Genomic DNA, 144,179 nt, shown 5'->3' with positions numbered 1-144,179 from the left:
TCCAGCAATCCCACTGCTGGGCATACACACTGAGGAAACCAGAAGGGAAAGAGACACGTGTACCCCAATGTTCATCGCAGCACTGTTTATAATAGCCAGGACATGGAAGCAACCTAGATGCCCATCAGCAGATGAATGGATAAGAAAGCTGTGGTACATATACACAATGGAGTATTACTCAGCCATTAAAAAGAATACATTTGAATCAGTTCTAATGAGGTGGATGAAACTGGAGCCTATTATACAGAGTGAAGTAAGCCAGAAGGAAAAACACCAATACAGTATTCTAACGCATATATATCGAATTTAGAAAGATGGTAACAATAACCCTGTGTACGAGACAGCAAAAGAGACACTGATGTATAGAACAGTCTTATGGACTCTATGGGAGAGGGAGAGGGTGGGAAGATTTGGGAGAATGACATTGAAACATGTAAAATATCATGTAAGAAATGAGTTGCCAGTCCAGGTTCGATGCACGATACTGGATTCTTGGGGCTAGTGCACAGGGATGACCCAGAGGGATGGTATGGGGAGAGAGGAGGGAGGAGGGTTCAGGATGGGGAACACATGTATACCTGTGGCGGATTCATTTTGATATTTGGCAAAACTAATACAATTATGTAAAGTTTAAAAATAAAATAAAATTTAAAAAAAAAAAAAAGAAAGAAAGAAATCGCCAGTCCAGGTTTGATGCAGGATACAGGCAGCTAGGGGCTGGTGCAGTGGGATGACCCAGAGGGATGGTATGGGGAGGGAGGTGGGACGGGTGTTCAGAATTGGGAACACGTGTACACCCGTGGTGGATTCATGTTGATGTATGGCAAAACCAATACAATATTGTAAAGTAATTAGCTTCTAATTAAAATAAATAAATTTAAATTTAAATAAATAAATAAGCCTAACAGAACTCATATGTGAATTTAGCAGATCATGTGATGTTTAATATATAAAAATTGTTTTTATGTAGAAGAATCAAATAACTATAAAATAAAATCTTAAGTCATCTGTTTACATTGGTTTCAAGAGCATAAAATACTTCAGTTCAGTTCAGTTCAGTTGCTCAGTTGTGTCCAACTCTCTGTGACCCCATAAATCACAGCACGCCAGGACTCCCTGTCCATCACCAACTCCCGTAGTTCACTCAGACTCACATCCATTGAGTCAGTGATGCCATCCAGCCATCTCATCCTCTGTCGTCCCCTTCTCCTCCTGCCCCCAATCCCTCCCAGCATCGGAGTCTTTTCCAATGAGTCAACTCTTCGCATGAGGTGGCCAAAGTACTGGAGTTTCAGCTTTAGCATCATTCCTTCCAAAGAAATCCCAGGGCTGATCTCCTTCAGAATGGACTGGTTAGATCTCCTTGCAGTCCAAGGGACTCTCAAGAGTCTTCTCCAACACCACAGCTCAAAAGCATCAATTCTTCGGCTCTCAGCCTTCTTCACAGGCCAACTCTCACATCCATACATGACCACAGGAAAAACCATAGCCTTGATTAGACGGACTTTTGTTGGCAAAGTAATGTCTCTACTTTTTAATATGCTATCTAGGTTGGTCATAACTTTCCTTCCAAGGAGTAAGCGTCTTTTAATTTCATGACTGCAGTCACCATCTGCAGTGATTTTGGAGCCCAAAAATATAAAGTCAGCCACTGTTTCCACTGTTTCCCCATCTATTTCCCATGAAGTGATAGACCAGATGCCATAAGCTTTGTTTTCTGAATGTTGATTTGAAGCCAACTTTTTCACTCTCCTCTTTCACTTTCATCAAGAGGCTTTTTAGTTCCTCTTCACTTTCTGCCATAAGGGTGGTGTCATCTGCCTATCTGATGTTATTGATATTTCTCCCAGCAATCTTAATTCCAGCTTGTGCTTCTTCCAGTCCAGAGTTTCTCATGATGTACTCTGCATATAAGTTAAATAAACAGGGTGACAGTAAAATACTTAGAAATATATTTAGCAATCATAGTGGTAAATCTTTGAACAGTAGAAAACTCTGCTAAGAGAAACTGAAGAAGACCTAAAATAAAGAGTAGGCCATGTTCATCAATTGCAAGAATCAATACATTATGGAATAAACACTGTGCAATTTGATCTATCAATAAAATTCAATACCACTAAAAACTTGAAATTTTGTGAAATTAACAAATTGACTCTGTTTTGTGTGCTAAGTTATTTCAGTCTGTTTGACTCTTTGTGACCCTATGGACTGTAGCACACCAGGCACCTCTGTCAATAGGATTCTCCAGGCAAGAATATTGGAGTGGGTTGCCATGTCCTCCTCCAGATGATCTTCCCGACCCAGGGATCAAACTCACGTCTCTTATGTCTCCTGCATTGGCAGGTGGGTTGTTTAACATGAGTGCCACCCGGGAAGCCCAAATTGATTCTAAAATTTATGTAAAAATTCAATTTAGAATACCAAAGCAGTTGTAAAACAAAAGCAAGAATGTGAAGACTTAAACTGATTTCAAAATTTCCTTTAAAGCTGTGGTAATCAAGAGAGTATGCAATTGCTGAAATAATAAACATATAGATTAGTAAAATTTTAAAAAAATCCAAAAATCAATCTACGTGTATACTAACAACTATTTTCAATAAAAGTATAGTGGTAATGGAAAAATAAAAGATTTTTAAGATTTGTGTTTTTGTTATTGAGTTGCTAAGCTATATCCAAGTCTGTAACCCCATGGACTGTAGTCTCCAAGGTTCCTCTGTCCATGGGATTTTCCAGGCAAGAACACTGGAATGGGTTGCCACTTCTTCTTCCAGGGGATCTTCCTGAGCCAGTGATCAAAACTTTGTCCCAAGCATCTCCTGCAGTGGAAGGCAGATTCTAGCCACCTAGGAAGTCCAAGATTTACATAGGTTTTACTTTATATATACCTATGGTACTGAAATACTGGATATTTGTATGGAAAGAAATAAACATCAACCCTTCTCTCATGCTGCATACAAAATTAAACTCAATTATTAACTTGAAAGTAAAAGTATTAGTCACTCAGTTGGGTCCCACTCTTTGTGACCCCATGGACTGTAGCCCACCAGGCTCCTCTGTCAATGGAATTCTCCATGCAAGAATACTGGAGTAGATAGCCATTCCCTTCTCCAGGGGATCTTCCCGACCCAGGGTTCAAATCCAGGTCTTCTGCGTTGCATTCAGATTTACTGTCTGAGCCACCAGGAATGCCCAATTATTAACTTAAAATCAACTTAATTGTCTGCTGACCTTAAAATAAGGGGATTATTTTGGAGTATCTGGATCAGCCCAGTGTAATCACCAGCCTCCCTACATTGGCAGATGGAAGCAGAAGAGTTAACATCAGAAGGACAAAACATGAGAAAGACTGTACTTGCTATTGATACCTTTGAACATGGAAGGAAGCCATGAACCGAGGAAGGTGGGCAGCCTCCAGAAGCCAGAAAAGGTAAGATAATGGATTCTCTTCTAAAGACAGCACAAAGGAATGAAATCCTGATAACACTTTGATTTTAGCTCAATTAGACCCATTTTGGACTTTGACCACCAAAACTGTATGATAGTAAATCTGTTGCATAAAAAAATAAATAAATTATAAGCCTCAATACTATGCAACTTCTAGACGAAAATGTAAGAGAAAACTTTTCAGCCTTGGTGTCTGGTAGCATTTCTGTATAGGGCTTCTTTCTTAGTAATCCTTAGGAAGTTTATGGTTTTTTTCCAAACACAAAAATTAAAACAGTTGAGGAACTGGAAAAATGTGAAAAAATTTATAATTCTGTAAGTATTAAATTTTTCCAATCAACATAAAGATAAAATGAATAAATCCACTAACATCAAATTGAAAGATGAGACAGAAGACACTAACACATGGGTGTGAGGTTTAAAGCCACCATTTGCATAAACCGGGTCAAAACCACGTGAGACGGAGTCACCATGGCAAGTGCTGTAAGCATGGTGAGTGCTTCTCACAGACTTATGGCAGTTACCATGTTTTATGTGTGAGTTTTTGGTTCTGTATTATGCTAACAATGATTCATTGTTGCAAGTAACAATTTTTAATAAGTTTAAGTGCACAGTGTACTTTTTGAAATCCCTATGAGTGGTGTTCCAAGAATTAATATATTTGGTGAGAATAATATGTCTGTAAATCTGCAATTTCAGCAAGTAATTTTATATAATGTTATTAAACTTGCTAGGTGATCCAAATGTTACATTATTCAAAATTTGCCTAATAACGTCCACTGGTGTTTTCTAGTGTTTGACTATTCACTAGAGGCTTCATTCTTTGAAACTTGTTTAGAAGAAACATTGCAAAGAAGAAAATGTGCATATTAGTATGGAATCGTCCAACATGCAATCAGAGACTCATCAAAAGTGATTAATTTTAATGGCAAAGTCAAATCAGAGTAAGCAGATAACAGTTTTGTCATTTAACAAGGTATTAAGTTTATGTGTTGGGAGACAACTGCATATGTAGACAAATGCATATAGAGGCATTGATGACCAATTTTCTCAAATTGGCATTTTCAAGCATGTTTGTATAAGTAAGCTATCAAAGGAGACAGAGATGTCTCTCATCCCAAAGATTCTTTCTCTCTCCTGCCCCTAGTAGATTTTCTTCCATTTCAGGATGACAAGAAGAATATCTCCCTCAAACCTTGCCTATGTGCTTATTCAAAATATTACAGAGTGATAAAGATAATGTCTTTCTTTGGACAAAACAGTGAGCAGATTTGCCAACAGCCTCCTTTATAAAATTGGGCCTTCCTAGTTTCCATGGATCAGAGATAAAGAATCCACCACCCAATGCAGGAGCTGCAAGTCTAATCTCTGGGTCAGGAAGATCTCCTGGAGGAGAAAATGGCAACTCACCCCAATATTTTTGCTGGGATAATCCCATGGAGAGAGGAGCCTGGTGGGCTAAAGTCCATGGGGTCTCCAAGAGTAGGACATGACTAAGCACTCAAAGATTAATTAAGTATCAGGATTCCTCCCCTGCCATACTGTCTACTGTGTGCATAGGCAGCAACAAGATCCCATCATTTCAGTCTTGGGGGATTAGGGGATGGGTAACTGACACAACAGTGTTACTTTGGTTACTGCTGTTGCTGTGAGTAATAAACTGTCTTTTATCTCTTACCCTGGATACTCACCTCTTCTGCCAAAATATATACTGGCAAGAGAATACTAAGGAGAGATAATAAAGTCTTCTGAAATGAACAATGCAACGAAATAGAGGAAAATAATAGAATGGGAAAGACTAGAGATGTCCTCAAGAAAATTGCAGGATATCAAGGGAACATTTCATGCAAGGTTGAAGGATGATAAAGGACAGAAACAGTAAGAACCTAAGAGAAGCAGAAGATATTAAGAAGATGTGGCAAAAGTACACAGAAGAACTATACAAACAAGTTCTATACAAACTACAAAAGTAGAGGGGACACATGTATACCTGTGGCCAATTCATTTTGATTTTGGCAAAAATCATCACAATATTGTAAAGTAATTTTCCTCCAATTAAAATAAATTAATTAATCTGAAAAAAGAGATGGCAAGAATACACAGTAAAACTGTACAGAAAAGAACTTAGTAACCCAGATAATCACAATGGAGTGGTCACTCACCTTGAGCCACATATCCTGAAGTGTGAAGTCAAGTGGAGCTTCAGAAGAAGTACTATTAACAAAGATAGTGGAGTTGACAGAATTCCAGGTGAACTATCTAAAATCTTAAAAGATGATGCTGTGAAAGTGCTGCACACAACATGCCAGCAAATTTGGAAAACTGCACAGTGGCCACAAAACTGGAAATTTCAGTTTTCATTCCAATCCCAAAGAAAGGCAATGACAAAGAATGTTCAAACTACTGCACAATTGCACTTATCTAAGACGCTAGCAAAGTAATGCTCAAAATTCCCCAAGCCAGGCTTCAACTGTGTGTGAACCGTGAACTTCCAGATATTCAAGCTGGTTTTAGAAAAGGCAGAGGAACCAGAGATCAAATTGTCAACATCCGCTGGATCATCTATTTCTGTTTTATTGACTATGCCAAAGCCTTTGACTGTGTGGTCACAACAAACTGTGGAAAATTTGGAAAGAGATAGGAATACCAGACCACCTTACCTGTCTCCTGAGAAATCTGTATGCAGGTCAAGAAGCAACAGTTAGAACTGGACATGGAACAACAGACTGGTTCCAAATCTGGAAAGGAGTTCATCAAGGCTGTATATTGTCACCCTGCTTATTTAACTTATATGCAGAGTACATCATGTGAAATGCCAGGCTGGATGAAGCACAAGCTGGAATCAAGAATACCAGGAGAAATATCAGTAACCTCAGATATGTAGATGGCACCACCCATATGGCAGAAAATGAAGAGGAACTAAAGAGCCTCTTGATGAAAGTGAAAGAAGAGAGTGAAAAAGGTGGCTTAAAATCAACATTCACAAAACGAAGATTGTGGCTCCAGTCCCATCATTTCATGGAAAATAGATGGGGAAGCAATGAAAACAGTGACAGACTTTATTTTGGCGGGCTCCAAAATCATTGCAGATGGTGATCACAGCCATGAAATTAAAAGACACTTGCTCCTTGGAGGAAAAGCTATGATAAACCTAGACAGCATATTAAAAAGCAGAGACATTACTTTTCCAACAAAGGTCCATCTAGTCAAAGCTATGGTTTTTCCAGTAGTCATGTATGGATGTGAAAGTTGGACTATAAAGAAAGCTGAGTACCGAAGAATTGATGCTTTTGAACTGTGGTGTTGGAGAAGACTCTTGAGAGTCTCTTGGACTGCAAGGAGATCAAAGCAATGAATTCTAAAGGAAATCAGTCCTGAATACTCATTCGAAGGACTGATACTGAAGCTGAAACTCCAATACTTTGGTCACCTGATGCGAAGAACTGACTCAATGGAAAAGAGCCAGAGGCTGGGAAAGATTGAAGGCGGAAGAGAAGGGGATGACAGAGGATGAGATGATTGGATGGCATCACCAACTTGATGGACATGCGTTTCAGCAAGCTCCGAGAGTTGGTAATGGACAGGGAGGCCTGGCCTGCTGCAGTCCATGGGGTCACAAAGACTTGGACATGACTGAGCGACTGAACTGAACTGAATAATTAAATTGCAAACAATTAAACACTCAGATCCTTTGCATGTTCTTGAAATATAAAGCAACATATATTTTTACATTCACTTTACATTTCTTTGTATTGGTTATTTTAAAATGAAGAAGATAATTTGAAATAGAGACTGAGAAAGAATAGCCAATAAAGTAAGAGTTTTACTGAAAGAGAGTTGGACTCTAGGAAGTCAAATTAAATGAATTTTACTCCATGAAATGTTCCTGGCAATGGAATGAAATACAGATGGCGCCCTGATCATCAGATTTAGTATGATAGAGTTTATTCGTGACTTGGGCATGAGTTGTCTCAGTGGAGTGATAGAAATGAAAGATTGGTAAGTATAGGTACAAGAAGGAATGGAGGAAGACAAAGGACATAACAACTAGAGATATTCCAATAGAGTTGGGAGAATTGAGGGTCAGGACATTTAGAAAAACTTTACCCTTGACCAAAACTTTACTATTAAATAATGATATCAAGAGAATCTGATTCTGTCAGATTCTCTTTCAGGTACAGCATGCAGCCTACATGCAGAATGTTACAGCTGTCAGGGTCTTAAATTTCTTGACAGACGAGAATTTAGAAGTCATTTGTGAATTAACAGCACAATTCTGAATTATGGTTGAGATGGACCCTGCATTGGCTAGCTATAGTTTTAGATTAATGAAGATATATTAGATTTTAAAATGATGGCTAGGTGATTTACATTTCAATTGACTCTGGGAATTTAGGGTTTATTGCCTGGGGAAAACCCTAATCCTCATAAAGTATGATTGACTACTACTCCATTGTTAGGGGGTTATAATTTGATTTTAGCCAGGTTTTACTATGCAATCTAGTTGTGTTTTTTTTTTCTCCTCCTTAAATTCTTTACTTTCTTATATATATACACATATTTTTTTAAGATAGAGTAGCATCATTTTTGGTCCTTGTTTTTATTATGTGCCAGAATGGCCATCTCAAACTTCACAGCTGCTCACCAATTCCAGAGAGTTTTGGTTAATGCAGCATCTGTCTTGTCTGTCTTATGCTTGTCCATGTATTAATACCCAGCTTCCTGCAGCTCAAAGCCTCTCTCAAGCATATAATAAATAAGTTTCAATGAATTAGAACCTTGTGCTTTGGCCGATATTAGAAGTTTTAGTTGTTCTTGTTGCTTTGTTTTTCTCTTTTGGCTAGTTTAAGTTTTCTCTTGTTTTATCAGAATGGCTCAAATAGTCAAGGATTAAACATTTTTAAAAGGTTAGAGTTTCTTTTTTATCCTAGGATACCTCAGTATTCCCTTTCAAGGAAAATCAACTGGTTTAGAAATAATTTTAGAAGCTAGGTATTATGAGATTTTCTGGTCACATAACTAAAAATGATTTCCATTTCATAGTGATATAGAATATACTATATTGAAGACATTCTAAAACTCAGGATTACAATTTTTTAATTTTATTATATTTTTATATGTATATATTTTACTACATACTTTAATTACAAAATAAAAATATTTAATATGTGATTTTTTTTCCCATAAAGAGGTTTATACCCAAAGAGAAACAAAGTAGAGAACAAGAAATACAATACTTTCACCTTCTATAAGACAGATTGAATGTGAGCATTACATTTTAAAAACCTATAGGAAAAATAAATAAAATATTATATCAGGATAATGAATGGATATACTAATTTCAACCTTGCTTATATCCTTTTTCCTTTTCCAAGAGTTCAGTTAAACACATAAAACTCCTCTGCAGAAAAGCTTTTTGCTGAATGCCAAAAGTCAAAGTTACTGATAACCTTTAAATGTGGCTTGTTCATTCTGTACACCTGATTAATTCTGTATGCATATAATATAGATGCTATTCTCTACACTGTGTAGGTAATAATAATAAAATAATAATTATTATATTTATACTTTAAATGTCCAAAAATTTTAGGTACAGTAATTCTTTTTATCCTCACAACCTGTTTACAAGATGTTTCCAACTTTCTGACAGTTCAGAGTGATACAGCTAGTATTGGAAAGCAATTCTGAATGTACTTAGAGTCAATGTGCTAACCTTAACTGCTTGTACTGTCTCTCCTAATTCTATACTTCCCCTTTTGATTTGATTAAAGGTGCAAAATTAACAAAATCTGGACATTTTTTCTTTTTTCTCACAATATTGATTTCCAATACACATTGTTCTTTACTGCATGAACAAGTAAATGTAAAATGAAATGCCATCTCTAGTTACATATATAAATTAATTTGATTTTAAATTATTTATAACATTTGTATTTATATTTAGCAAGGAAGGCAGGTTTTTTTGATCATACTATATTTTATTAAAAATTTCCTTGAGTTGAGGTTTTCATTCCCCAAAAGTTACTTTGTTACAATGTAGACTGTTGGTTTTTGGATAATTCATTAGGATGGATTATGACAGTTTTCTCTCTAAAGCTGGAACCTGCTGCTGCTGCTGCTAAGTCGCTTCAGTCGTGTCCGACCCTGTTCGACCCATAGACAGCAGCCCACCAGGCTCCCCCGTCCCTGGGATTCTCCAGGCAAGAACACTGGAGTAGGTTGCCATTTCTTTCTCCAATGCATGAAAGTGAAAAGTGAAAGTGAAGTCGTTCATTCGTGTCCGACTCTTAGCGACCCCATGGACTGTAGCCTAGCAGGTTCCTCCGTCCATGGGATTTTCCAGGCAAGAGTACTGGAGTGGGGTGCCATTGCCTTCTCTGAAAGCTGGAACCTACAATAAAGCAAAACATACAGTTATGAATGCACTGAATGGTAATGTCACAACATATCACTTCTTTAATACTTGATATTCTAACATGAAATTCAGGTTGGAACTGCCTTAAAATTAGAAGTTTGACATTTCTGATTATAATAAATGTTAGCAATACTTCTTAATTCTTAGTGGAGAAGTGTAGTTGAAGGAGAAAAGAAGAAAATTTTGTTTTAAATAGGAAGGTTCCAAAACAAGATCATGGTTATAAAAATAAAGTCCATGCCTTTGTGAGTATTGTCATCACTGGCACAGTGAATGTGTTTTAATAATATTTGGTTAGCCAAAAAGTTCATAAGATTTATGGGAAACCCAGATGAACATTTTGGACAATTCCATATAAATCAGAACTATGAACTGATAGGTATAAATATACTTAGAGGTGATACAACATTTGAAATTAAGATTCTTTTTAAAAAATATTTAGTTGTTACAAATTTTGTTGCATTTGATTATCTGCCAAGATTTAATGAAAATATTACTTATATTCAGATCTTTTGAGATGGAGAAGGGAGCATTTAAATCTCCCAAACTAGTACTGTTTTAAGAGGTAAGACATGTTTTAATTAATTTGTATTGGGGTATATTTGCTTTACAATACTGTGTTAGTTTCTACTGGCCAGCAAAGTGAATCAGCTGTGCTGCTGCTAAGTCGCTTCAGTCATGTCTAACTCTGTGCAACCCCATAGACGGCAGCCCACCAGGCTCCCCCTGTCCCTGGGATTCTCCAGGCAAGAATACTAGAGTGGGTTGCCATTTCCTCCTCCAATGCATGAAAGTGAAAATTGAAAGTGAAGTCGATCAGTCGTGTCCGACCCTCAGCGACCCCATGGACTGCAGCCTACAAGGCTCCTCCGTCCATGGGATTTTCCAGGCAAGAGTGTTGGAGTTGGGTGCCATTGCCTTCTCCGAGTAGTGTATATACGGCAATCCCAATCTCCCAATTCATCCACCCCTTTTCCTGCACTTGAAATCCATATGTTTGTTCTCTACATCTGTGTCTCTATTTCTGCTTTGCAAATAAGTTCATCTGTACCGTATCTCTCATTCCATATATAAATAATATTATACCATATGTGTTTTTTCTCTTTCTGACTCATTTCACTCTATATGACAGCCTATAGATCCAACCACATCTTTGCAAATGGCACACTTTCTTTCCTTTTTATGACTAAATAACATTCCATTGTATATATGTACCACTTCTTTATCCATTACTCTCTTGCTGGACATATAGGTTGCTTCCATGTCCTGCTATTGTAAATAGTGTTGTAATGAACATTGGGGTGCACGTTTCTTTTTCAGTTTTGATTTTCACCGAGTTTGTGCCCAGGAGTGGGATTGCTGGGTCATGTGGTAGTTCTATTTTTAGTTTTATAAGGAATCTCCACACCATTCTCCATAGCCACTGTACCAATTTACATTCCCAGCAACAGTGTAGGAGTGTTCCCTTTTCTCCACATCCTCTCCAGCATTACTTGTAGACTTTTTGATGATGGCCATTCTGACCAGTTGGATGATACTATCATTGTAGTCTCGATTTGCATTTATCTAATAATTAGTGATGTTGAACATCTTTTCATGTGCCTTTTGGCATCTGTATGTCTTTTTCGGAGAAATAATAGCTCATGCAGCTCAATTAAAAAAAAAACTCAATCAAAAAATGGGCGGAGGACCTAAAATGCATTTTTAATTTATATTTTCTTCAGTCTTGGTAGTATCAGTTAAATATGATCATGAAAAACATGAATTCTAAACATACTTTTTTTGTTTTCAACAATTTTCCAGCTTGTGCTATTACCTATTCAAATGAGGATCTCTCTGTCAATCTTGTAATGTATTTTTCTTTGCTGTGCCTCCCATAAAGGTCTGCTGTCACGGAATTATCCTTCTGTTAGAAATCAAAATAAAACAAGCAAGATACATTTATAGAAAGGAGATTCCACTTACATACCCATTCAATGAAAAGTATAATGCTAAAGTGTACTCTGAATATTGATACAAGTAAACAAAATCTTGCCAAGCTCTTTCCTGAATGTCCACATAGAGACTTAAATCTTTCCATGAAGATGAATTTGTAGTTTTAATTGACATACTATTCCTAAAAATGGTCATAACTTTGTAAAATTTTTCCTCAGTTCCACTCTATGTATTTTAGGTATATGATGAAGATCTGTTAAATATTTCTGTGATTTAACCTAAAACATATGATTTGGGATCGAGTTCAGGTAACATCTGTAGTCCTATCTTTCATTTTTTTTAATTGTTTCAAGCTCTATATCATGTTAGCATGTCAACTAGCCTTGAAGGAAGTTCCTCAATCCATTTCATTTAAGAAAGTTACTCAGTATTGTACTGACTAGAACTGATCTCAGAAATAATATTTTAAAGGATATTTTCCAACATCCATATTAATAAATAATTGTATTTTATTTTTTTAATTTAATTTTATTTTTTGGTTATGCTACACAGCCTGTGGGATCGTAGCTCCCCAACCAGAGACTTGGACCCAAGTCCCCTGCATTGGAAGCATGGAGTCTTAAGCATGCCATGTGCTTAAGGGAAGTCCCAGAAGTAATTTTTTCATGTACTTTAGAAAGTGGTAATTCCATGAATAACAGGGTTCTACTTGTTCATTTCTGCCAGGCCCATGACTTAGGGATCAGATAGTCTTCAATGAAGAGTAGCAGGTTGGATACATCAGCACCATTTAATATTATACAGGTTCCTCCAGCAGTACAATGCATCAGTTTTTTCACCAACCAGGACTCTCAACAGTAGAGTTGTCCAGAGTTAGTGAAGGATGTTAGGAATAGTGGAAAGAGACTTACAGGTACCCAAAGATATGTGCAGAGCTAAATGAAGATAAAGGCTCAACAGACTTATTGCTTCATGCATTCATTGAATATATATTGATTGAATGTCTTTCAGTCTCAATGATAAACTCTGTAGCAGTGAGTGGGGTAAAAAAAATTAATGAAGTATAATCCCAGTCTCAAGAGTCTTAGATACCATTAAGTATCTTGTACAATATTGGGAAAGGGGTATGTTAAGGCTGTTTATTGTCACCCTGCTTATTTAATTTCTATGCAGAGTACATCATGAGAAATGCCAGGCTAGATGAAACAAGATAGAATCAAGATTGCCAGGAGAAATATCAACAACTTCAGATAGGCAGATGTTACCAGTCTAGTGGCAGAAATAAAGAAGAACTAAAAAGCCCCTTGAGGAGAATGAAAGAGGAAAGTGAAAAAAAACTGGCTTAAAGATCATCATTCAAAAAATTAAGATCACAGCATCCAGTCCCATCACTTCATGGCAAATAGATGGGAGAAACAATGGAAAGAGTGACAGACTATTTTCTTGAGCTCCAAAATCACTGCAGATGGTAACTGCAGCCATGAAATTAAAAGACACTTGCTCCTTGGGAAAAAAAAAAATGACAAACGTAGACAGTATATTAAAAAGCAGAAACATTACTTTGCAGACAAAGGTCCATATAGTCAAAGCTATGGTTTTTTCCAGTAATCATATATGGATGTGAGAGTTGGACCATAAAGAAGGCTAAGCACTGAGGAACTGAGGCTTTTGAATTGTGATTTTGGACAAGACTTTTGAGAGCCCCCTGGACAGCAAGGAGATCAAACCAGTCAATCCTAAAGAAAATCAACCCTATGTATTCATTGGAAGGACTGATGATGAAGTTGAATCTCCAGTAATTTGGCCACTTGATGCAAAGAGCGGACTCATTAGATAAACCCCTGATGTTGGGAAAGATTGAAGGCAGATGGAGAAGGGGATGACAGTGGATGAGATAGCTGCATGGCATCACCAACCCAATGGATATGAGGCTGAGCAAACTCACCGTGAAGATGAAGGACAGGGAAGCCTGGCATGCTACAGGACAACAACAACAACTATATGTGTGTGTAACTGATTCATTGTGCTGTACAGAGGAAATTAACACAACATTGTCAATCAAATATACTTTAATTTAAAAACTATAGAAAGCATCAATAAATTTTGGAGAAAATCTGAAACAGATTATAAAAAGAATTTCAGTGGATCAGATAGTAGTTCTTAGAAATTGCGGCAAGATGTATGAAGAAGATTCAAACAAAAGCAGTTATTATTAAATAAATTCAGCATAAATCAACAATGTACCCAGAATTATGGCAACTGGAAAACAAGGGTCAGAAGATATTCAGAAGTCCAAATAAGCAAGGAGATGTCATTCTTTAGGAAACAGGCTCCTCCGTCCATAGGATTTTCCAGGCAAGAGTACTGGAGTGGGGTGCCATTGCCTTCTCCTTTAGGAAACATAGTCTTATGTAAATAAAAAATTTGGTATCAGGAAGACTCAAACCCTTAGGCAATCAGATTGACTCAAACAAGACAAGGCTAAAGTCCTAAATATGATAAAAAATTATGTATGATTTTCATCATATATACTAAGATACAAGGGAATGAAAAATAAAATAGAGGAAGGACTTGGTAGTAAAACACAGGTGAATCTCAATCACTGTAACTGTAGTTTCTAAATGGCTAGAAAAATTATACAAATGAAGATATTTAATGTTAAGCAAACTTGGTATAAAATGGAGCTAACTTGCCTCTCCTCTGGTACGTGGTTAAGGATGGTATGGATCCCAGATCCTAGGATAAAGGTGAACCTCACCAAGAGAGTTGAACTCTTCAGCTATAGGCACTTGAAGAATGTGGAAGCCATGAAACAAGGTGGTCCCAAAGAGAGAACTGCTAAAACAAAACAAAACAAACAAAACATGGATATGCCTATCCAGTTCCCACCTCCATCGTTTCTCATCCCAACAGAATCCTGGATTTGATGCAAAGTCTACTCCCTCAGCTGTGTGAAAGTGAAAGTCTTTGCAACCCCATGGAATATACAGTCCATGGAATTCTCCAGGCCAGAATACTGGAATCCCCTTCTCCAGGGGATCTTCCCAACCCAGGGATCAAACTCAGGTCTCCCACATTGTGGGTGGATTCTTTACTGGCTGAGCCACAGGGAAGCCCAATAATACTGGGGTGGGTAGCCTATCCCTTCTCCAGGAGATCTTCCCGACCCAGGATTTTAACTGGGGATCTCCTGCATTGCAGGCGAATTCTTTACCAACTGAGCTATGAGGGAAGTCTGTGACTAGGGGAAGATGAACTCATTCTAGTTTCTAGGAGGATATCTGAATTAGTTGAAGCCAATCAATTGATGGCAATCTCCTGAAGGTTGTTATTAGTCCAATGGTGAGCAAATGATCTAAATCAACCCGGTCAATATATCCTTGAAGCATGTACTCCATGCCTAGAGGATAGATTTTTTCTTTTGTTCTGTGACCAGCAAAGCATGCCATTATCACTGGCAGTTATCTGGCAGGGAGAACAAGCCTTGGGATTAATCAAATATGCAAAATAGTAAGATACTAAGACGGAAAAAAAAAATATGGTTGCTTGTTAACATCATCAAATCATCATGCAGAAAGTCACTCAACCTCTGGACTACTAGACATAGGAGACTTAAATTTTATTTTATTTTAAACTTTACAAAATTGTATTAGTTTTGCCAAATATCGAAATGAATCCGCCACAGGAATACATGTGTTCCCCATGCTGAAACCTCCTCCCTCCTCCCTCCTCATACCAGCCCTCTGGGTCCTCCCAGTGCACCAGCCCCAAGCATCCAGTATTGTGCATCGAACCTGGACTGGCAACTTGTTTCATACATCATATTTTACATGTTTCAATGCAATTCTCCCAAATCTTCCCACCCTCTCCCTCTCCCATAGAGTCCATAAGACTGTTCTATACATCAGTGTCTCTTTTGCTGTCTCATACACAGGGTTATTTTTAACATCTTTCTAAATTCCATATATATGTGTTAGTATACTGTATTGGTGTTTTTCTTTCTGGCTTACTTCACTCTGTATAATAGGCTCCAGTTTCATCCACCTCATTAGAACTGATTCAAATGTATTCTTTTTAATGGCTGAGTTAATACTCCATTGTGTATATGTAAAATAGCTTTCTTATCCATTCATCTGCTGATGGACATCTAGGTTGCTTCCATGTCCTGGCTATTACAAACAGTGCTGCGATGAACATTGGGGTACACGTGTCTCTTTCCCTTCTGGTTTCCTCAGTGTGTATGCCCAGCAGTGGGATTGCTGGATCATAAGGCAGTTCTATTTCCAGTTTTTTAAGGAATCTCCACACTGTTCTCCATGGTGGCTGTACTAGTTTGCATTCCCACCAACAGTGTAAGAGGGTTCCCTTTTCTCCACACCCTCTCCAGCATTTATTGCTTGTAGACTTTTGGATCGCAGCCATTCTGACAGGCATGAAATGGTACCTCATAGTGGTTTTGATTTGCATTTCTCTGATAATGAGTGATGTTGAGCATCTTTTCATGTGTTTGTTAGCCATCTGTATGTCTTCTTTGGAGAAATGTCTATTTAGTTCTTTGGCCCATTTTTTGATTGGGTCATTTATTTTTCTGGAATTGAGCTGTAGGAGTTGCTTGTATATGTTTGAAATTAGTTGTTTGTCAGTTGCATCATTTGCTATTATTCTCTCCCATTCTGAAGGCTGCCTTTTCACCTTGCTAATAGTTTCCTTTGATGTGCAGAAGATTTTAAATTTAATTAGGTCCCATTTGTTTATTTTTGCTTTTATTTCCAATATTCTGGGAGGTGGGTCATAGAGGATCCTGCTGTGATGTATGTCAGAGAGTGTTTTGCCTATGTTCTCCTCTAGGAGTTTTATAGTTTCTGGTCTTACGTTTAGATCTTTAATCCATTTTGAGTTTATTTTTGTGTATGGTGTTAGAAAGTGTTCTAGTTTCATTCTTTTACAAGTGGTTGACCAGATTTCCCAGCACCACTTGTTAAAGAGATTGTCTTTAATCCATTGTATATTCTTGCCTTCTTTGTCAAAGATAAGGTGTCCATAGGTGCACGGATTTGTCTCTGGGCTTTCTATTTTGTTCCATTGATCTATATTTCTGTCTTTGTGCCAGTACCATACTATCTTGATAACTGTGGCTTTGTAGTAGAGCCTGAAGTCAGGTAGGTTGATTCCTCCAGTTCCATTCTTCTTTCTCAAGATTGCTTTGGCTATTCGAGGTTTTTTCTACTTCCATACAAATTGTGAAATTATTTGTTCTAGCTCTGTGAAGAATACCGTTGGTAGCTTGATAGGGATTGCACTGAATCTATAAATTGCCTTGGGTAGTATACTCATTTTCACTATACTGATTCTTCCAATCCATGAACATGGTATATTTCTCCATCTATTAGTGTCCTCTTTGATTTCTTTCACCAGTGTTTTATAGTTTTTCTGTATATAGGTCTTTAAGCAATATTTAAAATATTGATCTTCTCTTCCTGAATCTAAGATTCTGCTCCCCCCTGCAACATTATTACTCTCACTCTGGTCAGCTGGCCAGTTTTGAAAATTATTCTCTCCAGATTTTAGAGCAAATTTTTCTTCCTTTATTTAGGGATTCAAAACTGTAAATATTTTTGAGGGCAAGAAAGGTAATGAAAATGTCGACATTTGCCAAGGATAAGAGAGTAGGTCATATTTTTCAGACTTCAGTTTGATTTCAGTGGGCCATCGCCAGCCCTTTAAATGAAAGAATATAATTGAGTAGGGTAGGAGAGGGTAGACTAGACTAGACTAAAACCATCAGAATATATTCCACGGATGAAATGAGGATAAGTACTGTTCTGTATTTGTCTGTCTGCATGTTGGTACATGTGTGTGTGTATGGGGGGAGTCTGTGCAACAATATAAAATACGTTTCTTATATTGTGAGTAGCTTTCAAATTTACAAAAAAAAAAAAAAAGTGTTTTTTTTTGACAGCGCCACATGACATATGGGGTTTTAGTTCCCTGACCAGGGACCAGACCCCTATTCCCTGCATTGGAAGGACAGAGTCTTAAACACTGGATTGCCAGGGAAGTCTGAATAGCTTTCAAATTTTGAAACACATTGAAGTAGGTAACATATGTTTTATTTAAAAACATTCACACTTAAAAATAAATAAAATAATGCTCTAGCCAAAGAAAATACATATGCAGGTAGAAATCAGCACAGGCACAATCAGCTGGTAACACCATGTTGAATTCTTCATGTATAATACTAACTTACTATCCTATTAAATATGATCATGAATTAATATTTTGGAATCAAATTACTTACACTGAATTTATCAGTGCTCATTAAATTTCCAGTGCATCCTGATTTCATTCAGCTGAGTATAGCTCTGTTACCTGGTCATCTTCATCTAACCCACTCCAGTACTCTTGCCTGGAAAATCCCATGGAGGGAGGAGCCTGGTGGGCTGCAGTCAATGAGGTTGCTAGGAGTCGGACACGACTGAGCGACTTCACTTTCACTTTTCACTTTCATACATTGGAGAAGGAAATGGCAACACACTCCAGTGTTCTTGCCTGGAGAATCCCAGGGATGGGGAGCCTGGTGGGCTGCCGTCTATGGGGTCGCACAGAGTCGGACACGACTGAAGCGACTTAGCAGCAGCAGCATCTTCATCTGCTTGGCTTTGTTTCTCATTTCTCCATTGCTGCTGCTGCTGCTAAGTCGCTTCAGTCGTGTCCGGCTCTATGCGACCCCATAGACGACAGCCCACCAGGCTCCCCGGTCCCTGGGATTCTCCAGGCAAGAACACTGGAGTGGGTTGCCATTTCCTTCTCCAATGCGTGAAAGTGAAAAGTGAAAGAGAAGTCGTTCAGTCGTGTCCGACTCTTAGTGATCTCATGGACTGCAGCCCACCAGGCTCCTCTGTCCATGGCATTTTCCAGGCAAGAGTACTGGAGTGGGGTGCCATTGCCTTCTCTGTCTTTTTTCCTTTAGTAGTTTTCAAAATCTTGTCACTGGGTAACAAATTGAAATAATGCTTATAGTTTCCTTTGTTGTGCAGAAGCTTTTAAGTTTAATTAGGTCCCATTTGTTTATTTTTGCTTTTATTTCCTTTTTTTAATATTTAATTTTATTTTATTTTTAAACTTTACATATTTGTATTAGTTTTGCCAAATATCAAAATGAATCCGCCACAGGAATACATGTGTTCCCCATCCTGAACCCTCCTCCCTCCTCCCTCCTCCCTCCCCATACCATCCTTCTGGGTCATCCCAGTGCACTAGCCCCAAGCATCCAGTATGGTGCATCGAACCTGGACTGGCATCTCGTTTCATACATGATATTTTACATGTTTCAATGCCATTCTCCCAAATCTTCCCACCCTCTCCCTCTCCCATAGAGTCCATAAGACTGTTCTATACATCAGTGTCTCTTTTGCTGTCTCGTACACAGGGTTATTGTTACCATCTTTCTAAATTCCATATATATGCGTTAGTATACTGTATTGGTGTTTTTCTTTCTGGCTTACTTCACTCTGTATAATAGGCTCCAGTTTCATCCATCTCATTAGAACTGATTCAAATGTTTCTTTTTAATGGCTGAGTAATACTCCATTGTGTATATGTACCACAGCTTTCTTATCCATTCATCTGCTGATGGACATCTAGGTTGCTTCCATGTCCTGGCTATTACAAACAGTGCTGTGATGAACATTGGGGTACACGTGTCTCTTTCCCTTCTGGTTTCCTCAGTGTGTATGCCCAGCAGTGGGATTGCTGGATCATAAGGCAGTTCTATTTCCAGTTTTTTAAGGAATCTCCACACTGTTCTCCATAGTGGCTGTACTAGTTTGCATTCCCACCAACAGTGTAAGAGGGTTCCCTTTTCTCTACACCCTCTCCAGCATTTACTATTTGTAGACTTTTGGATCTCAGCCATTCTGACTGGTGTGAAATACTATGGGAGGTGGGTCATAGAGGATCCTGCTGTAATGTATATCAGAGAGTGTTTTGCCTATGTTCTCCTCTAGGAGTTTTATAGTTTCTGGTCTTACGTTTAGATCTTTAATCCATTTTGAGTTTATTTTTGTGTATGGTGTTAGAAAGTGCTCTAATTTCATTCTTTTACAAGTGGTTGACCAGATTTCCCAGCACGACTTGTTAAAGAGATTGTCTTTAATCCATTGTATATTCTTGCCTCCTTTGTCAAAGATAAGGTGTCCATATGCGTGTGGATTTATCTCTGGGCTTTCTATTTTGTTCCATTGATCTATATTTCTGTCTTTGTGCCAGTACCATACTGTCTTGATGACTGTGGCTTTGTAGTAGAGCCTGAAGTCAGGTAGGTTGATTCCTCCAGTTCCATTCTTCTTTCTCAAGATAGCTTTGGCTATTCGAGGTTTTTTGTATTTCCATACAAATTGTGAAATTATTTGTTCTAGCTCTGTGAAGAATACCATTGGTAGCTTGATAAGGATTGCACTGAATCTATAAATTGCTTTGGGTAGTATACTCATTTTCACTATATTGATTCTTCCAATCCATGAACATGGTATATTTCTCCATCTATTAGTGTCCTCTTTGATGTCTTTCACCAGTGCTTTATAGTTTTCTATATATAGGTCTTTAGTTTCTTTAGGTAGATATATTCCTAAGTATTTTATTCTTTTCATTGCAATGGTGAATGGAATTCTTTCCTTAATTTCTCTTTCTATTTTCTCATTATTAGTGTACAGGAATGCAAGGGATTTCTGTGTGTTGATTTTATGTCCTGCAACTTTACTGTATTCATTGATTAGCTCTACTAATTATCTGGTGGAGTCTTTAGGGTTTTCTATGTAGAGGATCATGTCATCTGCAAACAGTGAGAGTTTTACTTCTTCTTTTCCAATTTGGATTCCTTTTATTTCTTTTTCTGCTCTGATTGCTGTAGCCAAAACTTCAAAAACTATGTTGAATAGTAATGGTGAAAGTGGGCACCCTTGTCTTGTTCCTGACTTTAGAGGAAATGCTTTCAATTTTTCACCATTGAGGATAATGTTTGCTGTGGGTTTGTCATATATAGCTTTTATTATTTTGAGGTATGTTCCTTCTAGTCCTGCTTTCTGGACAGTTTTTACATAAATGGATGTTGAATTCTGTCAAAGGCTTTCTCTGCATCTATTGAGATAATCATATGGTTTTTATTTTTCAATTTTTAATGTGGTGTATTACATTGATTGACTTGCAGATATTGAAGAATCCTTGCATCCCTGGAATAAAGCCCACTTGGTCATGGTGTATGATCTTTTTAATGTGTTGTTGGATTCTGATTGCTAGAATTTTGTTAAGGATTTTTGCATCTATGTTCATCAGTGATATTGGCCTGTAGTTTTCTTTTTTTGTGGCATCTTTGTCAGGTTTTGGTATTAGGGTGATGGTGGCCTCATAGAATGAGTTTGAAAGTTTACCTTCCTCTGCAATTTTCTGGAAGAGTTTGAGCAGGATAGGTGTTACCTCTTCTCTAAATTTTTGGTAGAATTCAGCTGTGAAGCCGTCTGGACCTGGGCTTTTGTTTGCTGGAAGATTTCTGATTACAGTTTCAATTTCCGTGCTTGTGATGGGTTTGTTAATATTTTCTATTTCTTCCTGGTCGAGTTTTGGAAAGCTGTACTTTTCTAAGAATTTGTCCATTTCTTCCAAGTTGTCCATTTTACTGTCATATAATTGCTGATAGTAGTCTCTTATGATCCTTTGTATTTCTGTGTTGTCTGTTGTGATCTCTCCATTTTCATTTATAATTTTATTGATTTGATTTTCCCTTTGTTTCTTGATGAGTCTGGCTATTGGTTTGTCAATTTTATTCATCCTTTCAAAGAACCAGCTTATGGCTTTGTTGATTTTTGCTACGGTCTCTTTTGTTTCTTTTGCATTTATTTCTGCCCTAAATTTTAAGATTTCTTTCCTTCTACTAACCCTGGGTTTCTTCATTTCTTCCTTTTCTAGTTGCTTTAGGTGTAGAGTTAGATTATTTATTTGACTTTTTTCTTGTTTCTTGAGGTATGCCTGTATTGCTATGAACTTTCCCCTTAGGACTGCTTTTACAGTGTCCCACAGGTTTTGGGTTGTTGTGTTCTCATTTTCATTCGTTTCTATGCAAATTTTGATTTTTTTAAAATTTCTTCTGTGATTTGTTGGTTATTCAGCAGCGTGTTGTTCAGCCTCCATATGTTGGAATTTTTAATAGTTTTTCTCCTGTAGTTGAGATCCAATCTTACTGTATTGTGGTCAGAAAAGATGCTTGGAATAATTTCAATTTTTCTGAATTTACTAAGGCTAGATTTATGGCCCAGGATGTGATCTATCCTGGAGAAGGTTCCGTGTGCACTTGAGCAAAAGGTGAAATTCATTGTTTTGGGATGAAATGTCCTATAGATATCAATTAGGTCTAACTGGTCTATTGTATCATTTAAAGTTTGTGTTTCCTTGTTAGTTTTCTATTTAGTTGATCTATCCATAGGTGTGAGTGGGGTATTGAAGTCTCCAACTATTATTGTGTTATTGTTAATTTCTCCTTTCATACTTGTTAGTATTTGTCTTACATATTGCGGTGCTCCTATGTTGGGTGCATATATATTTATAATTGTGAAATAATGCCCTGTCAAAATGCTACCATGTGAGAATGAAACATCAGAATCTTTTAACTACTTTGAAAGCAAGCTAATTATGAAAATAGGTGTTAAGATACAGTCAATGCTACTTTATATACCCAAATTTCCCAACGTCCAGAATTTTTTTCTCCTCAGTGATTACCTTGTTTTTCTTGCCCACTGGTAACCCTAAAAATAGATAACTTTCTTTTCCTTAAATGAAAACAATATGCATTCAAAATATATATCTGAGATATCTTTCACAGCCCCAATTATCAAACTAATCTTTTATAAGCATCATAATTGGGGATTTTTATTAGAGATAGCCTTTTCAAGCAAATACTCAGGATATCTGATAACACAGAAAACAATTCACAGTAAGAACTTTTTAAAAATGCAGTTTCTCCACACTGTTCTCCATAATGGCTGTACTAGTTTGCATTCCTGCCAACATTGTAAGAGAGTTCCCTTTTCTCCACATCCTCTCCAGCATTTATTGCTTGTAGACTTTTGGATCGCAGCCATTCTGACTGGCATGAAATGGTACCTCATAATGGTATTGATTTGCATCTCTCTGATAATGATTGATGTTGAACATCTTTTCATGTGTTTGTTAGCCATCTGTATGTCTTCTTTGGAGAAATGTCTATTTAGTTCTTTGGCCCATTTTTTGATTGGGTCATTTATTTTTCTGGAGTTGAGCTGTAGGAATTGCTTGTATATTTTTGAGATTAGTTGTTTGTCAGTTGCTTCATTTGCTATTATTCTCTCCCATTCTGAAGGCTGCCTTTTCACCGTGCTAATAATTTCCTTTGTTGTGCAGAAGCTTTTAAGTTTAATTAGGTCCCATTTGTTTATTTTTGCTTTTATTTCCAATATTCTGGGAGGTGGGTCATAGAGGATCCTGCTGTGCTGGGCATACACACTGAGGAAACCAGAAGGGAAAGAGACACGTGTACCCCAATGTTCATCGCAGCACTGTTTGTAATAGCCAGGACATGGAAACAACCTAGATGCCTATCAGCAGATGAATGGATAAGAAAGCTGTGGTACATATACACAATGGAGTATTACTCAGCCATTAAAAAGAATACATTTGAATCAGCTCTAATGAGATGGATGAAACTGGAACCTATTATACAGAGTGAAGTAAGCCAGAAAGAAAAACACCAATAAAGTATACTAACGCATATATATGGAATTTAGAAAGATGGTAACAATAACCCTGTGTACGAGACAGCAAAAGAGACATTGATGTATAGATCAGTCTTATGGACTCTGTGGGAGAGGAAGAGGGTGGGGAGATTTGGGAGAATGGCATTGAAACATGTATAATATCATGTATGAAACGAGTCGCCAGTCCAGGTTCGATGCACGATACTGGATGCTTGGGGCTGGTGCACTGGGATGACCCAGAGGGAGGGTAGGGGAGGGAGGAGGGAGGAGGGTTCAGGATGGGGAACACATGTATACCTGTGGCAGATTCATTTTGATATTTGGCAAAACTAATACAATATTTTTAAGTTTAAAAATAAAATAAAATTTTTTTTAAAATGCAGTTTCTAAATCTGCTAGTTTCCAAAGGACAAGGTACTTGAAATATGTAAAGGAAATACCCTACATCAACTTTCATCTTACTATTAACTGTTGAAGCTTAGAAGAAATAATAAACTTGAGGAACAAAACTGTAAACACAGTGTATCAAACTATTTTTCCTTCTCATGACAATGTAAATTTTTTGCCTCCTCCTTCACAGTCAATTGCCTTTCTTTGGAACTGGAATAAAAACTGACCTTTTCCAGTTCTGTTGCCACTGCTGAGTTTTCCAAATTTGCTGGCATATTGAGTGCAGCACTTTAACAGCATCATCTATCAGGATTTGAAATAGCTCAACTGGAATTCCATCACCTCCACTAGTTTTGTTCATAGTGATACTTTCTAAGGCCCACTTGACTTCACATTCCAGGATGTACGGCTCTAGGTCGGTGATCACACTATCATGATTATCTGGTCATGAAGATCTTTTTTGTACAGTTCTTCTGTGTATTCTTTCCACCTCTTCTTAATATGTTCTTCTTCTGTTAGGTCCATACCATTTCTGTCCTTTTTTGAGCCCATCTTTGCATGAAATGTTCCCTTGGTATCTCTAATTTTCTTGAAGAGATCTCTAGTCTTTCCCATTCTGTTGTTTTCTTCTATTTCTTTGCATTGATCACTGAGGAAGGCTTTCTCATCTCTTCTTGCTATTCTTTGGAAGAAAAGTTATGACTAACCTAGATAGCATATTGAAAAGCAGAGACATTACTTTGCCAACAAAGGTCCGTCTAGTCAAGGCTATGGTTTTTCCTGTGGTCATGTATGGATGTGAGAGTTGGACTGTGAAGAAAGCTGAACGCGAAAGAATTGATGCTTTTGAACTGTGGTGTTGGAGAAGACTCTTGAGAGTCCCTTGGACTGCAAGGAGATCCAACAAGTCCATTCTGAAAGAGATCTGCCCTGGGATTTCTTTGGAAGGAATGATGCTGAAGCTGAAACTCCAGTACTTTGGCCACCTCATGTGAAGAGTTGACTCATTGGAAAAGACTCTGATGCTGGGAGGGATTGGGTGCAGGAGGAGAAGGGCACGACAGAGGATGAGATGGCTGGATGGCATCACTGACTCGATGGTTGTGAGTCTGATTGAACTCTGGGAGTTGGTGATGGACAGGGAGGCCTGGCATGCTGTGATTCATGGGGTCGCAAACAGTTGGACACGACTGAGCGACTGAACTGAACTGAACTGAACTCACAGTCAATACTCTCAATTTAGTAATTTTCAAAATACATTACACACATACACACAGGCTTCCCTAATGGCTCAGATGGTAATCTGTCTGTAATACAGGATACGTGGGTTTGATCCCTGGGTCAGGAAGATGCCCTGGAAGAAGAAATGATAACCCACTCCAATATTCTTGCCTGGAGTATTCCATGGACATAGGAGCCTGCCAGGCAAAGAGTTGGACACGACTGAGCAACTAACACTTTCACTTCACTTTCATATATGTATATAGTCTTTTAACACTTTTAAACATAAATATCGAGTTCAGGAGACTAAAACAGGTAGACAAATTTAGAAGGTAAAAACATGGATGAAAAGATCAGTTGCCACATTTTACAAATGATTGTCTGAACTCCTTTTCTGGTCATTCATCTTGGTAGATAGTATTCCAATACCCTTTGCCACTTGGTCCACAAGGTCTGAATCAATAAAACCACCATATTGTCCAGGAGATGGATCCTGCCACCAGCACTCTGGCCTTCGTGTGGGACCCATCCACAGTAGTCTGTGTCATCTTTGGATATTTGAAGAAAATATTGGTGGAAATTTTCTTGGACAGGAAGCTCTTTCTTCAACTCTTCTGTGTTTCCCACATTCATTCTTTCATGCTGGGGTAAATCCTTGAGTTATGGAGCTGTTTTGCAAATCTCTTGATAATAATTCTTCTGTTCCATCTTAGAGAGGTAAAGATTATGCAAGCAGATAGGCAGTCCAAGGCCCCTGAAGGAGGAGGAAGCAAACATTATTTTATACATTCCTTTGCCTTAGGACATGTTTCTTTTACACCCTGTACTGCATCACTACTAACAAAGCTAGTGGAGGTGATGGAATTCCAGTTGAGCTATTTCAAATCCTGAAAGATGATGCTGTGAAAGTGCTACACTCAATATGCCAGCAAGTTTGGAAAACTCAGCAGTGGCCACAGGACTGGAAAAGGTCAGTTTTCATTCCAATCCCAAAGAAAGGCAATGCCAAAGAATGCTCAAACTACTGCACAATTGCACTCTTCTCACATGCTAGTGAAGTAATGCTCAAAATTCTCCAAGCCAGGCTTCAGCAATACATGAACCGTGAACTTCCTGATGTTCAAGCTGGTATTAGAAAAGGCAGAAGAACCAGAGATCAAGCTGGCAACATCTACTGGATCATGGAAAAAGCAAGAGAGTTCCAGAAAAACATCTATTTCTGCTTTATTGACTATGCCAAAGCCTTTGACTGTGTGAATCACAATAAACTGTGGAAAATTCTGAAAGAGATGGGAATACCAGACCACCTTACCTGCCTCTTGAGAAACCTATATGCAGGTCAGGAAGCAACAGTTAGAACTGGACATGGAACAACAGACTGGTTCCAAATAGGAAAAGGAGTATGTCAAGGCTGTATACTGTCACCCTGCTTATTTAACTTATATGCAGAGTACATCATGAGAAATGTTGGACTGGAAGAAGCCCAAGCTGGAATCAAGATTTCCAGGAGAAATGTCAATAACCTCAGATATGCAGATGACACCACCTTTATGGCAGAAAGTGAAGAGGAACTAAAAAGCCTCTTGATGAAAGTGAAAGAGGAGAGTGAAAAAGTTGGCTAAAACTCAACATTCAGAAAACTAAGATCATGGCATCTGGTCCTATCACTTCATGGGAAATAGATGGGGAAACAGTGTCAGACTTTATTTTGGGGGCTCCAAAATCACTGCAGATGGCGATTGCAGCCATGAAATTAAAAGACGCTTACTCCTTGGAAGGAAAGTTATGACCAACCTAGATAGCATATTGAAAAGCAGAGACATTACTTTGCCAGTAAAGGTCCGTCTAGTCAAGGCTATGGTTTTTCCAGTGGTCATGTATGGATGTGAGAGTTGGACTGTGAAGAAAGCTAAGTGCTGGAGAATTGATGCTTTTGAACTGTGGTGTTGGAGAAGACTCTTCAGAGTCCCATGGACTGCAAGGAGATCCAACCAGTCCATCCTAAAGGAGATCAGTCCTGGGTGTTCATTGGAAGGAATGATGCTAAAGCTGAAACTTTGGCCATCTCATGCTAAGAGTTGACTCATTGGAAAAGATTCTAATGCTGGGAGGGATTGGGGTCAGGAGGTAAAGGGGACGACAGAGGATGAGATGGCTGGATGGCATCATGGACTCGATAGACGTAAGTCTGAGTGAACTCCAGTAGTTGGTGATGGACAGGGAGGCCTGGCATGCTGCGATTCATGGGGTCGCAAAGACTTGGACAGGACTGATGGACCGAACTGAACTGATACTGCAACAATGTATCTTGCTTGAGACTTAGCCTTTCTTTAGGTTTGGAGCTAATGATTACTCAGCACAATAATATATCTTACTCATGGGTAGGCTTTTCTTAGGCTCCATGTTAATAATTATAATTGTAACAAATTTTGCCTGAGAACCTGTTTTCTCAGAAACAATATATCTTGCCCAGAGACACATTGACTAGAACTGGCTCCTTCTGGCTAATCTTGAACTAAAGTTATCTCAAGATGTATGCCTTGGGAAAGGGTCTGTTGGAACTTTTACAACCTGGAGCAGCCAGTTGCTTTTTATCTATTTTCAGCAGCCAGCTGAAAAGTATATAATGCCCTGCTCAAACTAGTTAGGGCAGATACTCTTTCGACCCCCTGCTGATGTCTATGTCAGAAGCCTTCCCCATTCTTTCATTTTAATAAAATCTCTCCTACACAAAGCTCTTAGTGACCAAGACTGTGTCTTTAGTCCAGGAAATCTTCTCCTTTGGAACCCAACACTGACCACCGTAAGGCATTACATCTGGCTGAGATGTATTTTTATGATTTTTCCATTTCTCGGGGTATGTAAAGTCTGTGGGATGATTTGTTTCCTGAACTGGTTCTTCTGACTCTTAACTTATACCATAGCCTGCATCTTCCATCCAATAGTACATGATCTGAGTCAATTTATTTTAATATTAAGTAGACAGATAAAGAATCATTGCCTACTGTCTAACTTTATAGTGAGAATACATTGTCTTATTACTTTGATCAGGTTTAAACCCACACCAAAAGCAAAGTATAATTGTTTGAAATTGAAATCTCATTCTTAACTAGTATAAATTAATGTTTTATAAATTTAATAGATGATATCTCAGTGGTTAGCAAGGAACTGTTAATTCTTTTGGTTGATATGGCTTTTTCTTAATTAATTATTTTATAATTAGTACTAATTTAGTACTAATTACTAATTAGTACTAATTAGTACTAATGAAAAAATACTGAATAGTGTATCAACTAATAGCATATGTCAAATTAATGATTTAGTGCAATTTGAGAGTAATAATTAAATTCAAGTTATTTTGACTCTGACATTGAAATATATCATGAACAAAAAACTCTGGTGTAAATGGTATTTTTACAGGAAAATAATGCATTTATATTTCAAAAGCAGAGCTAGAAATACTCCAAGTATACTATGGAAAAAAATCTACTGTTTGCTGATTTACTATGTGTTTGGGACACATGAATCTAACTAGGTAAACATTTCAACCATTCAACCCAGTTAGTCATGAAATGTTGTACAACTTAAAAATATATTCTGTGTTTGAAAAGTTAACATTAATGATCATGATCATCACCATCCTGATTCACTAATCACAACTCAGGACATGGATGTACGGCTGATCAGAAAATTTAACCCTAGATTTATTTTAGTGTTGGTGACAGAAATAGGTTTCCTTTACCAGATCCTATCATTTCAATCTAGGGATTTAAGAACTTGGCATTTTCATAGACATACAATACATATTAAGGCTAGTGGGCAATTAAAAATATAACAACTTAAAATAATTAGAGAAAAACTATCTGTATCAAATGAGAGAATATTTACGGTACATGTGTAATCATGATCTAGTTGTAATCAGTAAGGCATTTATTTAGGAGGGAAGGATCACCAGAGATGGACTTGTGAAGTTGGCTCAAATGACTGCAGACTTAGAGCTCTGTGTGTGTGTGTACAACCGAACTTGGCTGTACACTTGAAACTACCACAGCATTCTAAATCAACTATAAGTTAATTTAAAAAAAGAAGAAACCTGACAGTTATCTTTGTCACTCTCTAGTTTACTAAACAGCAAATCCTGTTGATTTCAAATATCTATCAATCCTTCCCCCTCTCCATTCTCAGTAAAACAAGTGCAGTCCACTTGCCTACTGCCTGTTTCTTGGAATGAGGCAAAATCTTCATTGATTCTCAGTCTGCTATCCTTAAACCCATTCGCCAAACTTCTGACTACAGAATGGAAATGAAACATTGACCACCTTTATTGTTTCAACATACTTCGGGTGTTGCCACAGCTTGAAAAGTAAAGTCCAGGCTCTATGGTTATTCATGTCCTCTTTACTGCCTTGTTCTTTAACTGTATTACCCCCCACCACCACTTTCATAATTAAACTTCACACTCTACAGATACAGGATTCCATGCAGCTCTCTACAAACATCAAACTATGTGGTCTGCACTGACACAATTTCTTTTTTCCTATCTTTTCTACATCACTGATCTCATGCATCAAGAGCCCAACATATGTATGACATTATTTCTTTTAACAGGTTGTAAACTGACAACCATCAAAGAATACATCAGATGGAGTTGCATCTCCACTCTCGCTGCAATCTAAATATACCTCTCTCACAGTTTTAAACAGGCATATTAAATTATCACATGTATGTATCGAACACCAAGGTGTGGCATACTTCAGAGATTTTGTGGGCATAGTTCCAGGCCACTGCAAGGAATCAAATATCCCAACAAAGTGAGTCACACAAAATTTTTCATTTCTCAGTATATATAAAAGTTATGTTTATACTCTGTGCTGTGCTTAGTCAGTCAGTCGTGTCTGACTCTTTGCAATCCCATGGACCATAGCCTGCCAGGTTCCTCTATCCATGGAAATTCTCCAGACAAGAATACTGGAGTGAGTTGCCATGCCCTCCTCCAGGGGATCTTCCCAACCCAGGGATCAAAACCTAGTCTCCCATATTACAGGCAGATTCTTTACCATCCGAGCCACCAGGGATCTCTATACTATACTATGAAATGGCAACCCACTCCAGTATTCATGCCTGGAAAATCCCATGGACCGAGGAGCCTGGTGGGCTACAGTCCATGGGGTCGCAATGAGTCAGACACGACTGAGTGACTTCTGTGTATGGTCTATTAAGTGTGCTTTAGCAATTTGTTTAAAATGATGTATGTACTTTAATTAAAAAATAATTTATTGTCAAAAAATGCTAACCATCTACTCAGGGAGAAGTGGCGGAAGGATAAATTGGGAGATTGGGATTGACATATACACATCAGGTAGCTCAATGGTAAAGAATCTGCCTGCCAATGCAGGAGACAGAAGAGACACAGATTCGATCCCTGGGTTGGGAAGATTCTCTGGAGTAGGAAATGTCAACCCAATTCAATATTCTTGCCCAGGAAGTCCTATGGATAAAGAAGCCTGGCAGGCTACAGTCCATAGAGTCACAAAGAGTCAGATACGATGGAGTACACATGTTTGATCACGTGTGATATATACAATAGATAACAAATAAGAACCTACCTTATAGCACAGGGAGCTATACTCAATACTCTGTAATGATCTATATGGGAAAAGAATCTAAAAAGGGGTGATACATGTATATGCATAACTGATTCCTTTTGCTGTACACTTGAAACTAACACAACATTGCAAATCAACTATCCTCTAATACATTGTTTTTTTTTTTTTTTTTTTTTTTTTTTTTTTTTAATTTTATTTTAAAAAAAAATCACATGCTCCCCATCCTGAACCCTCCTCCCTCCCAACCTCCCCATACCATCCCCTGGGCCTTCCCAGCGCACCAGCCCCAAGCATCCAGCATCGTGCACTGAACCTGGACTGGCATCTCGTTTCATACATGACATTTCACATGTTTCAATGACATTCTCCCAAATCTTCCCACCCTCTCCCACAGAGTCCATAAGACTGTTCTATACATCAGTGTCTCTTTTGCTGTCTCGCATACAGGGTTATCGTTACCATCTTTCTAAATTCCATATACATGCGTTAGTATACTGTATTATGTTTTTCCTTCTGGCTTACTTCACTCTGTATAATAGTCTCCAGTTTCATCCACCTCATTAGAACTGATTCAAATGTATTCTTTTTAATGGCTGAGTAATACTCCATTGTGTATATGTACACAGCTTTCTTATCCATTCATCTGCTGATGGACATCTAGGCTGCTTCCATGTCCTGGCTATTATAAACAGTGCTCAGGATGAACATTGGGGTACACGTGTCTCTTTCCCTTCTGGTTTCTCAGTGTGTATGCCCAGCAGTGGGATTGCTGGATCATAAGGCAGTTCTATTTCCAGTTTTTTAAGGAATCTCCACACTGTTCTCCAGTGGCTGTACTAATTTGCATTCCCACCAACAGTGCAAGAGGGTTCCCCTTTCCACACCCTCTCCAGCATTTATTATTTGTAGACTTTTGGATCGCAGCCATTCTGACTGGTGTGAGATGGTACCTCATAGTGGTTTTGATTTGCATTTCTCTGATAAAGAGTGATGTTGAACATCTTTTCAAGTGTTTGTCAGCCATCTGTATGTCTTCTTTGGAGAAATGTCTATTTAGATCTTTGGCCCATTTTTTGATTGGGTCATTTATTTTTCTGGAGTTGAGCTGTAGGAGTTGCTTGTATATTTTTGAGATTAGTTGTTTGTCGGTTGCTTCATTTGCTATTATTTTCTCCCATTCTGAAGGCTGTCTTTTCACCTTGCTAATAGTTTCCTTTGATGTGCAGAAGCTTTTAAGTTTAATTAGGTCCCATTTGTTTATTTTGCTTTTATTTCCAATATTCTGGGAGGTGGGTCATAGAGATCCTGCTGTGATGTATGTCAGAGAGTGTTTTGCCTATGTTCTCCTCTAGGAGTTTTATAGTTTCTGGTCTTATGTTGAGATCTTTAATCCATTTTGAGTTTATTTTTGTATATGGTCAGGAACAAAACAAGGGTGCCCACTTTCACCATTACTATTCAACATAGTTTTGGAAGTTTTGGCTACAGCAATCAGAGCAAAAAGAAATAAAAGGAATCAAATTGGAAAAGAAGAAGTAAAACTCTCACTATTTGCAGATGACATGATCCTCTACATAGAAAACCCTAAAGACTCCACCAGAAAATTACTAGAACTAATCAATGATTATAGTAAAGTTGCAGGATATAAAATCAACACACAGAAATCCCTTGCATTCCTATACACTAATAATGAGAAAACAGAAAGAGAAATTAAGGAAACAATTCCATTCACCATTGCAACGAAAGAATAAAATACTTAGGAATATATCTACCTAAAGAAACTAAAGACCTATATATAGAAAAAAACTATAAAACACTGGTGAAAGAAATCAAAGAGGACACTAATAGATGGAGAAATATACCATGTTCATGGATTGGAAGAATCAATATAGTGAAAATGAATACTACCCAAAGCAATTTATAGATTCAATGCAATCCCTATCAAGCTACCAACAGTATTCTTCACAGAGCTAGAACAAATAATTTCACAATTTGTATGGAAATACAAAAACCTCAATAGCCAAAGCGATCTTGAGAAAGAAGAATGGAACTGGAGGAATCAACCTACCTGACTTCAGGCTCTACTACAAAGCCACAGTTATCAAGACAGTATGGTACTGGCACAAAGACAGAAATATAGATCAATGGAACAAAATAGAAAGCCCAGAGATAAATCCACAATATGGACACCTTATCTTTGACAAAGGAGGCAAGAATATACAGTGGATTAAAGACAATCTCTTTAACAAGTGGTGCTGGGAAATCTGGTCAACCACTTGTAAAAGAATGAAACTAGAACACTTTCTAACACCATATACAAAAATAATACATTGTTTTTAAATGCTATCATCTGAAAACACAGGGTTGCTGCAAACTTTGAATTTGTAAAAAGAAACACAATATTTTGAAGCTCAGTAAAGCAAAGTGTAATAAGATGACATCTGTCAGTACATAGCTGGACAAAAAGAGTCAGGCATGCCCAATTTCTCTTTCTAGCTTTGATATCTAGCACTTCACTTCCAAATGTAAGACCAGAAACTATAAAACTCCTAGAGGAAAATATAGGTAAAACACTCTGACATAAATGCCCAATTTCTCTTTCTAGCTTTGATATCTAGCGCTTCACTTCCAAATGTAAGACCAGAAACTATAAAACTCCTAGAGGAAAATATAGGTAAAACACTCTGACATAAATCACAGCAGGATCCTCTATAACCCACCTTCCAGAGTAATGGAAATAAAAGCAAAAATAAACAAATGGGACCTAATTAAACTTAAAAGCTTTTGCACAAAGAAGGAAACTATAAGCATTGTGAAAAGACAGCCTTCAGAATGGGAGAAAATAATAGCAAATGAAGCAACTGACAAAGAATTAATCTCAAAAATATACAAGCAGCTCATGCAGCTCAATACCAGAAAAATAAATGACCCAATCAAAAAATGGGCCAAGGAACTAAACAAACATTTCTCCAAAGAAGACACACAGATGGCTAACAAACACATGAAAAGATGCTCAACATCACTCATTATCAGAGAAATGCAAATCAAAACCACTATGAGGTACCATCTCATGCCAGTCAAAATGGCTGCTATCCGAAAGTCTACAAATAATAAATGCTGGAGAGGAGGTGGAGAAAAGGGAACCCTCTTACACTGTTGGTGGGAATGCAAACTAGTACAGCCACTATGAAAAACAGTGTGGAGATTCCTTAAAAAACTGGAAATAGAACTGCCATACAACCCAGCAATACCACTGCTGGGCATACACACCAAGGAAACCAGAATTGAAAGAGACACGTGTACCCCAATGTTGATTGCAGCACTGTTTATGATAGCCAGAGCATGGAAACAACCTAGATGTCCATCAGCAGACAAGTGGACCAGAAAGCTGTGGTACATATACACAATGGAATATTACTCAGTTATTAAAAAAATGAATTTGAACCAGTTCTAATGAGGTGGATGAAACTGGAGCCTATTATACAGAGTGAAGTAAGTCAGAAAGAAAAACACCAATACATTATATTAATGCATATATGTGGAATTTAGAAAGATGCTAACAATGAACCTATATGCGAGACAGCAAAAGAGACACAGATATGAGGAACAGACTTTTGGACTCTGTGGGAGAAGGCGAGGATGGGATGATTTCAGAGAATAGCATTGAAACATGTATATTATCATATGTGAAATAGATCACCAGTCCAAGTTCGATGCATGAAACAGGGCACTCAAAGCCGGTGCACTGGGACAACCCAGGGGGATGGGATGGGGAGGGAGGTGGGAGGGAGGTTCAGGATGGGGGACACATGTACACCCAGGGCTGATTCATGTCAATGTATGGCAAAACCCACTAAAATATTGTAAAGTAATAAGCCTCCAATTAAAATAAATTAATTAATTTTTTAAAAAAGAAAATAAAAGAATTTGATTGAACTCACTGAAGTCAAGTTAAAGATACAAATATGTATATGTTCACACCTGCACATATAAACATATGCACACATGGACACTCAGGTGAAATAGAGATTATTTCAGTTAAAAGCAGCACATGTAAGGAAACTGAAACACTTAGTAAATTAAAACCTGTGTGTGTAATATTCCCTTGTATATAGGCACCACAGGTTCTTTATCCATTCATCTGCTGATGGATGTCTAGGCTGTTTCCATGTACTCAGTTCAGTTCAGTCGTTCAGTTGTGTCCGACTCTTTGTGACCTCATGAATCACAGCACACCAGAACTCCCTGTCCATCACCAACTCCTGGAGTTCACTCAAACTCATGTTCATCGAGTCGGTGATGCCATCTAGCCATCTCATCCTCTGTTGTCCCCGTCTTCTCCTGCCCCCAATCCCTCCCAGCATCAGGGTCTTTTCCAATGAGTCAACTCTTTGCATGAGGTGGCCAAAGTATTGGAGTTTCAGCTTTCGCATCAGTCCTTCCAATGAACACCCAGGACTGATCTCCTTTAGGATGGACTGGTTGGATCTCCTTGCAGTCCATGGAACTCTCAAGTCTTCTCCAACACCACAGTTCAAAAGCATTAATTCATCGGCACTCAGCTTTCTTCACAGTCCAACTCTCACATCCATACATGACCACTGGAAAAACCATAGCCTTGACTAGATGGACCTTTGTTGGCAAAGTAATGTCTCTGCTTTTCACTATGCTATCTAGGTTGGTCATAACTTTCCTTTCAAGGAGTAAGCTTCTTTTAATTTCATGGCTGCAATCACCATCTGCAGTGATTTTGGAGCCCCAAAAAGTGAAGTCTGACACTGTTTCCCCATCTATTTGCCATGAAGTGAGGGACCAGATGCCATGATCTTAGTTTTCTGAATGTTGAGCTTTAAGCCAACCTTTTCACTCTCCTCTTTCACTTTCATCAAGAGGCTTTTTAGTTCCTCTTCACTTTCTGCCATAAGGGTGGTGTCATCTGCTTATCTGAGGTTATTGCTATTTCTCCCGGCAATCTTGATTCCAGCTTGTGCTTCTTCCAGCCCAGCGTTTCTCATAGTGCTGCAATGAACACTGTACTTTCAGGGAAGCAATGGAGACAAAGACATAGGAACAGACTTATGGACACTTTGGGCGGGGGCGGGGCAGGCAGGAAAGGGTGGGATGTATGGAGAGAGTAACATGGAAACATATATTACCATATGTAAAATAGATAACTAATGGGAATTTGCTGTATGATTCAGGGAACTCAAAATAGGGCTCTGTAACAACCTAGAAGGATGGGCTAGGGAGGGATACGGGAGGGAGGCTCATGGTGGGGGGGACATAGGTACACCTGTGACTGATTTATATTGATTTTTCACAGAAACCAACACAATACTGTAAAGCAATTATTCTTCAATTTAAAAATAAATAAATTTAATTTTTATTTATTTTATTATTATTATTTATTTTTTTTTTTTACCTTACAATATTGTATTTGTTTTGCCATACATCAACATGCATCCACCACGGGTATACAAGTGTTCCCCATCTTGAACCCCCCTCCCACCTCCCTCCCCATACCATCCCTCTGGGTCATCCCAGTGCACCAGCCCCAAGCTTTCTATATCCTGCATCAAACCTGCCCAAGACACATACTAATCAAATTAACAAAGATCAAACACAAAGAACAAATATTAGAAGCAGCAAGGGAAAAACAACAAATAACACACAAGGGGATTCCCATAAGGATAACAGCTGATCTTTCAATAGAAACTCTTCAGGCCAGGAAGGAATGGCAAAACATACTTAAAGTGATGAAAGAAAATAACCTACAGCCCAGATTACTGTACCCAGCAAGGATCTCATTCAAATATGAAGGAGAAATCAAAAGCTTTACAGACAAGCAAAAGCTGAGAGAATTCAGCACCACCAAACCAGCTCTCCAAAAAATGAAAAATAAATAAATTTAATTTTTAAAAAAGCTACGTGTGAACAGTGAATGCAGCTTGCTCAAAACATGATTTGTGTTTAGGTTGCCTTATTTGAAAAATATGTTACAGTTTCAACTCTAGCTTTCCTTGTTAACACCAAAGGGACTACCTTTAGTTCTGGGTGAAGAGAGAGAAAGAAGGTTATGAAAATTAGTGTTGAAATTTCCACATGTCATCCAAGATACCAATCACCTCTCTAACCCTGTATCCTCAATGGAAAATGATAAAATTAGGCCTTTAAGGGCCCTTCAGATTTCTCTGGTGGCTCAAATGGTAAAGAATATGCCTTAAATTCAGGAGACCAGGGTTTGAACTGTGGCTCAGGAAGATCCTTGGATAAGGAAATGCCTACCCACTCCTGTATTCTTAGTTCCTGAGTTCTCCTAGAGAACTCCATGGACAGAGGAGCCTGGTGAGCTACAGTTCATGGGGTCACAAAGAGTAAGACACAGCTGAAAGACTAACATTTTCATATGACTTCCACAGTGGTTCAGTGGCTAAGACTCCACACTCCCAACGCAGGAGGCCTGGGTTCAATCCTAGTCAGGGAACTCCACCCCACATGCACAACTACAGAGTCGAGGGCTGCGACTAAGACCTGGCGCAGCCTAAGAAATAAATAATCTGGGAAGCCTCTGCTGGCTCAGTGGTAAAGAATCTGTGTACAAATGCAAAAGACTTGGGTTTGACCCCTGGGTTGGGAACACTTCCCAGAGAAGGAAATGGCAACCCACTCCAGTGTTCTTGCCTGGGAAATCCCATGGACAGAGGAGCCTGGCAGGCTATAGTCCATGGGGCTGCAAAAGAGTCAGACATGACAAATGAATAAACAACAACAAGAGTACTCCTGGATCTAAGATTCTGCAATTCAGTGTTTTGTCTATATGATGCAGAGAAGAGGTGGATATGTGAGGTGGAGGAAAACAGTGAGAGCAAGAAGACAAAACCCACAAAGCCCACATCCTAATTCATCCTACTTGCACCTATTAAAACACATACATGTGCTTTTGATTAAAGCAGTTGCATGAATTTTAAAGTTTCAAAATGCATAAGTATTTATACTACATTACAGACATGTAGCTTTAATGGAAGGTGAATATGATTTTTGAATATGTTCTATTCTTTTAAAATCTGATAGGTATTACATGATAAGACAGCCCTCATAAGGCTAAGAATGGAGATAATAATAGCCAATGAAACAGCTGACAGGTAATTAATCTCCAAAATATACAAGCACCTCATGCAGCTCCATAACAGAAAAATGAACAACCCCATCAAAAAATGGGCAAAAGACCTAAATGGATTCTCAAAAGAAGATACAGATGGCTCATAAATACATGACAAGATGCTCAACTTCACTCATTATTAGGCAAATGCAAATCAAAACCACAATGAGGTATTGTCTCACACCAGTCAGAATGGCCATCATCAGAAAGTCTACAAACAATAAATGCTGGAGAGGGTGTGGAGAAAAGGGACCCCTCCTATACTGTTGGTGGGAATGCAAACTGGTACAGTCACTGTGGAAAACAGTGTGGAGATTCCTTAAAAAACTGGGAATAGAATTGTCTGTCAAATGACCCAGCAATCCCACTGCTGGACATATACCCTGAGGAAACCAGAAATGAAAGAGATACATGTACCCCAGTGTTCACTGTAACCTATTTACAATAGTCAGGACATGGAAGCAAGCTAGATGTCCATCGGCAGGTGAATGGATTTGGAAGTTGTGCTACACATATACAATGGAATATTAATCAGCTATAAAAAAGGAACACATTTGAGTCAGTTCTAAGGAGGTGGATGAACCTGGAGCCCATCATACAGAGTGAAGTAAGTCATAAAGAGAAAGACAAATACTGCATATTAACACATGTATATGGAATTTAGAAAGACGGTATTGATGATACTCCATGCAGAGCAGCAAAGGAGACACAAATGTAGGGAACAGACTTTTAGACTTAGTAGGAGAAGGCAAGGGTGGGATGATTTGAGAGAATAGCACTGAAACATGTACACTACCGTATGTAAAACAGATGACCAGAGCATGTTTGATGCATGAAACAGGGCACCCAAAGCTGGTGCTCGGGGACAACCAGAGGGATAGGGTGGGGAGGAAGGTGGGAAGGGGATTCAGGATGGGGGGACATATGTATCCCTGTGGCCAATTCATGTTGATATATAGCAAAGCCAATCACAATATTGCAAAGTAGTTATCCTCCAATTAAAATAAAATAATTGGAAAAAAAACACTGTCCATAAATGTTAATGATTTTATTTTCATTTTTCTTTCCCCCAGGTAAAATAACTGCATGAAGATGATGTTTGAACCTGGTAGGGATTTGGTTCCTAATGCAGCTGTGCTCAGGGCATCAGTGGGATAAAGCAGAGATGTCAGTGCAATTTTATTTGGTCGGTCATGCTACAAAGAAGTATTCCAGTCTTCATATTTTTCTGTGGGGAGTTTTGAGTGCCATTAAAAATATATGGGCTTGCTATGGCTTTCAGTGGTACTTAGTGCATTGTACTTAGTGCATTATTTTCTGATGTGCAGTAAATGACTGTTTACTAACTGAATCATTAGCGTACTAGTAAAAATGCGCTATGTAGAACACATCGGTATAGTTTTAAGAGCATCATCAATGACCAAGAATATATGGAAAAGCGACTTCTATGACTGATAGCATAGTGGTCTCTGCCATGTAGGGACACTGTAGAGGAACCCATTTTTCTTCTCTATGAGGAGCATATGTCTGTTGAAAAGATGCGCACAGTAGAGTATGGATCAAATGAAAATAGAAATAACACTTGTATTTCCATCTCATCTCCAAAATAACTTCCCAGATACAACCACTGATGACAGCTTGGTCTGTAAGGGTCTGCATATTTTCTATGCCATTGTAATTGAATGGCATAGAAAAATGCAAGCAGAACTTTTCCTGCTGTTCTAGAATAGTTGGTGGCCAGAGATGAGGGCAAATGGGTGCAAGCCAACAATTGGCATGGTTAACTGATTCTGTTTCCTAATGTTGAAAATTGAAACAATAATAAATGTCCTTCCTAACTCAGAGTATTTTCCTTTTTATTGATGAAACATAAACAGACATGGTCTATATTTATAAGTCACTACACAAACAGCACATTATTCTGATTCCTAAAAAAAAAAAAAAAAAAATGAAACTATCATGCCCAAAAAGCAAGCAAGAAGTCCTGAAGCCTAAGAAAACATACCAGATTTAGATATGTTAATTAAATTGAGTGTAAATTTTGTGATTAAATCAGTGCTTGCTCAATAAAATGCCTGATCAACTAAAGAGTATTCACTAAATAAAAATAGGCTTTAACATTTCATAAACTGTTCATGAAATCACTAAGTGATGGATTAGACATCTATTAAAATTGATTATATTTTTTCTTCTTGTTTCAAAAAATGTACTTGAACTTCAGAACAAAATAATATTCTGTGCATTACTATTGCAGCATGAAGGGCACACAGGACTACAGTAATCAATGTACCTAAAATGAAAGTGTCACAATCAGCTTGTAAAGCTGTGACTATTCAAAACTTTACATATTTTATTATATCTTTTTATGTTTTTTAAATACAGGGGAATGTAAGAGATAGAGAAAAATCAAAGATCCAGAAGGTATTTTGTACTAGGAGATAAACTGTGAGAGTTGAACCATAAAGAAGGCTGAGCACCAAAGAATTGATGCCTTTGAACTGTGGTGCCGGAGAAGACTCTTTAGAGTCTCCTGGACTGTAAGGGGATCAAACAAGTAAATCCTATAAGAAATCAACCCTGGATATTCATTGGAAGGACTAATGCTGAAGCTCCAATACTTTGGCCACCTGATGAGAAGAGTCGACTCATTAGAAAAGACTGATGCTGGGAAAGATTGAGAGCAGAAGGAGCAGGGGGTGGCAGAGGATGAGATGGTTAGATAGCATCACCAACTCAATAGACATGAATATGAGCAAACTCCAAGAGACAGTGAAGGACCAGGGAGCCTGGCATACTGTGGTCCATGGGATTGCAAAGAGTCAGACACAACTTAACAACTGAATAACAACAGACAAAACTAGGAGATAAAATTCCTACACATACTAATATAGGAATTTTATCTTCATGTTCCTTTAATTTTCCAGGCAAGAGTACTGAAGTGGGTTGCCATTTCCTTCTCCAGGGGAATCTTTCCAACCCAGGGATTGAACCCAGGTCTCCCGCATTGCAGGTAGACGCTTTACCATCTGAGCCAGCAGGGAAGCCCTTATAATTGATTGTGTTCTCCTAAATTCATATGCTGAACTCCAATCCCAAAGAAAGGAAATGCCAAAGAATGCTCAAACTACTACACAATTACACTCATCTCACACACTGGTAAAGTAATGCTCAAAATTCTCCAAGCCAGGCTTCAGCAATATGTGAACCGTGAACTTCCAGTTGTTCAAGCTGGTTTTAGAAAAGGCAGAGGAACCAGAGATCAAGTTGCCAACATCTGATGGATCATCAAAAAAGTGAAAGAGTTCCAGAAAAACATCTATTTCTGCTTTATTGAGTATGCCAAAGCCTTTGACTATGTGGATCACAATAAAGTGTGGAAAATTCTGAAAGAGATGGGAATACCAGACCACCTAACCTGCCTCTTGAGAAATTTACATGCAGGTCAGGAAGCAACAGTTAGAACTGGACATGGAACAACAGACTGGTTCCAAATAGGAAAAGGAGTATGTCAAGGCTGTATATTGTCACCCTGCTTATTTAACTTCTATGCAGAGTACATCATGAGAAACACTGGGCTGGATAATGCACAAGCTGGAATCAAAATAGCTGGGAGAAATATCAATAACCTCAGATATGCAGATGGTATCACCCTTATGGCAAAAAGTGAAGAAGAACTAAAGAGCCTCTTGATGAAAGTAAAAGAGGAGAGTGAACAAGTTGGCTTAAAGCTCAACAATCAGAAAACTAAGATCATGGCATCTGGTCCCATCACTTCATGACAAATAGATGGCAAACAGTGGAAACAGTGTCTGATTTTATTTTGGGGGACTCTAAAATCACTGCAGATGGTGATTGCAGCCATGAAATTAAAGGAATGCTTACTCCTTGGAAGGAAAGTTATGACCAACCTAGACAAGCATATTAAAAATTTGAGACATTACTTTATCAACAAAATTCTGTCTAGTCAAGGCTATGGTTTTCCAGTAGTCATGTATGGATGTAAGAGTTGGACTATAAAGAAAGCTGAGTACCGAAAAATTGATTCTTTTGAACTGTGGTGCTGGAAAAGACTCTTGAGAGTCCCTTGGACTTCAAGGAGATCCAACCAGTCCATCCTAAGGAAGATCAGTCCTGGGTGTTCATTGGAAGGACTGATGTTGAAGCTGAAACTCCAATACTTTGGCCACCTGATGTGAAGAGCTGACCCATTTGAAAAGACTCTGATGCTGGGAAAGACTGAGGGCAGGAGGAGAAGGGGACAACAGAGGATGAGATGGTTGGGTGGCATCACTGACTCAATGGACATGAGTTTGAGTAGGCTCCGGGAGTTGGTGATGGACAGGGAGGCCTGGTGTGCTTCAGTTCATGGGGTTGCAGAGTTGGACATAATTGAGCAACTGAACTGAACTCCTACTGGGATGGTATTAGGAGGCGGGCCTTTGGGAGGTAATTAGATATATTAGGGCAGAGCACTCATGGATGGGATTCTTGCTCTTCCAAGTGTCAGGAAAAAGTTTGCTTCAGTGGTTCTGTTCTCTGCCTTGTGAAGAGATAAAATGTCAGGGGTCTGCAGCCTGGAAAATGGCCCAGAGCAGTACCTGAATGTTCTGGACCTTGATCTTGGACTTCTAGCCTCCAGAACTGTGGGATATAAATTGATGCTGTTTATTATCTCGCAGTGTATGGTATTTTGTTATAGCAGCTGCAACAGAGACAGTCCTATGGTAATACATCCCTGACACATATACATCTTTACATATATATTAATGCATAGTTGCTACATAGTTACTCATTTAGTAACACATCTCTAAATACATGATGGGAATGAATGGAGGAAAGTGATTCTTTCCCTAATGGCTTCAGACTTCACTAATTATTTCTTTTTTAACATCATTTCTTCAAGTCTGGAAGCTCACAGGGGCTTGAGGGGTTCTGAATTCCTGCTCAGACCCTCCTCAGTTTGGGGTGCTGAGCAAGACATGGCCTCTCCAGATTTATAGGAATCATCACTGGAGAAATTGTTCAGTTAGAACCAGGGCCACTGGAGTGGCTATTTCTCATCCCATCTTGCTTTGAGCCAGGGCACACAGAGGAGGAGACCCAGGCCTGCCCTCATGGAAAGACCCCTCTGGCAGAGGAGTCAGAGGACTTGGATGTCAGCGATCTGCATCCAGTGTAAGCAGAAGTGAGATGAACAAGGTGCCCAGGGTCCCCAGGTAAGGGCAGAGGGGTGACTGCCAATAAAGAATACTGTCTTCAAGACATGGAGGTTCGCTAGACTCCATTCTTCATGCTGCAAAACTACACCAGCTATAAGGAGTCGGGCTGGGGTGTTGAGGGGTGCATGGCACAGTGAAGATTGAGGCTGAAGGGCTCAGAGAAGGCTGGAGCAGGAGGTTTCCAAAGAGATCTGGAAACTCCTGGTAACTTACTTGTGGGAAATATGGAAAGAGAAAATGGCTGGAACAGGGTGTCAGCAAGCAGCCAAAGAGAACAGGCAGAGGGAAAGCTCACAGCCACAGCTCATCCAAATGCCAGGGTTGAGGAGCCCGGTCACTTCCTCTGCATCTAGGGAGACTGAGGCCCAGAAAGAAGGCTTTTGAAGATGAAAGCAGGGTTGGGGAGGGGGTGGGCCAAGCAATGGAAAGCCTGTTTTTACTCTCTGAGGACAAGCAAGTGGTCATATCAGTGCTGCTGGGTCTGGGGCCAGCCAAGGATTAGCTTTGAGGATGGAGGGATTAAAAACCAGTGGCAGCGTTTATTTTGATCAGTCCCTGCCACCTCCTCTCCTTCTCCCGGCTGCCCCTGCCTCCCCCAGGGCCCTCCTAACACCTGCTGCATCAGGCAGACCCTACACCTGCTCCGGCCTTACACAGTGGGGTCACCATCCAGGCACAGGAAGGATGGTGGGGGTGATGCACAGCCTGTGGCTAGCGGGGGCAGATTGCACTTGTGTTTCTGCAGCAGCCTGGAGCCCATCTCCAGGGACATTTCTGCATCACCCCATCTCAGCCTGGGCACAGGCAGAGCCAGTCTGTGGGTGCAAGTCTATAGTGGGACAAAGCACCATTTGCAGCAGCGTTCACGGACTTGAAGGGTTATGCTAAGTGAAATAAATCGGACGGAGAAAGACAAATACTGCATCACATCACTTATTGTGGACTCAAAATACAACCAATCAGTGAATATAACAAAAAAGAAGTAGTATCACAGATACAGAGGACAAGCTAGTGGTGACCAGTATAAGCGGAGGGGATTAAGAGGTGCAAACTATTAGGTATAAAATAAACTACAATGACAAATTGTACAACATGGGGAATACAGCCAATATTTTATAGTAACCATAAATGGAGCATGACTTTTAAAATTGTGAATCACATGTTATATACTTGTAACTTACATGATATTATACAGCAACTGTGCTTCAGTTTAAAAAGGGGGCCAGGTTTAAAAAGCAAAAGCCGTGGTCTGCAAGTCCCAGGCATGGGGGTCTAGGCAGTCAGGGCCCTGTGGCTCCCCCTGCTGGCCAGAGATATTCTTGCTATGCTCCCATCAGACCACTCCTCCCTGCAGTAAGCACTGTCCACCAGCTATTGGTATTGCACTTTTACTGAACTAAATGTTCAAAATGCCCAAAACCATATTCAACATTACGCTGTTTTCGTAGATTTTATAAATATGAACATCCATTTAAATTTCCCAAACTGCCATTTTATATTCTTAAGCTATGTGAGAAACTGAAAATTTTATTACTCATTGAGAGCCAAAATTCAGAGGGATGAATCATAAATTAGCCTCAAAATACTTTTTTTAACGTATTTTAAAAGCATTTCTTTTCCCAGATAGTATTACTCTGTGAAACTGACCTGTAACTCTGATCTCCATAATCTTTCTAGTTTTTAAGAACATTAATACTTAGTCATTAGACTGGGGGGAAAAAAAGAAAAAAAGCATCATGAATGATAATTTCAGAATCAGCCTGTGACCTATTACACCTCAGTGGATTTGGCGGCTGATCTTTTCTCATTGTGGTGTAACCCCAGCATCCCTGGTTCATTTAATTCTTTAAACTTTAATTAAAAACAGCAGGAAAAGCCAAGAAGATAAAGCAGATGAAAATCCCTTTATAGCCTGGAGTTCAATGAACAGCAGTTTGAAGAGATGAGGAAAATTTTGCTCAAGTATGAATATAATCCATGAAAATTTATTTCTTGTGGACTATCATTTTACAGAGGAAACCCGTATCAATCTTCTGTCTTGTTGCACCAGACATACCAGAATCAAGCTATCTGAAAAGTCTGTGTATCAGATATACAATGTTCTTTTACCTAGTTAGTAAAAGAGCTTTTTTTTTTTTTTTTCCCCTCCTTCTGTAGTATTATTTAGGCTTGTTGTTAAATTTCCTCTACTGTGGTATCAGATTCATAATCTTGCAATGTGGTCTGAACTGAATGATGTGACCATTTCCGTAATACAGCAAATAAGAGGATTTAGCTATAGGGTTGTTGGAGGGTGAATTAACCTTCCTGAAATATCCCATGCTATGGAAGCGATTTGGGTGCAACATAATTGTAACTAGAATTGGGATCCAGAGTTAATATAAATGAGACTATCACCTAGCTGGGTGCCCTGTACATAAGATGTATTCCATAAATGTTTTCTCCATAAGTAAATGACTACATGAATGAAGTATTGGGGGAGGTAGAAAAGACTAGTCCAAGACTAATGATGTGGTATAATAAACTACCCTGTAATTGTAATCTCCTGAATGTATTCATATTCAAGAAGATAGTCATATGGTCCTAAAACCCAAAAGTACACTGAGCATTATTTAAACATCAAATAAATATAACATTATTTTTCAAACATATATACATAATCTGATCATGAATACAATAACTTACATAAGTTATAAAATTCAGAGTAACCTGGACCATTATTTACTTCTCTTATCAATGCACAGTAATACTACTAGTACACATGCTCCATATTTTAAGGGTTTTCCCACTGGCTTAGCAGGAAAAGATCTGCCTGCAATGCAGGAGACACAGGAGATGCAGGTTTGATCCCTGTGTTGGGAAGATCCCCTGGAGAAGAAAATGCAACCCACTCCAGTATTCTTGCCTGAAAAACCATGTGGACAGAGGAGCCTGGCAGGCTACAGTCCAAAGGGTTTTTTTGCAAAGAGTTGGACACGACTGAACAACTAAGTACATGTAGGCCATGAAATATTCTCAAAGTATGGCCAAGACTCTCCTTTTACCCCTGGTTATTGGGTCAGGTACTGCTCTGTATTTTGTGTGTATTTTCTTGCTTTGCTCACATAATGACTCTATTAGAAGGTTCGATCCGTATCTCTGTTTTGGAAATGTGAAGAGTGGGGTACAAGGAGGTTATATAACAAGGAAGCATTTTTTAGGAAGTGAGTTAATATTTTGTTAAGCATCTGGATGATGCTGGCACTGTATTACCTGGCAACAAAACACAGCCATTGCCCTGAAACCACATAAACTCAAGCTGGGGAGACAGTTAAAAAGAATGTGAACGGGGAGCAGAGGGGCTGGGGGACAACTTAGGCAGCACAGTGCATGGTTTGGAGTGGCCAGCAGGGATGATTTCTGGGGGAAAGACAATGAAGCCAAGACCTGAGGTTTAAGTCAAACTTTTCTGTGTTAGGGGAGCTTGAAGGAGAGTGGTCATTCCAGACAAAGAAAACACAAATTCAAATGCAGAGTAAGGCCTGCTTGGAGGACCTGGAAATGAGGAAGGGTTAATATTATGTAATATGGGAATGACAGGGATGTGTCTGAATGGTCAGCTATTTAGGAGGCATTTTTATAGAGGTTGGTAATAAAAATGGAGGTATATATAAAATGGAGGGTTACCTTTCTAACAAGACTCCCGCATCTTCTAGGAAGGGGGTGACCCTTTCTATGGGGTCACGCTTTGTACAGGATGCTTTTCCCATGTGATGACTCTGTCCCGTAGCCTGTTGAGAGTTCCATGAGCAACATGCATGCTAAGTCACTTTACTCATACCAATTCTTTGTGACTCCATGGACTGTAGCCCACCAGGCTCCTCTGTCTATGGGATTCTCCAGGCAAGCAACTAGAGTAAGTCACCATGCCCTCCTCCAGGGGATCTTCCTGACCCAGGGATCGAACCTGCATCTCTTCCATCTCCTATGTTAGCAGATGTGTTCTTCACCACTAGCTCCACCTGGAGTAGCACCTTACCCAAACTGACACACTGATGTCTTTTGTGGGATTTTTCAAGCCGATGTGTATAAATCATTTCCTTCCTGGTGGTTCTAAATCCATGACACATAACAGTTTTATGTTCCTTCTCAAAGCAAAGAAGAAAATCTGGACTAAGAGAGAAGTAGGGGCTTCCCAGTGGTAAAGACTCTGCCTGCCAATGCAGGAGACATAAAAGACATGGGTTCAAGCCCTGGGTCAGAAAGATCCCCTGGAGTAGCAAATGGCAACCCACTCCAGCATTCTTGCCTGGAGAATCCCATGGACAGAGGAGGCTGATGGGCTACAGTCCATAGGGTTGCAAAGAGTCAGACACAACTGAGCAGACAGACACACACACACAAGAGAGAGAAGCTGGGGTGAGAAGTAAAGTGAGTCCTGGAAATGTCTCTCCCTAGAAGCACATACCCAAAAGTAACAGTGGGTATGTATGATACTCTAGTTTTAGTCTTTAAATTTTCCAATTTACCTTAGTATTTATGGTAGTGGGGTTTCTACCACTTGGAACAAAAGAGTCAATTGACAAATTAATTCACTGAATAGTACGTACTATAGATGTATTAGACTAGGCTGTGCCAAGATTCCAAAGTGGCAAGGAGCCGAGATAATGTGAAAGTATGCCTTCTGTTTGGCCAAAAGATGAAGACAGAAAAGAGACAGCAAGGTTTAGAACAGCTCATTCTTATACAAATGAAGAGATAGCATGGGATCTTGACTCACAGAGTTGCAGAATTTGTTGTTAATAGCCATACATTCTTTGGTGGCAAATCCATTCAACATTGGCTGGATGAGTGTCATCTACGAATCAGGCACAGTCTTATCTCCTGCAAATTGGGGTCAGAGAGCAGCATGGTCTTATACACATGTAACATGTACACCACCAGTCACCACATCTTTTTCTTACTCTCCACTCACCTTCCCTATCTCTGCTCTATTTTCATCTAAGTCATAATTTGAATGAAATTTACTTAGATGGAGCTTTCACTCTCTTTGCTTGAGTTAAAAGACTGAGTGTCCTCAGTTTGGGGAGTGGTTAGAGAAGGAGGCAGATGCTACTACTGGAATTAGAACTGACACAGCCACAGATGGGTGTGGCTTTTCTAGAGTCCAGCTGAACATGTTAAGATACTTCTACCTAAATTCTTAAATTTACTCACCCAATAAAGTAAGGTGGAGAGTGATGGGGATGAAGATTGACTGCTCAGTGAAGCCTGAACTTAGAGGTCAAAGAGGAAGCACTGATGTTAAAGTGGTGAGACTGAGGTGGAATGAAAGAGACAAAGAGCCCTGATGTTTGAGGTGCCTGGGGAACACATGCCGTTGCTATGACCAGTAGACAATTAGACAATCTAGACATATGGTGTCTAGATTTTCACCACCAGTATAGCTGGAGGTACATAATCAAACTTCGGCAGCATGTGGATGGGCATTAAAACAACAGGACCACAAGAAATTGCATGGGAGAGTATCAGTTCAGTTTAGCCGCTCAGTCGTGTCTGACTCTTTGCAACCCCATGGACTGCAGCACACCAGGCCTCCCTGCCTATCACCAACTCCCGGAGCTCGCTCAAACTCATATCCATCGTGTCGGTGATGCCACCCAACCATCTCATCCTCTGTCGTCCCCTTCTCCTCCCACCTTCAATCTTTCCCAGCATCAGGGTCTTTTCCAATGAGTCAGTTCTTTGCATCTGGTGGCAAAAGTAATGGAGTTTCAGCTTCAGCACCAGCCCTTCCAATGACAGAGTATACAGAGCAGAAAGTTGTAGGGTCACGAGGCCAGGCCTTGCTGGTTCCTTCTCCCAACATGAACATAAAACGTTCTTTTGTAGGGCTGGTAGATTAATAATAATAAGTGTTTCCCTTTTGAAAGTTTTTACTAAAAATCCATGATGCTTCAGTAATGCCATGACTTCCATATCTCTCTCTTTCCTTTTTATCTGGAAGCCAGATGAAACCACTCATCACGGAGGAAATAGAATCAATTAATACTATCTTCACCATTTTCATCAGTTACTTACAGTATTTTCCATTTACTGGTATTCTCCATGTGCTCCCTTTCTGCCTAGAGGAAATCTGGGAAAGTAACAAGCTTCAGATCAGATCAGATCAGTCGCTCAGTCGTGTCCGACTCTTTGCGACCCCATGAATTGCAGCACACCAGGCCTCCCTGTCCATCACCAACTCCCGGAGTTCATTCAAACTCACGTCCATCGAGTCAGTGATGCCATCCAGCCATCTCATCCTCTGTCATGCCCTTCTCCTCCTGCCCCCAATTCCTCCCAGCATCAGAGTCTTTTCCAATGAGTCAACTCTTTGCATGAGGTGGCCAAAGTACTGGAGTTTCAGCCTCAGCATCATTCCTTCCAAAGAAATCCCAGAGCTGATCTCCTTCAGAATGGACTGGTTGGATCTCCTTGCAGGCCAAGGGACTCTCAAGAGTCTTCTCCAACACCACAGTTCAAAAGCATCAATTCTTCAGCGCTCAGCCTTCTTCACAGTCCAACTCTCACATCCATACATGACCACAGGAAAAACCATAGCCTTGACTAGACAAACCTTTGTTGGCAAAGTAATGTCTCTGCTTTTGAATACGCTATCTAGGTTGGTCATAACTTTCCTTCCAAGGAGTAAGCATCTTTTAATTTCATGGCTGCAGTCACCAGGCATTAATACTTACCTTCGATCAGATAGATTTTTCAATACCCCTGAACTGATACTGCAAAGAAAGCTGCAGGGCCCCCAGGCATAAGGCCAGCTGGGCTTTCATTCTTCCTAGATTATTTAATTTAAAGGTGTCCTCATTTTGAATCAACTTCTGTCTCTCCAGATTTCTTTAGGTTTAGGGCACACATTGAAGAAACTTTTCCCTCGATGCAGTAAGCTAAATAATGACTATCAGGTCGTCATACATGGAACTTGTGAACATTACCTTACATTCAAAAGTATCATTTCAGGGACTTCCCTGGTGCCCCAGTGGGCAAGAATACAAGCTTCCAGTGCAGGGGTCCTGGGTTTGATTCCTAGTCAGGAAACTAGATCTCACATACTGCAGCTAAGAGTCAGTGCAGCCCAATGGATCAATCATTTATGAAAAGCATCATTTCAGATGTGATTAGGTTTTGAATCTTGAGATGGCAAGATATCTTGGGTGATCTGGATGGACTCTAAATGCCATAGCAAGTGTGCTTAAAAGAGCAAGGTAGAGGGAGATTTGACACATATGCAGATGAGAAGGTGAGGTAATGACAGGGCCTACAAAGATCTGAAGGTGCTGGACTTGAAGGCTGAATGATAGGTCCACAAACCAAGAAATGCTGGCAGGCAGCTGGTAAAGAATTCACCTGTGATGCAGGAGATTCTGGTTTGATTTCTGAGTCAGGAAGATCCACTGGAGAAGGGATAGGCTACCCACTCCAGTATTCTCAGGCTTCCCATGTGACTCAGTGGGTAAAGAATCTGCCTGCAATGTGGGAGACCTGGGTTGGATCCCTGGGTTGGGAAGATCCCCTGGAGAAAGAAAAGGCTACCCACTCCAGTATTCTGGCCTGGAGAATTCTATGGACTGTATAATCCATGGGGTCACAAAGAGTGACACAATTGAGTGACTTTCACATGAGGACACAACTGAGCAACTTTCATTTTCACTTCCCTTTTTCACCAGGGGCTGGAATAGACAGAGCAGAACTTTATATTCGTGCCTGTAAAGGAAACATCCAGTCTCCAGAACCGTGACAGAATAAGTTTCTGTTGTTTTCAGCTACCAGGAATGTGGTATTGTGTTACAGTATTCACAAAAGAAAAAAAAAAAAAAAAAAAACTAATTCACATGAGTCAAAATCTGCCTTCTTGTACTTTTTCTTTTTTTTTTTAAATTTTATTTTATTTTTAAACTTTACAATATTGTATTAGTTTTGCCAAATATCGAAATGAATCCGCCACAGGTATACCCAGGATCCCCATCGTGAACCCTCCTCCCACCTCCCTCCCTACCCTCCCTCTGGGTCGTCCCAGTGCACCAGCCCCAAGCATCCAGTACCGTGCATCGAACCTGGACTGGCAACTCGTTTCATACATGATATTATACATGTTTCAGTGCCATTCTCCCAAATCTCCCCACCCTCTCCCTCTCCCACAGAGTCCACAAGACTGATCTATACATTGGTGTCTCTTTTGCTGTCTCGTACACAGGGTTATTGTTACCATCTTTCTAAATTCCATATATATGCGTTAGTATACTGTATTGGTGTTTTTCTTTCTGGCTTACTTCACTCTGTATAATAGGTTCCAGTTTCATCCATCTCATTAGAACTGATTCAAATGTATTCTTTTTAATGGCTGAGTTAATACTCCATTGTGTATATGTACCATAGCTTTCTTATCCATTCATCTGCTGATGGGCATCTAGCTTGCTTCCATGTCCTGGCTATTATAAACAGTGCTGCAATGAACATTGGGGTACACGTGTCTCTTTCCCTTCTGGTTTCCTCAGTGTGTAAGCCCAGCAGTGGGATTGCTGGATCATAAGGCAGTTCTATTTCCAGTTTTTTAAGGAATTCTTTTACCTTTGCATGTTGTTTGTATATAATTGGCTTTTCAACCTTCCACACTTATTTATTATGTGTAAATTTTAGTTTAATTTCTGTCTATTTCAAATCTAAAAGGCTCTGTTAAATCCACATCATTGAAAAAAAAAAGAGAAAGTAAAAGTGTTAGTCGTGTCTGACTCTTTGAGACCTCATGGACTGTAGACGACCAGGCTCCTCTGTCCATGTAATTCTCCAAAAGAAAGGAAGAAAGGAAGGAGGTAAGAAAAATGAAGAGCATATTTTATCAGGAAGTTGCAACTCACACTCAAAGTGAAAACAACAAATTGATATGTCATTTCTATAAATAAAATGAGTTTTTCCTATTTTATTAAATTTCAGATTATTTATGTGAAATAAGTATTGGGTATTCTATAGGAGAAAAATCATTTGTTCTCAAGTTTTCCATTTCTATTTTCTACTATATGACTTTTGCCTGGGGGACTTGCATTTGTGTTCATATATTGTGACAGCCAGGGTGTCAATGATGGCAGGGTCAGTGATATTTGCCAAATATCTTATCCTCCCCAAACTCACGCACACATTTCCTGGCACCCTTTCAATTAAGCACGCCCATGTCACTAGTTCTGGTCAATGAAATACGAACAAAAGTGACCCATACCAATTCTTGCCAGAGGAGGTAAAATTTCCAAGCTTTAGTTCCCATGAGGCCTCCTCTTCTACAGCGGTGAGAAACGAGACTGTAGCATATGGTTCAATTGCCATGCAGATTCTGGATCAGCCTGCCTGCAGATCCTGCCAACCCAGGCAAGACTTGTATGGTGAGAGAGAATACATGTGTCTTCCATAAAGTCACTGACATGTCGTGATGTTTACTGAAGCATTTCCTAGCCTGTTAAGGGCAAATGCAAAGTGTTTCTTTCTTACTCTTAAGTTTCTAAGAACAGAGTTCAAATCAAGAACTGGTAAAGAATTTGAACTTAATGATGATATTTTAGCAACTTCCCCTGGAAAAAAGTTCAGATTTAGAAGAAAATACTCTGTTAGCCCAACTTGAAATTTAAGAAACTCTGAGGTAAGAAATAATCACTTTTTCAAGAATATGTCTGTGTGCTCAGCCATGTTCGATTTTTTGCGACCCCATGGACTGTATCCTGCCAGGCCCTGTTGTCCATGGAATTTACAGACAAGATCCTGGAGTGGGTGCATAATTTATGTGAAATAGTATATAACTCTATATAAACACCTTTTAGGTATGACTGCAAAACACATATTTGTCATTGTCTTTTTGTTCCTTTCCACAGATTTAGACTGCTAATCTCATCAAAAGCAATAGCTAGAAAACATTACTTTTATGGAAGTGTATTACAAAAGTTTTTCATTTTAATTAACTACTTTGATAAAATTTAGTAAATATTAAGAATTTTATTTTCTCCAAATACAGAAAAGCGGTATAAGTTTGATAAAATATGTTAAAGATATTTGAATTATGAAGTAATGAACTTGTAGTCAATATGAACTTGACTAAAGGGATATCTGCTAGAATAGAAAAATTTCATGCTTTAAGTAAGGGCATACATGATCATGTTAGTACTGGACATTTTGAAACAATGTTTATGTCATGATATTTTAGAGACAGAAATAGCTAATGTAATGGAAATACTTGATCAATTAACACAGATAAAGCAACAAGTCGTTTGGAAATACTTACTGAATTGAGAAGTTGATTGTTTATCTGAAAAAAGCAAAAAAACAAACAAACAAAAACCAAAAAATGTGGGCATTCATGAGCTTATCATGTCTTCTGAAAAACAGATAATCTGTAATTTCTTGTCCCAAGGATTCCTCATTACAGATGTTCTCATTGGAGTTTTCAACCAGATGTGAAAGCTCACAGAATTCTCCAGAGAGTTTTATTACAATCAAACTTAAACAGCCACTTGGAGAATGTGTCATTATTCAAATCTTTAATAGTAACTGTAAAATGCACATGGCTGAAATGGAAAATAACAAGTAGAGATCCCTCAGGAACTTCACGACAGGAATATCTGCTGGAATAGAAAATTTTAATGATCCATGGAAATAGAACAATAATCAAATTTGTAGCTGTAGGAAGTTATAATTGTAACAGAGGTACTTAGAGGACCATGACACTGTAGAGAAAGGTCAACTGTGCAGAATAGCAAGTAAAATCATTATTTTGGAACTGACAAGCATTCTTACTTTTTCTCCTCTGAAAACCATATCTATCTAAAATTTATTTCTATGAACATCTGACTGGAACCCTGATCTATGAGTTCTTCTGAGACTGATTTGCACCAATTTCCCATCAGGTGTATTATAATGAATATATTTAATAGTACCTTAAAGTCGACATTTATTTATTTAAAATGGTGCTTAATTTATTCAAGGGCCAGAATGAAAAACCAAAATGGGTACTGAAAGATAGAATAGCTAATGCAAATGAAACAAATTGAGGTGAGAACAAGGTATCCCCTTGATTCTCTTCGCCTTGTACTTAAAATTAACAAATCTAAAGTCATTTAGTAAAACACATTTCCAGCTTAACAAAATTCACACATAATTTTCATTTCCATATGAAGCATCTTATATGGAGTCAGTTTAATTATCTACAACCCTTGAATGACATTTTTTAATCCTTTGTGGTTCACTGGAAAGCTCCATAAAATATAACTAAGTGGTATGTTCATTAAAATGTCAGAAATATTTTCGAGACCAAATAGCACAGCATATTTTTCCTAAGTGTAGTAATAATACAATAACTGTGCCAGGAGGGTATAATTAACAACCGTTTAAAAGAACAATTGTCTTAAATTATTCAGGAGCTTCATGCATAGCATCTTAATTAAGAAACAAACTTATTTTAAAGTTCCTCCCTAGGCAAAAAAACAAAAGAAAAACTGAAAATAAATGCAATTAAAAATCCAAGTTTGCATAGTTTATTTAATATATTTTACACATAACATTGCTGCAATTGTTTTGACAGGGCACTTCAAGTTCCATTAACACTGACAGAATATTATAGCTTATACGGAATTTCAAAAAGTATAGCAGTGACTGAATTCTACTTGAATCTTGACACCAACTCTGGAGAACTGGGAAGCTGAAAGCCCCATTGTGGAGCCATATTCTGTTTAATGTGTTTTAACTTGTAACAGAGGTATAACCAAGTCCGGGGTTACCTACCTTTTTATCACTAAGATATTATCTTTTTATCACTAAGACAATCACGTACCTCTCAATCACTAAGCCTTGCTCAAGTTTTGTGGTAGGAGCTTTAAGAATCATTCTCCACAATTGTGCAGGAAACATTTAGACAACTAGCCCTCCTCAGCAGCAGCTGGTGTGGGTTTCTACAGGGGGAGATATTATTTGTCAACTCATGCATATCTTGCAAGAAGGCTATCCCTCCACCTGCAAAAGAGAAGCTGGCCTACCTGCCTCTCTATTGGCCCTGCAATAGCTGCTCACCTGTCTTCAGGGGACCTTTTTCTTCCTAAGTAAACACATGTCTCTAGTCTACCTTAGACAGTTGGATTTTGAAATGATTACAGGAAATTTAGAGGCAAGAAAGTTTTCAATAAATGGACTAAACACTGCAATGATAAGAGGGATTATCAAAGTGGATATTTAAAGAAGGAAAATTCAATGATACATTGTTCATGATAAATACTTTAAAGATACTACCTAGCTCAAATAAAGGGTTTCAAAAGATGAAGGAATCATAGAGACATATCAGCAGTTGTGTGACATGTTATAATTCTACTTTTAGAATTATATCTAAATTCTATATAGATATAATTTTAATTTTAAATAAAAATATTTTATTTAAAAATGAGATAAAGGATATAAACACCAAGAACAAGAAAATGATTTGACTATAATTAAGATAGGCTTCAAAGTAAAGAAACAAAGAAGGATATTTTGGAATGACAAAAGCATCAGTTTATCAAGATGAACTTCAAAATGCTTATTTCTTCACGGAATAGAGCTTTAAAGGCATTAAGTAAAATCTGACAGAGTTCAAGAATAGACAAAGCAATAAGTGAGGTTGAAGATTTTAATACTCCTCTCAGTGACTGATGGAACAAGTCAAGGAAAAACAACAACAAAAAATATATAGGATATTTGAAAACCACAGTCGATTAACTTGACATGATTGACATTTATAAAAAACTGTAGCCAACCATCAAAAAATATACTTTTTTCCTACTGCACAGAGATGTTCCCTAAGACAGATTATATGCCAGTCTGTAACACATGTCTCAATATACTTCAGAGGACTGAAATCATATGGAACATGCTCACTGACAAAATGATAGTAGAAATAATGACATTAAGCTATCTAGCAGAAAAAAAATAAGTAAAGACACCTCAGAAGAACCTATTAGCCTAAGAAAAATCAAAAGGCAAAATATAAATATGCTAAAAGAATTAAAATTTATAATTTTAAACTCCCAAATAAAAGTGTTTGGGAGTTGCAGCTAAACGTTAAAGATTAGGAAGGAAGAAATATATATAAAATCAATAATCTAAGCTTTTAGTTTAAGTTGGAAAAAGAAGAACATATCAAATGATAATGCCAGGACTATAGGCTATTTTTTTTATGTGGACCATTTTTAAAGTCTTTATTGAATTTGTTGCAATATTGTTTCTGTTTTATGTTCTGGTTTTTTGGCTGAGACATGTGGGATCAGAGCTCCGAACCAGGGATCAAACCCCCACCTCCTGCACTAGAAGGCAAAGTGTTAACTACTGGATCACCAGGGAAGTCCTAGGACTGTAGGATGTTTTTATGAAGGAAAAGGGCAACTGTAATCCCTACCAGACCAGAGAACTGTCTGTCAAAAGAGTAATAAAACAGTAATGAAAGTGTCATGTGGCATATAACAAAAACAAGAACTAAAATTCATAACAATAAAAACACAAAGGGTAGGAATAGTTAAATAGCTAAAATAAAGTTTTCTCAGGGAAAGGAGTACAATAGGGCTGTATACTGTCACCCTGCGTATTTAACTTGTATGCAGAGTACATCATGCAAAATGCCAGGCTGGATGAATCACAAGCTAAAATCAAAATTGTGGGGAGAAACATCAACAACCTCGGATATGCAGATGATACCACCTAATGGCAGAAAGTGAAGAAGAACTAAAAACTCTCTTGATGAGTGTGAAAGTTGAGACTGAAAAAGGTAGCTTAAAACTCAGCATTCAAAAACCTAAGATCCTGGCATCTGATCTCATCACTTCATGGCAAGTAGCAGGGGGGAAAGTGGAAACAATGAAAGATTTTATTTTCCTGGGTTCTGAAATCACAGCGGATAGTGATTGCAGCCATGAAATTAAAAGATGCTTGTTCCTTGGAAGTAAAGGTATGACAAACTTAGACAGTATATTAAAAAGCAGAGATATCACTTTGCTGATAAAGGTCTATAGAGTCCACTCTCTGATTTCTGCAGTAGTCATGTATAGATATGAGAGTTGGACCATAAAGAAGGCTGAGTGCCAAAGAATTTATTTTTTTGAATTGCGGCACTGGAGATGACTCTTAAGAGTCTCTTGGACTGCAAGATCAAACCAGTCAATCCTGAAGGAAATCAACCTTGAATATTCAGTGGAAGCAGTGCTCCAAAGCTCCAATACTTTGGCCACCTGATGTGAAGAGCTGACTTAGTGGAAAAGACCCTGGGAAAACCTGAAGGCAAAAGAAGAAGATGGTGACAGAGAATCAGATGGTTAGATAGCATCACTGACTCAATGGACATGAAATCTGAGGAAACTCTGGGAAATGGTGGAGGACAGAGGAGCCTGGGGGGATGCAAGGTCACAAAGAGTCAGACAGGACTTACTGAGTGAACAACAACAGTTCCTAACACAGTCAAGAATTTTGTAAAAGTCATGATTTATACTAGACTAGAGTAAGTCTGTCAGGCAGGAAGTAATATTTAGGATAAACAAATACATTCAATAGTGGACAACAGTATCTGTAAGTATAAAAAGCAAATTAATAGAGAAAAATAGAATGTTAGAAATGTTACATATCCAAAAGTATATAAGAAAGAAGAGACAAAAGAACTTAGAACATAAGGGTCTAAGAGAAAGCAAATTGTGCAGCAGTTATGGATCCAATTTATCAATAATCACATTAGATATAATTAGACTAATTTTTAAAGTTAAAAGTATAGAATTGTAATGAAAGATATTTTTATAACCTCATCATATATATTATTTAGAAGAATCCCCTAAAACATTAGGAAATGGAAAGATTAAAAGTGAAAGGGTAAACTTACAGTATGTAAATCCCAACTTCTATAGTTATAGTAATATCAAGCAGAGCCAATTTAAGTCGAGTTGTTACTAGGGATTAATGTGGACATTTCAGAGTGATAGAGGTATCAATTCTCAAGTAAGACATAAAAATATTAAATCCAAAGATATCACATAACCTCAAAAATATAAGACAATATAGTGATATTTGTTTCAAGATGATCCGTGATAAAGCACCTAGCAATGTCTGAGAAAGTAGGTATGCTGATCACTCACCCAACTCAGGAAATAGAGTTCAGAAGAACTAGGGTATACTCCCTGTGCTGCAAACAGCCAGCTATGTAGACTTCCATCTCTCCATTCCTCTAGCAAAATTTGAGGACTGGATCTCATACAGCACTACATTTTGCTATTGTAAAGAAGGAAAGGTAATGACAACATTACAAAGTGGTTTAGACAGAGAAACTTTTGACATCTAAAGAGCGACTGCCTTACAAGCCCAACCTCACAAACTTGATGTTAATCTTTGTATCCATCCACCAGCTTCCAGGGGTAGAAATGGTGAGAAGCTATACTTTGTAGAGCCAAGTCACACTGGTTCTTTCATATATCATAGCCTACTTATGTATTATCCCAGTTCTTCAGCCGAAAACTCTGGAACTCACAGAAACTGCCTTCTTTCCCCTAAGCTAATAGATAACAGGGCTTCGGAATTCTCCATGGCTTAAGAAAATGTTCTCAAAGTTTAATTCACACTTCTGAAACACTTAATGAATCAATTAAGTGGCTAGAATGATTCTTAATTTTGTTTCACAGAGAAGATTTGAGAGTCTGAAAGTCCATCACATAAGGTAGCTACCCAATCTCGGTTTATAGATGTTGACATTGATTGACTGGCTTAGCATGGTTGCTAATAAATATTTGCTGACTGCATTAATGCAGTAAAATTGAATAACACTGCACAGAGAGTTCAAATTTCGTCACCAATTAGCTGTGTGATTTCTGACTTCAATTTCTCTAATTATAATTAGTTCAAATTTACTAGCTTCAAATACAGGTTCGAATGTCTGGGATGTTATAAATATAAGTGACTTGCCTGAGGTCATGTATCCATCTAGAAATAGAATAGGCATTGGAATCTCCTATTGAAATGAGTTTTCTTATAAAACAATTACTTTTTAGACCAAGTGCATTTTTAAATTGCAGCCTCTATGCTTAAGGGATTCATTTTGTGCTGTTGCTGGTGCTGCTGCTGCTGCTAAGTCGCTTCAGTCGCGTCCGACTCTGTGCGACCCCATAGATGGCAGCCCAGGTCCCTGGGATTCTCCAGGCAAGAACACTGGAGTAGGTTGCCATTTCTTTCTCCAATGCGTGAAAGTGAAAAGTGAAAGTGAAGTCTCCCAGTCGTGTCCGACTCTTAGTGACCCCATGGACTGCAGCCTACCAGGCTCCTCCATCCATGGGATTTTCCTGTTGGCTACTATTAATTAATCAAATCAGTTTCAATAATGAGAGCCTGCAGTACCATCTTTAAATACTGCATAGCACTCCAACTGGCACATAATGCATAAGAGAAGCCTACATTTACTCTACATTTACTGCTGCTGCTGCTGCTAAGTCGCTTCAGTCGTGTCTGACTCTGTGCGACCCCATAGATGGCAGCCCACCAGTCTCCTCTGTCCCTGAGATTCTTCAGGCAAGAACACTGGATCGGGTTGCCATTTCCTTCTCCAACGCATGAAAGTGAAAAGTGAGAGTGAAGTCACTCAGTCGTGTCCGACTCTTAGCGACCCCATGGACTGCAGCCTACCAGGCTCCTCCATCCATGGGATTTTCCAGGCAAGAGTACTACTACCAGGCAATATTGTAAGGACTTCACATTAATTCACTGAATCCACATCAGTGAGGTAGGTCCTATAGTATCTCCATTAAAGAATGAAAAACAAGCATGTGTAAACGTACACACACACACACACACACAGTAACATGCCCAAGTTATCTAATTTACAGAGCAGCCCTCCTACCTTATTAGATAGATAGACAGACTTCCAAGACCCCTAATAGAAGTCTGAAACTGTAGAGTACCAAACCCTAAATATACTATGCTTTTTCCTATATATACATACCTATGATAGAGTTTAATTTATCAAAGATGCACAGTAAGAGATTAACAGTAACTAAGAATAAAGGAGATCAGCCCTGGGATTTCTTTGGAAGGAATGATGCTAAAGCTGAAACTCCAGTACTTTGGCCACCTCATGGGAAGAGTTGACTCATTGGAAAAAACTCGGACGCTGGGAGGGATTGGGTGCAGGAGGAGAAGGGGACGACAGAGGATGAGATAGCTGGATGGCATCATTGACTCAATGACGTGAGTCTGAGTGAACTCCAGGAGTTGGTGATGGACAGGGAGGCCTGGCGTGCTACGATTCATGGGGTCGCAAAGAGTGGGACACAACTGAGTGACTGAACTGAACTGAAATGAAGAATAAAATGGAACAATTATAACAATATACTGTAATAAAAGTTATGTGGATATGGTCTCTCCTTCTTTCTTTCAAGATACCATTTTGTATAGCATTCCTCTTTATTCCTGTGATTATGTGAGATGGTATAATGCCTAGGGGATGAGATGGAGTCAGGTGAATGACTGCATATTGTGATGTAAGGTTAGACTACTCTTGACCTTCTGACAAGACGTGAGAGGAAGGATTATTTGCTTCAGAAGATCCTGGGTCATCGAGCCATGACCATACAGATGGCTGGATGGCAGGAACCGACTGTACCCAAGACTGGGCATCTCGGATAAGTCAGAGTGCGAGGGTGTGAGATTTAATTACCTTATCACTCAGGAAAACTTAAAGATTATGAACTGTTTATTTCTAAAAATTTCCTTTGAATATATTCAAACCGTGGTTGAACATAGGTAACTGAAACAATGGAATGCAAACCAGAGATTAGGCAACACTAGTGTGCAGTTAGTAGATGGCAAGGCGAGAATTCCTCTTCTCATTGGACGTTTAGTGGTTTGGTGTATTATTCCTTTATTTTTTAATTGGAGTATAATTGAGCGGTTGGATAAGGATAAAAGTACTGCTGCTTTCCTCAGTGTGAAGGAAAACAGTTTATACTACGGGAGTTTTAAAAATATAGGATTTCACATACACAAAACAGCTAAAAGATCGCATCCTACATATGTCAGACTGAAGGGAGTCCTACATGAGGGCTTCAGAGCAGTAAAACAGCAACTGCGAGTTTAAAATATTTCTGCTGTACTTGTAATTGCAAATAGATGCAGGGAAGAAGCAAGTATAGATTGACACCAAACTATTTTTTTTCTTCTTCCCAACCCCAAAATAGAGAAAACATGCTTTGAGAATGAGAAGAAACGAAGCTTTTAGTTTTGATGAAATCAAATATATTCAGAAATCAAATGGAATGCATTGTTTTAACCAGCCACTAAACTAGTGATTCTTTCCTCTACTGCACCTGACATTCTTTTTAAATATCACCAAATGCTGACATGCCATCATTTGACAGAGATTGCTTGTCATAAATGAAATATATTCTTAGAGTGTCTTTCACTAATAACAGTCCTCACAGCTGTGAGAACAAGGAACAACACCCCCTCCCCCCACAGTCCTCCTTTATTATCTGTCCTTTTCTGAAATGTCAACTTGCAGAAATCTTTAATATGTAGAGAATGGCTCCATCTTACCATAAATACCCTGAATTCATAAAATTGCCTTGCACACAGAAAGAGCAGTAAGTTAAGAATTAGATGTGGAGTTCACGGTGCTGGTAAAAGTTTGTTTATATTTTCAAAAGCCCACCAGCTAGCCTGTTTTCAGTTTGTAATATTTTCATTTGCAGAAAACTTTATACCGTCCACTTGGAAATAAGCCATTAAATCATATAGGGATTATTGCATAAATAATGAATGAACAAGTGAAAAATATGGTCATTTAATTTTCTTTAAAACAAAATAGACTCTGGATTAATCTCAGAATGTTCTTTGGGGAACAAAATTCATTATTTGGCATATAATGTTCAGAGTCTTTCTATTTATGATTTTACAAAGCACCTATAGTGCAATTTTATAACCTGCATGCATCGAAGTATGAATTTAAGTACTTAAAACATAATTAAATTAATATAACCAACAACATATACTTTAAGAACCCAGGGCTTTTAAAGACACAATTTTACCAAACTAATGTATTAGGAGATTATCACCTTATATTTCATTTAACAATAAAATTTTAATCTCTGAAATACTTTATTTTTTGAGTGCTGCATAGTGGGATATCACTGCATATTTAGTTAGAAAATTATCTTTAAATATGACAAACACCCACATGTCCACATACATAAGAGTTCAAATCAAAATTATTTGTAATTCTGAAATAGGAAATAAGCCAAGTTTAATTGAATAATAATAATTTCCATATAGTAAAAGGAAATAGCCATCAAAATGATAGTACAGATCCATACTGATTTATTAATCAATTCTTATGACATATCACAGAATTTTTAGATAAAATATTATGCATTTATTTGGTAAAGGTCCGCCTAGTCAGGGCTATGGGTTTTCCTGTGGTCATGTATGGATGTGAGAGTTGGACTGTGAAGAAGGCTGAGCGCCGAAGAATTGATGCTTTGGAACTGTGGTGTTGGAGAAGACTCTTGAGAGTCCCTTGGACTGCAAGAAGATCCAACCAGTCCATTCTGAAGGAGATCAGCCCTGGGATTTCTTTGGAAGGAATGATGCTGAAGCTGAAACTCCAGTACTTTGGCCACCTCATGCGAAGAGTTGACTCTTTGGAAAAGACTCTGATGCTGGGAGGGATTGGGGGCAGGAGGAGAAGGGGACGACAGAGGATGAGATGGCTGGATGGCATCACTGACTCGATAGACGTGAGGATAGACGTGAGTGTGAGTGAACTCCGGGAGTTGGTGATGGACAGGGAGGCCTGGCGTGCTGCGATTCATGGGGTGGCAAAGAGTCGGACACGACTGAGACTGAACTGAACTGAGCTAAAAGTCCCTTCACAGGATCACCTAGAATAATGGTCAATTAGATGACGGAGGACTGTAACTGAGTCTAACTGACACAACAAAAAGGCCACTACATCTTTCAAGCAACGATCATCTCTTGCTTGGGTCATTATAACCTCCCAACCAGCTGCTTGTTCCTGCCTTTAGCCTTGTTTAGTCTCACTGTAACACAGAAACCATAGTAATCCTGTTATTATCAAGACAGTTTACAACACTTCTTTGTGTAAAATTCTCGAATGGCTCCCCATTTTGCTCAGAGTGAAAGTTAGAGACTTCACCATTACACAAAATGCCTTCATTGTTTTGACTTCCTACTACGTCTCTGGCCATATTCCTTAGTTCTAACTACCCCATTTCTCCATGTGCCCATTCACTCTGCTGTAGCCACAATGGCTGCCCACTATTATGCGAGAATATCAGGCACGTTCCCACCTAGGGTCATTTGCAATTGCTTCTAACACTGTATAGAATGCTCTTTCCCCAGGTGAACAAGTATTACATCATTTCTTTACAGGCTCAGTAGCTTATAGATATTTAGGTCTTCAACTTATGAACTTTGAAGGGAGACAATTCAGTCCAAAGTACCTGACTTGTTACCCTTTTTATTCCTTTGCTTGAAAAGTCATAATAGTCTTGCTCTGATAACTTTAAATTTCAATATCAGTTATTTAAAATTCATTGAAAATTTTTTATCTGCATTACTTCTAAAAATTAAAAGTATACATTCAGTTGGAAAACAGTTTATGGCAGCCAATTTACACAGTAGTACACTGAAATTTTAAAAGTATATGAAATATTTCAGTATTCTGACTTCCACATACTACTTAGGAAAAATAAGGTATTCTTATTCAGAAAGACTATATTTTCTGATTAGTACAAAAGTAAAAGAAACTTGAATTTTTGTAGGAATATGCCATTATTTAAATGGCACCCCACTCCAGTATTCTTGCCTGGAGAATCCTGTGGACGGAGGAGCCTGGTGGGCTGCTGTCCATGGGGTCACACAGAGTTGGACACAACTGAAGCGACTTAGCATATTGATCTCACTTAATTGTTAGCATTAATATCTAAAGTTAGATGCTTCATAATTAGTAAGCCAAAACAAATCTCCTTATATCTAAGTTCCTTTTAAAAAAAATTGGATAGATATGGCATTTCTTCCAATATAAATAAATGTAAGGTTGACTTCAATTTTCTCTCCCACACAAAAAAACTGTCATCTTGTGATAAAAAAGGAATTGACAATTAGGTGACAAATAAAAATAAGATACTAGATTTTATTTTTTTTAATTTATGCATAATTTTCTTTTTTTAGCTGCATCCTTCATAAGCTCATCTGTGATGGTCAAGTTTATGTGTCCACTTGAGTGGTCCATTAGGTGCCAGATATTTGGTAATCCATTTTCTGGATATTTCCATGAGAATGCTTTCAGATTAAGTAAACTAAGAAAGCAGATGGCACTGCATGAAGTAACTGGACCTCATCCAATCAGTTCAGGCCTAAATAGAACAAAAAGCTGACTCTTCACTATCTAAAAAATCTCCCTCTGCCTGGTGGCCTTTGAACTGAGATATGGGCTTTTCCAGGTTCTACAGCAGCTTCCTGCCTTTGGACGCAAGGTGAGGCACTGGCTCTGCACATTTTGGACTTGCAAGCCTCCACAATATGGTGAGTTAATTTCTTATTACAAATCAATCAATCAATCAGTCAGTCACCTTGGTTCTGTTTCTCTGGAGAAAGTGCCTACCACATCATCCAACATCCCTTCTTTTTTCCTTAAGGACTACAGTTCCTATATTTTCATGTAATGCATATTAGAGTACCACCTGGATTTCCCATTTTCAGGTTAAAATTTATCATATAAGAGAAATTAAAATTGATTAGAAACATTAAAATCCTGGCATTAGAATGATGATTATACTGTAGAAGTCAAGGTTTGGTTTAGGAAGTAAAATGAATAATTTAAGCAAAAATTCATGTCACACTGAGTAATACTGGAGTCAATCAACATTTGTTCTCATAGTCTCAATTTCTATTTTTATCCCTGTAATCTTGCAAATTGTTTTTTCTCTTGTGCTGTTTTAATGAATACTGGCATAAAGATTTCCATTTTAATACAAGTTTAATAGAGAATCAATTTTATTTAACAGAGAGTAAGATAGCATATTCAAAAGCAGAGACATTACTTTGCCAACAAAGGTCCGTCTAGTCAAGGCTGTGGTTTTTCCTGTGGTCATGTATGGATGTGAGAGTTGGACTGTGAAGAAGGCTGAGCGCCGAAGAATTGATGCTTTGGAACTGTGGTGTTGGAGAAGACTCTTGAGAGTCCCTTGAACTGCAAGAAGATCCAACCAGTCCATTCTGAAGGAGATCAGCCCTGGGATTTCTTTGGAGGGAATGATGCTAAAGCTCAAACTCCAGTACTTTGGCCACTTCATGCGAAGAGTTGACTCATTGGAAAAGACTCTGATGCTGGGAGGGATTGGGGGCAGGAGGAGAAGGGGACGACAGAGGATGAGATGGCTGGATGGCATCACTGACTCAATGGACGTGAGTGTGAGTGAACTCCGGGAGTTGGTGATGGACAGGGAGGCCTGGCGTGCTGCGATTCATGGGGTCACGAAGAGTCGGACATGACTGAGTGACTGAACAGAACTGAACTGAAGATAGCATCGTTCCATAGCTAAAAAAGTTTATACTTCCAAACTATGATGGCTCTCGGTGATGGAAATTGGTTAATAAAATATTAACATGACCCTACTACTAACTTAGGTCACTTGCATTACTACATGGGTCTCATTAACTCGTCTCGTATCTTCAGTCTTGCTCCATTACACCTAGTTTGCCACAATATTGACTATGTTGTAATATGAGAATACGAATAGGAGCAAAGTGAATTTTTGGAAACAATAGTGTGATTACATCAGTCCCTTGTCACTGACTTCTTACTATGTTCCAGGATACGTCGGGCACTCTTCACACAGCTCCAGCAGGCTTATTTCCTCACCTTCATTTTCCTGCTCTCTCATGCTAGCCAAAGTTCTACGAATGTTTCCTAAGTTCCTCAGTTTTCCACATTTCTATCCCTCCCACTTCCTTTCTTCAAAATGATTCAACTTTCAGTTGTTGTTTACTTGCTAAGTTGTATCCAATTCTTTTGTGACTCCATGGACTGTAGCCCACCAGGGTCCTCTATGGCATTTTATAAGCAAAAATACTGGAGTGGGTTGCCATTTCCTTTGCCAGGGAATCTTCCCGATTCAGGGATCAAACCCACGTCTCCTCCATTGGCAGGTGGATTTTTTACCACTGCACCACCTGGAGGAAACTTCAGAACTTCCTTCAATTTCCTAAGAGGCAGCTTTTCAATCCCCCAAGTTGTGCCCCAATAGTATGATACACCTACTAGGCCACTTTGATGTTATTTATTTTTAGATATTATTTATTTCATGTCAATTTTATTTGATCCCCTCTCTCTTTTTCTCACTGGATTGCAAACTCTTTGAGGGCATCAACAGGCTTTGACAGTCATTTTTTAGCTTGTTTTGCCTTGGACTTATCAGTGCCCACAAAATATTTACCACATACTAAATGTTCATCGCATCACTGACTCAACGGACGTGAGTTTGATCAACTCTGGGAGATGGCAAAGGACAGGGAAGCCTGGCATGCTGCCAGTCCATGGGCTTGCAAAGAGTTGGACACGACCTAGCAACTGAACAAGAAAAACAAATGCTAAGAAACAAATGTTGAAGCAGTAAATACATAAATCACAGTGTTGTATGATCCATTCAAACACCCTAGTTTGGCTTAGAAATATCAACAATTCTAGAGGAAAAAACATGTATAAGTATTATGTGAAAAAAAAAAACAAAACAGCAGCATTATTTTTAAGCACCCAACTTAAAATCTTTGTTTTAACTTATTTATAAAATGAAGTGGCATTTAAATTTTAAGTGAAAGTGAAAGTCACTCAGTCATGTCTGACTCTTTGTGACTATACAGTCACTTTGTGACTATACATGGACTATACAGTCCATGGAATTCTCCAGGCCAGAATACTGGAGTGGGTAGCCTTTCCCTTCTTCAGGGATCTTCCCAACCCAGGGATTGAACCCAGGTCTCCAGCATTGTGGGCAGACTCTTTACCAGCTGAACCACAAGGGAAGCCCCTTATTTAAATTATAAGTAGGTCCTGCGCATTACTGTGTTACTTGAGCAACTTTTGTGCTAAGTCAACTTTCTCTTTTTAAACTCACCTCATAGTTTTGCCTAGCTCCTGTCTTTTCCTTTCCTCCTTTTATTCACTCATGAATACAATCAAACAGGATAAAGATAAATGCTGAATAAAAGGGGGGAAATGCACTGAATAGACACTGTGAAGAAAGACCTAACTTTAAAAGGACTCAAAGATATCCACAGGATATAAACATTAACAAAACTATGGATATGTAAAGATAGTTATGGAGGCAATATTTTTCAAAGTTACTATGTTACAAGTTTGGGGTAACTATTTGTTGCTGAGAATATGTTAAATGATAGAAGGTTTTTATTTTTCAATATGTGTAATTTACTTGAATTTAAAAACATAGGACATATGAGCATGGTTAACTGGACAAATACTTTTATGCATTCCTTTCCTCTACTCTGTTCTATTCACTGTCAATTAAAAATTGCATCACTTTGCCAACCAAGGTTCATATCATTTCAGTTCAATCATTCAGTCGCATCTGACTCTTTGCGACCCCATGGACTGCAGCACACTAGGCTTCCCTGTCCAACATTAACTCTCAGAGCTTGCTCAAACTCTTGTCCATTGAGTCAGTGATGCCATCCTGCCATCTCATCCTCTGTTGTCCACTTCTTCTCCCGCCTTCAATCTTTCCCAGTGTTAGAGTCTTTTCAAACGAGTCAGCTCTTTGCATTAGGTGGCCAAAGTACTGGAGTTTCAGCTTCAGCATCAGTCCTTCCAATGAATATTCAGGACTGATTTCCTTTAGAAGGTCCTTCTAGTCAAAGTTTTGGTTTTTCTTGTAGTCGTGAATGGATGTGAGAGTTGAACCATAAAGAAGGCAGAGTGCTGAAGAATTGATGCTGTTGAACTGTGGTACTGGAGAAGACTCTTGAGAGTCCGTTAGACAGCAAGGAGATCCAACCAGTCCATCTAAAGGAAATCAACCCTTAATATTTATTGGAAGGATTGATGCTGAAGCTCCAATACTTTGACCACCTGTTATGAAGAGCCAACTCATTGGGAAAAATCCTGATGCTGGGAAAGACTGAGGGCAAGAGGAGAAGAGGGTAACGGAAGATGAGATGGTTGGATGGCATCACAGACTCAATGGACATAAGTTTCAGCAAACTCCAGGAAATAGCGAAGAACAGGGAAGCCTGTCATGCTGCAGCCCATGGAGCTGCAAAGAGTCAAACACAACTTAGTGACTGAACAACAACAACAACAAAAAATAAAAATTGCATTGGCTTAAAAAAAAAAATTGCATTGGCTAATAACTCATGCACATTTGCCAGTAACTTTATGTACAACAGAGGACTTTGGAGTGTAAACATAAAAGAGAAAACCATACTGTAGAATTCAGGAAGTGTAGAAACCAAACTGGGATTTTCCACTGGAGAATTCTGAAAATCAATGGACCCCAAACTTCAAGGGAAACATCAGATACCCACTGCCTGCCTGTTGCTGGGCAGATGATGTTAGTGTCTTTATGCACGTGAGCTTGCTTCATCAGTTGGCTTCCATTCAACTCCAAATTGGATCTGTCTCATGAGAAAATTCACAATAGCTTTCAATATGTTCCAAGCAGCATAGGCTTCTTCTGTATCACAGAAATGTCCTGCACCTCCATCTTCAGCTTAACGTGCTATTTGTTCACAGCTTTGACTTCTTCCTTTTGGTTTTGATTTACGGTTTTGTTTTGATTCAGACATGGTAATTTTTGGCCTTTCCTCAGCTGCCAAGCTATAGAAGAACTGTGATGACAGAGCTTGAGAAGAATTCAGGTACATCGATATTCACCAAACCTGTTCACATACATACGCCCTTACTGGTTCTTAGAATTGGCTGCACGTCATTTTAACTTGGGCTTCCCAGGTGGCTCAGTGGTAAAGAATCTGCCTGCCAATGAAGGAGATGCAGGAGACGTGAGTTCCGGCCCTTGGTCAGGAAGATCGCCCTAGAGAAGGAAATGTCAACACTCCAGTATTCTTGCCTGGGAAATTCCATGGACAAAGGAGCCTGGCGGGCTACAGTCCCTGGAGTCACAGAGAGTCAGATAAAACTGAGCACCCATGCACACTTTAACTTTCTGGAGATTAAAAAATTCTGATATCTTTGTTATATCACTAAAGATTCCTAATTATTTTGACTAGTGTGTGACCTGGAGATCAGGATCTAAAACTCTCTCCAGGTGTTGCTAATATGGATGTTTTTGAGTTAGAAATAAAGATTGATATTTGATATTTAGTTATTGAAGCTAACATTGTAATTAATGTACTTCTAAAGATGTATAACTTTTGAAATGGGATACTGGAGTTTATGACATTAATCATCTTTAATTAAGAAATATTATAGGGAGTGGGAAATGTTTCTAATGCGATTATATAGAACTGAAAGTTTACTGCAAGGGGGAATAGCAATGAAACAATGTCTTAATTTATAGATGGCAAACAATCTGGAGAATTCATTCAGTAAGTACTGGTGCTAACACATAAACAACTGTAAATATTTTATGGGAAAATGGGCAGATTATTTCACCCAGCAAAAGCTACCTTTCATGTTAATTACCTATGAAGATTGTTGATATACCTTTATTTGTCTGATTTATGTATATGCATTTTTGTAAATTTCTTTTACACAGGGGAATATAAAGTTATTAGAATTTCATAGTTCCTTTCAGAAGGAAATGTTAAATTTTCACTTATAAAGGACCAAAGGGTTTAATCAGTTCAAGAATGAATGTTGTAAAATATGCTAAAAAGTGTATGTAATTGAAGGATGGAGATAGTTCCTAGAAATAGAATGCTCTTGACTATTAATTCCTGCACAGAAACTCCATCAGCATTAAGCATAACGTTAGTGAGATTGACTTGGATGGGTCTTTCAGCTTACAGAAATAGATACAGTGGGAAAAAAATTAATCTATACATAAGAAAAAATACAAATTTTTTAATTAAGATATAAATAACTCATGAATGGGCTTCCCTGGTGGCTCAGTGGTAAAGAACCTGCCTGCCAATGCAGTAGATGCAGGTTTGATTCCTGGGTCAGGAAGATCCCCTGGAAAAAGAAATGGTAACCCACTCTAGTTTTCTTGCCTGGAAAATCCTATGGACAGGGAAGCCTGGTTGGCTACAGTCCATGGATTTGCAAAAGAGTCAGACACAACTTAGAGACTACACAACAACAATTTATGAATAAATTTTAATTGCTAATTATTATATTCACTAGTGATTGGAAACATAGCTATTTATAATTTTCAGTGCAATCTTAAACTGTGACAAAAGTAAGGGAAGATATGTAAGCTGTGCTGCTTCGTATTTTAGTAGATTCAGTAATGCTGTAAATACTCTAGTTGCATCTGTCTCCTCATGGCAACTCCATTTATCTTTATGTATTATTTGCCCCTTAAATTTTTCCCAGACCTTCTAAACAGATTAGTTTCTCTATTTTGTCCTTGGTTAAATAATTGAAAATCGTTGTAGACATTTGATTTGTTATCTAACAACATTTCATTCCCTATTTATCAGAAGCTTCATTGAGTGACTCTTCAACTTTTTTATTAAAAATATTAAGCTTTAATGGAAAGAAGAGTTACTAGCAGTAACCAAAAGTGTACTGAAACCTGGAAATGATATTGCATAACTGTCCCAGGAAAACTCTAAGCCTCTCTGATGTTAATTCTCTCATCTGTAAACAAGGGGTAAGTCTACCCACAGTTTCATTTTCAGAGGCTTTTCAGTGCAGTTCTGGTCTCTCTGGACTCCTAGCTGGATTTCTGCTGATGTCTCTGGCCAGGTGAAGTGCACTTTCACAGGGCCCAGGGCCTGGAGTGGTTAGGTGGTCAGCCCCACAGAGGGCTGAGCAGTTCTTTGCCTCCTGTGTGATGGCAAACCTCCTTTGGTTTCCCTGTGTAATGGAGGCCCTTCCCTGAACCACCAAGTGCATCTGGGTGGACTGTGCGGGTCACTGGGATCACAGAATAGTATTTCCCAGGTCTGATCTCAGCTGCACAGTGTCAACAGCCCTCCGTCCAAAGGAGGGATTTGCCCATCTGGACAGCCTAGAGGAGAGCTAAGAAGCCTAGGCTGCCTGAATGCAGAGCTGGGGGCAGGGATGGTGCCCCTACTGGGCCTGTACCTGGGCCACCCCTGGAGGCTAAGCAGCCCTTGCAGGAGCTGGTTAGGGTGTGGGAATGAGTTCCCCAGCCCTGTCTTCCCTGGTCTCCCTGCTGCTAGTGATACCATTCTCACCTGCAACCACTTGGGGAGGCACGTGTGCTAGTTGCTCAGTCAAGTCCGACTCTTTATGACCCCAGGGACTGTAGCCTTCCAGGCTCCTCTGTCCATGGGATTCCCCAGGCAAGAATCCTGGAGTGCGTTGCCATTTCCTTTTCCAGAGGATCTTCCCCACCCAGGGATTGAACTTGGGTCCCCTGCATTGCAGGCAGATTCTTTACTGCTGAGCCACCAGGGAAGCTGATAAAACACTCATATATATATATATATATATATATATATATATACACACACACACATACATATTTTTTTTTTTTTTGTTAATGTTTTGTTGTGCTTTATATTTTTCTGAGCTTCTTTAATGTCATCTTCCAAATTTCCCATTGGATTTTTAAAATTCTATTTTTTAATTAATTGATTTGTGATTTCTTTTTTTAAAATTAATTTTATTGAAATAGTAGCACAGTGGTAAAGAATTCACCAACCAATGCATGAGACATGAGACACAAGTTCAGTCCCTGGGTCAGGAAGTTCTCCTCCAGGATCTTTAGTCTCTCAGTCGTGTCCAACTCTGGAACCCCATAGACCACAGCCCATGGGTTGCCATTTCCTTTTCCAGAAGATCTTTGTGACTCAGGGATCAAACCCACATCTCCTGTCTCCTGAATTGGCAGGTGGGTTCTTTACCACTGAACCACCAACGAGGAAATGGAACCCACTTCCAGTATTCTTGCCTGGAAAATTCCATGGACAGAGGGGCCTGGCAGGCTGCTGGGGTCACAAAGAATTGGACATAACTGAGTTACTGAGCATACACACACACACACACACACACACACACACACACAGAGTTGTTTTACAATGTTGTATTAGTTTCTGCTCTACAGCAAAGTGGATCAGCTATACGTGTGTATATATATATGTATATATATATATTATATATGATCTACTATTTTTTTTCAGGAAAAATATTTTTTGTTCTTTAAATCTCTTTTGAAGCAAGAATTATTTTGAACAAAATTATTATATTTGTGTGGCAGTCAAATCTTTCATCTTTAAGATGTTAAGGTTAATTTCAGAGTTTCTTCTTTCCTCTTAGCACAGAGACTTCTGATTTCCATTTTTTTTATTTGATTATTATTATTTGTTTTTTCTATTTCAGTCTTTCCTCAAGTCTCTGAGTACCTTGGTTCACCATTCACATTTGCTACTAAGGGACTAAAATGGCAGTAAAAAATACTGTGCACTCCGTGGCATATTGCTCAGGGATTTACCTGGAAGGAATTTGTTTTTCTTTTTTCTTTTTTTGTCTTACAGAATCTCATAAAGGATGACCATTACAATCCTAATGGTTCTCGTTAGTATGATTCTCAGTATTTCTGAGCAAACCTTGGTTTCACTGTACAGAAATAACTACAGTTGGGAGAAAGTCAGATGTTAATGGGGGAAGTAGCTTTGTTCAGATTATACAGTACCTTACAACCATATTATGTAACACTTGTTTCGCAGAGTTAAGTGGCATATTCATTCAGAGGAGATGGTCTCTGTGCACAGGCTGCAATGATGGAGTTCAGAGAGAGATAAACGCACTTCTTGGAGTTCTGAGATGAACCTCACTCACTCAGGCACTATTACTGGAATGTATGCACCATTTCTTCAGAAGAGGACTGCAGCTCTCTGCCATGCATCCTGAAGGACTGACTTTCTTTTGTATTGTCTCATCAATAAAGCTGTTGATTTACCATGAAACCTAGGTTTGTTCTCCCCATTACTCTTTAACTTTCTATTGTTGCTTATTAATATACTAGTCACATAAACTATATTTGTGGAACTACTCAGTTCCTCTGCAGAGGGATTTTTTTCAGGTTTCTTCCAAGGACCCATAAGCCTGTCCACCATTGTTCTGGGAGCCAAGGGTAAAGGGTGAGAGAACATTCATATTTCAGTGTGCAAACCTCAGTTTCCTCATTCTGTTTGTTTTTTTATTATTCAGTATTATTCAGTATTCTTTGATCCAGTTCAGTTCTGTTCAGTTGCTCAGTCGTGTCCGACTCCTTGAGTCGTGTATGATTCTTTGGCTGCAAATCAGATAATTATAAGTTGATCAATTTATGTAATAAGGGGTCTTGGTTCAGCTCATGCAGCCAAATTTTAAGAAGCTCATAGATGACTGAAAATAGATTAGAAAGTTACAAAACTCATTCTCTCTCTCTCTGCTTCCCTCTATAGGCCTTCTTTATTCCCTTCAAGAAATAGACCAGTTTTGTCTAAGCGAAGGAGGGTGTAGTTTAAGTCATTTACAAATGACAAATGGTATCTTCCCAGCATCAGTAAGTCCTGGTTTCCACTCATTCAGGTCATTTTTCATTCATGTTGCTATGGACTGATCTCTTATTTTCTGCTGAGTTGGCAGAGGATTAATTATATAATCTGCTAACCAAGAGATCCTGGAGGAGGGCTGGGCTACCCACTCCAGTATTCTTGCCTGGAGAATCCCCATGGACAGATGGGCCTGGTAGGCTGCAGTCCATGGTTTTGCAAAAATTCGGACATGACTGAGCAACTAAGCACAGCACAGCACAACCAAGAGGTGTCTCAGCACAGTAGCATTCCTTATACAGACTTCCAACCAGTCCCGCTCTTCACCAACCTTGAGGGATTCTTGTGTCTCCAGATCCTAAAACTTATTTAGGTTCTGTGACATGAATCACTCTGGCTTTAAAAATTTTTTCTCTAATCTGATAAATCTGCTACCATCATATAATGTACTTGCCAGCTACCAAATTCTGTTGGCATGTTGTGGTTCTTATACTATTATCATTAACTTGGGGACATTATTCTTTCTCAATTAGCTTACTGCCATTTTATGAGAATTTCAAGAGGTAATAGAGATAACGCTACATGTTCAGTCTTATTTTTAAAAAGAAGTGCATATTCTTTTTCTGTATGGATTTGGACATCAATTCAGTAAATATGATCTGGTACTATTTAATTTTAAGATTTCTTATTGTATTAACATTACATTTATTGCACAAAAATAGATGAATATGCTCCAAAGAAGTCTCATAGAAATGGCAAAATTAACTAAATACAGGATAAGGAGAATGGAGTAAGAATGCTACTGAAATAGTGAAACATTTTATAGAATTATTCCAAGAAATTTCCCTTAAAGTAATCAACATAAAGAGCCCACAATATCATGTAACCTAAATAACTAGATCCCTTTGGTCCTTGCTGCACACAACAGCATAGGCAGATCACTTTTCATCTGTTGTCAGTTAAAGAGAAAAATCTTTAATCTGACAGTGACAAAGATAGCAGAAAGAGCTTATTCTATACAATTAGAGTGTAATCAACTCTAGTTTAAAGTGTTAGCTGATAAACTTTTTAAAAACAATTTCTAAATTACTTGAAAATAAGTTATTTTTAAAAATTTATGTTTTTTGTTTCCCATAAGATTTGTTCATTCCCACTGACAATCCAGCTCTGCTATTAAGTATTAAGAAAGCATATATTAATAAATTGAGATTGTCAGATCTTATCAATTTTAATGTAGCTACTGTTAACCATATGCGATGGTAATAAGTAACTTACAGTATTATTTTTATGACATATTGTGAACTCTAACAGATATAGTCACAGAATTCAGAAAAGAAGACTTAATGCTGCAGCTACCTCTACTCCTAATACTGATAGCATCTGGGTTGTTATTTTATGTTTTAGGCAGAATAATCATTAAAGATTATGGCATCCAGTCCCATCACTTCATGGGAAATAGATGGGGAAACAGTGGAAACAGTGTCAGACTTTATTTTTCTGGGCTCCAAAATCACTGCAGATGGTGACTGCAGCCAAGAAATTAAAAGACGCTTACTCCTTGGAAAGAAAGTTATGTCCAACCTAGATAGCATATTCAAAAGCAGAGACATTACTTTGCCAACAAAGGTTCGTCTAGTCAAGGCTATGGTTTTTCCACTGGTCCTGTATGGATGTGAGAATTGGACTGTGAAGAAGGCTGAGCGCCGAAGAATTGATGCTTTTGAACTGTGGTGTTGGAGAAGACTCTTGAGAGTCCCTTGGACTGCAAGGAGATCCAACCAGTCCATTCTGAAGGAGATCAGCCCTGGGGTTTCTTTGGAAGGACTGATGCTAAAGCTGAAACTCCAGTACTTTGGCCACTTCATGCGAAGAGTTGATTCATTGGAAAAGACTCTGATGCTGGGAGGGATTGGGGGCAGGAGGAGAAGGGGATGACAGAGGATGAGATGGCTGGATGGCATCACTGACTCGATGGACATGAGTCTGAGTGAACTCCAGGAGTTGGTGATGGACAGGGAGGCCTAGTGTGCTGTGATTCATGGGGTCACAAAGAGTCGGACACGACTGAGCGATTGAACTGAACTGAATCATCAAAAAGTATGCCTAGAATGGGTTAAATTAGATCATCAGAAAAAGAAAAAAAAAATCCATCAATACCATATTAGTAATCAAAGTGGAAAGATTGAGTACAAGAGGAGACAGGGGTGACAGAGGATGATATAGTTGGATGGCATCACCAATTCAATGGACATGATTCTGAGCAAACTCCAGGAGATAGTGAAGGACAGGAAAGGCTGACGTGCTGCAGTCCAGGGGTGGCAAAGTGTCAGACATGACTTAGCAACTGAACAATAACAAAAAGTAGAATAAAATCATATGAAACTATTAATATTTTACTGTTCTTAAACATAAGAGAAAGAGGCAACTTTATTTCCAAATGTACTCATTTTGCAAGCAAAGTTTTGAAACAATTTATAATTTTGACGTTGAAACTTTACCAAAAAAAAAGCATTATTTAGTATTCTTTGATCCAGTTCAGTTCTGTTCAGTTGCTCAGTCATGTCTGACTCCTTGAGTCGTGTATGATTCTTTGGCTGCAAATGAGATAATTACAAGTTGATCAATTTATGTAATAAGGGGTCTTGGTTCAGCTCATGCAGCCAAATTTTAAAAAGCTCATAGATGACTGAAAATAGATTAGAAAGTTACAAAACTCATTCTCTCTCTCTGCTTCCCTCTATAGGCCTTCTTTATTCCCTTCAAGAAATAGACCAGTTTTGTCTAAGCGAAGGAGGGTGTAGTTTAAGTCATTTACAAAATGCCATCCTCCCAGCCTTGGAATAATGAGGCTTAAAGCCCTGAACTCCAGCTTGAGCTCAAAAGTCCTGAGAATGAACTTTCACTGGATTTAGAAGTTATGAGTACTGTCACATCTGAAGGGTATCTTTCTCCCAGTTCTTAAAAGCCATTCTCCCAAAGCCCTAACTCTTAATCCCATAGAGTGGGAGGGCCTTGGTAGATAGGACCTTTATAGAAGTGAGTAAGTTAAAATGAGGCCATTAGGTTGGGCCCCTCTGTTATATGACTGGTATCCTTAGAAAGGTCTGTATAGTCAAAGCTATGTTTTTTCCAGTAGTCATGTATAGATGTGAGAGTTGGACCATAAAGAAAGCTGAATGCTGAAAAATTGATGCTTTTGAATTGTGGTGTTAGAGAAGACTCTTAAGAGTCCCTTGGACTGCTAGATCAAACCAGTCCATCCTAAGGGCAATCAACCCTGAATATTCATTGGAAGGACTGATGCTGAAGCTGAAGCTCCAATACTTTGGCCACCTGATGCAAAGAGCTGACTCATTAAAAAAGACCCTAATGCTGGGAAAGACTGAAGGCAGGGGAAGGGGACAAGAGAGAACGAGATGGTTGGATGACATCACTGCCTCCATGAATATGAGTTTGAGCAAACTCCAGGAGAAGGTGGAGGACAGTGAAGCCTAGACATGGTGTCTCAAAGAGAGGTCTCAGATGAAACCAAATTTTTGACATCTTGCTCTTAGACTGTCAGCCTCCAGATCAATGTGAAAATAAATTTCTTTTGTTTAAGTCACACAGTATGTAGTATTTTGTTATGGGAATCCTAGCAAACTCGTGTGTGTGTGTGTGTGTGTGTGTGTGTGTGTGCATGCATGTGGCACTAAATCATGTCTGACTGGCTTCCTTTGAGGTTCAGCTGGAGAGACCTGGATTCAATCCCTGTGTTTGGGAAGATCCCCTGGAGAAAGGAAAGGCTACCCACTCCAGTGTTCTGGCCTGGAGAATTCCATGGATTGTATAGTCCACAGGGTCCCCAAAATGTTGGACACGACTGAGTGATTTTCACTTTCACTTTTGTGACCCATGGACTATAGCCCGCCAGTATCCTCTGTCCATGAGATTTCCCAAGAGAAAATACTGGAGTGGGTTAACATTTCTTGCTCCAGGGGATCTTCCCAACCCAGGGATTGAACCCACATCTCCTCCTTTGCAGGAGCAAACTCATACAAGTTCCACAATTGGCTATGATCCCTGACTCTCCCTATAGAAATGGGAACAAAAATCTGTAACTACTAGTTCCCGCCAGAGAGGCATAGCTGTAGTGGTGATAAGAATAAATAGTGAAAAAAAAAAAAAGAATAACCAGTTCTACAAATACATAGAAGTTGGGGGGAGCATATTTCCATAAAGAGAAAGAAATCTTCAGCAGACAAAAGAACAACACCAGCAAATCAAATCATCTGTAAATGGTTAATGATTAAGTTTTCATATCTAAATAATATGTAAAAGAATGAAAATAATACATAAAAGAATGAAAAATAAAGTGAAAGGTAATATTAAAATGGACATCAGTGTCCTAACTACCAAGCTAAAGAAATCAAATGTTACTGATATTTTTTATCATGTGACTTTTGTTTCAGTCCCTTTTTGCCTAATCCTTACCTCAAGAAGTAGTCACTATTTCAAATATTTTCCTTTTTATTCTCTTTCTTTTCATTATATTTTAGGAAGTAGGTAACCCCAGAAATACATATTTTTTTGAGTTTGGCATTTTTGCAGATTTTACATAGAGTCTAATTCAAGTATTCTTATGTGCTGTTCTTATTTTTTCAACATTGTGTGCCAGTTGCTCAGTTATTGCACTAAACAGTGGTTTGTTCTTTTCTTTTTTTTTTTTGCTATTATGCAATATCAAAATTATATAATATTTCATTGTGCTAATGTATCATGTTATACTCACATATTTTCTAGAATTATAACTATTTTTTTCTGTTTTATAACAATGCTACTCTGATTTATATGCATGCTTCCTAACACAAATGTATGTGTTTTTTGCCATAAATATCTAGGAGTAGAATTGCTGAAAGTAGAATAGCAGTTTTCAACCAGGGGTGAATTTTCCTTCCAGGAGACATTTGGTAAATTTGGAGACATTTGGGATATTGCAACCAAACGGAATAAGGAAAGCTACTGGTGTTTAGTGGACAGAATCCAGGGATGCTGCTAAACATCTTTCAGTACATGTCAAGCCCCACAACAAAGAATGGCCCAGTTCAAAAATGTCAATATTGCCATGGCTGAGAAAGCCTCATGTAAAGGATGTGTACCTTCAAATTTATGGTCCTACTGTTTTACCACCAGCCTATAGCTTAGAAGAATTTCTTTCATGCCAAATCTTATCAGTGCTTTAGATATATTGACAGATTTTTATTGTCTTTTTGAAGTCATTGGGAATCTAATTTTGCTATTTTCCTAATAACCCCCACTCTGTGAATTTCTTCATTGTTTTTTTAACTTTTTAGATCTAAGCTTATGGATGGCATTGTCTTACAACACAATCTTTCTGTCATCTTTATTCAACTTTATCTTTCTTATCAGGAAGAGAACCTGAAAAAACTCAAATCCCCAGACCTCTAGGAAGGTCAAAAAGAACCAGTCACTGACTTCAGCATTTGTTATCTGCTCTAATTAAGCCTTCTTTCTTTTTTCTTTTGTTTCTTCTTCTTCCCCATCCTCCTTCATTATTTGCTTTTTTTCTTTCTGTTTCCTCCACCCCTCCCCCTTGGTAATTTATTCCCTTATCTGTGAATTTACATGTATTTAAAAATATACTTTATCTAGTAATTTTGGTGTTACATTATTTATTTATACTATTATTATTTATTTAGTATTCTATACAGAACAAGTTTATAAGATGTTCAGTCTACAAAATAATTAAAATATATAAATTTTATAAATTGCATTTTATAAAATGCAAAATGATATATGTTTATTGAATTTTATCATAATTTCTTTTTCCCCTAAAGCCCATGGTTCTTTACTAAAGGCAAATGTTGTAGCCCCTAACTGCAGATTAGAAGACACAACTGAAACTGTATAAACATCTTATTTGCCAAATGCTATGAAAATTTCCCTAAGCTGACACTGAAACTTAGAGAATATGTGACATGCATCTTAAACCTGATTGTGTCTCTTCATTCTTTCTGTAAATCCTTTACTCCTTTGTCATCTCTCTCTTCAAGAGGCTGCTTGATCATGTTTGCAGCTAGGGGCCCCTTTCACATGGTTGCCAGATTTAGCTTCCTCTAGGTATGTCAATTACCTGTATCATAGACCTTTGTGGAGTTGGTTACACAAATACAAATGCCTTTGCTGCATCCTCCAGCCATCATCCACATCTCTTGCTTTGGTAGGTGGATACTGTACCACTGAGCCACATGAGAAACTTCTAAAAATTGTATGTATCATAACTAAAAAATACTTTATTGCTAAAAAAATAAACATCATCTGATCCTTTAGTAAGTCATGATCTATTTGCTACTGGAGGGTTCTTGACTACATCTTGATAGCTGCTGATTGATCACAGTGGTGGGGTGGTTGCAGCAATTTCTTGAAATAAGAAAACAATGCAGTTTGCCACAATGATTGAGTGACTCTTCCTTTATAGAACACTTTATCTGCAGCATGTAATGCTGTTGGATAGCATTTATTATCCATAGCAAAACTTCTTTCAAAATTGGAGTCAATCCTCTCAAACACTACAACAGCTTTGCCAACTAAGTTTATGTCACATTCTAAATCCTTTGTTGTCATTTCAACAGTCTTCACAGCATCAACTTCTTCTATTTTTTTTTCTACACTGTGTGGTTTTCAGGATCTTAGTTGCCCCACTAGGAATCGAACTCATGCCTCAACAGTGAAAGTGCTGCTAAGTACTAACCACTAGCCCGCCAGGGAATTCCCAATCTTCACAGAATCTTCACCAGAAATAGATTCCATCTCAAGAAACCACTTTCTCTGGTAATACATAATAAGGAACTGTCCATCTGTTCAAGTTTTATTATGAGATTTCAGCAATTCAGTCTCATCTTCAGGTTCCATTTCTAACACTTATTTCTACCACATTTGCAGTTACTTCCTCCACTGAAGTCTTAAACCCCTCCACATTAGCCATTAAGGCTGGAATCAGCTTCTTCCAAATTCCTGTTAATGTTAATATATTGACCTCTTCCCACGTGTCACAAATGTTCTTACTGGCATCTAGAATGGTGAATTTTTTCCAAAATTATTACAATTTACTTTTCCCAGATCCATCAGAGGAATCACGATTTATGGCAGCTAGAGTCTTACAAAATGTATTTCTTGAGTAATAAAACTTGAAAGTCAAAATTAGTCCTTGATCCATAGGCTTGAGCACAAATATTTTCAAGGAAACCTTTTTTTTTTTTTGAGTAGTAGGTCTCAATGGTGGACTTAAAATATTCAGTAACCATGCTGTAAACAGATGTGTTACCATCCAAGCTTTGCTGTCCTATTTATACAGAATAGGCAGAGTAGTTTCAGCAAAATTCCCAAGGGCTCTAGGATTTCCAAAATGGTAAATGAGCACTGGCTTCAAGTTAAAGTCATCACCGGTGTTAGCCCCTAATAAGAGTCAACCTGTCCTTTGAATCCAGGCTTTGGCTTCTCTTCTCCAGCTATGAAAATCCTCCACAGTATTTTCTTCCACAGACTGCTTCATGTACACTGAAAATCTGTTTTCACATTTATTAATGATCTTAGTTGAATCTTTCTGGATAACTTGCTGCAGCTTCTCCATCAGCATTTGCCACTTCACTTTGCACTTTTATGTTAACAAGACTACTTCTTCTTCAGCAATGTGACCCAACTTCTGCTAGCTTCAAACTTCTCATCAGCAGTTTCCTCACCTCTCTCAGCCTCCATAGAATTGAAGAGAGTGAGAGCCTTGCTCTGGGTTCATCTCTGGCTTAACAGAATGTTGTGGCTGGTTTGATGTTCTGTCCAGACTAGCATACCTTGATCCATCCACAACAAGATTGTTTCATTTGTGTCTCAGGGAATAGGGAGGCTCAAGGAGAGGGAGAGAGACAGGGAAGCTGCTGGTTGATGGAGCAGTCAGAACACACACATTTAACTATTAAGTTTGCCGTCTTATATGGGCATGGTTCAGGGTGCCCCAAAACAATTACAATAGTAACATCAAAGATCATTGACTTCAGGTGACCATAACAATAATAATAATAATGGATAAGTTTGAAATATTGCAAGAATTACCAAAATGTGACCCACACACAAAGAAAATGCTGTTGAAAAAGTGGTGCTAATAGACTTGCTGGATGCTGGCTTGACTCAAGCCTTTAATTTGAAAAAAACATGCAGCATCCCTGAAGTGCCAGGTGCAATAGCATGATCTATGCCTGAATTGATGTTTCATTTGCATAAAATCTCCACTTTCCCAGCTTTTCTGGAAAATCCCTACGCTGACATCTAAACTTAGCTAAAATCTACCTACTCTACAAAGTTCACTTCAAAACTCAGCAGAATCGGTGACTCCTTTTAGTGGGTCCCATAACATTTTGACATTTTGTTTCATCACTCTGAAACATCATTTATCCTTCAGTGCTAGGTTGATATTTGACAAGACTAATAAATCCTTGTTCTCCTACTTTCAAAGTTTGACATCTACTGAGTGAAGACAGAGGAAGCAGCCATATGGAAATCAAAATGTCAGCTTTGTTACCGATAGAGCTGTTGGAGAAAGTGGTCCCCTGATTTGGCACTCTAGCATGATACAGGCTCACACATCCAGGAAGGCTGGAAAAGCCCAGCGCCAAGGCTGAGAACAGACCAGTGCACATGATCACACCGAGGTGGCCAGGCCTCAGGAAGAAGGGCGGCTGAGCCAAGCCCCCTCTTCTCAAGACTCACTCACCTAAGACTGGGAGAAGTAAATGAAGAGGCAGAAGGAAAGCGTCTGCATTAGGCAACTGAACACAAAACAGGAGAAACACACTTCTGCATTTTCTTTTTCCTAGCACCATGCTTAATGCCGAGACTGCATTTTGTAAAGGAAAAGCCATATTCATATATTCACGTAATTACCATAGTATTTTGGTGAGTATTATAGGATTTGGAGCTAAACTATCAAAATTTCAAATTCTAGTTTCTTTATGTGTAATATGAGCATAATACGGGCTTCCCAGGTGACTCAGTGGTAAAGAATCTGCCTGCCAATGCAGGAACTGCAGGTTCAATCTCTGGATCAGGAAGATCCCCCAGAGAAGGAAATGACAACCCATTCTTGTCTTCTTATCCAGAAAATCTCATGGAGGGAGGGGCCTGGTGGGCTACAGTCCACAGGGTCACAAAAGAGCTGGACATGACTTAGTGACTAAGGCTTTCTTGGTAGCTCAGTTGTTAAAGAATCCGCCTGCAATTCAGGAGACCCTAGTTCTATTCTTGGGTCTGGAAGATCCTCTGGAGAAGGGATAGGCTACCCATTCCAGTATTCTTGGGCTTCCCTTATGGCTCAGCTGGTAAAGAATTCACCTGTAATGCAGAAGACCTGGTTCGATCCCTGGGTTGGGAAGATCCCCTGGAGAAGGGAAAGGCTACCCACTCTGATATTCTGGCCTGGAGAATTCCATGGACTGTATAATCCATGGGGTCACAAAGAGTCAGACACAACTGAGTGACTTTCGCTTTAGTGACTTAACAATGACAACAATATGAGGATAATGTTATACAAGATTTTTATAAAGTTTAAATTAATATAAATAATGTCCTTACTGAATGGCACATCATTAAGCATCAGCTACTTTAATATATACTTAATGGTTTTTCCATGATTGATATATAACATTTTCCTTTCTTCACACTCCTTCAATCTGTTCAAATTTTTTGATTAAACAGTCTCAGCTACTTTGTTTTGAGGCTTGTTATTAATCAAATGATTAGGAAGACAGAGGAAAAGGGCAAAATAAGCTGAGAAAAGTGAAGAAAATAGTTCAATATGAACATAGAAGGAAGAGAAAATCTCCCTTGCTTTTCTGACTTTAAGAAATGAGGTGTGCTTCTTAAGTAAATTTCCAAGATAACCGAAGCTTAACTGATGGTCTCAACAGCTATTGAGGAGCTTTGCAAGCCTCTAGGACCCCGTCCTTTGCCACTCTCAGAAAACACGGATCTCTGAAATTCTCAATTCAATTGACCCAGAGCTACAAAGCAATCACTGGCAGTTAATTGGAATTCAAATCTCTTAATAGTTCTTTCTTCCGTTAGCCATTTATGCTATTATTTTAAAATACCACTCATATCAAAACGAGACCTCAAGGTAGGCAGTCATTGACTTAGGCTACATGTACAATTTTATGAATCTGGAAAAGCAAAAGAGATGATATAGGAAAGCCTAAAACGTGTGTTTGTATTTTGTGTTGCCTGCACCCCAATTCCATGTGTGAAGGGTTCAGTTTGTTGGGGAGGAGCAGGGGTGGAGAACACAGGGCAGCTTCTCTGGTTTCCTATGCTTCCTACTCAGCAGGCTACACTCTCAGCATATGATGGAACAATGCAAGCTTAGCACCAAGCAGTAGGTAAGGAAGGTAATTCATATGCTGGGACCCACAGAATAGAGGCTGTCTCCGTGGGCTTCCCTGATAGTTCAGTTGGTACAGAATCTGCCTGTAATGCAGGAGACCCTGGTTCGATTCCTGGGTCTGGAAGATCTGCTGGAGAAGGGATAGGTTACCCATTCCAGTATTCTTGGGCTTCCCTTGTGGCTTAGCTGGTAAAGAATCTGCTTATAATGCGGGAGACCTGGGTTCGATCCCTGGGTTGGGAAGATCCTCTGAAGAAGGGAAAGGCTACCCACTCCAGTATTCTGGCCTGGAGAATTATACAGTCCATGGGGTCGCAAAGAGTCAGACATGACTAACTCTCACTTTCCATGGCTCAGCCTATGTCACAAATCTAAATGTAAGTCAGCCTACCCTTATGGAAGCCACCTTGTAGTCCAGGAAACTTAGCATACACCAATCACAATATGCCAACTCAGCTTCAGCAGCTTATCTTACCCTAGAAAATAAAACTTGCCTGACTTATAAGGAAATCCCTGACCTTCGAGCCAATCATGCCCTGTGTCTGTGCTGCATCTTCCAACTTTCTGTAATATTCACTCAGAAGAGCACTCCACTGCATGCGAGGTACTGTCCTCCCCCGTCCCTGGACTGATTTCCTTTGAATAAAAGACGTCAAACTCCTCACTAATTCATCTTAGTTTTGTCATTTCATAGGAGAGAGCACGAAACAGGTATATAAGGAGAGAGACGAAAGGCTAATACCGTGCATTAGAAAAGGGGTTGCAGTTACTCTTTCCTCATTGAGTCCACGGGGAAGTGATAGGGTCTACATGGGGGCTCATTGTTAAGAGGGCTCATTATGTTTACCTTGTAAACAAAAAATAAAATCACAGTGACCCTTGAGACAAACCAAATTGCCCAAATGACATTCTGTTTTCTCACTGGCACCTACCTTCTCAAAGCTACGAGACCACCAGATTGCAGACCTCTAGCTACGTGACCACAGGGCTCAACTACAGGCTAAAAGTTAACCATCCCTTCAGATAATTTTTCATTGGTGAGGTATAATAAAGACCCCGTCAGAAAGGGAGGATACTGGTTCTCCTTAAGAGCCAATCACCCTCTCATTTCCCTCTAATAATTTCCCTTTTCTTGCCTGACTGCCCGGCTCACTCTCTTTTTCTCTGCACTCACCTTACAAACAGCAAACCTTTTCTTTATTTCCCCACTCATTCCATTTGGCAAGTACCAAGAATATTCTCTTTACATGAGAATAAAAACAGTTTCTGTTTGAGAGTAGCAAGAAAATTAAGGAGGGCATACCACACAATCAAGCTCGGAAACAGATTATAGGTTTTCTTTGCCAAATAGAATGTGAGAGTGAAGAGGAAAAGTTAAAATTTTACACAACCTCCTGCTCATTCTGGCTCTGTAACTCAGCTTACTCCTTGCAAAGTCTGGATCACATAGGTCCCATAGTCTCAGAAATTGGGGACTTAGAATATTGGGAACCGGAGCTTATCTCACTCGCCCTTGTCCCGCTCTTTGCAATTGCCCAGCCCCGGCAAACCTGCTTAATCATGCCTGTCCATGTAAAGGTCAGACATCCCCCTCCCCATCTTGACTGCTATTCCTGTGCACATGAAATCCCTTAGTTTAAACCAGCCTATTAACAGCAAGTGTTGCCCACGATAGTCTGTCTATAAAAACTCTGTAACCCCTCTGTTCGGGGCTCAGAGCTTGGTGTGTTAACTCCTCTGGGCCTGCTGGCATAATAAATCTGAGTGTGGTGCTTGGTTTCTCGTGCACTGGTTTCTGCAACAAGAGTGTGTGTGCATACCTGACAAGGGAAGAGGGGGATTTAAAGTACTTAGTGAATTGTGTAAGTTGTGAAGTGTCACGTCAGACTAAATTGTAATTTAACCCTAGCATGTATGTCCATAAAAAACAATTTTAGGATAAAAAATCCTGACCATTTAAGAGTCAAGGAGCAATCCGTTTGTCAAGAGATGTTGCTCAGATTGAGCAGGGAAATGGTACAAATTCACTTCCCTGTAAGGGGTTAGTAATTTCAGAGTAGCTGAAAAATATTTTATCAGAATGTGGGTTGTAGGAAAGAGCTATGAGGAAAAGAACCCAGGTGCCCTCTGAAGCCAGTTCAAAAGCCTGGAGCTTGGGTATATAACTGTCTCACTGTTCAAAGAGCCTTATTCAGTGACTACTGTCAACTAAAAAATACAGTCACAACCTGGAAGTAGAGAGCTATTTTATTTGGTGGGAATGTTAAGGACTCAGCCTAGGAGACAGCATCTCAGTAGCTCTGAGAAAACAGCTCCAAGGAGGCAGCAGGGGTGGTTAGGGTATCTACAAGTGCACAAAAGAGGGAGCAGGGAGTCTGAGCATCAGAGATGATTGTGAGGTAAGAAAAATCAGGTATCAAGTTAAGGAATTTAGCATCCCATGTATGGGAAGATGCAAGCCTCTGGGCTCACTGAATCCATTCCTTTCCTTCGCACCTCAGCTCTCCGGGGTCAAATCCTGTTTCCTTGTTTGCCTCAAGGAGTGGCAGACGTGGTGGATGGCTGCTTCTGTCATCCCCCCCACCCCCACCTCCAGCTCCTCAGCAGTCACCGTGGAGGAGGGCAGCATCTGCTGGATCACACTTTTGGGAGCCCTCATTCACATTTGGAGGGCAGAAATCAGCAGTGGCTGTGACATTTCTTGTTTATTGATAGGTTTATTACTATGGGAGGAGATATTTTCATTTCACACTGCCGTCCACCCAAACCTCTCTGAAGAACTGAGTGATCCCCACGTTTCTTCTCAGTGTTAAAAGTTCGGTGGAGAGGACCTCCTTGGCAGTCCAGTGGTTAAGACTCCACACTTCTACTGCAAGGACTATGGGTTCAATCCCTGGTCAGGGAACTAAGATCCCACATGACTTTGGACATGGTCAGAAAAGCAAAAAAAAAAAAAAAAAAAAAAAAAGGGGGTCAGTGAAGTTAACCAAGGTTAACCACAAGCTGGTTACTTATGTATCAATAAGGGAACACTTAGTATAAATTTTAGGATATTGTAGGAAGGCTACATTTTCTTAAGCAAATGCTTAAATTAATACTGAGTACACTGTGAAAGACCTGGGTTCGATCCCTGGGTTGGGAAAATCCCCTGAAGAAGGGAAAGGCTACCCATTCCACTATTCTGGCCTGGAGAATTCCATGGACTTTATAGCTTATGGAGTCACAAAGAGTCGGACTTGACTGAGTGACTTTCACTTTCACATATTCTTCATATTTAAATATTAATATAGTACAGATAATTCCAAAGCCTTATGCTAAAACATAATAAAACCCCAAGGGGTTTGTCTTAAACCAAAAAGATGTCATAAATTATTTTAAGTTTGATGCCTTTTTCAAGCATATTTCAAAAAGGAAGCCCATTTCCCTCTACATTTCTATAGTAGTGAATTTTAAATGGTGCAGAGTATGAGAAATATCCAAATGGAAATTTGGTAATTTTAAGTAAAAATTAAATCTTATTGTGTAAAAAAATCAATTCGAAAAGCAACACTTCACAGCATTCCTTCCAGTATTTAATTCAAGTGGAATAACCAGAAAGGGCTCATTGTCTTTGAGGGGAGATGACCTGAAGGGTTGGGCAAAAGGGCAATGTGATTTAGGGAGAAAGAGAAAAGTGATTACATTAATTTTAATGGCACAACAGCAATTTTCAATAAGCTTTATGACACCAAAAAAGATTGATTTTTTTTTTTGCACTTTGAGCTAAAATGTGCAGTGTCCTAAACTGCATTTTGCCAGAAATCTAATACCTATAATTTATTGTATCCCATATTCTCAGTGTTCAAAGAAGGAAGTCTGAGGGCTTAAAATATAATGGACTGTAGAATCACTGTGAAAACTCTATTGGAGTCCTGAAGATTTAATTTTAAAATGCACTTAGCAAAAATTAAAATGTACAGGAATAGCTGTAAAATAATGTCAGAACACCGTGTTTTCCACATTCTTTCCATAAGAAATAACATGAATTTCTAGAATCTGAATGTGGAAGCAGAGGGCTTGTAGCTTAAATAGATGGCATGCTGTTTTGAAGAAAGATTTCCTGGTGTATAAGAAATATTTGCTAGACTAAGAGGTCAGGAACCACATTTGTCTTAAGCAGACCTACTTCTCACTCTAGTTGTCAACATCACCCTATTAGTTTGTGATCTTTTTTTCTATCCTAAGGTCAGAATGATACTGTCAGGGGAGTTTGTAATTTCCTCGGTGTCATCTCGTGGCAACAAAAATTTGAAGCGACAAACGGACCAGTGTTACAGCTCAGTTTTATTGAGAAAACAAAGGAAAATACATCCTTGAGGTATGAGGGTGGGTCGACCCAAAAGATGCGAAGAGAAGAGAACCCCCTGGCCCGATTTTGGCTCCTCTTTTTATGTTTTCTCTCCTCCCCTGAGCCTGCCCTATGTAAACTGGACTAGCCAGGATGGGCTGTTTGTTTTACCTGAGGTCCTCACTCAGCCCTGGCACCTTCCCTTGTTCTATTTTCGCGGACTTTTCCCTTCTTTGTCTCTTAGCCACTGCCATTCTGGACTCCTTTTTCCTAGTCTAACTACCTAACAATACTGTCCAGGTCTCTCTGCTATTTGCCAATGCCTTGAACACTACAAAATGTAGCTTCTTACATCCCAAATGTAGGATTTATTTTTCGGCACACCAGCATGAGGTCTTGATAATCACAGAAGGCACTTCAATGAAGGCTTTAAGAAAATAGGGAGAAATCAATGCATATTATCCAGATGGTATTCAAATGAAGATGGCCTAAAGATTTCAATTTTCCTAAATCTCAGCATAAGCCATTAATATAAAGCAACTGTTGGAAGGTACTGAAATAAAAGAGTCAATAGAAATTATTGTTCAGGTGAGAGGAAATATTTTACTTAATATGAATAAGACAATGAAAAATCAGAAGATCTTCAGAGGAGAACTAAAAGGATGAAAAGTCAGAAGCTGTGTTATATAAGGACTCCTTTAGAAGCCCAAAAGTGCCTTCTCTTAAGAAGAAAGGATTTGAGAAGAAGGAGAAGGAGAATGATGAGTGGCCTTGATATTAATGCACAACCAACTTTAATTCAGGGAATGGATTAGAATTCTCAGTAGCTTCTGATGGCAGAGCCAAGATAAAAAGGTGGAAGCTATGGGTAGTTAGATGGTTGCCCATTATTGAGAAAGACTATAGGACAATCAGGGCTTTCCAGGTGGCATTAGTGGCAAAGAACCCACCTGCCAACACAGGAGACATAAGAGATGCAGGTGTGATCCCTGGGCTGGGAAGATCCCCTGGAGAGTCCCATGGACAGAGGAGCATGGTAGGGCATGGTCCACAGGGTCGCAGAGAGCTGGACCAACTACAGTGACTTAGCACAGGACAATCCAGGTTGTTAATAGAAAGGATTGTTTCAAAAAATAATGACTTATCATACTCAGTGAAGTAAATCAGGGAGTGTATTGCATTTTATGTGGAATTTTGTTTCTATGTGGAATCTTAAAAAAAAAAAAATACAGTTGAACTTATCTACAAAATAAAGTTACAGATATAGAAAACAAACATGGTGACCAGTGGGTAAGAGTGGGAGAAGGGATAAACTGGTCAACTGGGATCGACATAAACATACTACTACATGTAAAATAGATAACTAATAAGGACCTACCATATAACACAGGGAACTCTGCTCGAAAGTCTGTAATGACCTAAGTGGGAAAAGAATCTAAACAAGAATGGACATATGTACATATATACCTGATTCACTTTACTGTACACCTGAAACTAACAAAACACTTGCAAATATTTAACTGCTAATTTCCAAATGCTAAAAAATATAATATGGATATTTTAGAAAACATATTTTTAATTATTAAATAAATTAATTATTTCAGGACTAGTTTTAAAAATGGAGATTCATTTAAGGGAAAAAGTGAATGAGACCTAACTGCACATACTTAATAGTAAGGAGATGAATAAGCAACTGAAGAACCTGAGGGTAACATTTCATGCACAAAAAAACACCACTTCCTAAATTATACCTTAGTGTCCTGGAAGAGTCAATGTACTTAACATGGATGAGCAGTTTCCTCACAAACAGTAGTTTCTCTTTTTGGACCCAATATATTATTTGAATAAAGGAAGGGGCTAAAAAAAAAGGACAGAAGTAATCTGTCTTTCGTATACTGATTATAATATTAATCTCAGTGATTACTACTGATGAAGACAGATTTATTCCTGCTAAAATGGTGGAATCCTTGCTTTCAGAGTTAACTTCTTATTGTCTTTTTACATATTTATTAGTCTTTCACAGAGTACCTGATTAATCTTCAGCATCAAATTAGCAAGTCCATCAAACATTTGTCTCATCAAATGCAGGCACTGGTAATTCTAGAATAAAGTGATGCTTAACCAAATTTGTTCCTGAATCAGAATCATGGTTTATGTCAATTTGGTTTAATAAAGCAAGTTCTATAGTTGATTGATAGACTTATCATTTATAATTTACCCACTTTGAAAAAAATAACTTGACTTGTTTACAGTACATAACATATCCACTACTGGAACATTCCCTTTAATCTCCCAGTAAAATTATAGCTGAAGAAAGTATCCCAGGTAGCACTGACAGGCTAGAGGAATAATGGCCCAACCTCCTGAGACATGACAACATAAACCTTTCAATGAAAGCACAAGAACAGGTAAAAGTCTACAATACTACAAGAAAGTATTGATAAGGTACAGTAAGATATGGATGAATTATAAAAGAGCAAGAGTTAATTTATTTCATGAGCTGATCACTTGGCTTCTGCTGCTGCTAAGTCGCGTCAGTCGTGTCCAACTCTGTGTGGCCCCATAGATGGCAGCCCACCAGGCTGGCCATCCCTGGGATTCTCCAGGCAAGGACACTGGAGCGGGTTGCCATTTCCTTCTCCAGCGCATGAAAGTGAAAAGTGAAGTGAAGTCCCTCAGTTGTGTCCGACCCTCAGAGACCCAATGGACTGTGCCTTCCAGGCTCCTCGGTCCATGGGATTTCCCAGGCAAGAGCACTGGAGTGGGGTGCCATCGCCTTCTCCGGATCACTTGGCAGTTAAATATAAAACCATAATTGTCTCCCAAGTTTTAAATGATCTTTCTCATATGAAATAGATATTACATATCCAGCCTGCTGATTTTCACTTCTTTGTATAGATACAGAACACTAAGATCCAAGGCTGGGTTCAAAGGCCACCTCTATTCTTAGGTAGTAATTTTCTTCACTAAGTCCTGTTTTTCCTTCTGTCAACTTCAGTTATCATTCTGGAAATCTTAGTTCTCTTAAGTCTTCCTTAATTTTCATTTCTGGCCATAATGAGGTGCTATGTGTTGAGTTACATCCCTATTCCTATGATGAACTCCTAACCCCAGTATCTCAGAACGTGATGCTAGGGATGCCCTGGAAGGTCCAGTGGTTAAGAGTTTATGCTTCCACTTCAGGGGGCTCATGTTTAATCCCAGATCAGGGAACTAAGATCCCATCTGCCCACAATGTGGCATGGCCAAAAGAAGATGTGTTTCTATTTGGAGGGACAGGCTTAAAAGAGGTAATTGAGGTAAAGTGACACCACTAGCTTTGACTAGACAGACCTTTGTTGGTAAAGTAATGTCTCTGCTTCTTAATATGCTGTCTAGGTTGGTCATAACTTTTCTTCCAAGGAGCAAGCATCTTTTAATTTCATGGCTTCAGTCACCATCTGCAGTGATTTTGCTGTCACTTCAGTTGTGTCCGACTCTGTGCCACCCTATAGATGGCAGCCCAGGCTCCCCTGTCCCTGGGATTCTCCAGGCAAACACTGGAGTGGGTTGCCATTTCCTTCTCCAATGTGTGAAAGTGAAAAGTGAAAAGTGAAAATGAAGTTGCTCAGTCGTGTCTGACTCGTAGCGACCCCATGGACTGCAGCCCACCAGGCTCATCCATCCATGGGATTTTCCAGGCAAGAGTACAGGAGTGGGGTGCAATTGGGAGCCCCCCAAAATAAAGTCTATCACTGTTTCCATTGTTTCCCCATCTATTTGCCATGAAGTGATGGGACCAGATGCCATGATCTTAGTTTTCTGAATATTGAGTTTTAAGCCAACTTTTTCACTCTCCTCTTTCACTTTCATCAAGAGGCTCTTTAGTTCTTTGCTTTCTGCCATAGGATGGTGTCATCTGCGTATCTGAGGTTATTGATATTTCTCCCAGCAATCTTAATTTCAGCTTGTGCTTCATACAGCCCAGCATTTTTCATGATGTACTGTGCATATACATTAAATAAGCAGGGTGACAATATACAGCTTTGACTTACTCCTTTCGCAGTTTGGAACCAGTCTATTGTTCCATGTCCAGTTCTAACTGTTGCTTCTTGACCTGCATACAAATGTCTCAGGAGGTAGGTCAGGTGGTCTGGTATTCCTATTTCTTTAAGAATTTTCCACAGTTTGTTGTGATCCATACAGCCAAAGGCTTTGGTGTAGTCAATAAACCAGAAGTAGATGTTTTTCTGGAACTCTCTTGCTTTTTGATGATCCAGTAGATTTTGGCAATTTTATCTCTGGTTCCTCTGCCTGTTCTAAATCCAGCTTGAAGATCTGGAAGTTCACAGTTCACGTATTGTTGAAGCCTGGCTTGAAGAATTTTAAGCATTACTTTGCTAGCATGTGAGATGAGCATGAGGGCAATTGTGTGGTAGTTTGAGCATTTTTTGGCATTGTCTTTCTTTGGGATTGGTATGAAAAGTGACCTTTTCCAGTCCTGTGGCCACTGCTGAGTTTTCCAAATTAGCTGGCATATTGAGTGCAGCCCAGCATCATCTTTTAGGACTTGAAATAGGTCAACTGGAATTCCATCACCTCCTCAGTTTTGTTCGTAGTTATGCTTCCTAAGACTGAAGAACCAACTCATTGGAAAAGACCCTGATGCTGGGAAAGATTGCAGGTGGGAGGAGAAGGGGATGACAGAGGATGAGATGGTTGGATGGCATCACTGACATGATGGACATGAGTTTGAGTAGGTTCTGGAAGTTGGTGATGGACAGAGAAACCTGGCATGCTGCAGTCCACAGGGTCACAAAGAATCAGACATGACTGAGCGACTGAACTGAACTGAGGTCACTTGGGTGGGCCCTATCCAAGGATCAGTGTCCTTATGAGAAGAGATCAGGACACAGACAGACACAGAGGGAAGACCCTGTGAAGATACAGGAAGGAGACCACCACCTACAAGCCAAAGGGAGAGGCCCTTGGAAGAAAGCAAACCCTTGATCTTGGACTTCCATTCTCCAGAACTGTGTTTCTATTTTTCAAGCCTCCCAGCCTCTGATGCTTTGTTATGGTAAAAAACTAAAACTAGAAAATTAATCCACAGAGAATTGTGGAAAACTCTGGAAAAAGTTATATTATAGTTGAAAGAACTCATAATCCTAAGAGTTATTGATACTTAGAAAAATACCACACTATAGGGGAAATGATGTGCTGCAGACAGATTTCTCTAAGTTTGGAGTTTTATGCTTTAATTGTCTAAGACAGGCATGAAATTCAGTGATATTCAATATCTTTAGCCCTCTGGTTGTATATAGTTCATTGTATCAACTACTTTTGGCACAGAATGTTACATTTTGAACTGAATCCTATTTTTTCAAGAGATACAGATAAAGGTTGTGCATGTCTGAGCTGAGAGTTGATTATTATAAAGCAATTAAACTTTTTACTTTCATGTGATTCCTAACTCAAAGAAATATATCACTGCTTAATTTTATTACAATAAGATACCACAAAAGTAAAGAACAGTTAAAGTGTTAGTTAAACGACCTCCAGTAGTGATATCATCCAATTATCCAAACTTGCCACATTTCCTTTATTTATAACAATCTATCTATCTATCTATATTTAATGAAGTAGTTTAAAGTAAATCCCAAGTGTTATTTCACTTCACCTTTAGGTATTTCACATTATCTCTAAAAACATGTTTTTTAAAAATGTAATGATAATGTTGTTATTATATCTTACTAAAGTAAAATAATTTTGCTATCATCAGATCATTCCATAGTCAAATTTTCATGGTCTTTTTTGGAGATCTGAAATAAGGCCTATGCATTGTATTTGATGGTTATGTTTCTTCAGTCCTTTGATCTAAAGTGAACATTCCAGCCCTCTCCCTGCCCTTGATTTATTTTTTTCTCTTTGTTGTAGAAACTGAGTCAGTTGTCCTATGGAAAGCTTCGCCTTCTGATGTTTCCATTTTTTTTTTTTTTTCACTTAACTTGGTCTGTAAAATCTTTATCCCCATTTCCTACAACTCTAGATTAGATCTAGATGCAGGTTCCATGTTTGGGGAAGGAATACTTCCTAAGTATTACTCTGGGTGTTAGATCATGAGTAGTACTATGGGTATCACATCAGGAGGCAGGTAATGTCTGTGGTCCCACATTTAGCTGGTGATTTGTGGTTTCAGGTGTCAGTAAATATCTGATCCTTCTATTACAAGTTTCCCATCAACTTTTCACCAAATGCTTTCACTGACTGATGATTACCACTTTAATCAAGTATTTAACTAGGTACAGTAAATTGGTTATTTTATAATTTTACCATTCCTATAACAATTTATCCTAAGTTTATCTGTAAAGAAAATAAATTCTGTTCTCGACTGAAGTTATTTGGGTACCAAGAAATACAGTTTGAATGAATGAGGACAGAGTAAGTTGTAGGTGCCTTAGTTACTTCCAATAATTTTGATGATTTATTTGCTGTGTATCATTTTGTTTTTCTCTTGTGTCTTTGATAAGCATCATGAACTTAGGGAGGTGTATATATTCAGTATCATTTAGTTATCTGTATTTATTATTATTTTTATGTTCAAATGATCACATAATTGTCAAGTGCTAACCCTTTGCTCCCTTTAACAAAATGTATCATTTTTGCTTTTAGGCATAAGCTTTCCTAGGCTCATCTTCAAATTTCTTACCCCAGGTCTGGAATCAACCATGTGCCTAAGAAGCTGTTATTCCCTTTGGTGGCTGTGAGTGTAGAAGTCAGTACTTAGAAGCCACAATGAATTATGAATCAGGAATGAATTATGGATTTGCCCACCATTTCTGCTCTGAGGCACTCTGGTATTCTGTGGACTATTCCAATGCACTCATTAAGAGTGCTACAAAAGTAAGAACTGTTTGTGCCTCTTATTATTCTTAATTCAGAACTCTTTTTCATAATCTAGTGATATTTCTGATTATTTTTCATTCTCATCACTTGCATCAACAGTAGAGGTACACTGTTTAAGTCCAGAATATAATGTACAAGTGCATTATTAAGGTCACACCACCTAAGAGTAAAAACTCAGCTAATATATTCATTCATTGGTCTGCAGATTTACAATAGTATCACCCATATGAAGGGCTTCCCTGATAGCTCAGTTGGTAAAGAATCGCCTGCAATGCAGGAGACCCCAGTTCAATTCCTGGGTCAGGAAGATCCACTGGAGGATTAGGCTGCCCAGTCTAGTCTTCTTGGGCTTCCCTTGTGGCTCAGCTAGTAAAGAATCTGCCTGTAATGCGGGAGACCTGAGTTCAAACCCTGGGTTGGGAAGATCTCCTAGAGTAGGGAAAGGCTACCCAATGCCAGTCTTCTGGCCTAGAGAATTCCATGGACTGTATAGTCCGTGGGGTCACAAAAAGTTGGACATGACTGAGTGACTTTCATTTTCACACTCATATGAAAAGGCATGAAAAGAGAGAGGTCAGAAAAGCAAAAAAGGCCCCTCGCTGGCGGCGCCTCTCTAGCCGGCCGCCGTCTCTGTGGCCAGCGCTTCCGGTGGCGGGACGCGGGGCCGCGCAAGCGGGAAGAGCCTGCTCAGCGCCCCTGCCCGGCCCCCGCCCGCGCCGTCCCCCCGCCCCGGCGCACTTACGGCCTGGGCGCCGGCGTCCGCGAGGCTCCGGCCCGAGGAGATCCCCAGCGCGCTTAAAGTAAAAAAAAAAAAAAAAAAGAAAAAAGTGTGAAGTGGCACACTGTCTGTACACTCTGGAACATAGCAGAAGTGACCTCCTGTTCTTACCTTTTCCATGGGCAGCATAGGTTATCGTGGGATAAATACACGTGACTCTGGTCCAGAATCTGCCTTCTTCACAAAGAAAAACAAATAGTTTCTGTAATTGACATGAAGGACAACTTAGAAAGCCCTCCATTTGCTATTCCAAGTGGACCAAGTAAAAATGTTACCAAAAGAGATCTCAGAGACTTTAGAACTTGAGGAGATCTTAAGAAATATCTAGGGAATCATTTTATGTAAGAGCAACTAATGGCCAAATGGTGTGTCATAATCTCCTAGTGCAGAGATCCAGCCAACTGGAGAATTTGGCTCCTGGCTTTCAACTACTGTTGTGTTCCTCTCTATTATGGAAATAATCATTATGTTCTTTCAGTTCTTTATATTCCTCATAAGAGAAATATTAATAAAATAAAAACCTTATATTACCATAAGAGAAATGATCTTAATAATTTTTTCAGGTATTTTTAGCAACCATAATGTCTTCTTCACATTTTAATGGAATTTTACAAAAGGTTATATATACATAAAATATAAATATATATGAAATGTAAATATGAATGTGTGTGTGTATGTATGGGCTTCCCTGATGGCTCAGTGGTAAAGAATCTACCTGCAAAGTAGGAGACGTGGGTTTAATCCCTGTCACGAAAATTCCCTGGAGAAGGGAATGGCAATCCACTCCAGAGGAGAATCCCACAGACAGAAGAAGGTGTGGGCTACAGTCCATGGGGTGGCAAAGAATTGGACATGACTGAGAGACTAACACACTACACTACACACAAACACACCTACACACATATATAGTAAAAAAAAAATTAAATGATTAGATATAAATCCAAAAACAGTCTTATCTCACTTTGTTTACATGTAATTTACACTGTATATAAAAATGTCATTATTTGACCAAGATGCTTTTCCCCCCTTAAGGCATTTTTCAGAATTCTGTGAATTATCACTGCTCTGCAAGATATGAGTAATCACATTTTGTATTGTCTTATTAAACAATTTGGAAAACTGACCCAAATTCAATCACTGACATACAAAAAGAAAATTACTTTCAAAACATCAGTCTGACTTTCATCCTTCAAAGAACACTCTGACATTAGATGTTGATAGTTTAGCAGAAATCTGTGGCCCAAGGCTGTTTTACAGCAGCTGCTTTATTGATCTAGACCATATTCAGTTATTTGTCATGGTCTTTTCTAAAAATCTAACGTGCTTCTGTTCAGAGGTGGAAGGAAAGATCAGCAAATGCTTGCTATTGCCTCCCAGCAAAATAAAGTGAAAACTCTGCCATTGTCAAGTAACTTCAGACTTTCCTCATCTTCAATTCAAACATTTCAGGAAAATACAGATTTTCAAAATTCCCAAGCATATAAGCACTATAGAAAAGTATACTGCAGTGGTTAATGATATAGGCTCTAGATTCATATAGACAGACTTTTATTAGCTACTTGATCTCGGGCACACTCCTTGGGATCAGTTCAGTTGAGTCGCTCAGTCATGTCCAACTCTTTGTGACCCCATGAACCGCAGCACACCAGGCCTCCCTGTCCATCACCAACTCCCAGAGTCCACCCAAACCCATGTCCATTGAGTCAATGATGCCATCCAACCATCTCATCTTTCGTTGTCACCTTCTCCTCCTGCCCTCAATCTTTCTCAGCATCAGGGTCTTTTCCAATGAGTCAGCTCTTCACATCAGGTGGCCAAAGTATTGGAGTTTCAGCTTCAGCATCAGTCCTTCCAATGAACACCTAGGACTGATCTCTTTTAGGATGGACTGGTTGGATCTCCTTGCAGTCCAAGGGATTCTCAAGAGTCCCTTCTCCAACACCACAGTTCAAAAACATCAATTCTATAACGCTCAGCTTTCTTTATAATCCAACTCTCACATCCATACATGATCACTGGAAAAACCATAGCCTTGACTAGATGGACTTCGTTGGCAAAGTAATGTCTCTGCTTTTGATATGCTGTCTAGGTTGGTCATAACTTTCCTTCCAAGGAGTAAGTGTTCCTTTAATTTCATGGCTGCAATCACCATCTGCAGTGATTTTGGAGCCCAGAAAAATGAAGTCTGACACTGTTTCCACTGTTTCCCCATCTATTTCCCATGAAGTGATGGGACCGGATGCCATCATCTTCGTTTTCTGAATGTTGAGCTTTAAGCCAACTTTTCCACTCTCCTCTTTCACTTTCATCAAGAGGCTCTTTAGTTCCTGTTCACTTTCTACCACAGGGGTGGTATCATCTGAATATCTGAGGTTATTGATATTTCTAACAGAAATCTTGATTCCAGCTTGTGCTTCTTCTAGCCCAGTGATTCTCAGGATGTACTGCATATAAGTTAAATAAGTAGGATGAAAATATACAGCCTTGACATACTTTTTCACATTTGTAACCAGTCTGTTGTTCCATGTCCAGTTCTAACTGTTGCTTCCTGACCTGCATACAGATTTCTCAAGAGGCAGGTCAGGTGGTCTGGTATTCCCATCTCTTTCAGAATTTTCCACAGTTTATTGTGATCCACACAGTCAAAGGCTTTGGCATAGTCAGTAAAGCAGAAATAGATGTTTTTCTGGAACTCTCTTGCTTTTTCCATGATCCAGTGGATGTTGGCAATTTCATCTCTGGTTCCTCTGCCTTTTCTAAAACCAGCTTGAACATCTGGACGTTCACAGTTCACATATTGCTGAAGCCTGGCTTGGAGAATTTTGAGCATTACTTTACTAGCGTGTGAGATGAGTGCAATTGTGTGGTAGTTTGAGCATTCTTTGGCATTGCCTTTCTTTGGGATTGGAATGAAAACTGACCTTTTCCAGTCCTGTGGCCACTACTGAGTTTTCCAAATTTGCTGGCATGTTGAGTGCAGGACTTTCACAGCATCATCTTTCAGGATTTGAAATAGCTCAACTGGAATCCCATCACCTCCACTAGCTTTGTTCGTAGTGATGCTTTCTAAGGCCCACTTGACTTCACATTCCAGGATGTCTGGCTCTAGGTCAGTGATCACACCATCGTGATTATCTGGGTCATGAAGATCTTTTTTGTACAGTTCTTCTGTGTATTCTTGCCACGTCTTCTTAATATCTTCTGCTTCTGTTAGGTCCACACAATTTCTGTCCTTTATCGAACACATCTTTGCATGAAATGTTCCCTTGGTATCTCTAATTTTCTTGAAGAGATCTCTAGTCTTTCCCATTCGTTGTTTTCCTCTATTTCTTTGCATTGATCAACGAGGAAGGCTTTCTTATCTCTCCTTGCTATTCTTTGGAACTCTGCATTCGGATGCTTGTATCTTTCCTTTTCTCCTTTGCTTTTTGCTTCTCTTCATTTCACACCTATTTGTAAGGCCTCCCCAGACAGCCATTTTGCTTTTTTGCATTTCTTTTCCATGGGGATGGTCTTGATTCCTGTCTCCTGTACAATGTCATGAACCTCTGTCCATAGTTCATCAGGCACTCTATCAGATCTAGTCCTTTAAATCTATTTCTCACCTTCCATTGTATAGTCATAAGGGAATTGATTTAGGTCATACCTGAATGGTTTAGTGGTTTTCTCCACTTTCTTCAATTTAAGTCTGAATTTGGCACTAAGAAGTTCATGATCTGAGCCACAGTCAGCTCCCAGTCTTGTTTTCGCTGACTATATAGAGCTTCTCCATCTTTGGCTGCAAAGAATATAATCAATCTAATTTTAGTGTCAACCATCTGGTGATGTCCATGTGTAGAGTCTTTTCTTGTGTTGTTGGAAGAGGGTGTTTGCTATGACCAGTGCGTTCTCTTGCCAAAACTCAATTAGCCTTTGCCCTGCTTCATTCTGTATTCCAAGGCCAAATTTGGCTCTTACTCTAGGTATTTCTTGACTTCCTACTTTTGCATTCCAGTCCCCTGTAATGAAAAGAACATATTTTGGGGCGTGTTAGTTGTAAAAGGTCTTGTAGGTCTTCATAGAACCATTCAACTTCAGTTTCTTCAGCATAGACTTGAATTACGGTGATATTGAATGGTTTTCCTTGGAAACAAACAGAGATCATTCTTTTGTTTTTGAGATTGCATCCAAGTACTGCATTTCAGACTCTTTTGTTGACTATGATGGCTACTCCATTTCTTCTAAGGTATTCCTGCCCATAGTAGTAGATATAGGCAGCACGATATAGGTCATTGGCATTAAATTCATCCATTCCAGTCCATCTTAGTTCGCTGATTCTTAGAATTTCAATGTTCACTCTTGTCACCTCCTGTTTGACCACTTCCAATTTGCCTTGACTGAAGTGACCTAGCAGCAGCAGCAGCATGGACCTAACATCCCAGGTTCCTATGCAATATTGCTCTTTACAGTATCACATCCACAACTGGGTGTTGTTTTCACTTTGGCTCCATCCCTTCATTCTTTCTGGAGTTATTTCTCCACTGATCTCCAGTAGCATATTGGGCACCTACCGACCTGAAGAGTTCATCTTTCAGTGTCCTATCTTTTTGCCTTTTTATACTGTTCATGGGGTTGTCAAGGCAAGAATACTGAAGTGGTTTGCCATTCCCTTCTCCAGTGGACCACATTCTGTCAGACCTCTCTACCATGACCTGATAATCTTGGGTGGCCCCACACAGCATGGCTTGATTTAATTGAGTTAGACAAGGCTGTGGTCCATGTGATCAGATTGGCTAGTTGTCTGTGATTGTGTTACATAATATTTAATTTCTTCATTGAAAAATCAGGATCATAATTGCAGATCAAGAAGCAAGAATCAGAACCAGACCTGGAACAACAGACTGGTTCCAAATTGGAAAAGGAGTACGTCAAGGCTGTATATTCTCACCCTATTTATTTAACTTATATGCAGAGTACATCATGTGAAATTCTGGGCTGGATGAAGCACAAGCTGGAATCAGGCCGGGAGAAATGTCAATAACCTCAGATATGCAGATGATGCCACCCTTATTGGCAGAAAGTGAAGAAGAACTAAAGAACTTTCATGAAAGTGAAAGAGGAAAGTGAAAAGTTGGCTTAAAATTCAACATTCAGAAAACTAAGATCATGGCATCTGGTCCCATCACCTCATATCAAATTAGATGGGAAAACAATGGAAATAGTGACAGACTTTATTTTGTTGGGCTCCAAAATCACTGCAGATGATGACCGAAGCCATGAAATTAAAGGACACTTGCTTCTGGAAGAAAAGTTATGACCAATCTAGACAGAATATTGAAAAGCAAAGACATTACTTTGCCAACAAAGATCTGTCTAGTCAAAGCTATGGTTTTTCCAGTAGTCATGTATGGATGTGAGAGTTGGACTATAAAGAAAGCTGAGTGCCAAAGAATTGATGCTTTTGAACTGTGGTGCTGGAGAAGACTCTTCAGAGTCCCTTGGACTGCAAGGAGATCCAACCTGTCTATCCTACAGGAAATCAATCCTGAATATTCATTGGAAGGACTGATGCTGAAGCTCCAATAATTTGGCTACCTGATGTGAAGAACTGACTCATTGGAAAAGACCCTGATGCTAGGAAAGATTGAAGGCAGAAGGAGAAGTCGGAAGACAAAGGATGAGATGGTGGATGGCATTACCGACTCAGTGGACATGAGCTTGAGCAAGCTCTGGGAGTTGGTGGCAGACAGGGAAGCCTGGCATGCTGCAGTCCATGGGGTCAAAAAGAGTCTGACAGGACTGAGCGACTGAACTGAACTGACTTAATTGGAGCTCTGCAATAATATTATTTTGTGATGATGCCTGTGGGACTGCCCCGGTGGCTCAGATGGTAAATAATCAACCTAAAAAGTTTCCATTACATGTCGTCTATTATTATCCCCATTAGTAACATAGATCATTGGGCTTCCCAGGTCGCTCACTTGTAAAAAATTTGCCTGACAATGCAGGAGATGCAGATTCAGTCCTTGGGTTGGGAAGATCCCCTGGAGAAGGAAATGGGAATTTACTCCAGCATTCCTGCCTGGAAAGTCCCATGGACAGAGGAGCCTGGCATGCTTCAGTCCATGGGGTCAGAAAAAGTGGAACATGACTTAGTGATTAAATACCACCACCAATATAGATATTTATTTTATGAGTGTTAATAGTATAACTCATTCCCACATATACTTAATTCATTGGCTTATACTACATTTAAAGAAATAAGTTTTACAAGTTTTACTTTCATTAGTTGGTGATGAAAACTGAAACTAAAAAAAGAAAGAAAATGAAAGTGTATTTGAAATAACAAATGGTTTCTTAAGAAGTTTTCCTGTTATTATGTAACTTAACTGTCCCCCTAACTGTGTGAGGCAACTATGAATTGTTCAAGTTCATATATCAGGTCCAATTTCATGGTCAGGTTCATAGTATTTTAAAGAAAATGAATAATGTTCTCAGAAGAGATCATCTATATTCTCTGGCTTGGGGACTACTTTACCATGCAACTCTCATAAGTGGAAATAAAAGTCCCAACTCAACCTACAAATTTCTTTTTTTTTTTTTAGGTTGATGATCCATTTTTTATTTTTATTTTTTAATTTTATTTTATTTTTAAACTTTACATAATTGTATTAGTTTTGCCAAATATCAAAATGAATCCGCCACAGGTATACAAATTTCTTAAATGAGATTTGCTCTTAAGAAATCTAAATTTGTTTCCTTCTACATATTGAAAAGAGCAAGCCAATCAAAAACCTATTATATTTATTTTACCTATAACAAAAACCTGTTATAACACTTGTGTGTGTTTTTAATATAATACTTCTGTAATAAAAATTGCTACTAAGTGCCTGCAAGAGCCACAGGCATGGGATCTTAGAAGAGGGTGGCAGAGAGAAGATGACATGCAAAATCAGAGACATCTCAGAGCTAAGATCCTCCAATAGGTATGGCATAAACCTGAATAGAGTTAATTTAAATGATATCAAACTAAGGTCTTTAATAATGTGTAAATGTTTTAGGTATTGAAACTCAATATCTAGTTGAAAGATGGCATGCTTTGAAGAATCTAGAAAACCTAGAAAATCCAGACAGGCAAGCAAAGGCAAACTTTAAACTTATTTTGTGAAGCTTTTCTTCAATTCCTGCCAGGTATGAGTTAAAGATTTCCTCTGTGGTTATACAGGTTTTGTATACACAGACTCGTGTTGTACTTAAGTTAATCTTCTGAAAATGTGCACACACACACACAACTTTTATTTCCCAAGGAGATTATATATATATATACATACATACATACATTATATATATGTATATATAAAACTCCTTCACATCCAATCCTGATGGCTTCATTCCATGGGCATATCTATCTTCAGGTAACATGGTAACCCAATCCAGTATTCTTGTCTGGAGAATCCACATGGACAGAGGAGCCTGGCAGGCTATAGTCCATGGGGTCACAAAGAATTGGACACGACTGAGTGACTAACTACACAGGGGAAAATGCAATCTCTAACTAAGCAGCCATGTGTCGTGGCAAATGTAGAGGTGTTGTGATCGATTTAAGGAGGGAATATGGACATGAAAAATTCAATAAGCAGTCTATGCCACGTCATACAAGGAAAAACAATGTAATCTTCAAAAAATCAAAAATGGTACAATCTTCAAAGAATTATCTGGTTGAAATCATGGTGGCTTTTTTTATGCTATGATGCTAGACTGTTTTGGGGCCCCAACAATGAAGCTACTATGTGCTCCCACTTCTCCAAACCCATTTACCTGCTCTGAGACTGCCTTAGCTACACAAAGAAGGACATGCTAAGGGACACATCAGAAAAGAACAGACATAAACTCCTGCCCTCATGGAGTAGGAGATATGCTGATATAGGTAGGCATCTCAAGCAACAGAATTTCCCAAGAATTTAGGCTCCAAATACTGAGACCAATATGCGAGGGGAAAAAATGGGGAAAAAAGGAGGTTATATGAGAATACTTTTTATGAGATAAAATTGAGGATCATATTTATCATTTCACTGTTATGGCTCTCATTTTCTTTAAAACACAGAAATACAAAGGATCATAAGAAATTACTATCAGCAATTATATGCCAATAAAATGGACAACTTGGAAGAAATGGAAAAATTCTTAGAAAAGTACAACTTTTCAAAACTGGACCAGGAAGAAATAAAAAACATTAACAGACCCATCACAAGCACAGAAATTGAAACTGTAATCAGAAATCTTCCAGCAAACAAAAGCCCAGATCCAGACAGCTTCACAGCTGAATTCTACCAAAAATTTAGAGAAGAGCTAACACCTATCCTACTCAAACTTTTCTGGAAAATTGCAGAGGAAGATAAACTTCCAAACTGATTCTATGAGGCCACCATCACCCTAATACCAAAACCTGACAAAGATGCCACCAAAAAAGAAAACTACAGGCCAATATCACTGATGAACATAGATGCAAAAATCCTTAACAAAATTCTAGCAATAAGAATCCAACAACACACTAAAAAGATCATACACCATGACCAAGTGGGCTTTATCCCAGGGATGCAAGGATTCTTCAATATCTGCAAATCAATCAATGTAATACACCACATTAACAAATTGAAAAATAAAAACCATATGATTATCTCAATAGATGCAGAGAAAGCCTTTGACAAAATTCAACATCCATTTATGATAAAAACTCTCCAGAAAGCAGGAATAGAAGGAACATACCTCAACATAATAAAAGCTATATATGACAAACCCACAGCAAACATTATCCTCAATGGTGAAAAATTGAAAGCATTTCCTCTAAAGTCAGGAACAAGACAAGGGTGCCCACTTTCACCATTACTATTCAACATAGTTTTGGAAGTTTTGGCCACAGGATTCAGAGCAGAAAAAGAAATAAAAGAAATCCAAACTGGAAAATAAGAAGTAAAACTCTCACTGTTTGCAGATGACATGATCCTCTACATAGAAAACCCTAAATACTCAACCAGAAAATTACTAGAAATAATCAATGAATATAGTAAAGTTTCAGGATATAAAATCAACACACAGAAATCCCTAGCATTCCTATATATTAATAATGAGAAAATAGAAAGAGAAATTAAGGAAACAATTCCATTCACCATTGCAATGAAAAGAATAAAATACTTAGGAATACATCTACCTAAAGAAACTAAAGACCTATATATAGAAAACTATAAAACACTGGTGAAAGAAATCAAAGAGGACACTAATAAATGGAGAAATAAACCATGTTCATGGATTGGAAGAATCAATATAGTGAAAATGAGTATACTACCCAAAGAAATTTATAAATTCAATGCAATCCCTATCAAGCTACCAATGGTATTCTTCACAGAGCTAGAAAAAATAATTGCACAATTTGTATGGAAATACAAAAACCTCGAATAGCCAAAGCCATCTTGAGAAAGAAGAATGAAATGAGGAATCAACCTGCCTGACTTCAGGCTCTACTACAAAGGCACAGTCATCAAGACAGTATGGTACTGGCACAAAGACAGAAATATAGATCAATGGAACAAAATAGAAAGCCCAGAGATAAATCCGTGCACCTATGGACACCTTATCTTTGACAAAGGAGGCAAAAATATACAGTGGATTAAAGACAATCTCTTTAACAAGTGGTGCTGGGAAAACTGGTCAACCACTTGTAAAAGAATGAAACTAGAGCACTTTCTAACACCATACACAAAAATAAACTCAAAATGGATTAAAGATCTAAATGTAAGACCAGAAACTATAAAACTCCTAGAGGAGAACATAGGCAAAACACTCTCTGACATACATCACAGCAGGATCCTCTATGACCCACCTCCCAGAATATTGGAAATAAAAGCAAAAATAAACAAATGGGACCTAATGAAACTTAAAAGCTTCTGAACAACAAAGGAAACTATTAGCAAGGTGAAAAGACAGCCTTCAGAATCGGAGAAAATAATAGCAAATGAAGCAACAGACAAACAACTAATCTCAAAAATATACAAGCAACTCCTACAGCTCAATTCCAGAAAAATAAATGACCCAATCAAAAAATGGGCCAAAGAACTAAATAGACATTGCTCCAAAGAAGACATACAGATGGCTAACAAACACATGAAAAGATGCTCAACATCACTCATTATCATAGAAATGCAAATCAAAACCACTATGAGGTACCATTTCACGCCTGTCAGAATGGCTGCAATCCAAGAGTCTACAAGCAATAAATGCTGGAGAGGGTGTGGAGAAAAGGGAACTCTCTTACACTGTTGGTGGGAATGCAAACTAGTACAGCCACTATGGAGAACAGTGTGGAGATTCCTTAAAAAACTGGAAATAGAACTGCCTTATGATCCAGCAATCCCACTGCTGGGCATACACACCGAGGAAACCAGAAGGGAAAGAGACACGTGTACCCCAATGTTCATCACAGCACTGTTTATAATAGCCAGGACATGGAAGCAACCTAGATGTCCATCAGCAGATGAATGGATAAGAAAGCAGTGGTACATATACACAATGGAGTATTACTCAGCCATTAAAAAGAATACATTTGAATCAGTTCTAATGAGGTGGATGAAACTGGAGCCTATTATACAGAGTGAAGTAAGCCAGAAAGAAAAACACCAATACAATATACTAACGCATATATATGGAATTTAGAAAGATGGTAACAATAACCCTGTATACGAGACAGCAAAAGAGACACTGATGTATAGAACAGTCTTTTGGACTCTGTGGGAGAGGGAGAGGGTGGGAATATTTGGGAGAATGGCATTGAAATATGTATAATATCATATATGAAACGAGTCGCCAGTCCAGGTTCAATGCATGATACTGGATGCTTGGGGCTGGTGCACTGGGACGACCCAGAGGGATGGTATAGGGAGAGAGGAGGGAGGAGGGTTCAGGATGGGGAACACATGTATACCTGTGGCAGATTCATTTTGATATATGGCAAAACCAATACAATATTGTAAAGTTAAATAAAATAAAATTTAAAAAATAAAAATAAAAGGAATGTGATTGGTTCATTGATTCTGAAAATTTCTTCCAGCTCTCCTATTCTATTAAATAATACTTCAATGTCTTTAAGGAATTAGTATACTGTTATAGAGGGCAATTGCTTAAATCTAATAATTTATATTTTCTTTAATTTCTATTTTGCTATTTTGCTAAAGCTTTTAAATATCTACACTTTAGTTCAAATTCTACAAGTTAAAATTAGTGCTCAAGTGGAAACCATTAAATTTAGTGATATTAAGATGATATAGATGAACACACTTCCATTTTCTAATTGAATCCTACCTGAGTTTGAATTCTTTTTTTGTTGTTTCCTATAAAGTAAAAGGTGGTAAAAAATAATTATATTGTCCACATATAATACCTTAGTAATTTGCTTTCTACTCAGAGACTATTAGAATACCTGACCTCAAAGATGTTGTTTTGCAGTTTTGAAATTTAATTTTGATGCATTGATTTTTTTCCTAGGGGATAAGAACAATTCAAAATGGAAAATATGATTTGTACTTTATTCTTTACAAGTAAGAAAAGCCTCAGTAAATTTTAATAAGATTTAGTTATAAAATAAAATGAAAATCAGAATTAACTTTTGTTTATAATCATGCCAGTTGTTAATATCAGCCAGTTACATGATCATTTGGGGCAGTTAGTTAATGCTGAGGAGGGGAAATAATGATGTGATTTTATTTGAGATTTCTTTTTAAGTAAAATAAGTGCAAAACTCTGTAAAATTAATCACTTCATCCACCAAATAGTTCCTTAGTCAAATCCACAGCACTGTTAGGGAAGGAAAGCGTATTTGTAATTAATCAGTCTGTTACAAACCAACAAAAGTGGTATGTTATTTTTTATCAATTATTTTAGTTTAAATGAGCAAGATTAGGAAGAAAATCCCCAAAGACTCAGAGATCAAAGTAATCTCTCCTTTGTCTTAACGCCCAGTATTTCAGGACATCTTATCGTTATAGTACAGTCTTTCCTTTTACTTCTCTTTGCTGTCAGACACAGCGCATGAAATGTGATAGGCACTCAACACATGTGCATGAGCTTGTGTGGGACTAACTTTAATCGGATGAGAAAAGAAAAGACTGAATAAAAGTTTGAATTCTGCATTATATTTACTAAAACAATGTGACATTTTACCTACCTTATTTATGTATATATCTTGTATATATACCTGGCTTGTACATTTCTACAGTTTTACTATAACCAGTCCATTCTAAAGGAGATCAGCCCTGGGGTTTCTTTGGAAGGAATAATGCTAAAGCTGAAACTCCAGTACTTTAGCCACCTCATGCGAAGAGTTGACTCATTGGAAAAGACTCTGATGCTGGGAGGGATTGGGGGCAAGAGGAGAAGGGGATGACAGAGGATGAGATGGCTGGATGGCATCACCGATTCGATGGACATGAGTCTGAGTGAACTCCGGGAGTTGGTGATGGACAGGGAGGCCTGGCGTGCTGCAATTCATGAGGTCGCAAAGAGCTGGACACGACTGAGCGATTGATCTGATCTAATCTGATCTGAATACTCATTTCTTTTATGCTGCTGCTGCTGCTGCTAAGTCGCTTCAGTCGTGTCCGACTCTGTGCGACCTCATAGACGGCAGCCCACCAGGCTCCCCTGTCCCTGGGATTCTCCAGGCAAGAACACTGGAGTGGGTTGCCATTTCCTTCTCCAATGCATGAAAGTGAAAAGTGAAAGTGAAGTCGCTCAGTCGTGTCCAACTCTTAGCAACCCCATGGACTGCAGCCCCCCAGGCTCCTCTGTCCATGGGATTTTCCAGGCAAGAGTACTAGAGTGGGGTGCCATTGCCTTCTCCCCATTTCTCTTATAGGCAAGGGCAAAGTCCTTTGTTGAAGAATCTTTCAGCAAATTTGGGCTTTTATATTATTATTCATATGGACTTTTTTTTTTTCTTTTATGATAGTTTTCTATTGAAACTTCTGCTTTATTCTACAGAGTGATCCTCTCCTGCTGTTCTCTGGTTTCTCGGTATCAGGCCATCATCCTTGTTTTTTCACTAATGCTTGGAGTCTCTTATTGAATGTATACAATCCCCTTGTTCCCATCCAGGGGTCAATGATAGGGTCTACCTTGTAGGCCCAGTACCTTGCAGTGCCTGCTGTCTAATAGGCACTTAATAATGGTTCTTAAAATCACAATAGTTCTAAGTTACAAAATACCTTGTTCATATAATAGTTAAGGCAATATGTATCGTTGAATTACAAGACACTATAATGCAGAAGGATGAATATATATCCTTTTGAGATGGATCACAGAATTGAACCTCAAACTTACCTTGGTGATGTGCTCGCTAGGATTTAAATCTGGAAGCATACACAGTGCTTTTTCTGATTTTCTCCATCTGTGTCAGTCCCAGGAGCAGAGCACATCTGCAATGAAGACAACAAACAATTCTGTGACTTCTTTAAAGCCTTACCCAGCACTCAGGACATCCTTGAACCCTTCTGGGGTTCAGAAAGAGCTGTGCTCAGCACTCTTCCCTTAAGGGACTGGCCCTAAAATGAAGAAACTCTGAGTTTCTGATTTTTATGGCCACAGATTGAATTTATTCATGTTCATTATTTATAAAATGTAAATATGACATTTTTGTAAAAAGGCCAGAAACAATCATCTATATGTATTCCATGCAAATTGACCTTAAAATGTAATTTTTTGGAAGGCAGAAGAAACTGGTTGAATTTGATTCACTATAAAGGTGTTTTCATTTACTTATTTAAAACATAAGATCCATTTTTTGTCTCATGAAAGACTGAACTAAGTTAAGTCACCCTGTTAAGAGTTGAGCAGGCCTCAGTACTCTTGCCTGGAAAATCCCATGGACAGAGGAGCCTGGTGGGCTGCAGTCCATGGGATCATGAAGAGTCAGACACTACTGAGAGACTTCACTTTAACTTTTCACTTTTCACTTTCATGCATTGGAGAAGGAAATGGCGACCCACTCCAGTGTTCTTGCCTGGAGAATCCCAGGGACGGGGGAGCCTGGTGGGCTGCCATCTATGGGGTCACACAGAGTTGGATAATACTGAAGCAACTTAGCAGCAGCATTTATATAAGGCACTGCTTTCAAATTAAGCTCAGATTTTTCTCTTATCAATATGTGTAATTATTTTTAATGATTCCATTGATTCAATATACAGGTTAGAACCCATCCCAATTTCTGAGTTTTGCATCTTAAGACACTTCATTACATCTCCTCAATAGTAATTTTCTTCACACAAAATCAACCAATGGATTAAACACTTTGAAGAATTCTTTGTTACTCTGGCAACTGGGCCCCTTGTAAAAATGGTAGTAATGTTTATTTATAACTTTTTTCCCAATTGTGTCTCCCTCTTGTAAGAAATTCCTTTAATTTCTTCTCTCAAATAGTTCCACAAACATATTCTAGACACAAACTCTGACTTGAGAAACCACTAGTCCTTTAAAAATTAATCAGAATGTGCAAATTGTATTTCAAAATAGTTTCTTTGAATTCAAGTGTGCTAATTGCAATGTAAAAGTGTAGTGTTATTTATCCATACAGGGCAAAATAATGTCGCGGCTGTAAGTCTGAGAGGAATGAGATGATTAAAGGAAGACCTTAATCACAATGTACACCTTAATTTCAAACGTTCATTTTAGAAGAGTAATGATCTATTGGGCAGCTTTCTCGGTCAAGACTCAGAACCTGACCCCATGTTTTCTCTGCTGGATTTCCCCACCAAGGTCTGCCTTCCAATTGGTATTTATTATTTCTCTCAAACTATAGATATTCTAGAAAGCATGCTTGGCAAGCACATATCACACATTAAAGTTCCTAAAATCAAACAGTAAACCATCAAAAAGTGAGGCGGACCAAAAGGAATAAAAGCAATCCAGCCAACACCCATCTCCCGGTTTAGGAGATGATAGGGAGAGGAAAGTGAAAGTGAAAGTCACGCAGTCGTGTCTGGCTCTTTGCGGCCCCATGGACTATTTATATACAGTCCATGGACTTATCCAGGCCAGAATACTGGAGTGGGTAAACTTTCCCTTCTCCAAGGGAATCTTCCCAACCCAGTGTTCAAATCCAGGTCTCCCACATTTCAGGCAAATTCTTTACCAGCTGAGCCACAAGGGAAGCCCACTCCAGACTGGAGTGGGTAGATCCCCTTCTCCAGAGGATCTTTGTGACCCAGAAATCAAACCAGGGTCTCCTGCATTGCAGGCAGATTCTTTACCATCTGAGCTATCAGGTTGGAGCCTATAAAACCTGAGTTCTCCTGATACATCCCAGGAGAACACCTGCTACTTGGCTCTACATAGGACCATCTACGTCTACATAAGCTCTACATTTGCTCTTGGTACCAGAGCAAAATAGACATACAGCTTCTTACTCAGCATCTAATAGTAACCAGCATCCTTTTAGGCACTAGGGATATACTAGCTAACAAGTGTTAGCCATATGTCAGGCCCTGGGCTACATACTAGGATATAGAATTGAGGAGAAATAACCTTTGCCATCACAGCCTCATGGGCCACGTGCACTGCCACAATGGTCTTAAGAGACACTGCCTCCCCTTTAATGTTTTAGTCTATATAATATATAGAGTATGTGAATCCTGAAGCATTTACTAAAGGCTCAAGGATTGGAACAGTGGTAAAGACCCCCCTACCAATGCAAGAGACATGAGTTCAATGCCTGGATTGGGAAGATCTCCTGGAGTAGGAAATGACAACCCATCCCAGTATTCTGGCCCGGAGAATCCCCATGGACAGAGGAGCCTGGTGGGCTACAGTCTATAGGGTCACAAGGAGTCAGACATGACTGAAGCAACTTAGCACTAACATATTCAAAAGGCAGGAAAAAAAGCACTTTTTTCCCTGTGATTTCTCTCCTGAGAAATTTTTTGGTGCTTTCAATTACTATTTAGTGCCATACTCCTTGAGACAAAGGGACATTTGCAGGGTTTGAGCTGAACCTCAGGTTCCCTGGGCCCTGCACAGCAACTTGCTGTTTGGTATGTGTCCGAACCTGACCCTCTCTGTGCCTCGGGCCCTGATCACGGAAGAGACAGTTGGTGGATAAGGCCAGGAAGGTGGGCAGCTGAGAGCTCATCCCGAGGGTGGCAATGGGAAGGGAGACAGCACGTAAAGTAAGACTCTAAGTACATAGCTGCATGCTCATGGGTCCCATCTGACTTTGCTTAATAAACACAAATTCACAGATTAAGGTATTAAGAATTTTAAGGCCACTTCAAACCCAAGTGTGAGACATTTCTGAGCACCAGTCCTGTTCTTATGTCCATAAGCAGACTCCAGCTGTCGGTGAGAGTTGTGGGAGGATCTGAGATGAAGAGCTGGGAGTTGGGAGAGAAGGAGAAAGGGTGGCAGAAGGTTGCCCTTGAAATTCCATCTTTCCTAGATTTGAGCTGGGTCTTGAGACTAAAATGATGTCACCATTCTATCCCATCCCATAAAAATAAAAATTGGGGCTTCCCAGGTGGCTCAGTGGTAAAGAATCCACCTGCCAAGCAGAAGATGCAGGTTCGATCCTTGGGTTAGGAAGATTCCCTGGAGAAGGAAATGGGTACCCACTCCAGTATACTTGCCTGGGAAATCGCATGGACAGAGGAGTCTGGCAGGCTACAGTCCATAGGATTGCAAAAGTCGGACATAACTTTGCAACTAACCAATGACAAAAATAACAATAAGCCCTGATCTTCTCAGTCACAGACAGACCAGACATTATGGGATGGGAACACAAGGCAGGCCTGGGGGGGATAGTTGGGAAAAAAAGACTAGTTGCTTCAGAATGACCACAGTAGCCCCTTGGGAGCCTGGGGCTCCTGGCAGTCAGTGGGTACCAATAATTATCATTTCCTCATCACTAACTTTGTCAGGGGGCCTGTTCCTGGCTCCAGGGCTGCTTAAGCCTCCATGGGATCAGGTTGGGCTCCCTTGTATATTTTAAATAAAGTACCCTTGCATTCCTATACACTAATAATGAGAAAACAGAAAGAGAAATTAAGGAAACAATTCCATTCACCATTGCAATGGAAAGAATAAAATACTTAGGAATATATCTACCTAAAGAAACTAAAGACCTATATATATAAAACTATAAAACACTGGTGAAAGAAATCAAAGACGGCACTAATGGAGAAATATACCATGTTCATGAGTTGGAAGAATCAATATAGTGAAAATGAGTATACTACCCAAAGCAATTTATAGATTCAATGCAATCCCTATCAAGCTACCAACGGTATTCTTCACAGAGCTATAACAAATAATTTAACAATTTGTATGGAAATACAAAAAATCTCGAATAGCCAAAGCTATCTTGAGAAAGAAGAATGGAACTGGAGGAATCAACCTACCTGACTTCAGGCTCTATTAAAAGCCATAGTTATCAAGACAGTATGGTACTGGCACAAAGACAGAAATATTGATCAATGGAACAAAATAGAAAGCCCAGAGATAAATCCACTCACATATGGACACCTTATCTTTGACAAAGGAGGCAAGAATATACAATGGATTAAAGACAATCTTTTTAACAAGTGGTGCTGGGAAAACTGGTCAACCACTTGTAAAAGAATGAAACTAGAACACTTTCTAACACCATACACAAAAATAAACTCAAAATGGATTAAAGATCTAAATGTAAGACCAGAAACTATAAAATTCCTAGAGGAGAACATAGGCAAAACACTCTCTGACATACATCACAGCAGGATCCTCTATGACCCACCTCCCAGAATATTGGAAATAAAAGCAAAAATAAACAAATGGGACCTAATTAAACTTAAAAGCTTCTGCACAACAAAGGAAACTATTAGTAAGGTGAAAAGACAGCCTTCAGAATGGGAGAAAATAATAGCAAATGAAGCAACTGACAAACAACTAATCTCAAAACTTTACAAGCAACTCCTATAGCTCAATTCCAGAAAAATAAATGACCCAATCAAAAAATGGGCCAAAGAACTAAATAGACATTTCTCCAAAGAAGACATACAGATGGCTAACAAACACATGAAAAGATGCTCAACATCACTCATTATCAGAGAAATGCAAATCAAAACCACTATGAGGTACCATTTCACGCCAGTCAGAATGGCTGCGATCCAAAAGTCTACAAGCAATAAATGCTGGAGAGGGTGTGGAGAAAAGGGAACTCTCTTACACTGTTGGTGGGAATGCAAACTAGTACAGCCACTATGGAGAACAGTGGGGAGATTCTTTAAAAAACTGGAAATAGAACTGCCTTATGATCCAGCAATCCCACTGCTGGGCATACACACCGAGGAAATCAGAAGGGAAAGAGACACATGTACCCCAATGTTCATTGCAGCACTGTTTATAATAGCCAGGACATGGAAGCAACCTAGATGCCCATCAGCAGATGAATGGATAAGAAAGGAGTGGTACATATACACAATGGAGTATTACTCAGCCATTAAAAAGAATACATTTGAATCAGTTCTAACGAGATGGATGAAACTGGAACCTATTATACAGACTGAAGTAAGCCAGAAAGAAAAACACCAATACAGTATACTAACACATATATATGGAATTTAGAAAGATGGTAACAATAACCCTGTGTACGAGACAACAAAAGACACACTGATGTATAGATCAGTCTTATGGACTCTGTGGGAGAGGGAGAGGGTGGGCAGATTTGGGAGAATGGCATTGAAACATGTATAATATCATGTATGAAACAAGTTGCCAGTCCAGGTTCGATGCACGATACTGGATGCTTGGGGCTAGTGTACTGGGACTACCCAGAGGGATGGTATGGGGAGGGAGGATGGAGGAGGGTTCAGGATGGGGAACACAGGTATACCTGTGGCAGATTCATTTCGATATTTGACAAAACCAATACAATATTGTAAAGTTTAAAAATAAAATTAAAAAAAAGTGCATGTAAATACCGAACATAGTGGGATAAGTTGTCTCAGGAAAAAGTTAATAGAGGTGCCTCCTTCCAATGACATTTTTTTTTAAGACAGTGATGATCTCCTATTTCAAACCTTTGGTTGTTTCTCATTGTCCTTAGAATCCACTTGCACTTTTTATGTGCTTTCCCTAGTTTTGCCCTTTTCCTCCAATATGATACCTTAGTTAGGAATCTTTTTTCTGAATGAGAATAACTGTGTCAATAACATTTGACAATAACAGAGACCTTAGTTATGGCATGTAGAATTTTTAAAGTGAAAGTGAAAGCTCAGTTGTGTCCAACTCTTTACAACCCCATGGACTGTAGCCTGCCAGGCTCCTCTGTCCATGGGATTCTCCAGGCAAGAATACTGGAGTGGGTTGCCATTTCCTTCTCCAGGGGATCTTCCTGACCCAGGGATTGAATTCAAGTCTCCTGCATTGCAGGCAGACTCTTTACTGACTGAGTGACAAGGGAAGCCCTAGATTTTTTACTGATACATTATTTTCCCCATTAGTCTTAAGCTCTTTGAGAGGAAAAATGTTCTCCTGTTTCTTATTGAATTCCTAGGGTCTCACAGAGCCTGCCACCTCAGAAGCTCAATAAATATTAGTTAAGTGAATAAATGTTGATCTTAAAACTTCATGTATGGAGGATCAGATGCAACAACCTGATGAGAATTTGGAGAAAGAAAACACCCAAGGATATTCATTGCAGAATGAAAGGCTTCCTAACCCCAAAAGTAGCAGCTGGCCCGGCTCCTTCTCCCTCATCACAGCTGGTCTGACAGCAGAGAGAGGAGGAGGATTGGATTTTCATCAGTTCAGCTTCATGGTCCTTTGAAACACACTGACTCCTCCACGGGCTCCATCACCGGAAGGTCTGTGGCGGCCACAGCTGCTGCCCTGTCTACGCAGAAAGCTGCTTTCCACGTGTTGGGCTGTGTCCTGTTGAAGGCACTTTACAATGTGGGAGCAGCTGCTGAAACATCTGCCACAAGCTGACAGTGGATCTTTCCCAAGAATGTTCATCAATTTTAAAGCATTTTCAAAGCAAAAGGCAGGACAAAATGCAGAATCTGATAACAGAGACAGCTGAGGCTATAAATGCAAGGTCTTCAAAATTGGTGCCTTGTCTGTCATTTATGTGCCCATTAGTAAACAGTGCTTTCAGAGAAGAACGTCAGTGATCATACTTTCAGCTATCATGGACCTGTTTTTGACTCTACTAGTTCAAATCTATGGGGGAATATTATAAAACTTATTACATTGCATATAGACCACTCTTGTCCTTGAAACCAATATTTCTGAAATTTTAGTTTTCCACGTCTGACTTCTCCATTTTACTGTATGCTTGTATTCTGTGCCACAATTCTTTAAAAGGTCAATAAATTAAATCATGCTTTTATTTAATAAAAGGAAATTTTTCTAACACTAAAACAAAAAATAGAAGCAAGGGTAAAATTCTCTTAAATACAAACTGTCAAAATAAACAAAATGGAAACAAAAGTATTCAACTAAAAAGCAAGCATGAATCATAAAATTTTAAATAAGAAAATAAAAAGTAAAATAATCTACCTCGATGTTTCTTCATTTAAGGCCGGTAAGAAGTACTCTTGCCTGGTGGCTCAGATAGTTAAGAATCTGAGAAAATAAAAATTAAAACAATCTACCTCGATGTTTCTTCATTTAAAGCCTGTAAGAAGTACTCTTGCCTGGTGGCTCAGATGGTTAAGAATCTGAGAAAATAAAAATTAAAATATCTACCTCGATGTTTCTTCATTTAAGGCCAGTAAGAAATACTCTTGCCTGGTGGCTCAGATGGTTAAGAATCATAAAATTTTAAATAAGAAAATAAAAATTAAAATAATCTACCTCGATGTTTCTTCATTTAAGGCCAGTAAGAAGTACTCTTGCCTGGTGGCTCAGACGGTTAAGAATCTGCCTGCAATGTGGGAGACCCAGGTTCGATCCCTGGGTTGGAAAGATCCTCTGGACAAGGAAATGGCCACCCACTCAAGTATTCTTGCCTAGGAAATCCTATGGACAGAGGAGCCTGGTGGGCCCCAGAACATGGCGTCCAAAAGAGTCAGATACAACTGAGCATCTAACATATGTGGTATGGTAAGAAGTACTTTATCAACAAAAAAACTCTTTGCAGGTGTGTTAGACAGATCTGAGAATTGGATCTCACTTGTACATTCCTTTGGAAAGGACAAAATATTTGGCTATCTCCTTGGATACAATGGGCTTCCCTGGTGGCTCAGATGGGAAAGAATCTGCCTTCAATCCAGGAGACCCAGGTTTGATCCCTCTGTCGGGAAGATCCCTTGGAGGAGGGAATGGCAACCCAATCCAGTATTCTTGCCTGGAGAATCCCATGGACAGAGGAGCCAGGCGTCTCTAGTTCAGGGGTCACAAAAAGTCGGACATGACTGAATGACTAACACTGTCCCACTCCTCTGGTTTACACGAAGGAAGGCTTTCCATAAACACACTCTGGCATCTCTCTAGCTTGTTCTTCCTGCACCATGAGGAAGGTGATGAATATTTGCCCGCTGAGAGTTTCTCACAAAGAATTGGGCATGCGCAGTGCTGCTTCTCCCGCTTTCCTCTTGGGGGCAGGTATGGCCTCAGGGACCTCTGTCCTGCTAGGAGTGATTCTGCTCTTCTTCAGAAGGGCCAGCAGCACCAGAGGAATAAGGATTCTATTTTGCTACTCAGGGGGCTGGTTTTCACTCTCATGGAGAAGCCTTCTTTCCTTCAGTGTTGCTGGATTTATCTCAGGAGGAAGTAGATTAAGTCTATCTAAATTGAAGGTCCAACATAAGTTTGATCATTTAACTAAAGTTGTCTCAAATCATGTCCTCCAATTTGGAGTAATAAATATAATGCACTGGTTTCTCATATGTTGCTCTTTTGTTTCTCACATTGTTCAGAAACAGGACAAGGAAGAGGATAATGTTTTTGAGAGGTGGTCTTCTGTGACTCGCAACTTTTTGGACAGCAAGAATGAATTCCTTACCAGAATTAGTGATTTTATGGAGTTTCTTGACTCTCAGAAGCCAGTTGAAATGTTTCTTGAATTTGTTCTTCTTCTGAATGTGTTAACTTATTTGGTCCTAACTTAAAAGTGATGGAAGAGAGATTTCTTTTCTACTCCAAACTAACTTAGGAAAATACATAAGAAGAATTTATCAAAGCTTTACAAGTTTTCTTTATAATGTTAAAAAATTCTCAAGGAATTTTCAAATAATAATCAAGTGATTAAAAAAGTAAGCGTGTTTAAAGCAATCTCAGTTGATTGTCCATATAAATGCAGTTGGAGGATTTGCTCCCAGGACCCTGGGTATGGAACAGAAATGATGATTATAGCACAGTTTGGGTATTAGTAGTAGTCTAAGCCTTAGAGTATATCTTCCATTTTGACAAGCCATGAGATAGGTACTCATTTCTTTCTTTGCAGCAGCTTGAAACAAAGCATAAAAAAATGGAGTTGCATTAATCATACAAACTATAAGTGAAAGAATCCGTTCAAGCCTGGTTCAAGCCTATCTAACGGTAGGCCAAGCCCTGATGGCTGCATTTTCTTTCTCACTGGAACTGTACTGGAAGCAGAGACAACAGTTTGGGTTTAAGAGCATGTGGTATTCTAAGAGGAGAGAGAGAGAAGTTTTAGCTAGAGATTGTCATCAGTGATAAGGCATATCAGAGAAATATAAGTGGATGCAGCTGTAGAGAGGGCTTCCCAAGTGGTAAAGCAAAGGCTTAAGAAAGAATATGACATTAGTGTCATATTAGTGCACAGACAAGAAATTATTTTGATTCCACTAAATAAAGTGATAGTGAATAGGTTAATGGAGATGAAGAAGTATCTGAAAATCCAGACAGAAAGGCTTGGCCTGTGTGGTAGACAATGGGACACTGTGAAGGAGGGATAAGAATTGACTTTAAGTGAATTTCTCTCAGGAGCCAGGTAGAGAGTTGCTGCTGCTGCTGCTAAGTTGCTTCAGTCGTGTCTGACTCTGTGGGACCCCATAGATGGCTTCCTACCAGGCTCCCCCATCCCTGGGATTCTCCAGGCAAGAACACTGGAGTGGGTTGCCATTTCCTTCTCCAATGCATTAAAGTGAAAAGTGAAAGTGAAGTTGCTCGGTCATGTCTGACTCTTAGCGACCTCATGGACTGCAGCCTACCAGGCTTTCTCCATCCATGGGATTTTCCAGGCAAGAGTACTGGAGTGGGGTGCCATTGCCTTCTCTGAGGTGGAGAGTAAGACACATTAAAAATGATCATTCTTTTAATTCTCATAATATCCAATCAGGAAGAAATTTTAATTCCTATTTTATAATAGAACAATAGAGTTTAGTAAATTACTATCAATCACACAAGCAGTCATTGATAGATCTTAGATTTGAACCTTACCTTAGAGTGACCCTAAAGCAAAGTGGGACACTTAGCAAGGGGAATGGGTAGGGGAAGAATGAGTTCAGTTGAGCTGAGTCTTACTTCAGGTGGAAACATAGTATCATGTGGGAAAAGTCTTATTTGTTGGTAGTTTATAAGACTGTTCAAGGTTTAAGAAAGATACTGGGAGTTACAGAGTACATTCAGTTCAGTTCGGTCACTCAGTTGTGTCCAACTCTTTGTGACCCCATGGACTGCAGCACGCCATCACCAACTCCCAGAGTTTACACAAACTCATGTCCATTGAGTCGGTGATGCCATCCAGCCATCTCATCTTCTGTCATCCCCTTTTCCTTCTGCCCTCTGTCCTTCCCAGAATCAGGGTCTTTTCAAATGAATCAGCTCTTCCCATCAGCTGGCCAAAGTATTGGAGTTTCAGCTTCAACATCAGTCCTTATCTCTCAATTGTGTAGCAAATAAGAGGTTTGGAGGGATTAACCCAAAGTAGTGTCTTCTACTTTGTCACGGAAACTCTGTCTTCATTATCACAGTATCTGGACAGGGAAACTAAAGTACATGGGGTATTCTAGCCACAAGCTTTGATTCAGGGGTGGTCTAGTCACGGTAAAGCTCAAGATTTTTATCTGATAGTTGCAAAAAGGCCCTCTCTATTTCTTTCCCTGAATCTGAACACATAGCCCTGTTGCCATTAGAACACTTTTTCTCATGAGATGTCAGCCAGAGGATGCAACCAACACATAGAAGAGGGCAGATTCAGAAGTCTGAAGCTGCCTAGCTTTGGAAATTTAGTTGATTGAGTCTTTAAGTTCCCCAATAAATCTATTGTTTAATCCAACTTAGATTGACTTTTCTTAATTACCATAAGGAATTCTGAGACAGCATTTGACGCAATAAATGTATTCTTAGAAGAAGCAGATCCTAAAATGTGGGTTGGGCAGTAGAAGCAATAAATACCCATTTACCCAGGTACCAAAAGGGCCCTAATATTCTATTCTGCTCTAGACAGGCTTCTTCCTGACTCTAAAGCTCCAAAAATGTTTACTTTGGAAAACTTGTAATTATAAGTTCTTTCTCTGCCCTTCTGAGATGTAAATCTTTTTGAAAGCCACTTTCTGGTTTTACAACCCAGGAATGTTTTTTTTTTTTTTTTTTTTTTCAAGAACCTAGGAGTCATCTCTTTTCAGTGTAGCCATTGAAGGAGTTAGAGAACCCACTCTTCCAAACTCTGTTTTAGAGTTGAAGTCTAACTTTGATGGCCCCCTTGATCCAAGTTAGAGCATTACCTCCTATGAAGATACAAGAAAGCCTATTTTCCTTTTTGCTGTCATTTAGTTGCTAAGTCGCATTTGACTCTTTGCTAACCCATGGACTGTAGCCCACCAGGCTCCTCTGTCCATGGCATTTTCCAGGCAAGAGTACTGGAGTGGGTCCATTTCTTTCTCCAGGGGATCTTCTTGACCCAGGGATAGAACTCTTGTCTCCTGCACTGGCAGGCTAGTTCTTTACCACCGAACCACCAGTGAAGCCCTAGGTTTTCCTCTGAGTAAAGCCAATTAGCAAACACAGATGGGCTCATGATACTCTCCCTGATTCAATTCAGTTCAGTCGCTCAGTTGTGTCCAACTCTTTGCGACCCCATGAACTGCATCATGCCAGGCCTCCCTGTCCATCACCAGCTCCCAGAATTCACCCAAACTCATGTCCATTGAGTCGGTGATGCCATCTAACCGTCTCATCCTCTGTCATCCCCTTCTCCTCCAGGCTTCAATCTTTCCAAACATCAGGGTCTTTTCAAATGAGTCAGCTCATCGCATAAGGGGGCCAAAACATTAGAGTTTCAGCTTCAACATCAGTCCTTCCAATGAACACCCAGGACTGATTTCCTTTTGGATGGACTGGTTGGATCTCATTGCAGTCCAAGGGGTCAAGAGGTCAGGGGCAGCAGCCGAGAGGAGCTACCCCATGTCCAAGGTAAGGAGCAGCGACTGCACTTTGCTGAGGCAGCCATGAAGAGATACCCCATGTCCAAGGTAAGAGAAACCCAAGTAAGATGATAGATGCTGAGAGAGGGCATCAGAGGGCAGACAGACTGAAACCACAATCACAGACAACTAGCCAATCTGATCACATGGACCACAGCCTTGTCTAGCCAATGAAATTAAGCTATGATGTGTGGGGCCACCCAAGATGGACATCATGGTGGAGAGGTCTGGCAGAATATGGTCCACTGGAGAAGGGAATGGCAAACCACTTCAGTATTCTTGCCTTGAGAACCCCATGAGCAGTATGGAAAGGCAAAAAGATAGGACACTGAAAGATGAACTCTTCAGGTCAGTAGGTGCCCGATATGTTACTGGAGATCAATGGAGAAATAACTCCAGAAAGAATGAAGGGGTGGAGCCAAAGCAAAAGCAACACCCAGTTGGATGGGACTGGTGATAGAAGCAAGGTTCTATGATGTAAAGAGCAATATTGCATAGGAACCTGGAATGTTAGGTCCATGAATCAAGACAAATTGGAAGTCGTCAAACAGGAAATGGCAAGAGTGAATATCAGCATTCTAAGAATCAGCAAACTAAGATGGACTGAAATGGGCAAATTTAACTCAAATGACCATTATATCTACACTGTGGGCAGGAATCCCTTAGAAGAAATGGAGTAGCCATCATAGTCAGCAAGGGATTCTGAAATGCAGTACTTGGAGGCAGTCTCAAAAATGACAGAAAGATCTCTGTTCATTTCCAAGGCAAACCATTCAATATCGTCATAATCCAAGTCTATGCCCCAACCAGTAAGGCTGAAGAAGCTGAAGTTGAATGGTTCTATGAAGATCTACAAGACCTTTTAGAACTAACACCCAAAAAAGATGTCCTTTTCATTATAGGGGATTGGAATGCAAAAGTAAGAAGTCAAGAAACACCTGGATTAACAGGCAAATTTGGCTTTGGAGTACAGAATGAAGCAGGGCAAAGGCTAACAGAGTTCTGCCAAGAGAACACACTGGTCATAGTAAACAACCTCTTCCAACAACACAGGAGAAGACTCTATACATGCATCACCAGATGGTCAACATCGAAATCAGATTGATTATATTCTTTGCAGCCAAAGATGGAGAAGCTCTATACAGTCAACAAAAACAGGACCAGGAGCTGACTGTGGCTATCATGAACTCCTTATTGCAAAATTCAGACTGAAATTGAAGAAAGTGGGGAAAACCACTAGCCCATTCAGGTGTGACCTAAATCAGATCCTTATGACTATACAGTGGAAGTAAGAAATAGATTTAAAGGACTAGATATGATAGACAGAGTGCCTGATGAACTATGGACGGAGGTCCGTGACATTATACAGGAGACAGGGATCAAGATGATCCCCAAGAAAAATAACTGCAAAAAGGCTAGATGGCTGTCTGAGGAGGCCTTGTAAATAGCTGGGAAAAGAAGATGAGTGAAAAGAAAAGGAGTAAAGGAAAGATATACCCATTTGAATGCAGAGTTCTTTTTTTTTTTTTTCTCTAATTTTATTTTATTTTTAAACTTTACATAATTGTATTAGTTTTGCCAAATATCAAAATGAATCCGCCACAGGTATACATGTGTTCCCCATCCCGAACCCTCCTCCCTCCTCCCTCCCCATACCATCCCTCTGGGCCATCCCAGTGCACCAGCCCCAAGCATCCAGCATCATGCATCGAACCTGGACTGGCAACTCGTTTCCTACATGATATTTTACATGTTTCATTGCCATTCTCCCAAATCTTCCCACCCTCTCCCTCTCCCACAGAGTCCATAAGACTGTTCTATACATCAGTGTCTCTTTTTGCTGTCTCGCATACACCGGGTTATTGTTACCATCTTTCTAAATTCCATATATATGCGTTAGTATACTGTATTTATGTTTTTCCTTCTGGCTTACTTCACTCTGTATAATAGGCTCCAGTTTCATCCACCTCATTAGAACTGATTCAAATGTATTCTTTTTAATGGCTGAGTAATACTCCATTGTGTATATGTACCACAGCTTTCTTATCCATTCATCTGCTGATGGACATCTAGGTTGCTTCCATGTCTTGGCTATTATAAACAGTGCTGCGATGAACATTGGGGTACACGTGTCTCTTTCCTTCTGGTTTCCTCAGTGTGTATGCCCAGCAGTGGGGTTGCTGGATCATAAGGCAGTTCTATTTCCAGTTTTTTAAGGAATCTCCACACAGTTCTCCATAGTGGCTGTACTAGTTTGCATTCCCACCAACAGTGTAAAAGGGTTCCCTTTTCTCCACACCCTCTCCAGCATTTATTATTTGTAGACTTTTGGATCGCAGCCATTCTGACTGGTGTGAAATGGTACCTCATAGTGGTTTTGATTTGCATTTCTCTGATAATGAGTGATGTTGAGCATCTTTTCATGTGTTTGTTAGCCATCTGTATGTCTTTTTTGGAGAAATGTCTATTTAGTTCTTTGGCCCATTTTTTGATTGGGTCGTTTATTTTTCTGGAGTTGAGCTGTAGGAGTTGCTTGTTCTAAAGAATAGCAAGGAGAGATAAGAAAGCCTTCCTCAGTGATCAATGGAAAGAAATAGAGGAAAACAATAGAATGGGAAAGACTAGAGATCTCTTCAAGAAAATTAGAGATACCAAGGGAACATTTCATGCAAAGATGGGCTCAATAAAGGACAGAAATGGTATGAACCCAACATAAGTAGATTATATTAAGAAGAGGTGGCAAGAATACACAGAAGAACTATACAAAAAAGATCTTCATGACCCAGATAATCACGATGGTGTGATCATCACCTAGAGCCAGACATCCTGGAATGTGAAGTCAAGTGGGCCTTAGGAAGTATCACTATGAGCAAAGCTAGTGGAGGTGACGGAATTCCAGTTGAGCTATTTCAAATCCTGAAAGATGATGCTGTGAAAGTGCTGCACTCAATATGCCAACAAATTTGGAAAACTCAGCAGTGGCCACAGGACTGGAAAAGGTCAGTTTACATTCCAATCCCAAAGAAGGGCAATGCCAAAGAACGCTCAAACTATCACAGAATTGCACTCATCTCACACGCTAGTAAAGTAATGCTCAAAATTCTCCAAGCCAGGCTTCAGCAATATGTGAACCGTGAACTTCCAGATATTCAAGCTGGTTTTAGAAAAGGCAGAGGAACCAGAGATGAAATTGCCAACATCTGCTGGATCATGGAAAAAGCAAGAGAGTTCCAGAAAAACATCTACTTCTGCTTTATTGACTATGCCACAGCCTTTGACTGTGTGGATCACAATAAACTGTGGAAAATTCTGAAAAAGATTGGAATACCAGACCACTTGACCTGCCTATATGCAGGTCAGGAAGTAACAGTTAGATCTGGACATGGAACAACAGACTGGTTCCAAACAGGAAAAGGAGTATGCCAAGGCTGTATATTTTCACCCTGCTTGTTTAACTTCTATGCAGAGTATATCATGAGAAACACTCGGCTGGATAAAGCACAAGATGGAATCAAGATTGCTGGGAAAAATAGCAATAACCTCACAAACATGGATGACACAACCCTTATGGCAGAAAGTGAAGAACTAAAGAGCCTCTTGATGAAAGTGAAAGAGGAGAGTGAAAAAGTTGAGTTAAAGCTCAATATTCAGAAAACTAAGATCATGGCATCCAGTCCCATCTCTTCATGGCAAATAGATGGGGAAACAGTGGAAACAGTGGCTTATTTTATTTTGGGGGGCTCCAAAATCACTGCAGATGGTGATTGTAGCCATGAAATTAAAGGAACGCTTACTCCTTGGAAGGAAAGTTATGACCAACCTAAACAGCATATTAAAAAGCAGAGACATTACTTTGTCAACAAAGGTCCTCTAGTCAAGGCTATGGTTTTTCCAGTCATCATGTATGGTTGTGAGAACTGGACTATAAAGAAAGCTGAGCACAGAAGAATTGATGTTTTTGAACTGTGATGTTGGAGAAGACTCTCCCTGATTACCAGGTTTTAAAAAACTCTCTCACACCCTCCTCTTTATTTTTGGCCAGGGTGGGGGTGGGGGGGTGGGGCATGTTGAGCTCAGACTTACTTCTGGTCTCTCCACTACTGCAAGAGCGCTGAATAATATTTTTTTATCTGCTTAACTCTGGTGCAGTTTTGGCTTTGGCGCCAATCACTGGAGTCAGCAAAGGCTTGTTAAATGGTCACACACATTTTAATGAAACTGTAGCCTATTATCCTTTGAGATTCAGTGAGCAGCACTGGGGATTTGATAGCAATGTTTTTAGATTACTGAATGTGTTAGCTTTTTTGTATATATTTTAATAAGGTTCTACTAGAAAGCAATATACTTACTTTGAAACTAAAAACAGATTAATAAGGAAATATGGATTTGCTAAGAGAGATCCTTCTGCCTGAAGGCTGCATTTCAAGGTTATCTATGGTCCATTAATTTGGAGACCCAGAGATAGAAGAGTGAACTTCTCCAAAGGAAACTGCAATTTGTGTGAGTTAGGTTAGTGGGAGATTTAGCAGGAGATACAATTGCATCCGAGGAGAAAACTGACCCTTTCAGCCTTTTCCAAGCTTTTAAAGCATTATTTGGCTGACAAGAGAAATAATCACTACAGTCCCAGTGGAAGCCTAAGGGCAAAGGACTAGACACCTGTGTCTTCCCAACCTAAAGCCTTATTTCTAATGCAGGAATGATCCATTTGTTAGATACTAGAAATATAAAGTGTTGTTCCACAGAAATTAAATGTCCAATCATTTGCACTTCAAATGTCTTCGATGCTTCATCACGATATCATAGTATTATTTAATCTAGATATTCAAAGTACTATTTCTAATTTTAACTCACATAATTGCAACTAAATTGTGCTATATTAATTATGTGCTATAAAACCCAGTCCATCCCCATTCTTCAATGAAGGATCAGAGGATTAAAATATTAAGTGTTTTTGCATATTTAATTATAAAATACTCAAGTCATTTATTCAGCTATAATCCATTATGGGTAGAAAGTATATAATCTGCTTGATGATTTGCTTGATAAATGTATTTGTCTTTTTAATGAGCTTCTTTGTTAAGGTGTTTAGAATGATTAATGTGCCAGAGCACATCATCGGTAACCTTGAAAACCAGAAGTCAATATTTGGGAAAAATCCTTACACTGTGAAATACAGTGCTTAAAACTGCAGAAATCTCCATGGGGATGCAGTCAGTTGATTAGCAGACATGTTTGACATGTTGCTATTTAAACAGGATTAAGTGTACTGGGGAAGTGATGGAGAAAACACAGGCAGAGGGAGGGGCCTCAGAAAAGCAGTTATAACACAAGAACCGATCAGCTCCATTGTCTCCAAACGAATTTGATAGTTCAGATTACTAATTAGCCTGTCAGAGGGCCCAGAAACTATAGCAAAAGAGGTGTAATTTACTCAAAAAAAATTCTAAAAAGCAAATGCACATTTTGTATCATATCCACAATTACCTTCTATTTTAATCAGCCATTTGACCACAACGATTGCACTACATTTTGTGTTTTCTATGGATGAAAGCTATTTGTTCTAGGATGTAATCATTTCATATAGTAAGAATTTATAGGAAATAATATTCATAAAATATAAAGGCAATGAAACAGAGTAAGAAATTCATAATAAAAACCAAGATTAAATACTTCTTGTCAGTTGGTTTGCCAGTTTCTCCTAAGCTCACAATAATTCAGTGGAGCCAAAAATAACTGACTTGACATCACTCTGATTCATTTTGGCCAATCTTTTATTTCTTTTTCCACCTTTTCTGCTCTCTTAAGTTAGAATATGAATTAGAATAATCAGCTAGAATGACTTATTAATAACAATTAGAATATAAATTCTTCCATAAGAAACATATTTCTATGATGATAAACAAGGGAACGATCACTAAGATGGAGCATATTCATATTTTTGTATGACTGATCCTCTTTACAATTTTTATTTAAACCCTCAGCAATAGAATGAGTTGCAATTTCATAAATAAGATATATAATAATAAATGTTTAAAAAAAGTGCTAGTAGATTCTTTTGAACGAAGGTACAGAGGAGCTACAGGATTATCTATTTTGTAGGGTTTTTTTTTTTTTTCAGTTGAGTTTGTCAAACTGTTATTTTTCTTCCTGTTTTGAGTAGTGGCAGCTTGAATAGATCTAGGCTGGCATAGCTTCTGCTCACGTCACATCATTTGAGCCTAATATGCATTTGACAGCATGAACTCTCGGGCCAGACTCCTTGTGTTTGAATTCTGGGTTTACCATTACCTTAGAAGAGGCTTATTATTTTAATTTGTGAGGAGGTCAAAGGAAGCATGAATCTGTTCTGCAATCAAAAAATGGTAGCAGTCTGGTGTCTGTAGTCTGTTTTTATCTTTTTTCAGGCATGAGACTGGAATAGTTATGGAGCATCCTGGCTTGATGCTGATACTGTACGAAAGTGATCATGTTAGTTGGTAGCAACTGGGTCAGCCAATAGCTGAAAGCTCTTAGGGCTGCTTCTGTTTTTCATTTTTCTTTTTTTTTGGTCTTTTCTTTCTCAGTACTTATTTTGGCCAAGGGCTGATAAAGGTAAGTTGCAGGACATTGTTGACTCTACTGATGAGAAAGCTATGCAGGCAACATTTCTCTGATTAACTAGCTAGTCTTTTCTGTTGTAGGATAAGTTATCATCCAATTTGATAAAGACTACACAGTAAATTTTACGATCAGGAAAGAATTCATCAGTCAACTTCAATATAGGCAATTACCAGAAAAAAATAAAAAGGACTATTTATTAGTCCTTATAACAGACAGAGACCAGGAACCTGGATGACTAAACTGTGACTACAAAACACATATCCCACAGTCTTTATCAGAAAAATAAGTGTCTTTTTCTTTGTTTTTCTTTTTTAACTTGGCCTGACCATGCACCATTCCATATCAAAACACCAACAAGTATTTACTTAGCAGACTTCTTTTCTTAGCAAGCCAAAAGAAAATCAAGGGCTCATGTTCATAACAGTGCTGGTTAATGATTGTATACTTGTTTGTTAGATTTCCAGAGAAAAACTGATGTCCATAGAAGGAAAAGTACTATGGGACGACAAAATGTATCAGAAACGTAAGAATTATGTGTGGCAATGGGAGTGACATTTGACACCTGCAGGACAGCGGATTTTCTGGGTGAAGTTAAACATGCTCCACAAAGCAACAGAGATGAAATAAAAGGATCGTCCTGCAATTTGTTTCACTTTTCTCAAGTTATGTTTTGATGAAAAGACTACACTGATTACTACAGAAAAATCTTGTGGACATGGGATCAAAGTCTACTTTTAATGAAATAGAAGTAGGGGTTAATAATAAGATGAAACTGTAAGTAGTTGCATAAGCAAAATGTGAGGGGAAAAAACTAACCTTCTGAAGAATTTAAAGAACGGTGGTTGAATTTTTATCAGCAGGATCAAGGTTGAAAGCTGACATATTCAGCAATGGTTAGATACAGATCAGTAGTTATGGTCCAAAAACAAATCTCACAAGGAAGTTTTTTCCTTCCTTAAGTAACAGGTAACAAACTAGGGTGTGGAGGTAGAAAGACAGAGTTAGAGTGGAGCATGTTGAGTACCATTTAATGGATCACAGACAGCATGGGAATGTGATAATAGATAAGATTCGATTCAGTTCAGTTCAGTCGCTCAGTCGTGGCCGACTCTTTATGACCTCATGAATTGCAGCACGCCAGGCCTCCCTGTTCATCACCAACTCCCGGAGTCTACCCAAAACCATGTCCGTTGGCCGGTGATGCCATCCAACCATCTCATCCTCTGTCGTCCCCTTCTCCTTCTGCCCTCAATCTTTCCCAGCATCAGGGTCTTTTCAAATGAGTCAGCTCTTCGCATCAGGTGGCCAGAGTGTTGGAGTTTCAGCTTCAACATCAGTCTTTCCAATGAACACCCAGGACTGATCTCTTTTAGGATGGACTGGTTGGATCTCCTTGCAGTCCAAGGGACTCTCAAGAGTCTTCTCCAACACCACAGTTCAAAAGCATCAATTCTTCAGTGCTCAGCTTTCTTCACGATTAGTAGTACTGGAAAAACTATAGAAATATTGAAAAAGTAGTATTGTTTCACCTTTTTGGTTGAAAATTGTACACTTTGGGTTTTTGTTGGTAGTGATGCTTTTTACCAAAATATATGTATATTTTATCATTTAAACCAAGAGTCTTGGAGTAAGCTATCTACTGTCAGAGAAAAAATACACCAGACAAGAGAAGCAAAGCGTCATTGATTTCATCCTGATATTGTTTCCAGCGGGCCTCCCTGGTGGCTCAGCAGTAAAGAATCTGCTTGCAATGCAGGAAACGCAGGTTCAATCCCTGGGTCAGGAAGCTCTCCTGGAGAAGGGAATGGCAACTCACTCCAGTATTCTTTCCTGGGAAATACCATGGATAGAGGAGCCTGGTAGGCTACAGTCCATGGGGTCACAAAGAATCAGACAAGACTTAATGACTACACCACCACCACCACAATTTCCAGTAATAGGAAAAAGCACAGGCCAAGTTGCATACTCAGACAAAGGCTTGAAAAGTTTTTAAGAGCAGGATTAGAGGGATCTTAGGGCTTGTGTCTTTACTAACTGGCTTTACCCCCAAGGAAAAGCAAACTTTCTGTATCCTTCATGATAGGAAGTAGTGTTAAAATTGGAGCAATAGGATTATCAAAGTTAGGCTCCTACCCTAACACAGAGACTGCAAGATAAGGACTATATTTACTTCAATGGCTACTTTTGAAAGGGATAGCTCCCAGGGCCTGGAGAAAGACATTTCTCAGTTGTAAAACTTGAAAGAAGCTTTTAAAAAGATGTACATCTCAAAGGGGGCAGAAAGGGCATATAATTACTATAATTTTTCTAAAGCAAATGCTCTCAGAAGATTAAGAGTCCTAGAGTAAGGAAGAAGCTCATCTAAAATGTAGTCAAGCTGAGGGGGATGTTAACTGTCTCCCAAGATTATCTACATCTACAGGATTCTGAAGGCTGCTCAGTTCAAGATTCCCCAATATCATGGAAGTTCAGTCAAAGCTATGGTTTTTCCAGTAGTCATGTACAGATATGAGAGTTGGACCATAAAGAAGGCTGAGCAGCAAAGAATTGATGCTTTCAAACTCTGGTGCTAAAGAAGACTCTTGAGAGTCCCTTGGATGGAAAAGGAGATCAAACTAGTCCACCTAAAGGAAATCAACCCTGAATATTCATTGGAAGGACTGATGCTGAAGCTCCAACACTTTGGCCACCTTTTGCAAAAAGCCTGCTCACTGGAAAAGACCCTGATGCTGAGAAAGATTGAGGCAAGGAGAAAGGAGTGACAGAGGGTGAGACGGTTGGATGGCATCCCCGACTCAGTGGACATGAATTTGAGCAAAGTCCAGGAGAAAATGAAGAACAGGGAAGCCTGGAATGCTGCAGTCCATGGGGTCACAAAGAGTCGGACACGACTTAGGGACAGAACGACAACAACCAATGTACAATAGATGAGGACTGCATCTTTTTAATCAGAAAACAGAAATCCAAAGACCAAGGGCTGATCTTTCTTGGTGATAATAGTTAATGATATGATAAACTCCTTTCCATAGAGGTTAAAGACTGGAGATCTCTCTCTTTGTCTCAGATATTCCAGGAGCTGTTTATGTGGTGATCTTGGAAAGGCTGCTTCTTCTGACTTAATGATAAGACTTTGTTGGTATAAGAATTGTTTGTATTCCTGTTGGTTTTCTATAGGATATTGTCTCTAATCAAATATAAAATTCCAATGGGGCACAGGTAGTCTTTTTCTAAACTTATAAGGGGGAATAATCAAGGTTTCCATAGAAAATCATGGAAGTTCTAGAGCACTGCTCTCCAACAGGACTTTTTATAAAAATGAATATGAGCTTTACAACTAATATGGTAGCTATTAGACAGCCATAGCTATTGAGCACTTGAAATGTGGCTACAGTAATTGGAGAACTGGATTTGTATTTTACCACAGTTTCATTTATTCAAATTTAAATATCCACATGTGATTAGTGGCTATCATATTGGAGAATGCCATTCTAGAATTCTTAGAGCTTTGCCAATTTTGGTTTTAGAATTCCATCTGCATTTCTACTTTTTCCTGAAGATTCTGTATAATAATACTTTTTTCAGTACTCTTGCCTGGAAAATGCCATGGGTGGAAGAGCCTGGTAGGCTGCAGTCCATGGGGTCGCTAAGAGTCGGACACGACTTAGAAACTTCACTTTCACTTTTCACTTTCATGCATTGGAGAAGGAAATGGCAACCCACTCCAGTGTTCTTGCCTGGAGAATCCCAGGGATGAAGGGAGCCTGGTGGGCTGCTGTCTATGGGGTCGCACTGAGTCAGACATGACTGAAGCGACCTAGCAGTAGCAGCAGCAGTAAATTGCCTTACAAAATTTTTAAATATCGTGCATTGAACCTGGACTGGTGACTCGTTTCATATATGATATTATACATGTTTCAATGCCTTTCTCCCAAATCATCCCACCCTCTCCCACAGAGTCCAAAAGACTGTTCTATACATCAGTGTCTCTTTTGCTGTCTCGTATACAGGGTTATTGTTACCATCTTTCTAAATTCCCTAATAAAATGTAGTTAACCAGCAAAGAAAATCCACTATCCAGACTGAAAATAAGCAAGAAGTTACCAAAGCATTCTAGACCATATGTAAAGCTTGTATAAATAATTGGTCGTTTTGTTTTGCTACCTGGCAGTCCAATCAAAGTCAATTAACTCAGTCATCTGAATGGATTTAGCTTCTGGGAGCTAATAATCCAAAAATGAATTGGAATCTGTGATAATATTGCCTGCTGGACAATGTCCAGTTTTAGCTTTTAAAATGACCTATTAATTAACAGAATTAAATCAGGATTATCTCATGGAGTCTCTTAAACTGCTATATAAGGTGTACATACATTTTTAAGAGATTAAAAAATGGAGGAATTTTCTTTCCTCAGGCAGGGGAAGGAGATTTCTAGTTTTAGGTTGCTATAGTGCCAGACAGTGATATATGAAGGGGAAAGGAATCATGAGGGTATTAACACATCTCCAGAGCCTTGTGCTCATCCCGTAAAGCATATTATGATAATCTCTAATTGACAGCGGTGTTTAAACTGGGATATCTGGAAACAAATACTTTGTAGCAACATGGTGCTAGTGGTAAAGAATCTGCCTGCTGTTGCAGGAGACACAGGTTCGATCCCTGGGTTGGGAAGATCCCCTGGAGAAGGAACTACAACCCACTCCAATATTCTTGCCTGGGAAATCCCATGGATTGAAGAGCCTGGCAGGACCAGAGTCAGACACAATTGAGCATATGCCTTCGTCCTTCTCTGTTGTACCAATATGAGTGTACATTAGTCACTCAGTCGTGTCCGACTCTTTTCGACCCCGTGGACTGTAGTCCTCCAGGCTGCTGGACTGTACCAGTAGCTATTATTAAACATTGACAAAGTTTCTTTCAAGTTATAAAGCATATAAATTAACCTACAGATACTGTTGAAAAATTATTCTCTCAATAGTTTCTAAACCATTAAATCTTCAGTTCAGTTCAGTTCAGTCACTCAGTTGGTGTTGGACGAAGCTTGTTCTTCATCAAACCCAGCATTCCACATGATGTAGTCTGCACAGAAGTTAAATAAGCAGGGTGGCAGTATACAGCCTTAATGTACTCTTTTCCCATATTGGAATCAGTCTGTTGTTCCATGTCCAGTTCTAACTGTTGTTTCTTGACCTGCATACAGATTTCTCAGGATGCAGATCAGGTGGTCTGGTATCCCCATCTCTTTAAGAATTTTCCAAAGCTTGTTGTGATCTATACAATTTTAGGAAAAGACAGATTCAGAATTTGCCTAAGGAGACAAGATGTAAACATAAGGCATTATTAAATGACTTCAGTCAATAGTTTGAAATCTTACTGCATTAAAAAATAATGATGAATAGGAAAATTTTCTCATCTTATGAATCAAGAAGTTAATAGAATACTTATAAAGAGAACTTCTGTTATATGATCATAGGATCAATCAATCAATTCAGTTGCTCAGTCATGTCCAAGTCTTTGCAACCCCATGAACGGCAGCATGCCAGGCCGCCCTGTCCATCACCAACTCCCAGAGTCCACCCAAACCCATGTCCACTGAGCTGGTGATGCCATCCAACAATCCCATCCTCTGTCATCCTCTTCTCCTCCTGCCCTCAATCTTTCCCAGCATCAGGGTCTTTTCAAATGAGTCAGCTCTTCACATGAGGTGGCCAGAGTGTTGGAGTTTCAGCTTCAATATCAGTCTTTCCAATGAACACCCAGGACTGATCTCTTTTAGGATGGACTGGTTGGATCTCCTTGCAGTCCAAGGGACTCTCAAGAGTCTTCTCCAACACCACAGTTCAAAAGCATCAATTCTTTGACACTCAGCTTTCCTTATAGTCTAACTCACATCCATACATGATCACTGGAAAAACCATAGCCTTGACTAGATGGATCTTTGTTGACAAAGTAATGTCTCTGCTTTTTAATATGCTGTCTAGGTTGGTCATAACTTTCCTTCCAGGGAGTAAGCGTTCCTTTAATTTCATGGCTGCAAACACCATCTGCAGTGATTTTGGAGCCCCCCAAAATAAAGTCAGCCACTGTTTCTACTATTTCCCCATCTATTTGCCATGAAGTGATGGGACTGGATGCCATGATCTTAGTTTCTGAATGTTGGGCTTTAACCGAACTTTTTCACTTTCATTTTTCACTTTCGTCAAGAGGCTCTTTAGGTCTTCTTCACTTTCTGCCATAAGAGTGGTGTCATCTGCATATCTGAGGTTATTGATATTTCTCCTTGCAATCTTGATTCCAGCTTGTGCTTCTTCCAGCCCAGTGTTTCTCATGATGTACTCTGCATATAAGTTAAAAAGTAGGGTGACAATATACAGCCTTGACGTACTCCTTTTCTTATTTGGAACCAGTCTGTTGTTCCATGTCCAGTTCTAACTGTTGCTTCCTGACCTGCATATAGGTTTCTCAAGAGGCATGTCAGGTGGTCTGGTATGCCCATCTCTTTAAGAATTTTCCACAGTTTATTGTTATCCACACAGTTAAAGGCTTTGGCATAGTCAGTAAAGCAGAAATAGATATTATTCTGGAATTTTCTTGCTTTTTCAATGATCCAGTGGTTGTTGGTAATTTGATCTCTGGTTCCTCTGCCTTTTCTAGTACCAGCTTGAACATTTGGAACTTCACGGTTCACGTATTGCTGAAGTTTGGCTTGGAGAATTTTAAGCATCACTTTACTAGCATGTGAGATGAGTGCAATTATAATTTAGCCTTTTAACAAAATATATATTTTGCTTTTGTAGGGGACATAATTAATGCAATGATTTTCATAGAGTTGAATTATTAGTATCCTGTCATATACATGTAAATAAATAAACTAGATATAATACTTAAAAATCTTTTTGTTCTACCATGCCTGAGATACTATCCTTCATTGTTCCACATGGAAAAAGCTATCTTACCCCTACTCCCACCATGTTCTAGATCATGGGAATGGGAAAGAGAAAATGAGGACAAGTAGCTTCCTTTACAAGGATGAAACCTACAAGTTGAACATGTCATTTCATTTATATCCACTGGCCATAACTTAGTTATATAGCCAGTTTTACACACAAGGAAAGTTGAGAAGTATACTCTCTGGCCAGGTTTCATGTGCCTCTCTAGAACCAGCAGGGGAATGGGAATGGGGGATGATGGCGGGCTTCTACTGGGAGACAGTATGTTGTATGCTGCTATGAAACATTGCTAACACATGCACACCAATGTTCACTGCAGCAATATTTATAATATCCAGGACATGGAAGATATCTAAATGTCCACAGACAGATGAATGGATAGATAAGATGTGGCACATATATACAATGGAAGGCTACTCAAACATAAAAAGGGACAAAATTGTGCCATTTTAAGAGATGTGGAGAGATCTAGAGACTGTCACACAGAGTGAAGTAAGTCAGAAGAAGAAAAAAAATATCATATATTAATACATAAACATGAGGTCTAGAAAAACAGTACAGTTTAACTTATTTGCAAAGCAGAAAAATAGAGACACGGAGAATAAACACATCTGCACCAAGTGGGGAAGGAGAGCTAGGATGAATCAGGAGACTGGGATTGACCTATATACACTATTGATACTATGTATAAAATAAATGACAAATGAGAACCTACTGTGTAACTCAGCGAACTCTACTCACTGCTCTGTGGTGACCTAAATGGACAGGACACCCAAAACAGAGGATATATGTGTATATGTATCATCAATTCACTTTGCTGTATAGCACGAAATATCATAACACAACATTGTAAAGTAACTATATATATATGGAGAAGGCAATGGCACCCCACTCCAGTACTCCTGCCTAGAAAATCCCATGGATGGAGGAGCCTGGAAGGCTGCAGTCCATGGGGTCACTGAGGGTCGGACACGACTGAGTGACTTCACTTTCACTTTTCATTTTCATGCCTTGGAGAAAGAAATGGCAACACACTCCAGTGTTCTTGCCTGGAGAATCCCAGGGATGGGACTGGAGAGCCTGGTAGGCTGCCGTCTATGGGGTCACACAGAGTCGGACACGACTGAAGTGACTTAGCAGCATATATATATATATATATATATATATACGTAGAGGAACACACATCCATTTTTACCTTTAAATGCATGTAGGCTTTTTTTTTTTTTTTTTAAGTGAATTTACTTCTTTTTCTCATCTACACATTTTCACCTAGTTTCTTTGCTTATAACAAAATAACTAAAATGTAGGTTCTGCCACAGAATGATCCACACATCATAGGTTCTTCATATACAGTAAATGCTCGGCCATATGCACAACTGAGGTAATTAAGGAAGCAGTGCAAACATCCTGCCTTGGTGGGTGGCAGCTTGGCTCTCAGTGGCATCATAACATCTCCTGCCAGGCTAAATAGACTCTGAGAAAACACATGTGTTAGTGGGCAACGTGAGAATTTAGAGCCAGCCTGTCTATTTACTGCTCCCACACCCAACTGACAGTCTGTTTAAGTATGTCTTTGGGAAAAGCAGAACTTCACCTTAGGAGAAAAGTTACATATTTTTCAAGTGAACTTCCAAAAAATGACAACTGTGGAAACATTGCATTAAAATCGATGTTACTTTTCACTGTTACTGACAGAGATTTTCCTCCTGGAGGGAATAATTTTGCAAGAAAATTTGATGTCTGACTTGAGAGAACAAATCTCTCCTAACCATTTTTTTTTTGTTTGTTTCTGAGGTTCTTAACAATCTTGTCACACAAACCATTTCCATATGCTTAATCTAAACTTTGCCTCTTTGAAGGCTGGCAGGAAGGTCATTGCTTCTTTTTTTTTTTTTTTCCTTTATGAAATGTATTACCAGAGAACCATCTAATGACCAAGTTCCATATGCATATAAAATTATGTGAATAACAGGCACAATATTATACTTTAAATTATAAGCTTCATTAGGATACTGACTTTTTTCTATCTTGCTCACTGTTTATCACAGGACCTAGAATACTGCCTGGCCTATAGTATCATTCAAATATTGATTGAATACCAGAGGTTTTTAACATAAAATTCAACTCATGAGTAGATGAATACACTCTTTCTTAGGCTTAACAATTTCTTATGGAGTATACTTTTTAAGATGAAGAAGGTCATGGGAGTTGAGGTTCAGGAGGGAGGTTCAGGGGTGGGATGGTGGGTCGTGTGGGTAGAAAAGGATGGTGTGAGTACATTTAAGACAAGTGAATACACACAGGAACAGTGCCTGCTCTACAGTGAACTATTACAGCCTCTCCTGTATGAGAAAGGGAAGAATGATGTTGGCTTCATGTTTACATCTAATTCTGTAAGATAAATAAACTCCTAACTAGGTCCTTTAAGGAGCTGTGAAAATCTGAATCTCTTCCATTTTCTGAATAACTATACTGCTACTCGGAGAAGGCAATGGCACCCCACTCCAATGTTCTTGACTGGAAAATCCCATGGACAGGAGGAGCCTGGTGGGCTGCGGTCCATGGGGTTGCTAAGAGTCGGACTCGACTGAGCGACTTCACTTTCACTTTTCACTTTCATACATTGGAGAAGGAAATGGCAACCCACTCCAGTGTTCTTGCCTGGAGAATCCCAGGGACGGGGGAGCCTGGTGGGCTGCTGTCTGTGGGGTCACACAGAGTGGGACATGACTGAAGCAACTTAGCAGTAGCAGCAGCACACTGCTACTATTCAAAAGGTAAAAAAACTATTGACAGGGTTTAAAATGTTATATATGTATAATGCTTACACATAACAAAATAACACACTTGGCAAACATACACATACAAACTTACACACAGGTTTCTAATATATTTGCCTTGTTTGATGATAAAGACAAATTTACATCTAGTGTCTGTTTAAAATATGAGGCACAGGCTAAATGGTCCCTCACTGTCCACTCAGACTCTGCCCCAGACAAGCTCTTAACTCCAGTCTTACCTTTCCTCTGAAGCTTTCCCTGATGCTCTGGGAGGACTGGGGTAATACTTTTCAATCTGGATAATTGTTTTTTAAACTTGGTCTGCAGAGCACCCAAAGAGTCTTCATGGTTAGTTTTTATACTGTTGCTGCTACTGCTAAGTCACTTCAGTCATGTCCGACTCTGTGGGACCCCAGATGGCAGCCCACCAGGCTCCCCCGTCCCTGGGATTCTGCAGGCAAGAACACTGGAGTGGGTTGCCATTTCCTTCTCCAATGCATGAAAGTGAAAAGTGAAAGTGAAGTCACTCAGTTGTGTCCAACTCTTAGCGACCCCATGGACTGCAGCCTACCAGGCTCCTCCGTCCATGGGATTTTCCAGGCAAGAGTACTGGAATCGGGTGCCATAACTGTTTCCTAATTTCAAAATTTCTGAGCACTCATAGAAATTGAACATCTCTGTACATCCCAAGAGTCAAATATTGGAACCTATTCCCCACTGTGATGATATTTGAAGGTGGGGCCTTTGGGAGGTGATTAGGTAATGAAGATAGAGCCCTCAAGAAAGGGATTAGTGCACTTATAAATGAGATCCCTTGGTAGCATGGGAGATGAGCACAATTGTACAGTAGTAAGGCAATGGCACCCTACTCCAGTACTCTTGCCTGGAAAATCCATGGACAGAGGAGCCTGGTAGGCTGCAGTCCATGGGGTCGCTAAGAGTTGGACACAACTGAGTGACTTCACTTTCACTTTTCACTTTCATGCATTGGAGAAGGAAATGGCAACCCACTGCAGTATTCTTGCCTGGAGAATCCCAGGGACGGGGGAGCCTGGTGGGCTGCCGTCTGTGGGGTCGCACAGAGTCAGACACGACTGAAGTGACTTAGCAGCAGCAGCAAACATGGACGTTTTTTGCTACCACTCTTCTTTGGGATTGGAATACAAACTGACATTTTCTAGTCTTGTGGCCACTGTTGAGTTTTCTACTTTTGCTGGCATATTGAGTGCATCACTTTAACAGCATAATCTCTTCAGATTTTAAATAGCTCAGCTGCAATTCTATCACCTCCACTAGCTGTGTTCACAGTAATACTTCCTAAGGCCCACTTGACTTCACACTCCAGGATGTCTACTCTAGATGAGTGACCACACCATCATGGTTATCCAGATTATTAAGACCTTTTTTGTATAGTTCTGTGTATTCTTGTCACCTCTTAATATCTTTTGCCTTCTGCTTGTTAGGTCCACACCATTTCTGTCCTTTATTGTGCTGATTTTGCATGAAATATTCCCTTGGTATCTATAGCGCCTTATTTTGTTTTGTTTTGTTTTTACTTATATAAGAAACATGCAGTTCTGAATGTTTTTGTAAGGCCTTCTCAGAGAAAACCAGAAAAACATATGCTTCTGCTTCAATGAATACACTACAGCCTATGATTGTATAGATCAAAACAAACTGTGGAAAATTATTCAAGAGATAGGAATATCAGGCCACCTTACCTGCCTCCTGAGAAACCTGTATGCAGGCCAAGAAGCAACAGTTAGAACCAAACATGGAAAAATGAACTGGAAACAGTGAAACACTTTATTTTCTTGGGTTCCAAAATCACTGCAGATGGTGACTGCAGCCATGAAATTAAAAGATGCTTGCTCCTCGGAAGAAAAGCTATGACCAACCTAGAAAGCATATTAAAAAGTAGAGACACCATATTGCCGATAAAAGTCTCTGTAGTTAAAGCTATGATGTTTCCAGTAGTCATGTACAGATATGACATCTGTATCATAAAGAGGGCTGAGTGCTTAAGAATTTATGCTTTTTAACTATGGTGTTGGAGAAGACTCTTGAGAATTCCTTGGATATTGAGGAGATCAAGCCAGTCAATCTTAAAGGAAATCAATCCTGAATATTCATTGGAAGGACTGATGCTGAAGGTGAAGCTCCAGTACTTTAGCCACCTGTTGCAAAGAGCGTACTCATTGGAAAAGACTGTGATGCTGGGAAAGACTGAAGGAAGGAGGAGAAAGGGGCGAAAGAGGATGAGATAGTTGGATGGCATCACCGACTTGATGGACATGAATTTGAGCAAGCTCCAGGAGTTGGTGATGGACAGAGAAGCCTGGTGTCCTGCAGTCCATTGGGTTACAAAGAGTCAGACATGACTTAGCAACTGAACCAAAACAAGAAGTCCTGAGAACTCACTTGCCCCCTCTGCCATTGATACACACTCTGCAGATGGCAGCTCCCACCTGGAAGAGAGTCCTCACCATGTTGATACCCTGTTTCCAGACTTCTAACCTCTAGAACCTGGGAGATAAGTTTCTGCTGTTTATAAGTTGCCAAGCTATTTTTACTTTTTTTATGGCTTCCTGAACAAAGATAATTTGCCTGCCAATGCAGGAGATGCAGGTTTGATCTCTTGGTTGGGAAGATCCTCTGGAGGAGGAAATGGTAACCTACTGCAGTATTCTTGCCTGGAAAGTCCCATGGACAGAGGAGCCTGGTGGGCCACAGTCCATGGGGTCACAAAAGTTGAAAATGACTGACTGTGCATGCAGGAGCAAAGACAAACATGGAAACAATGAGTATTATAAAATATTACTCCCTCTCAAAAAAAAATCCAATGAATAAATCTTGGTCCTCTGTTCTCTCTTTTCTCTTACTTTTTTCAATTCCATTTAAATTCCCCAAGAAAGATGCTGCTTATAGCTTGGTTTTTCAGAATGGACTTTTCTACCTAAAACTTTGCTTATCTCATAAACACTAAATATTCATCCATATGACCAGAATCACTCTAGTTTCATCATCCAAGTAGAAGTTTTGAGAAAATATTTGTCATGTTTATTTATTAGTCAGAATAGCCCTTTAGCAAAATTAAATGATACAAGAAATAATTTCTTCAATATAGAGGAACATATCAAGGTTTGAAGAATGGGAATTTCAAACTGAAATGAACTTTTTTACGAGTAGTATTTACTTCTGTGTGAAAACATTTTATATATACATACAAAAATTCAAGTGGTATCTTATGGTCTTCACAGGAGCTCCACAAAAATGATATGGAGACTCTGCTCCACTGTGGGAATTCCATGGACTAGGGGCTCTTTTACTACTGGATGTAACACCTGGGTGTTACATCTTGCATTTCCCTTTTATTTTCTGATAACAGGGGCCACCCAACTCCACACTCTTGGAATCAAAATTCATTTACATTCTGGGAAATGTTTTTACTGTGACTCATTCTGGCTATTTCTATATCCCCATATCTAGAAGTTCATAATGAAAGCACTGATTTTTGTTCTCATTAATCCAACCCTAGTTTAACTACACTTTGATTCCTTAGGGTACCTGTATGTCCCCATCTTGTCTCTAGTCTCTGAATTTTGTTATATACTTTTTTCTTTTTTTTATAGCTCTCGTTTATGGTAAAACTGAGTCTTGCACAGCAGAAAAGAAAATTTTAAATCTCATGAGAAACCCATTTTTTCCAATATACTAAAAAGGCAGTGTGCACTAAGCTGATGTATCTACTTTTATTTTCTTTATTGAAACTGAGAATGTTTTTTTTTTTCTCTGTCTGTGAAAGGAACAGAAATCTGAAAAGGCTCAAGTTCAATTTAAAACTCAGATCTAAGCAGTCTGAATAAGTATTAAAGGGAACAAAAAAGCTTTTCCCCATCTCTCTTGAATTTGTTTTTATTTTTATCCTAGTAAAAAGACATGATCGATCTCTGCTATGTACGACAATAGTCAAATATTGCCTCAGTCAGCAGGTGAAAAAGGGATCAGTTTTTACAAAATAGCTTTATGAGACCAGTTCTATAAATACATATAGTTCATCTTCCTTGAAACTCTGCAGTGTCAAACTGCCTGGCAAATGCCAACTCAGGCCAAATTCTGGAATATGCATGTGTACCCACATTAACTGTTTGTGGAGGGTCATTACCCTGATGTTCACAAAGGAACCTGAGTTACACATATTCTTTTCACTATGCACTGGACCATATGAGAAAATAAGAAGTAACTGGAATATGAATAATATGAGGCAAATAAGACTTTAGAATTCATTGTAACTTCTAGAATGTGAACTTATAAAGTTATTGTTAAACTAATAGAGTCTTTTGTTTGCATCTTCACTGTACACACTAATTGATCAGGGGTATAGGGAGGAAGGGAAGAACTTTAAATTATATTATCTAGCAGGAGAAAGATAATGCTATTTGCACCAACATAGATGAACCTAGAAATTATCATACTAAGTGAAATACGTCAGACAAAGAGAAACATCATATGATATCACTCATCTGTAGAATCTTAAAAACAAAAATGATACAAATGAACATTTTACAAAGCAAAAATAAACTCACAGACACAGACAACAAATTTATGATTACAAAAGGGGAAAGTTGAGGGGTAGGGGATAAATTAAGAGGTTGAGATTAACAAATACACACTACTATATATAAAACAGTCAACAGGTAACTACTGGATTGCAAATGTAGGAAGTCAAGATATATCTGGAGTAACAGGCAAGTTTGGCCTTGGGAGTACAAAATGAAGCAGGACAAAAGCTAACAGAGTTTTGCCAAGAGAACACACTGGTCATAGCAAACGTCCTCTTTCAACAACAGAAGAGATGACTCTACACATGGACATCACCAGATGGTCAATACCAAAATCAGATTGATAATATTCTTTGCAGCTGAAGATGGTCTATACAGTCAGCAAAAACAGGACTGGAGCTGAATGTGGCTCAGACCATGAACTCCTTATTGAAAAATTCAGACTTAAATTGAAGAAAGTAGGGAAAACCACTTGGCTATTCATATATGACCTAAATCAAATCCCTTACAATTATACAGTAGAAATGACAAGTAGATTCCAGGGATTAGATCTGATAGAGTGCATGAAGAACTATGAACAGTGGTTCATAACATTGTATAGGAGGTGGTTATCAAAAAAAGAAATGCAAAAAGGGAAATGGTTGTCTGAAGTGACCTAACAAATAGCTGAGAAAAGAAAAGAAGTGAAAGGCAAAGGAAAAAAGGAAAAATATCCATCTGAATGCAGAGTTCCAAAGAATAGCAAGCCTTCCTCAGTGATAAGTGCAAAGAATTAGAGAAAAACAATAGAATGGGAAACACTAGAGATCTCTTCAAGAAAAGTAGAGATACCAAGGGAATGTTTCATGCAAAGATGGATACAATAAAGGACAAAAATGGTATGGACCTAACAGAAGCAGAGCTATTAAGAAGAGGTGGCTAGAATACACAGAAGAACTATACGAAAAAGATCTTCATGACCCAGATAACCATGATGGTGTGATTGTCACCTGCAGCCAGACATCCTGGAGTACGAAGTAAAAAAGGCCTTAGGAAGCATCACTACAAACAAAGCTAGTAGTGAAGGTCATGGAATTCCAGTTGAGCTATTTCAAATCCTAAATGATGATGCTGTGAACATGCTGCACTCAATATGCCAGCAAATTTGGAAAACTCAGCAGTGGCCACAGGACTGGAAAAGTCAGTTTTCATTCCAGTCCTAAAGAAAGACAATGCCAAGGAATGTTCAAACTACTGCACAATTGTAACCCATCTCACATTCTAGAAAAGAAATGCTCAAAATTCTCCATGCTAGTCTTCAACAGTACATAAACCAAGAACTCCAAGATATTCAAGCTGGATTTAGAAAGGCAGAGGAACCAGGGATCAAATTGCCAATATCCATTGGATCAGGAAAAAAGCAAGAGAATTCCAGAAAAAATCTATTTCTGCTTCACTGACTACAATAAAGCCTTTGACTGTGTTGGGGAACAAAGCCTTGCACTTTGTTGTGGATCACAACAAACTATAGAAAATTCTTAAAGAGATGGAAATACCAAACCTTCTCACCTGCCTCCTGGGAAACCTGTATGCAGGTCAAGAAGCAACA

Source organism: Bos mutus, chromosome 16 (assembly GCF_027580195.1).
Source record: "Bos mutus isolate GX-2022 chromosome 16, NWIPB_WYAK_1.1, whole genome shotgun sequence".
Classification (NCBI taxonomy): domain Eukaryota; kingdom Metazoa; phylum Chordata; class Mammalia; order Artiodactyla; family Bovidae; genus Bos; species Bos mutus.
This window is presented reverse-complemented; position numbering follows the sequence as displayed.